This window comes from Talpa occidentalis, unplaced genomic scaffold (assembly GCF_014898055.3).
Source record: "Talpa occidentalis isolate TD23 unplaced genomic scaffold, MPIMG_talOcc4v2.1 talOcc4.13, whole genome shotgun sequence".
In the NCBI taxonomy this organism is placed as follows: Eukaryota; Metazoa; Chordata; class Mammalia; order Eulipotyphla; family Talpidae; genus Talpa; species Talpa occidentalis.
In genome coordinates this window covers 32,346,785-32,490,963 of record NW_023601322.1, presented here as the reverse complement: position 1 = coordinate 32,490,963, position 144,179 = coordinate 32,346,785, and the positions used below count along the sequence as shown (strand labels likewise).

Below are 144,179 nucleotides of genomic sequence, written 5' to 3'. Positions count from 1 at the left end.
AGTTTCTGTCCTTAGATATTTACAGATAACTCTGTATAAAATTCTAAGAGTAAAATATCAAGCCTAGCGGAGATGATAGGCAGGATTTTTTTATTCTCCTAGATGGAGACTATGATCATTTCCCAGGAGCACCTGAAATCCTGCCACATAGGAAGTCAGATCCTTTTCCTTGTTTTATGTCCCTACCTCAGGATCTGGGTCAGGTTCAAATGCAGTTTGCTCATGAGAATCACCTGTATAGGGTTGCCAGCTTCAGCAAGTAAAAATACAAGCCTCCTCATTAAATTTGAGTTTCAGATAAGCAGTGAATCAGGCCACCTATACCTGTTGCCCCCTTTTTAAAATCCTGTTTTGCAGGGGAGGGAAGAACACGGGGGAATATGGTGATGGTTCATAGGTGATAAGGTTCAGGAGAACAATGGGGACTATAATGACATAAGAAAAACAATTAATAAAAAAAATTTAAAAAATAAATGAAAGACCTGTGTTTTTTTTTTTTTTTTCTGGTCTCACTAATTCTAATATTCATTTAGATTTAGGAGCCACAGATTATGTTTAATTCACCTACCTCTGAAGAGTGATTCATTTCTTAGTCAAATCTCTGTCACCTTTAGAACTGCTTCTTGAAATGAATCAGTCTCCTCTTGGAATTTCAGACTACACATGACTGTCACCTTCATGTTGCTATTTGATCTTCATGACAACCCTGTAAAGAAAGGCAGCCTTGCCGTTTTGTCAATGAGAAAACTAAAATTGATGGAATTGAAGAAATTTTCTAGTCAAAACTGCTAATGGATGGCAAACCAGGGACCCACACTCAGGTCTTCTGAGTTCCAATTTCAATGCTTATAAAATTATTCAATGCTATACATGAAAGAGGAGGGAATAACAGAAAGCAGAGACATGATAAAATTGAGCAAAAACTTCTGAGAATTTTCTATCAAAAATATGCCTAACAAGCTTCCACAGTATTGATTCACTGCTCTTTCAACCACAGTCAACTATGAAGCTGAAGGGACAGCTGAAGGGACTCAGATTTCAAAAAGCCCCAGAAATCTAGGGGTGATATAATCACAATAGTCCAGAAACTGGCTTATAGACAAGTAATGAATGTGATGACAGAGAATGTTCAGAACTGTTGTTGAACTGAGTAATGACATACTATTCCTGTAATTTACCTCAACTGCGTAGGTCTTACCCTAGAATTTCCTCAAAGTAACATAATGAGTAGTTCTGCACCTGCTCTGACCCCTTGGGCTGCACAGGACAGCCACTGTAGGAGTACAGGTGGTCAAAGGAAACAAAGCTTTAATTATAAGATAAATAAATTCTGGGGTCTAATGTACAGTATGGTGATCATTATTAACATTGTCCACTAGAAAGTTGTTAGTTCTCACCACACACACACACACACACACACACACACATGTTGGTGGGGGGAGGTGATGAGGAGAGAGGTTACAAGTCTGTCCTTGGTTCAGACAAGGAAAATATACCAACTGCCAAGTACTAGCAATGTGATAGATTTGACAAAAGTTTGTAAAAACTTATCAAGAATGGGGCCCAAGTCTGTTCATTCACATTGTGTACCCTGTGTCTGCCTCAGAGCCTAGAATGTATTACATATTTGCTGACTGAATTAAAAGTGAGTATATGAATAAATTAGCCATATAATTTTTTAAAAATCCCTCCTGAGTTTCCAGACAGTCTGTCTTATAGATTTCAGAACTGTCAGTCCACAACTGGGTGAACTAATTCCCTGCTGTTAACCACAGATGGACTCAGTGGAATTATGCATGGTCAAGGCTCTATAGTACTGCAGAAACAATCAATGTCCTTTACTAAAGTATTGGTTTTAAAATATGGCACATTTATAACTGAAATAATTTTTTAGCCACAAACAAGAAAGCTCTCTGTATTCTTATATTGAATTTTATCCAAGATAATATTAAGTTAAAAAATGTAAGAGACAGAATATGGTATATGGATGTTACCATTTGTATATGGCAAAGGAGGTACCACAATGTCACAATGTGTGTGAGTGTGTGTGTGAGAGAGAGAAGGAATTGGTTATTTGGGCTGGTGTTTGTTTCTGGAAAATAATATTTTCAGTAACTTTGAAATCAGGTACCATGTATCATGAAAACAAATCTATGTGAAATTAAATAAAAAGATTATATTTTTAAAGAAAGGATAAAGAATCGAATTACACATGGGCTTGTGATTTCTCTGCCCTCTAGTGGCTTCTTTGAGAACTTGATTGACACTGGCCCTTACAGTGAACCCCTCCTCATCATCCCACCCTCAGTAAAAGCAGGAGCTCAGGCTTGTAGCCGCTACCCACAGGATGATCTTCCTCTGGCCACATTCCTCTGGCCACATTCCTTCATTTCAACTGTCAACAGTAGTTCCTGTAATTTGGCAGACAGTGGGAAGAATCAGAACTTGAATATCCCACAGGTTTCCTGAAATCTCTCAGAAACCAAATGATAGATGTTAGATAACAACAAAATTGAGAGTAGGTCTTCAGTCACTAATGAAATACTGATACACCTTTATTACTCAAATTTTGTCAAACATAAAACTGGAAGGTAAAATTGTAAAATGATTATTCATTTATATTTATGAGTGCAACCTTTGACATATAAATAAATGAATTACATAATAATCATGTTGGATTTTAATTTCTGGCATGTTCATAATGTACAGAAAGATTTTATAATCATTTGTTTTTGCTGCAGGCTGCAGCTCAATAATGAAATATAGGAAGTAAATTATTTTTTAACTAATTTTTTGAAATTCAAATATGTATTATAATTTAATATATTCTCCATCAATATTTTTCACATTTTCTTCCAAATAACTTTTTTTTTAAAGATTTATTTATTTATTTATTTATACAAGCACTGGGTAGAGTCAGAAGCACGCACGGGAGGGTGAGAGAAGCGGGGAGCAGAGCAGGCAGTAGGACCGAAGTACACTGCTGAGGGGAGCAGCGGGTGGCAGGAGAGGTCTGCATGCCATGTGGGACCCTCTTCCAGTGGCCGGGGAGCAGCCAGGGATCGAACTGGCACTGCAGAGGCTGCGGGCAACTTCGCAACCCAGCGCTCAACCGCTACGCCACCGGGGAGGCCCTAAATATTCATAGTTTTTAAGTCTCTTGTGAAAGGTCACCAAAGACTTTATAATAATGCTTATAATCTATTTTATGGTCATTGTTTTCTTAAACATCATTGACCAGTGTTAAGTAACCAGACAGTAGCCAGATGGGTTTAAGTGCTTTGTAAATCCAGCTAAAGATGCGCCCTTAGATTTTCCAGATATGGCCCAAGCATCACTGTAAAGAGAGTTCAAGTAAAGTTTTTTCTGCACCCTTCCCCAGAATTGTTGCTACTGATGCGTACTGCAATAGTTTGTTTTTCCTTCAGGGGTTATTCTCTTTTTGGCTAAGCACCACCAAACAAGGGTGATGGCTATTGGCAGTGGTAGAGATTTGCTAAGGCAGCATGTAGTTTAGTGTCTGCTGAGCAAAACCCTGCTCCCTCCTTTTCTTCACTCCAGCTCCCCTGCAGAGGGTTGTGTGCTCCTCCCTTGTGGACACAGGGAGACAGTACACACCCATTCATGCATGTTGGTCTTGTATGGTATTCCTAAAGTCTTTGGGTGTTTCTTTCTGGCAACTCCCTTGTTTTATTTCTTATTTTTTCCAGTTTTATCAAATACAATGGACAGACAGCACTGTGTAAGTTCAAAATTTCATACTGGTTTGACTTGCATACATTGTCAAATGTTTACCACGATAGGTGTAGTTAATATCCATCATCTCATAGAAAGAAAAATAGGGTTTTTTTTCCCCTTGTATGAGAATTCTTAGGATCTACTATCTTGCAAATACACCCCACAGCAACGTTCACTACCATCACCATGCTGTATGTTACAGCCTCTCTACTTAATTTATATTACAACTAGAAGTTTGTACCTTTTAACTACCTTTCTTCAAGATGGAAGGAGCCTTTGTGGTTGCAGACTAATCTCTTTTTAAAAAAATGTCCTTACTTAACTGTGAATACCTTTTCATTTCTAACACTTTGGTGGACAAACTTACCCTCCAAATCCTTTCCCAATACATATGTATATCAAATCATCACATCATGCACTTGAAATACATTTTAATTTTGTCAATTAAACCTCAATCAAGCTGGGGAGAAAATTACCCTCTACTCCGCCATTCTTGGCAATCTTTCATGAAGAAAACTTCAGGGGATTTCTTATCGTTGCCAAACCATATGCAAGCATCTAGTTCTTCCCTCCCCCAACTCCTCCACCAAGCTGAGGACTTATTCTCCCCACATGCTAATCTATCAGACAGTTGAGTTGTGACTTTTTTCCTGGAGTCTTCTTTCATTTTAGTTTAATTGTTTCTCATCTGGAAAATCTTCATTTGATATTTTGGCTGCAGTTGAGGACTTCATTAGCTTCAGCCCTGTTATAACTTTCTGCTCTGTTATTGCTCCTTTGGGGCATTTTCAGTGGCCATGGGGAAGGTGTTTATTTGATCATCTATTAACACTGCCATCTTTCCACACGTAGCACTTTTTAGAAGCTATGGCTCATAATGGAATGGTTTCATTGGTAGGGATCATCCTCATGTGAACCAACTAGTTACTAGCCAGAGAGGAGTGAAATGTTCAGTCCCATTTTCATACACCTTGAGAATTCTATTGTAGGATTTGCTGCTGTCAAGAAGGATCCGAAACTATGACTCACCCACCTGCAGGTGGTTAAAACCTGGGAAAGATTCCAAATCTGGAACTCACATGAAGGGGCCAGTACCTGTGTGGGGGCAGTGAGTGCCAGGAAAGGCTGTGGAACAGGCACTTTTGAATCTAGTAGTGAACTTGGTCCCAAAGGGAGGGTCCTAGACTCTGCTCATTAACAACATTGGAGGGGGCTCCCTGGTGGTGCAGCAGGTTGAGAACCATGCTGTGAAGCTGTCTGCAGTCTCAGCAGCATGCATTCTATCCTGGCTGGCGGGTGAGACTCCCACATGGCACGGCAGACCTCTCCTGTCGCACCTGCTGCTCCTCTCAGCAGTGTATACCTGTTGTCTGCCTGTTCTGTTCCCTACTCTGTTTCTGGTGAGTCCTCTCACCCTTCCGTGCCTCTGGCCTGTACCCCAGCTCTTGTATAAAAATAAATAAATCTTTTTAAAAAAAATTAGATAACTTGTTCATAATATCAGCATTAAAAATAAACCTTTTGATCTCTTTTTCTATTTTGTTTATATCAATGGATAAGTTCAGGTTTTTCAAAAAATGGGATTTGAAGGTAGCACGTACTAGAGACAGACTGTCCCAGAAAGTCAAGCTAAGGGCTTTTATTTTAGGGATAGCTGCAAAGATGTAGTCAGGCCAGACATTCTGGGCCTGAGCTGCCAAGTCATGTATAACCTTGTAATCTCTTAAAAATAGGTACTGAACATCCACTTCCACATTAACTCATCAAATGTGGCATTGACCCTCAAATTCAGACTGCTGTATTATTCTCATATGTCCTCATCCAGATAACTTTGGAGCTGACTGATGACCAAAGAATATCTCATTATAAAGAGGTACTTGTTAATAGAGCTCTAGGCCCCAAAATGGGATTTCTAGGATATTTGTAACAGAGTAACTAATAATTCTGCCTCTTAGTCACAAACCTATTCAATCCAAGATTTTTTTTTCAAATTCACTTACTTAAGAAATTAGATAATTCATTACAATTAATTTGGCAAGCAAAGACAGCCAGCTGCTCAAGTGAAATACCAAATTTTCTAACAAATTGAATAAACTCTAATTCATTTGTTTGTTGATATGATTATGGAATTAACAAAACAGCCTGTTTCTCAGCTGAGAAAGTTAAGATCCAAATTATTTCATTGTAGCTTATCTCTGTTACAAGTTAAATGAAGTGGAGATTCTATCACAACAAATTATTACTAAAAACAAAGACCATTTGAATGTAGTTTTGGACTCTCTAGGTGTAAGTCAAGATCTTTATGTGGTCCACACTCATTCTGTCTAATATGGAGTGTCCACAACCTACTTGAAATGTGCTGACTCCTCCTAGAACTCTGTTCTCACAGTGCCCCACATTATAGGAATCATGTTCTTCATAGGATAAATTTTCACTAAGATCTTGTAGGCTTTCCTTTCTATACATATACATTTTGTAATAGATTTCAAAATTCCAGGAAAGTGCTAAAGAGAGCTTAGGTTGATTATCTTTTCATGTTTAAATTTACAAAAGGTTAATTTGCAGAAAGGACACCTTGGGGAAGAAGAATGCTTATATTCATGCTGCTCTTATTTCTATAAAGAGGGAAAAACAGAATTGAATACCTCAACTCTCTCTCCCCTGCTTCTTCCTACTTTGAGACAAGGACAGATTTACCTTTTTGGAGACAGTGGGAGCAAAGAATCCACTCACCTGTGGCTCTTTCTCAGTCTTCCTACAGGTTCTTCATTTCTCCTTTAACTCAGTAGAGCAGTGAGCAGTCGGCAATGCAAGAACCAGGAGAAGCCTAATCCAGCTGGGAAAGGTGGAGCTGGGGACCCAAAATATTTTGATGCAGTGCCTGGCCCTGAAGCTGCCTGGGATTCTCCTTTAGCCTGGAGATACAAGTGTTGTAAGATTGTTTTCCCCCAAATATTCAGAAAAGCTTTTTCCCAAGCTGTTTAGAGCTGCTTCTTCCAATGTGTCAGGTTCTGTGTGGCGCTAAAGTCAATGGAGGAGCTCTGAGTCTCAAAAGTTTACTTCAACCTTAAAAAATGAAGATTACCTAGCTTTAGGGACATCTCTAGAAACCACCTTTTTATTAAAGAAACCTATCTTAATGCAGAGCAAAATTCTAGAAGCAAGGTTTTGTCATATAAAGTCATCTCCTTGTCATTGCAGACCCCTCTTCTTTCCTCAATGCCAGGCCCCTATCCCATTCCTTAGCACAGGATATAAACCCCCAGTTTGTCCCATTCACTTTAGAATTCACAGCCATGTAAATGTTTGTGTGTGTTTCTAAATTTGGTCTTTATCTCCTGCTAATCTGTCTGATGTTAATTTGTTTGATCATCTAAACTGAGATGAACCCAGAGAGGTGGGATATTTCCCCTGCTCCTCAATAGTATCTGTACCTCTCTAATCAAGGATTTGAGTGAGAAAGCTCTAGGTTTGAGGTCAGACAGGAGTATAGGATGATGTATTCCAATTTAGCAGCCAATATAATTATTTGGAATAATGATTTGATATTGTTCTATAAGCCTCAATTAATTCCTCTTTATTATTTCAAATTTGCATTAAGACAAGTAGAGAAATAACATTATATCTTAAGTTGGAGCACTCCCACTTACCCACTTGTAGCGGCAGGAATGACCACAGGCAGGATCTCTATGATCCGAGCAGACGGATGAAGGAGAAGTCCTGGCACCCTCAGTGGCTTTTGCAGGCTTTTATTGGGATTTACCAGGCACATGGCAGGCAGGGGTGCTGAGGGGGTGGGAGGCTGGCAGGTTTCCAGCCCCCAGCAAGTTTTCACTCTTTCTGGGCTCTCTGGCCCTCTCTCGCATTCTCTCTGCTTCTCTCATGGTTCATCTTCTCGTGGTTCTGCTTCTGCTGGTGTCACCGTGACACCACCCTTATAATCCCAGGTGAATCCCATCTACACATGCCCACACTCTACACCAGGTGCCCGCCATCAGGCATGCATTCAAGACCACATGCCTGCCATCAGGTGCCCGCCATCAGGCATGCATTCGGGACCACAGGGTTCCATCCTCTATCCTAATGGCGGGAGGGCAAAAAAGCCTGATAATTTTTACCTTACCCTACACCATTCCAACCCCAATCACCAAATCATCTCTTATGGCCCTATAGACCTTGGATTAAGAGCACCGCAATTATTTCTTTGTATTATGCCTTACTTTTATATTATCCAAGGGGAAAAAAAATTCTAAGATTCTGAATAAGCATCAAATTCAATACTAATGTCACCATCCTGATATTTTGATTTATGTTGTCAACCATTTTCCCCTCAATCTGTTGTATGTTCTTCCTAAAAGTAGTAATAAAATGTCAAAATTTTACTATAGGTTATTATTAGCCAGAACATTCTTTTGGAGGAATGTTTCTCCTTGTCAATTGTCTAGACTCTGAGAACATCAAGTCTAAAATATAACAACATTATGCTTTAGCGCAATGGTTCTCAATCTTGTTTGCACATTAAAATCACCTGAGAGAACTTTTGAACACACCTCACCCAAAGATTCTAATTGAAATATGGGAAGGCAAAGTTTGAACAGCAGTATTTGTTTTAAGTTCAGCCAGTGATTCTAATGTGAAGCAAAGGTTGAGAACCATCTTGTCGCCCCACCCCACTAGTCCTTGCAAATTCTGATTAGGACATCTTATTTTTTCCTTGGGTGGTGTTCTCCTTTGCTTCTGCAGTATTTCTTTTAGCACATATTTCTTTTAACACATTGCCAATTGGCATGATTCTTGTATTTTTCACTCTTTTGGATGTGCCCCCTGTTTCCCTCTATAGAACCTTCAGGAAGATATATATACGTGTGTGTATATATATATGTGTGTGTGTGTGTGTGTATATATATATATATATATAGCATGTCTTCATATTAATGCTTCTCTGATTTGTATTCTCACCCAAATTTCCTCACTACTTTACTTCCTCTTGACAAGTAATCTGTGTAATAAAATAGATGGACTCTACTGGCCTTTTCTACACTGATTCAGATTGCGTGCTTGAAAAACTTTTTATTAATTTCACATCATTGCAAACACAACATAAATTCTGCCAGTAAGTGATTGAGAACAAACTGTTCTCCTATCATTAAAATATATTATAAATTATTCCATACCATTGTTCAATTTTGCTAATCCAGCATAAATTCTGTGAGAAGAAAAAAAGAATATTTTAATCTAAAGTAAATCTATGCTATTTCCAAAGTTATTTTCAAGGCTTATAAACCTCTACAATCATCAGCAAGATTGACTGCAACATGTTAGTGATTAAGAAATTTCTTCATTGGGCCTCCCCGGTGGCGCAGCGGTTGAGCACTGGGTTGCGAAGCTGCCTGCAGCCTCTGCAGCGCCGGTTCGATCCCCGGCTGCTCCCCGGCCACTGGAGGAGGGTCCCACATGGTGCGCAGACCTCTCCTAACGCCCGCTGCTCCCCTCAGCAGTGTACTTTGGTCCTTCTGCCTGCTCTGCTCCCCACTCTGGCTCTGGTGAATTCTCTCACCCTCCCGCGCTTCTGACTGTACCCAGTGCTTGTATAAATAAATAAATAAATCTTAAAAAAAAAAAGAAATTTCTTCATTGCAAATGAAGTTCATTATTAGATTCCACAATTATTACTCAATATCATTTTACAATGAAGTGGCACAGGGGATGATAATATGGAGCCAGCATGGTAGATATAAACTTTTTCTCATGTGGACTAGTTTCATTTCACACAACAGCTTAAATTACATGCAGTTAAAAACCTGGTGGTGCAGGCAGTTGAGCGCAGTGCTGTGAAGCTATCCGCAGCCTCTGCAGCGCCAATTTGATCCCGGCCGGTGCGCGAGGGTCCCACACAGCACGCAGACCTCTCCTGTCGCACCTGCTGCTCCCCTCAGCAGTGTATTTCGTCAGTCTGCCTGTTCTGTTCCCCACTCCATCTCTGGTGAATCCTCTCACCCTCCCACGCACCTGGCCTGTACCCTGGTGTAGGGTAGGTAAAAGGTATCAGGCTTTTCTGCCCTTCCGCCACTAGGATAGATGACGGACCCCTGCAGTCCTGAGTGCATGCCTGATGGTGGGCACCTGGAGTAGGGTGTGGGCATGCGTAGGTGGGTACACCTGGGGTAAGAGACTGGTTTATAAGGGGGGTGCCACAGAGTGCGGTGTGGTGGTAGTGCGGTGTCGAGGGTGGAGGAGTGGAGTGTACGGAGGAGTGTGGCGACTACAAACAACAGCGAAGAGCATGTGGCTGCTAGAACCGTTCATAAACCTGCCCGGAATGGGTTGGTTGCTTTACACCTGGCGTGGACGGCAGGACGGTTCGAAGCAGGATGGCTCTACACAGACGAAACCCATTGGAACCTGGGGAGGGATGGCCGGGTGGTCCTCGGTGGCCGACCTCCTCGCCCAGTGGGCACCTCCCCAGGAATGGCCAGAGGTAGATGGACCCCTGGGGCAGTTGGAACAGGCCCTGTATGAAATAGAAGAAACCCTGAATGGGTGCAGTGCCCGCGAGGCAGCAGGAGCCGTGGGATGGGTGTTTCTCACGGCTCTGCGAGAGTCCAGGCAGAAAGAGCAATCTAGGATCCAGCGAGTACGGGATGAGATGCGAGAAGAGATGCGGATACTGCAACAACATTTGAGGATTCTGGAGGAAGAAGTTGGGAGAAACCGACCCACCCTTCCGGAGACGCCAGACCCCGTCTCAGGAAGGAAAGAGAGGGAGGCTGGCCCTTTGCCCGAATCGCAGCCGGTGGTGGCAAACCAGCCTGCGACTCCAGAGATGCCTGACCCCTGCTCAGGAGAGGAGGAGAGGGAGGCTGAACCTTTGCCCGAGTCCCAACCGGCGGTGGCAAACCAACACTCCACCCGGAGATGCCGGACTCCTCTGGAGAGGAGGAGGAGGCTGGGCCCATGCTCTGGGCCCGCCCGGTGGTGACTCAGAAAATGAAGCGGCAGCGACCCATGGCCCCAGGGGGTCAGGCTGCGGGACCACCACAGATGACGGAATTTACTACCTACCGACCTTACACCCAGGCGGAACTGACAGACTTGGGCAAACAGTTCCGCCAGAAACCAGGGGAACCCTTGGCAGCCTGGCTGCTACGTTTATGGCACCTGGGGGTGGATGGCAGTATTTGCACGGCTCAAGAGATGGAGAGACTGGCCTCCGTGACTTCACACCCATCCTTGCGACAGAGGCTGCAGAACAGCCGGCGGTATGGCCAGGGCGACCACACCCTCCTGGAGTGGATAATGGCTGCCATACGGACAGTCTGGGCAGATGCGGGAGACGTGCCGGAGACAGTGAGCGGATGGCAGACGTACGCCGAGCTGGTGCAGGTACTTCGGGAACTGGGGATGCAGCAGGCCATGTTTAATGTGAATACCCGTGGTCCTGACGACGAGTGTTTCACAGCAGGGATGAGAGACTTGGTATTAAAGAATGCCCCCTCATCTACATTTGGATCCCTCATGGCAGTTCTAGCGCCCTATGTGGGACGTCAGATACGTGACGTCACCACAATGATAGCCAGCTTGGGCGAAGTTGAGAGCCGCGCTCTCAGAAAGAAATACAGGTAGTTTCTGAATGGTCAAAAGGAATGCCAAGGAGGGCAAGGAAACCTCTTGGCATCACAGAACCTATAAAAGTCATCCGTAACCAAATGTGGATGGATTTAGTAAGAGCAAGTGTAGATGGCACTAAAGTACACGTGCAGCCCAATGCATATTTATTGGAATTATGGCAGCAGCTGCGAGAAGACCAGAGGTTCACACCTGTGAGAAGGACTGCTGCTCAGGGGGAGCCTGGAAGCTCCAGGCCTCAGGCGCGCGCCCTGCGCTGGAAGACCACTTGCTGCCAGCCCCGTCCTCGGGTGATGGCCTGGTATCTTTTGAATAGGGTGAGGGCCAAGGAACCCGTCCACAGGGGACAGGTGGGGACCGGAGGCCACATGTGGAGCTTGCCATCCACTGGTCCCCGGCTAACGTACAAAGGGTTTTAGCTCTAGTAGACACAGGAGCAGAATGTACTCTGCTCTATGGAAATCCGGAAAGATTTCATGGGTCTACTTGTTCTATCGATGGCTATGGAGGCCAGAGTGTCAAGGTGACAGCAGTGAGACTATCTCTGGGGATTGGGTGATTACCCCTGAAAGAGTATAAAGTATATGTATCGCCCATCCCGGAGTACATCCTGGGGGTGGATGTACTACGTGGCTTATGGCTAGAAACCACAGTCGGAGAGTTTCACCTTAGAGTGCGTGTGGTAAAGGCAGTGGTGAGAGGACATGCTAAGCATCCGCCCCTACAACTGCCAGTCCCTAGGTGAGTGACTAATACCAAGCAATATTGGTTGCCTGGAGGCTACAAAGAAATTACAGGCACAATATCAGAGCTGGAGAAAGTGGGCATTGTGCATACTGCCCACAGCCCCTACAATTCGCTGGTGTGGCCGGTGAAGAAGCCCGATGGCTCTTGGCGCATGACAGTAGATTATCGTGAGTTGAATAAGGTAGTTCCCCCCTTGCATGCTGCAGTGCCTTCAGTGGCAGATTTGAGGGATCATCTGAGCCACGAGCTGGGAATGTATCATTTTGTAGCCATTCTGGCAAATGCTTTTTTCCTGATAGATATAGCCCGGGGAAGTCAAGACCAGTTCGCCTTCTCCTGGGAAGGCCGGCAGTGGACATTCACTGTGCTGCCACAGGGATACCTGCACAGCCCGACTCTGTGTCATGGGCTGGTGGCAGCAGATCTGGCCCGGTGGGAAAGGCCATCTTCAGTGCGTTTATACCATTATATTGATGATATTTTATTGACAAGTGACTGTCTTACAGATCTGGAAAAGGCAGTACCTCTCCTATTAACACACCTGAAAACACGTGGCTGGGCAATCAACGAAAGCAAACTCAGGGGCCTGGACTGTCAGTTAAGTTCCTGGGAGTTGTTTGGTCGGGTAAGACAAAGGTTATCCCTGAAGCTGTGATAGATAAAGTGCAAGCTTACCCCACTCCAACCACAGTGAAGCAGCTGCAAGCCTTTCTGGGTCTGCTGGGTTACTGGGGGGCATTTATACCTCACATGGCCCAGCTCCTAGGACCCTTGTATATGTTAACACATAAGGGAGCGAGGTGGGATTAGTCAGCTGGGGCAGACACAGCATTGCCATGGCCAAGCGAACTATAAAGACTGCTCAGGCCTTGCAGGTTTTTGACCCAGACTGACCCTGTGAGCTCGATGTGCATGTTACTCAGGAAGGGTTCGGGTGGGGACTCTGGCAGAAATCAGAGAGGCTATGACAGCCTATGGGGTTCTGGTCCCAACTCTGGAAGGGGGCTGAGGTTAGGTATTCCTTAGTTGAGAAACAGTTAGCTGCGGTATATGCAGCCTTACTAGTCACAGAAAGTATAACTGCCACAGCCCCTGTCTCAGTGAGAACCACTTACCCAATAGCTGGATGGGTACGGGACTGGACAACAAAGCCCCATAGTGGTACTGCTCAAACGCCCACTTTGGCGAAGTGGGGGGCATACTTAGAACAGTGCTGCACCCTATCAAGTAGCCCCTTAAGGGTGGAGTTGCAGGAGGTTCTTGGTCCTGTGACATATGTTAGTATGGGACCAACTTCAGAAGCCTGTGTAGAAGCCGAACCTGAAGCTAGTCCCTGCAAGGAGGGTCGAGCACCGATTGCAGCAGAGGCCTGGTATACGGACGGCTCCAGCCGGGGCCAGCCAGCCTCTTGGACAGCAGTGGCTGTACACTCAGAAACAGACACTATTTGGTTTGAAACTGGGACAGGAAAGAGCAGCCAATGGGCTGAACTGCAAGCAGTATGGATGGTGGTGGCCCATGAGCCTTCCCCTCTAGTAATCTGTACTGACAGTTGGGCTGTGTACAGGGGTCTGACACTGTGGATTTCCATGTGGAATCTAAATGACTGGAGAGTTATGCATCGGCCATTGTGGGGCCAGGCCCTATGGAAAGATCTATGGGATCTGGGGCATCAGAAGCAGGTGACTGTTTATCATGTCACAGGACATGCCCCATTAGCCTGACCAGGCAACGATGAGGCAGATACCCTAGCCCGGGATGAAACTGCTCCAGGGCGGGATGTTGCGCAGTGGCTACACAGACGCTTGCTCCACGCAGGGCAGAAGACAATGTGGGCCACTGTGAGTGCCTGGGGTCTACCTGTAACTTTGAAAGAAATTCAGATTGTTTGTGAAACATGTGTAGTATCTTCCAGGACTTAACCCCAGAGACCTTTTGCATCTATAGACCAGGTGTTGCGTGGGCAGGTACCCCTCACACGCTGGCAGATTGACATCATTGGACCACTACCTTGCTCCGATGAACAGCAATATGCGGTCACCTGTGTGGACACTGCTACCGGGTTATTGGCAGCTTACCCTGCTCCACATGCGGACCAAAGGGCAGTTTTGGCAGCACTGGCATGCCTATGTGCTGCATATGGACGTCCGCTGGTAGTGGAGAGTGACCAAAGGACTCATTTTACAGGAGCCCGGGTGCAGCAGTGGGCCAAGAACATGGGTGTTGAATGGAAGTTTCACACTCCCTATAATCCCAAAGCTGCAGGGATTATAGAGAGATATAATGGCCTGCTGAAGCAAGGACTAAGAGCCACTGCCCCTCACGCAAATGCTGGCCGGGTGGAACCGACGTCTATGGGAGGTGTTGCAGGCATTAAATGAGAGGAGCAGGAGAGGCGGCCTGGCTCCAGTGGAGGCATTGCTGCATCATGCCGCTGCTCCCATCCAATTACAAATAAAGACTTCAGACATCTTATTAAAACCAGGACTTGGACAGCTGGGCAACATCCTATTGCCAGCCCCAACTGGAGTGGACCCAGGGCAGACTGTGGACTGGGAATGGCCCTGGACAGTGAAGGCTCCCCACATGCGCTGGGTGGCTCTGATAGCCCCTTGGGGTCGTGGCCTGGAGGCCGATTTACAGAGAATACCATGGGTGACTGCGCAGTGGCTGCCACTGGTGTGTGTTACCCACCCTGGGGTGGCAGATCAGCGGGCAATCCTCAAGGGGACATTTGTAATAACTCTGTGGCCCCTTATGAGCTCTCCACTCCTGCTGCATGTAGAACCCACTGATGCCTCTTCACTGGCAAAGCGAATGTGGTACTCACGACCTGGAAGGCCACTGATGCCAGCGACAATATTGTCCTCAGATGCCAAATTAGCATGTATATTGCCATATGGGAGGGATCTCCCATTGCTGGTACCGGCAACTTCTCTGTCCTTCTGCCCCTAGGAAAATTGAATTTAGTCATTTTGTTATGTATTTCGTTTGCTTTTGTGGGCATTGGCTGCAGTGTTCATAAAGACTAAAAGAAACATATGGACTGTATGGCAGGAAACCCTGAGGGGGTGGACTGTAGGGTAGGTAAAAGGTATCAGGCTTTTCTGCCCTTCCGCCACTAGGATAGATGACGGACCCCTGCAGTCCTGAGTGCATGCCTGATGGCGGGCACCTGGAGTAGGGTGTGGGCATGTGTAGGTGGGTACACCTGGGGTAAGAGACTGGTTTATAAGGGGGGTGCCGCAGAGTGCGGTGTGGTGGTAGTGCGGTGTCGAGGGTGGAGGAGTGGAGTATACGGAGGAGTAAGGCGACTACAAACAAGGGCGAAGAGCATGTGGCTGCTAGAACCGTTCATAAACCTGCCCGGAATGGGTTGGTTGCTTTACACCTGGTTCTTGTATAAATAAATAAATCTTTAAAAAAAAAAAAAACAGACTACAAGTCTCTTGAAAAATATAATGACTCAACAATATTTTCCGCTTGGTGAAGTTTAAGAACAAAAGAGTGAAATATCTCCCATTGTTGGTATCTGGTACACAGCTGTCCTCAATAATTACTTATCACATAATGTATTGAAGTCTGATGCTTACCTTAGAGTCATTTCATTCTCTCTCAAATGGTAAAATGAGCATTCCTCTTTCTGGAATTAAAGCCTAACCTTAACTCTTTTTTGGTCCTCTTTAGCTCTTCCTTCCTTTCTCTTCTTTTCACCCTCATGCCTTCTTTTATCCAAAAAGATAAAGCTATCCTATTAACATATCATTACAATACAGGCCCTCAGAAGCCCTCAGTTCTTCTGGAAATAAGTTTTGAGAAATCAGAGATCGGAATTCCTGCCGTGAGAGCCAGGAATATATATTTGTTATAACATCAATTTATCAGGAAATGACAATTTATCAGGAATTTATCAGGAAATGACAAATTGTTAATTGGATGATAGGCGGGGGCGGGGGGGGGGGCGGGGGGCCGGTCTTGTGGCAGAGAGGAGGTTGTGAGGTGACAGGTGAGAACTGGAACTCAGTTTTACCAGACAGAGTGTAGGTCCCTTGGGCATCAGGAGAGCACATGTTACCTTGTGTTAGTTTTCCAAGGGTTCAGTAGGAACTAGGAAGCAAAGCAAATTTATTGTATTGAAATTGAACTTAACCTATTTCACAATTTTGTCTAGGACCTGCTTTAATCCTATCTACTCATGTCTTTTGGAAGTAAAACACGTCCCAGAAATAAAGACATGCCATGAACTGGGTCTAAGTATTTCTTCTCATTTAAAAGTAGAATTTTCTGGAAAAGGTAAATTATGAATACAGATAGTCTGGCTTACACATAATTACCAAGAATATGAAAGAAACTAGAAACTATCTTTACTGTTGGCTTTCAAAAGTATCACCTTTTAATAAAGCAAAACTAAATTTAATAGAACTTTCTGACAAAAGAGAATACAACCTTGATAACCTCAGCCTCTCAGAAGGGGAGACTCAAAAGTGGGTATTTATAGGACTCTGGGATCTGAACTCAAGTTCAGAGGAAACAAAAATGATCTTTCTCCCAAGAACAGTAGACTTTAAGCAATAAAGTAGGTCAAGGCATCATGCATTGTGGTCTGTTGATGTGCACTGATCAGTTTTGAATGGTGTCAGTTGAGAGGCTTTATTATCTTTTCCCTAACACCTTCCCCTAGTGAATTGTTCCTGAGTAGGATTACACACACACACACACACACACACACACACACACACACACACACTCCCCAGTCCTCTTTAAGCTTTAGTGAAAAGAAATAAAACCTTCATAGAAGGAGAAAAGAGTTTCAGAGTTTCCAACATTAATTCTCAGGTTGATTTTTGTAGCAATGATTTTCGAAAGAAATTTAATTTGTTGTATATTCAAATATTAACACTCAGTTGGAGACAGAAAGGATATAGTTTTTGGGGTTTTTTACTTTGCTTTTTCCCTAATATTGATAGCAATGTCTCACTTTTACCATAGCCTTTCTGTTGAGAGAATATTATGAGAAACAGAAGGCCTTTCTAGTACTTTTTTAAAATTTCTTTTTATTTATTTATGCATACAAGAACTGGGGTGTAGGACAGAGGTGTGGGGGGTGGTGTGTGAGGATTCACCAGAGACAGAGTGGGGAGCACAGAGATTCTCACAGTCCCCTGAGCAAAAAAAAAAAAAGAAGGCAATGCCTTCTTTTTTTGCCTTCTTTTTTTTTTTTTTAAAGATTTATTTATTTATGCGTGCAAGAGCTGGGGTACAGGACAGAGGTGTGGGGGGTGGGGGTGAGAGGATTCACCAGAGACAGAGTGGGGACCAGAATAGGCAGATTGACCGAAGCACACCGCTAAGGGGAGCAGCAGGCGAGTCAGGAGAGGTCTGCATCGCCATGTGGGTTGCTCCTTGACCAGCTGGGGATCGAACTCATGCTGCAGAGGTTGTGGATAGCTTCATAGGTTGCGTCTTAACCCCTTGTACCATGAGGGAGGCCCGAGAACATTGCCTTCTTAATCCATCCATCCTCCATACTGGAGCCCAGCTGACGATCGTATTCACATATCTGGTCACATTTCCCCCTACTTAAATCTAAATAATTTTCCAGGACCTCCCTGGTCACAAGGGGTTAAGTCTCAGCACTATGAAGCAAGCCACAGCCACTGAAGCACAAGTTCGATCCTGGGCCAGGTTGCTGGTACAGCAGACCTCTCCTGTTTTGCCTGCTGCTCCCCTTAGCAGTGTATTTCAGTAGATCTGCCTACTCTGCTCCCCATTCTGTCTCTGATGAATCCCCTCACCCTGCCCCCTACCCTGAACCTCTGGCTTATACCCCAGTTCTTGTATTCATAAATAAATAATATAAATCTTTAAAAAATAATAATTTTCCTTCTGAAGGAAGAAGCACAACTACTGCCCCGGCAGAAAGAGTAACACAGTCTCCAGTGGCGTCTACCCCAACTGCTCTTCCTTCTCTCCTTCATTCATGCACTAACAGAAGAGAAATAGAGGTGGGCTGAGTTTGTGGAAGGATCCGCTCTAAGATACACAGGCAACAGCAAGAATGGACGCTGTTGCACGGGAGGGGGATGACTCAGGAGTATGCATGAGTCAAAAGTCTGCTCTCCCTAGTGTTCTGGAGCAGTGCTTCCCTGCCACCTGGAGACACTGTGAAAATGGAGATTCAGGTGGCTCTGGTAATATACCTCTGGTGCAGTATAAATATAGGAGCAGAAATAAGACAATGTGAGGCGTTTTGGGCTCCATGCTTGTGACTCCAAATCCTTCTCCAGATTTTGGCATCTATCTCCAGAAGCTCTGCAGGAAGAACACAACAGCCCTTCTCTAGGAGCTAAAGGTTGGAGGGAAATTCCAGACCCCAGGCTATCTCTTGTGCTGTGGTCTTTGGAATTTCACCTTTGTGGTTCATAAACTCCCCACTTTACCGCCAATTGAATTCTTTACTTCTGTCATTATCATATTGTAATTCTCTGTGATCACCCTAAGTTGTAGCCACTCCACCCAGGCAGAAGTTAGCATGGTGAGAGGTGAACATCATAGTACATTAGCACCTTAATTAAGCTCTAAAGAAAAGGATATCAGTGAGCAATAGCTGATCTTCTGCTTCCTGGAAGTTTCTCTTTTTTTCTTTTTTGCATTTTATATAATTAAAATTTTTATTACAATTTTGGGGTTACATCTTTACTCCTCCACAATGAGTATATATTCCACTGACCCTCTGCCACTCCACTGTGCCCATGCCCTGTTCCTAAGACACTACCAGGGAACAGCTGCTGGAAAACAGGAACTGAAGGACACTGGCTGACAGAAATTCAACTTATATAAAGAAACATATTTTTAAGGAAATTATATATATATATATTTTTTAAAGATTTATTTTATGTATTTAAGCATACAAGAACTGGGGTGTAGGCCAGAGGTGCGGGGCAGGGGGCAGTGAGAGGATTCACTAGAGATAGATTAGGGAGCAGAACAAGAGGATTGACTGAAATACAATGCTCAGGAGAGTAGTGGGCAAGACAGGAGAGGTCTGCTGCACCGTGTGAGTCAGCTCCCTGGCCAGGGATAGAACTGGTGCTATAGTGGCTATCAATAGCTTCATAGTACTGAGACTGAACCCCTTGTGCCACCAGGGAGGCCCTAACTTACATTGATCTAAAAAATAAACTATAATTAAAAAATGTGATTATCAAAAATCGGGTTGCATTATATTTTTTATTTATTTATTTATTTATTTATTTTAATAGAGGCATGTTTTATTTATTTATTTGTTTGTTTGTTTTGTTTATACATGCACTGGGTACAGTCAGAAGCGCGGGAGGGTGAGAGAATTCTCCAGAGCCAGAGCAGGGAGCAGAGCAGGCAGAAGGACCGAAGTACACTGCTGAGGGGAGCAGCGGGCGGCAGGAGAGGTCTGCGCGCCATGTGGGACCCTCCTCTGGTGGCCGGGGAGCAGCCGGGGATTGAACCGGTGCCGCAGAGGCCGCAGGCAGCTTCGCAACCCAAGGCTCAACTGCTGCGCCACCGGGGAGGCCCTGCATTATATTTTTAAAACAAAAAGTCAGAGAAACAGTAAAAAATAAAATTAAAAGTTATAAAAATGGCATTCATACCTATGACTTTATTCATTTTGCTCATTAACATTTAAAATAATAAAAACTCAACCTGGATGAAGATCATAAAAGTATTATAAATGGAGAGTTTCACAGCAGCTGATTTTTAAAAGAAATACTCTACTCTGTTTTTTCCCACTTTCAGAGGTGGCTAGAAGCTATGTGAATGCTAATCATGGCTGTCACTGAAACAAGAAATTCAGCCTCAACGCAGTCTCTACCCCCAAAAATCTATCAGGTAGTTCAAAACAATAGCCATTAAAGTTATGAGACACTTTATGTAACTGCTCACCAACACATTTCTATGAATCTCATTATTTCTGCATCATAGTCAATGACTTTTGCTTGAAAAATGCAACAGAACATTTCAAAGTGATCTGCACTTCCACCCAATCCCAAACAGGTTATATCTGTTCCTGGAATATTACTGTGAAAGGGAACAAAGTGAAATAGGAAACATCCAGACCTCTTTCAAGTGGCCACTTGAGTCACTTGCCATATCCATAGGATATTAAAAATATACTTAAAGAGTGAAAGTTTCTAACCTCACATTTCCTTCAGTCATCCCTAGAAGCTGATATAATTTTGGCCCAGCCTGGATTTTTAAGAAATCTGAATATAAAAGGATCTGATAAATTCCAGTGAAGACCCAACCCAGATTTCCTCCTACCTGGCTGTGCTATTAATAAATATACTTCCCACTACTAAAAAAAAAGTTATTCTGGTTAAACTGAGGTTCTTTATTAAAATGTTTTTTTTTAAATCCCAAGAAGACTAACACTAAGCAAAAATCCATATTTAATACCCCCATCAATCAATGATAGGCGAGGGCCTCCCTGGTGGAGCAAGGGGTGAAGCACTGCACTACGAAGCAATTTGCTGCCTCTGCAGCATGAGTTCGATCTCCGGCCCGGCCAGGGAGCTACCCACATGGCTGAGCAGACTTCTCCAGTCTCACCTGCTACTCCCCTCAGCAGTGTATTTCAGTCAGTCTGCCTGTTTTGTTCCCCACTCTGTCTCTGGTGAGTCCTCTCACCCCTGCATCTCTGACCTGTACCCCAGCTCTTGTATGCATAAATAAATATTTTTTAAAAAATCAATGACAGGTGAGAAAAGATACTGATTAGGGTTTCTCCACCTTGCTACTATTCATGTTCAGAGCAGGGCAGTTCTTAGTAGAAAGGTGGAAGGAAGGAGTTGCCTTATACATAATAGCATCTCTGAGTTCTAACCACCACATGCCAGTAACAACTCCCTCCCTGTGACAACCAAAAATGCCTTCAGACATTGTTAAATGACTCCTGGAAGCAAAATTCCCTGGATAGAGAACCACTGGAGTAGCGTTTTCTGTGTAGTGACACTGGTGTGTGATACTGAGTTTCCCTCAACCAATAAAGGGAAACACAGTTTGGGCCTCCCCTGGTGGCGCAGGTGTTTGAGTGCCATGCTGTGAAGCTGCCCGCAGACTCTGCAGCTTCGGTTGGATCCAGGCTGGTGGGCGAGGGTCCCACATGGCGTGGCAGACCTCTCCTGTCTCACCTGCTGCTCCCCTCATCAGTGTATTTCGTCAGTCTGCCTGTTCCGTTCCCCACTCCGTCTCTGGTGAATCCTCTCACCCTCCTGCACATCTGACTTGTACCCCGGCTCTTGTATAAATAAATAAATAAATATTAAAAAAAAAAAAAAAAAAGGAAACACAGTTTGAGGAAAAGGAAAATGGTTTAATTTGTGGACAAATGAGGAGGACAGCAGACTTGTGTCTGAAAGACCACCATCCCGCTCTTTGGCAGAGGGCAGGGTAGTTATGCAAAGGAGTAAAACAAAAGGGAAATGAGCAAGGCTTGGCACCTTTTGATGCGGGCATATGGAGATTTCAGGTGGGCACCAGCTTGCTTTGTTAACACCTGATGTTTAACTTCCTGAGATGTTTAACTTCCTTATTATCCTCTTAGGGATGTCCTTTCTTTTCCTTGGAATGAAAGAAGACAAATTTGTTAAATGCAACAGATAGGAATGCTTATCCGATGGGGCAGGAAGAGAGACCTATCCTGTTTTTACTGCATCACACTGCACCGACATGGGTGAATTGCAAAAACATCACAAATGAAAAAAGTCTTGCCCAGAAGAGCTCATGTTGTGTAATTCTATTTTTTTAAAGATTTATTTATTTATGCATAAAAGAGCTGGGGCACAGGCCAGAGGTCTAGGAGATGAGGGGATTCACCAGAGACAGAGTGGGGAACAGAAAAGGCAGACTAACCAAAATACACTGCTGAGGGGAGCAACAGGTAAGGCAGGAGAGGTCTGCCTCGCCATGTGGGTAGCTCCCTGGCCAGCTGGGGATTGAACTCGTGCTGCAGAGGCCTCAGACTGCTTCATAGTGTGGTGCTTAACCCCTTGCATCAGCAGGGAGGCCCCAATTTTTATGAAGTTCTAGAACAGGGAAAATCAATCTATTTTGGATAGATTGATCTATTCTGGTGGATAAAAATAGAACTGCTTGTTTATAGGGGAGATTGATGGGATGAGGCATAAGGACACATTCTGGGGTGGTGGTAATGTTCTCTGTCTTGCTTAGAACTTGGATTTTACAGGTTATATGCATTTGTCAAAAATTAGCAAATGCACACTTTGTGTTTGTGCATTTTACATTACCTACAGGAATAAAAAAAACTAAAAATAATTGGACTAGTGTTATGTACACTGCTGTATTTAGGAGAAGTACTCTGATATCTTTAATTTGCTTTGAAATGCATTAAGAAAAAGATGATTTCGGGCCTCCCCTGGTGGCGCAGTGGTTGAGCGCTGGATTGCGAGGCTGCCCACAGCCTCTGCAGCACCAGTTCGATCCCCAGCCACTGGTGAGGGTCCCACCAAAAAAAAAAAAAAAAAAAAAAAAAAAAAAAAGATGATTTGATAGACGAATAGAGAGATGAGAGATGTGCGGTAAATTGTTTATGACAGAATCTAGATGGTTGTATATGGTATTCACTATAAAAATTCTTTCAGGTTTCCATTTTAAATTTTTTTCATGCTATTAGGAAAAATTACATGGCTGATTAGTAATGGTAGATATTCTAAATCAGCAGCTTCATAAATGTTCATGCTGATAAAATCAGCCCTTTGTGCCCTCATTTTCTTCAGGTCTCAGTGAACTTGTCCTTTTGTCAGAAATGTCTTGGACTTCCTAGTGCTGTCTTCTGGTTTATTTTTCCTTCTATCTCATTTTGCAACCTGATGTATTTATTTCCTATTTGTTCAAAACCTTCTAGGTGAATGAGCATAAATTCTGTGTGCTCAGACTCACTGTTTTGCACACTTCTGACTCCCCAAGGTCTAGAACAATGTCTGTTATATAGAAATAGCTCAATAAATATTTGTTGGGTGACAAAAAAGCACTGAAAGAATCAAGAAAATTTCTCATGTGCTGTTGCTATGACTAGATATTGAGCCAGGGAAACAAAGCAAAATTGGACGTCGTTTCTGTTCTCAAGGGACCTTCAATTTAGCTGTGTGACATGGGATATTAATAAATAATAGCAACACACAGGGGCATATGCAAGTGCCCAAGGAAAGCTAAACAACAAAGTAGAAAATTTCTCATGGAGGAAATGTGATTTAAACTTAGTCTCAAGGGAACAGTAACAACTACTTGGTTTCCTTGGAAGTCAAACTTGTCACTATAAATTAAAGCATTGGGATGCCGCTGTTCAGGGCAGTGTGGTGTATCAGTTCTCTTGTGTTCACTCAATTTGATGAGTGCTGACATAACCAAGCTTTGGGAATTTCCAAAGCTAAAAAGGGCCAATGAGAGGAAGAATTTGACGACAGGGAAAAACAGAGAGAATCAAGTCTCAGAGGAGGGAATATGATTGATAGCACTGGTGGAGGAATTTATATGGAAAAAGAAAAAAGCATCTCTCCTTCTGAGCCTGGAGGGGAAAAAGTTATTTATCAGGATAAAATTGACTAGGTTGAAAATAAAAAAATTGACTAGGTTGGAGACAAAAAGTTGATGTTTAGAGGCCTCCCCGGTGGCGCAGCGGTTGAGCGCTGGGTTGCGAAGCTGCCGGCGACCTCTGCGGCGCCGGTTCGATCCCCGGCTGCTCCCCGGCCACCGGAGGAGGGTCCCACATGGCGCGCAGACCTCTCCTGCCGCCCGCTGCTCCCCTCAGCAGTGTGCTTCGGTCCTTCTGCCTGCTCTGCTCCCCGCTCTGGCTCTGGTGAATTCTCTCACCCTCCCGCACTTCTGACTGTACCCAGTGCATGTATAAACAAAGAAACAAACAAATAAATAAATAAAACATGCCTCTATAAAAAAAAAAAAAAGTTGATGTTTATATCTTTTCTTTCTAAAAGAAGAGTAAGGACCTTGATCACAGCCTAAATGTAAAGAAAGCAGAGGCAGTATTATGTAGTGACTAAGAGATTCTGCAGACAGAATGCCTGCATTCAAATTTTGGACAAGTTATATAACCTCTCTGTGTCTTCATTTTTTTCATCTATAAAATGGGAGGGGGATAGAGACTAATAGTATCTACCTCAAGGGTTGTTCTCAGATTATTTTCTTTGCTTATTTTCTTGAGGTTAATCCTGAAGCTTAAAGAGCTAAAAAAAAAAAGAAAAAAAGAAAAAAAGAAAGAAAAGAAAAGAAAAGAAAACTTCAATGTTGGAAAGGATGATACTAAAGGGAAATCAAACCAGAATATGAGATGAACATCACTTCCATCATAATCAGGTGCAGATCTTTGCTGTTTAGCAAGTCTGTTAACCTGGTTTAATGGGGATGGCTCAGTCAAAATGGGGCAAATTGTACTGAAAGTTAACATTATAGACCTATCTTCCTTTCCTGTGGGTCTAGAGAAGTTTCTGACATTTTCTGTGTGCAGAAGACTGGCATTTAATGTTCCAGCATTTGCATAATGACTATCCTTTTGTTATTTTTATTTTTTTAAAGGTTAATTTTTTTTTAAAGATTTATGTATTTATTTATTTATACAAGTACTGGGTACAGTCAGAAGTGCGGGAGGGTGAGAGAATTCACCAGAGCCAGAGTGGGGAACAGAACAGGCAGACTGACGAAGAAATACACTGCTGAGAGGAGCAGTGGGCGCGCGCAGCAGGAGAGGTCTGCGCGCCATGTGGGACCCTCTCGGTGAACGGGGATCAAACTGGCGCTGCAGAGGCTGCAGGCAGCTTTGCAGCCCAGCACTCAACTGCTGCGCCACCAGGAGAGGCCCCCTTTTGTTATTTTTTGCTTCTCCAACTAATTGCTTTAGAATTCTTCTGCTACTTCTGTTGGATTTTACCATTTTCTAAAAATAATCAAAATCTTCAATCACAGTCAAGTCAACACTACCTAGATAAAATTTTTTTAAAGATTTATTTATTTATGCATACAAGAACTGGGGTACAGGCCAGAGGTATTGTTAGGGGGAAAGGATGTCCTGAGCTAATCCCATACAGACTTTGTGGACTCCACCCCCACTTCAGACCAAAGCCATCAGGACATTGGGAAAGACAATCCCATCACCACCAAAGGGAAGGTTGCTGGAACCTGAGGGTGGGGTTAAGCAGCCAGGTTTGGTATAAAACCAGACATGTGGGCTTTGGGGGAGGGTGTTCCCTTTTTGGCTCTCCACCAGCTCGCAGGGCTCAGCCAGCTCTCAGAGTGCCTTTGGGTTTCCAGGTCAGCGGATTGGGTAGGCCGCATTAAAGACTTTATTTCCCTATTTTCTCCCTGAGTTGTACATTTCCTCATTTCCCTTTCCCTTGTAAATAAACCTTTTATTAACCTTTTGTGTGTGCCTGTAGTGGAATATTAATAAGTCCCTTTTAAGCACACGAGTGAGGACCGACAGCCAGGCAACCCGTTTTATATCGGGGCTGCTCCATAACAGTATGGGGGGGGGGTGCGAGGATTCACCAGAGACAGAGTGGGGAACAGAACAGGCAGACTGACCAGAACACACTGCTGAGGGGAGCAGTGGGCGAGACAGAAGAGGTCTGCTGCACCATTTGGGTCACCTCCCTGTCTGGGGATTGAACTTGTGCTGCAGTGGCTGCAGGCAGCTTCATAATGCTGTGTGTTAACCCCTTGCGCCACCAGGGAGATGCCTAGATAAAATTTTTAAAGCAAGGTATTATATGAAACTTCTGGAATTCATATAATTTGCCTGGTGATTATGTGATTTTTCATTCATGGCAACAGATATGATATTGTATAAAAAAATTAATAACCCAGAAAGTGATACTGGACTTGTCAGGCCTAGTCTCCCAGCCAGGAATGGATCCCAGGCTGCAGGGGCAGCGCTGAGTCCCAGCCACTAGACCCCCACGGGTTGGTGTCTCACGAAGCCACAGCAGGAACTTCGCAGACGCTCAGGCAAGCAGGTTTGTTTAGAGAAGGTTTGTTTAGAGGCAGGTTTGTTTAGAGAAAGAAAAGTTTATTGAGGAGAAAAAGAACAGAAATAAAGTGGGACTCCCAGGCCAGGAAACCAGGCCTGGGAGGGGCAAGGAAGCCAAAGTGGAGTCGTGTCTCAGGGAATATATACTTTCTTTCCCTCATTATTCTAAAGCTCCACCAGTCTCTTTGTGATTGGTTAGTTCCCGGCTGTCTCACTCAATTTGTTACTGAGTGGGGGATCTTCACATTCCTTATCTAACAGCTTTCTCTTTACCCATTTGTTGCATCTTTATCTTTATGGCCCAGTCCTCTGGATGGACATCCCTGCATTGAAGTTAAACAGCTGCCCTTCTAAGTTGTCCATAAATTAAACCACTCTCCATTTCTCCAATCTCTGCCTCCCTTTACCACCTGAAGGAAACCAGGACCAGCTTTAACAATGTTGTCCTTGGTCCTGAGATGTCTGTTTTTCCTAGTGGAATTGGTTACATTCCCTTGGTTGTATTTATCTCTGAAGCCTCCCTAAATTCTTCAGAGGTCCCCTCCTGCACTGTCCCTAAAACTGCATAATTCCTAGCTTGCCCTGTGTCTCAAAAGGACTTACAGTCATCCAAAAATTCCTGGTTTTTACATACCCAGTACATATCTGGGATTGTAACAGGGTGGTCCCCAGGAAAGGGGGAAGTTCCAGGTTCCCTGCCCCACCCAAGGGAGGGTGGAGCTGAGCAGGAAGAGGAGAAGCTGCAGAAGAGACTGAGGAAGGAAGCAGGATGGAGCAAGGAGACCTGGAGGAGGTGCATGGAGCCTAGAGACACGTGAAGAAACTGCGCTTGTCTTTTGGTCGTGGACTAGGTGACACAGATGTGGGTGAGACCCGTGGGGAGGTGACAATGGCAGCTTTTATCTTGATGTTGATTTTGCTCTTTTCCTTCCGGGCTTGTCCAGTTGTTTGTGACCCTTTTCTGTGGGTCCCCACTGGAAGATGCTTTAGACTTGTAGCAGGCTTTGGGGCCTTGTTCTGGGCCAATCCCATTTGGATGGACTTTTACCCACGAGGGGACGGGTAACTCTGGATGCTTCATTTAGAAACTAGACTCTTTGCCTTACCTGTATTGTTTCCTAGTTTTATTAAAGTTCCTTCCCATTAAAGTCTCCTATGTTTTGTGTTGATGCGGAAATGGAAGAACCCATGTAGAATAGGCAGGTTTGTGGGGTTTGGGCTGCCCCTCTCCCTGTCCTATAACAGGATGAACACTGAAAAAAGTTTTGTTTTCTCTCATGCTAGAAGCTTCTTCATTTTGAAAGAAAAGCCAAGCTGTTCCCAGACTCCTCCAAGTAACCCTGAAAACTGTCCGTGACTTCTGGGAATAAGGGTCTGTCAGGGTACAAGAAAAATTCCTCCTTCTGAGGCTGAGCTAACAAACAAATTAAGTTTAGTGGAGAAAATTTAATAACATCTATGGAGAATTTACATGATTGTAAATTGTAAGGTAAACAGAAAAAACCAGGGGTTATATTCCTTGGTGACTAGCCTGGGACTTCAAAAAGAGAGGAGGGGTGTTTACATGATCTGGATGTTTCATCATATTTGTGATTTCTAGAGAGTTAACTTCCCCTGAATGGGAAGGTTTCACTTACAACTCAAGCCAAATGCATATAACCGCAACATGAATTTACCAGAAGGTGTTGTAGAGCAGCCCCGATACAAAACGGGGTGCCTGACTGTGGGTCCTCACCCGCGCGCTTAAAAGGACTTATCAATGCTCTACTGCAGGCACACGTGAAAGGTTAATAAAAGGTTTATTTACAAGGGAAAGGGAAATGAGGAAATGTACAGCTTTGGGAGAAAAGTGGGAGACAAAGTTTTAAATGAGTCCTACCCGATCCGCCGATCAGGAATCCCAAAATGGCGCTCTGAGAGCTGGCCGCCAGCCAGGAGCGGTGAAGCCAGGAGGCGAGCGATCGCGAGCCAGAGAGAGAGCAAGGCCCACGTGTTTGGTTTTTATATCCAACCTGGCTGCCCAACTCCACCCTCAGGTCCCAGCCACCCTCCCCTTGGTGGTGATGGGATTTGTCTTTCCCAATGTCCTGATGGCTTTAGTCTGGAGTGGGGGTGGAGTCCACAAAGCCTGTATGAGATTATCTCAGGACATCCTTTCCCCCTAACAATTCCCCCCTTTCACTTTTTGCCACCATTTCCATGGTGATGAAGATCAAACATATGGATTCTGGGATACAGTCTCAGATGAAAATTTTCCAGGGTTCCAGTCTGAAAGAAAACGAATCCCTCCAGGTAGTGTCCATTGTGGAAAGCAAAAGTCCTCCATTCCTGGAAAAACAGTTCATCAGTCCCAGCCAAAAGAAAACATCTGGAGGCATTAGCCAGAACAAGACAGCAGATATGTCAAAAATCACAGGAAAAAAAAAATCTTAAAATGGTTCAACTTATGTAAAGACAAATTCTCTCAACCTTGATCCCAAATTTTTTAAACAGCATAGCAAAAGTTTGCAAACCAAATCTACTTTTAAACCATATTGCCTATTTTTGCATAAAATCACAGGGCAGAATAACTAAGCAGCAATTTTTAGCTGGCTTTGTTGAAATACTCCATACAGGATCAGAGCGAACCGGTGGCATCCAGTCGATGTATACTTCAGGTATAAAGTTGGTCTCATCAGAATCCACCTGGGCTTTCCTCTTCTCGAGGGTACCAGGGCATTTTCGTTGGCCGGGTTGTCCAGTCCTGCCAATGGAGGCAAGCTTCCTCACCTTCTTTGGAGGTCTCTGGAACCCTACAAACAAGGCAAACAGGTTCTCCTCTTCTTGGTTCAGCTCTTTTTCAACTTTCTGGAAGAACTCCACACAAAGCCACACAATCAAACTCACGTCCAATTTTCGTTAAAACAGACAAAATCCCTATGGAAGTTATGCAAAAACAGACTCTGAAATAAGTAGCAAAAATTACTACCACTATTTGTATGCTGTGTTGGTATCAAGGGGAGAGAAAATGTGACAAGTTAGCTTTGCTGGAAAAAAAAATTACAACCTTTCTGCAGATCCTGGTTAGTCAAAACAAAACAAAACAAAACAAAAATAGGAATCTGTTGAGACCTTTTCTCCCTATATTTCCAGAAACAATTTCTGTAGATGTGAAACAATTGAATTATACAATATTACAAGGTGACAATCACCACTGACAATTTACATACATACCCGATACTACTGTTAACATATTGGACATACCAAAGTTTTTTACCATTTTCCCAAGTGACAATGCTTCCCTTCCAGTTTTACTTCATTAGGTAAAAGCCAAATAGAACAAATTTATGTAATGCTTTCCCAGGAGGAAAAGGAGAAACTTCGTGGAGTGTCTCAGGAGCTCTACTGAGGTTCCACAAAATTTCCTTGCATCAGTCAAATGACAGGCCACCAAATTTGTACTTGAATTTAGATTTCTGGGAAGCTTTGCCATAAATATCAGAAAAATAACAGAAACAACAATGTTCAATCTCTATGAAGGCACCGGCTTAGTTCAGTAGCACAATGTTGACAATCAAACCATAACCTTTAGTTTTTCTCATAACTGGAGACTCTCTTTTTTTTTTTTTTTTTTTCAACGTCTATGGGCACCATGTATACCAATTTGTCAATCACTTGAGGTTGCAAAGTTATGAATCACTGCCAGAACCTCCTGGATGTGTTTCACATATTGCGTGATCCGGCAATCTTGTGTTATTTCCGGACTGGCTTTCAGAACTGAGGCCTGAAAAGGTCTTCCAAACACAATCTCAAAGGGGCTTAATTGTAGCCCACTTCTAGGTGCCACTCTTATGCGGAGGAGGGCAAGGGATAGTACCTGGTCCCAACGAAGTTGTGTTTCTTGGCACAGTTTTGCCAAGGTTTTCTTCAAGGTGTGGTTCATCTTTTCTGTTTGCCCGGAAGACTGCGGTCTCCATGCAGCATGCAATTTCCAGTTTATCTGTAACGCACTGCTCACTGCATGGGTGACGTCAGAGACAAATGCCGGCCCATTATCACTCTGGATAGAGTCCGGCAACCCAAAGCGAGGGATTATCTCTTTCAGTAGCTGTTTGGCAACCTCGGAAGCTTTTTCCGTCTTTGTGGGAAATGCTTCCACCCATCCCGAAAACGTGTCGACAAAAACCAAGAGATATTTGAAATTGCCTGTTGTTCTAGGCATTTGTGTGAAGTCCACCTGCCAGTCCTCAAAAGGACACTTGCCCCGATATTGAACCCCAATGGCTTTAGGGTGGGAGTCAGTCTTGGGGTTATTCCTGGCACATAATTCACAACCTCTGGTGATCCGTTGTGCTATTTTGTGTAAATACGGGCCCTTCAAATATGGGCGCACTGTTTCTAATAAGGCATCTCTCCCATAGTGAGATCCCTCGTGAAGATGTTTTAGCACCGGATATACCAGGGCCTCCGGGAGGAGTATCATCCCATGAGAGTTTACTCTCCAAGTAGAGCTGGGATCAAACTCAGTAAATCCCCACGCACGAGCTCTCTCCTCATCCCGCTCGGTGTATTCAGGAGCATACTGAGTCAGGTCCACAAGAGGGATGAGTGCACCCTGGAGGGCAGAATGGGCAGAACGGGCAGCGACCTTAGCCACCCGATCGGCTGCCCTGTTGCCCTTTGCCATGTCAGACCCACCCTTTTGGTGGCCAGGACAATGCATCACGGCAACAGCTGATGGTAAAGCTACTGCCTTTAACAGGGCCAGGATTTCTAATGGATGTTTGACGTCCTTGTTACTGGCAGTAAGAAGTCCCCGCTCCTTCCAAATGGCCCCATGCATGTGGAGAATCATAAAAGAGTACTTGGAGTCGGTAAATATATTGACTCTTTTACCTTTCGAGAGTTCCAATGCACGGGTCAGGGCTATTAATTCAGCTTTTTGCGCTGATGTACCTGCCGGAAGAGCCTTGGCCTCCACGGTGTTCTGGAGCGTCACCACTGCATATCCAGCACATCGACGGCCTTGGTCCATGAAGCTGCTGCCATCTGTAAATAGCTCCCACTCTGGGTCTGGCAGAGGCTGGTCAGTTAGATCTGGTCGGCTAGCATACACTGTGTCTATGGTTTCTAAACAATTGTGGATTAAAGTGTCATCCTCAGGTCCATCTGCATTGCTTGGAAGCAGTGTGGCGGGATTCAGGGAGTTAGAAACCTGCAGCTTCACATTAGGATTGTCTAACAGAGCTGCTTGATATTTTCCCATTCACCCGGCAGTCAACCAAAGTCCACCCTTCTGCTCCAGCAATGTCAAGACCTGATGTGGCACACACACAGTGATGGGCTGACCCAATGTAAACTTCTCCGCCTCATGTAGGAGGTCACAAGTGGCAGCCACAGCACGCAAACATGGAGGCCATCCCTTAGTGGTGTGGTCCAATTGTTTGGACAGATATGCAACGGGCTGCATTTCTGGTCCCAACAATTGGATTAGTACTCCAAGGCCAACACCCTGTCTCTCATGTACATAAAGTTTGAATGGCTTCCTAAGATCTGGAAGCCCTAATGCTGGTGCTGAAATCAACTTTACTTTTATTTCTTCAAAGGCCTTTTGACATTCTGAGGTCCAAGACAAAGGTTCAGAGTCCAGGCCTTTGAGAGCATCGTACAAGGGTTTTGCTATTAATCCAAAGTTAGGAATCCAAATCCTGCAAAACCCAGCCATACCCAAAAATCCACGCAACTGTCGCCGGTTGCTGGGGACTTTAAGGGCTGAAATTACTTGTTTCCTTTCTGTCATCAAGCTCCGTCTGCCTTTCCTAATTTCAAACCCCAAATACGTCACCGTTTGTTTACAGATCTGTGCCTTTTGGGGTGACACCTTATAGCCACATTCTGCCAGGTGGTTCAGTACCACTATGGTATTTTCCAGACAAGATTTGTAGTCTGGACTTGCAATCAATAAATCATCTACGTATTGCAACAAGACGCCCTGGTTTAATTGAACCTTCCTGAGATCCCTGGCCAGTATTTCCCCAAAAATAGTTGGGGAGTTCTTAAACCCCTGTGGAAGCACAGTCCAGCAATACTGGAGAGTGCTCTTGGACTTAGGGTCTTGCCACTCGAAGGCAAAAAGCGGTTGATCCTGGACATCTATTGGGATACAGAAAAAGGCATCCTTCAGGTCTAATACCGAAAACCACCCAAAGTCACCAGGTATGGCAGTTAATAAGGTGTAGGGATTAGGCACAGTGGGATGTAAATCCCGAACAATGTCATTAATGGCCCTTAAATCTTGGACAAAACGGTACTCGCCTGTATGGGGTTTCTTCACTGGCAGAATCGGAGTGTTATACGGTGAGCGACAGGGCCGAATGAGTCCAGATTGAAGGAACCTTTTCAATACTGGCTCAATTCCCCTCAAGGCCTCCTCTTTTAAGGGGTATTGCTTCCTCCTCGGGGTTCTGCTCCCCTCTATCACTTCTATTTTTACAGGCTCCGCATTTTTCGCACGTCCTGGGGTTCCATCAGCCCATACCCATTTACTTACTCTTTCAACAATTTCTGGAGGTAAAATTTCACCTTTCGGTGGAACATCTTGAGTAAGCAACATCTGGAACCGCAGAGCATGCTCTGGAGGCACCTGTAGGTGAAGCCTCTGATGTTTTGGTGAGAATATAATTCGTGCGTTGAGCTTACTTAAAAGGTCACGACCAAGGAGAGGGATTGGACACTCTTCCATGTATAGGAAGCTGTGCTGGAGCTGTGTGGTGCCTAGCCGGCACTCCAAAGGTTGCAGGAAGGGTGTCTGTTGTGACTTCCCTGTAACCCCAATGACTGCTGCAGTCTTTTTGCTCATTTTAGTTAATTTCGAATTCAAAACTGAGTATGTTGCTCCAGTGTCCACCAAGAAATCAATCAGACGATCCCCCACAGCGAGGGTTACCCGGGGCTCTGAGGGGGTTATTCTAATGGGCTTCTCTAGATCTAGTGGAGCCCCCGGGCACCCCTATTCTGCATCTGAACTTTCTCCATGAACTATCATCTGTCTCCTCTCCTCTGCACTTGGTTCTAGATTCCTTCTACTCTGTCTGTATTCCCTCCTATCTTCACCTGAGGCTCTACCCTGTGCTGTCATTTGTCTCCTGTCCTCTGTACTGGGCTCTCGATTCCTTCTCTGTCTGTATTCCCTGTCATCATCTGAGCCTCCACTCTGTGCTAACATTTGTCTTCTTTCCTCTCTCCTTGGTTCCTGGTTCTGTGTGCTCCTTCTATATTCCCTCCTGTAACCCCTACGTGAATCATCATGTCTTGGGGTTCTCTGTCTTCTATCCTGCCTTCTATAATTATTGCGTCTGCCGCTTCCCTGTAACCTGGGACAACTGTACTTCCAATGTCCCTCTTCCCTACAGAAAGCACACTGATTTCTTCCTAGGGGTTCACGTCTCTGTCCATTATTGTTTCCCTGAAACCCTGTTCTGTGTTCTCTTTGTAAAAAAACAGTCGCAGGTTTCGGTCTCCTGTGCTCTCTATTATTATAAACCCTGAATGCCAGGTCCACTACCTGGGACGGACTCATCTCAGTGACGCCGTCCACCTTAGCTAACTTTTTCTTTATGTCTGGGGCACTATGGGTAATGAAAGCCGTAGTGATCAGACGAGCATTTTCTGGGGCATCTGGGTTTATGTCCGTGTGGTTAGTGTAAGTTTGAATAATCCTCTCAAGGAACTCTGACGGATCCTCATTAGCTCCTTGCTCGAGTTCCAATATTTTGTTAAAGTTTTTTTGTTTGGGGATCCCCTGCTTCAGTCCTACCAATAAGCATTTTTTATAGAGATCCAACATCGCCGTTCCTCCATTGTTAGGGTCCCATCCAGGATCTCTCTCTGGGACAACAACCTCCGGCTCTGGGGACTGCCTATCCTGTTGGTGGAGACGGTCAGCCTCCTCCCTGGCTTTCCTGAATACCATCCTCTGCTCATCCAGCGTTAATAAAGTATGCAGCATGGACTGTATATCTGCCCAGTTAGGGCGGTGGGAGACAAAGATAGAGGCAAACAAGTTCGCCATCCTCTGAGGAGCCTGCCGGTACGAGGGAACAGAGCTCCTCCAATTTAGGAGGTCCGCAGTACTGAACGGATGGTGCGACCAAAAGTACCCAGCAGGTCTCCCATGTTCATTTAAGCCACCCATTGGCATCTGGCGAAGGGGAAACTGCCCTGCCTCAGGGTGATCCTTCCTGCCAAAATGGGTGCCGAGTCTAGTGTGGGGAGGAGACGCCATTTTAGTGTCCTCCCCAGAGGGCAGTGGAGGCTGTGCAGCCTCAGGGGTCTGCACGGGAGGGGCTTTGTCACGTGGAAGAGGATTTTGTCCTCGTGTATTTAAAGTATTTAAAATATGATGCTCCTCCTCTTCTAACTCTGCTCGCTGGCTGTCCTCATGGAAAGGGGAAGGTCTATCCTTTCTCTGCACCATTAGCCTAGCCTTCGCCTCCGCCATATCTAATTTATGGAGGGCGGCCTGCATCTGGTCCTGCATACCTTTAAAAGCTGACTCAAAAGTCCGATTTTGTTGTTGCACTTGATACAGCATGCTTTGATAAGCTGACTCAAAAACGTTACGATTTTCATCCCTTATACTCTTAATAGTTAAATCAAAAACCTGATTTAGTTGTTGTATGGCCACGTTAAAAGCCTGAATTTGTTGTTGCACATTCTCAGTATGTGAAGTAGAACTTCTACCTCTCACAGAAACAAGAATGTAGCAAACTGCGCTTACACATATTACCAAAAAACCACCCAGAAGCACAGTCTGTAAAGGGATGGCTTGTAAACCACCCATGTATGTATACAATAGTAAAATCACGTGCCATACACCAGGCTTCATCAAATTATTTATATTAATGAAACTGGTGGTGATATTTAATGGAAGAAGACTACTCAAATTCAAGGCCGGAAGGAAACTGAAAGAACTCAGGCTAGGGATGAAACTGTATAGGCTCATGGTTGAGGCCATATTTGAGTCAAAACACACCCACAAGGGCTGTACGCACAGGGAAAAAAACAGACTTTTCAGGACTAGAGACAAATATTATACTGCTAGTCCTGCAGAACTAGTGCGCTTATGGTGACCAACGCAAGGAATGTTACTTTGGGCTGGTCAACCGCGGGTGTAACTTGGAAACCACGCTGGGCGCCAAACTGTTGTAGAGCAGCCCCGATACAAAACGGGGTGCCTGACTGTGGGTCCTCACCCGCGCGCTTAAAAGGACTTATCAATGCTCTACTGCAGGCACACGTGAAAGGTTAATAAAAGGTTTATTTACAAGGGAAAGGGAAATGAGGAAATGTACAGCTCTGGGAGAAAAGTGGGAGACAAAGTTTTAAATGAGTCCTACCCGATCCGCCGATCAGGAATCCCAAAATGGCGCTCTGAGAGCTGGCCGCCAGCCAGGAGCGGTGAAGCCAGGAGGCGAGCGATCGCGAGCCAGAGAGAGAGCAAGGCCCACGTGTTTGGTTTTTATATCCAACCTGGCTGCCCAACTCCACCCTCAGGTCCCAGCCACCCTCCCCTTGGTGGTGATGGGATTTGTCTTTCCCAATGTCCTGATGGCTTTAGTCTGGAGTGGGGGTGGAGTCCACAAAGCCTGTATGAGATTATCTCAGGACATCCTTTCCCCCTAACAAAGGGACTCCACCCTGCAATAATATAAGCATACAATTCAATTGTCAACAAACATTGGGAAATTAGCTAGCCTCTGGGCAAGACTCAGAAACCTGCAACTCAGAGTGGGTGGGGCTGGGTCAGAGAGCTTCTAGCCTCTGTCTGCCTGTAGGGGGTGCTTTTGCCAGTTGTCAGAGTGAGATGCCCAGCTGCTCTCCCTAAAATGTGGAGAAGGTTTTAAGACCATAAGAGTGGAATTCATAAACATTTCAAATTGCCTCAAACTCCATGCCTTTTTTTTATACCACTTTCAAAGGCAAATTATCAGGACTGCCAGTTTATTTTAATTCAGGCAGGGCCTTTTGGCACTGTCAAGTTTTATCTGTCCTTGTCTCTCGAATGTCTGTTTATCATTATCTTATAAACAAGTGATTGTTTTTTATTGATAAGTCACTATCTCTACCACATGAGGGTCATATTATAATATTAATTAATATTGCAGTATTAATACATAGGACACGAAGAGATGACTTCAGATGACAAACTCTTGCTTCTGTTTGCCATCTTAAGATAAGTTTTTCTGATAAAACAGTTGTTTCTGGAACAGTCCAAAATCTAGGTAATCTTTCAGTAATGTTATCAGTTTGCCCAAGGTTCACAGGGCCTTTTCTGGCCCTGGTTCCACATACCAATGTGATACAGATTAGAAAAGTCCTTCTCTGGACATCTTGCAAAAAGCCTTCTGAGCATTTTGGGGAATACCTTTCTGATAACTACAAACAACAGAATTCAAATTCTGGACTACTACTCTTGATCTCCTCCATTTGCCAATTACTCTTTCCCTATGGCAGTACCTGCATGGAATCCTCAGGCCCACTTAGGATGGGTGGAGCTTCTAGTCTGTGACTAGTCACTTTCCTGCTAGGTGGAACTGGGACTCATCACCAGAACCAACAGTCATCATGCCAAAGTAGAAAGTCCAAGTATTGAAATTGTAGGTCTGAATTCCAAATTTGGTTGACCATTGACAATTTGTGTGATCCTGAACATTCAGCTGTATCATATAAGGGAATAATAAACCATATTTTCCAAATACTAAGGGCTTAATATGTGCCTGTGCTAATACTAAATATTTTCTTAAATTTATATAATTAGATATATAAACCAATAAAGAACAATTAAATATATATTCATACAATTATATATAATTTATACAATTAAATAATATATAAATGAATAAAGTACAGGAACTAAAAGTAATTCAAAAATTCTCATAACAACCCCAATGACATAATGACATAGGGTGGTCAGTGTTTCCTAAATGCCACTCAAAAGTCAGAGTTGTGTGAATTCATACATCAAATAGCTATTATCTAATACATCAATTTTTAATTCTGACAACATTTTTTCTTTTTTTTTAAAGACTTATTTATTTATACATACAAGAGCTGGGGTACAGGCAAGAGGTGTGGAGGTAAGAGGATTCACTAGAGACAGAGTGAGGAGCAGAACAGGTGGATTGACCGAAATACACTGCTGAGGGAAGGAACAGACAAGTCAGGAGAGGTCTGCAGCATCATGTGGGTCATCTCTCTGGCTGGGGATCAAACTTGTGCTGCAGAGGCTGCAGGTAACTTCATAGTGCTGAGATTTAACTCCTTGAGCCACCAGGGAGGTCCCTTCAGTCACATTATTTATATATAGTTTGCTCCCCAATTTTATACACAGATAATGTCTTCTTCATAGAGATTGAGATAGGTTGGTACCATTAAAGATTCAATTTTTAAAAAAATTCCCTTTGCTCTCACTCTACACTCTTCAAACAACATTTGAACTATAACTTAACTTGATTTGTGGCTGGCCTACAAGAAGCCAAAAGAGCTATGTGACAACTTGAGCATGGTGAATCAGTAATCGGCGTTATTTCTTTTTATAAATGAATGCTTTTCAAAAATTAAAATCCATTTGCAGTGTGCCTGTGAACATACTATACAAGCAGCAAAACTCTTCTGAGGGTTCTGTCACAGCCCAATTTCTGAGAATTCAAAGCTTCAGAACAGTCCCCTGAAGCAATGAACTGGCTGAAGTACCACTTGGGAAGGTTCTGGGAGGGGCAGCCAGTCTTCGCTTGGCAACAGGCCCTCCTGCAACACCTGTGCTTTAATCTTTTTTTTTTTTTTTAAGATTTATTTATTTATGCTTATAAGAACTGGGGTACAGGCCAGAGGTGTGGGGGGTGAGAGGATTCACTAGAGACAGAGTGGGGAACAGAACAGGCAGAATGACTGAAATACACTGCTGAGGGGAGCAGTGGGCGAGTCAGGAGAGGTCTGCTGCACCATGTGGGTAGCTTCCTGGCCAGGGATTGAACTGGTACTGCAGGTCAAACTATCATACCTGGCAAGGGTTAAAAAATCCTCTCTAATATCATACCATCTCATATGGAGGAAGAGTTAACAGAAAATATAGAACATTTCAATGCATGCAGAGCCAAAAATGGGAAATAAAGAAAAGGAAATAACAAGCTATGGACCAGGTGTCAGCCTCCCTAAAAAAATCTGTGTGAATACTGGGAACCTGGGAATTGCTTTACCAGTCATTTGAGAACTTGCAGACTGCAGAACAATTATCTTTATCTGAAAAGCATTTCTGAGTATAATAAGACAATCAAAGTATAATACCAATAAATGTCTTGTCGCTTCGGGCAACACCACACTGACAAACGGGAGTCGTGGAGCAGGCTGCACAATGCAGGATGCTGCTGAAGAGCAAGATCCTGGCCCTTTTATTGACACACGTAATTGGTTTTTAGGAGATTAGGGAGATTAAGGAAAGGGAAAGGGTGTAGAAGATTAGGGATTGTGAGTCTGCTGTCCAGGCACTTCTAATCTACTTGATGCTACACCCTAATCCCCAGCCATGGCTCTAATCTCATCAACAAGGCCCTCCTGATCAGCTTCTGGGGTCCCTTGTCATACATCGGTCCTCGGCCCACCGGCCCACCGGGCATTCCTGGTCATACCTCATGATGTATGAATCGGGAGTATATGTTGTGCATCCGTCCTCAGCCCCCTGGGCTTTCTGGACATACCTCCTGATGCACATGTTATGCATCAGTCCTCAGCCCCCGGGCATTCTGGACATACCTTGTGATGCATAACCTTCCCAGTGTGATCCAGCTTTGTGCTCTTGTTTGATCTGAAGGGTTTAAGGGTTAGGGCTCCTGTTCCTAACTGGCCGGACCACTTTGACCTTGTTTAAGTGACAAAATGGTGGCCGTATAGGCTGCCTAGGAGTAGCAGGCCCACAGTGTCTAGCACAGACTTTCCATTTATGATGCAACACAAGTAGGTTTAAACATGATTTCCAACACCATCTTTGGTTCTTGGCTAGCAATCCCAACAATTTCTAGTTATAATACTTTCTTATTCCTATAAGATATATTTATTTTCCAGGTGAAGTGCATTGTAAAAGTGTGTTTGTTATTCTTAACATTATCCTAGAAACTTTTTAAATGTTCAAAGGGACATAGCAGGAGAAAGTTCTCCACTGGTCTCTTGCATTTCTGCATGTTTATGAACTGGAGCATTAGCTGGCCTTTTGTCTCAGACTACCTTTTCCAGAATGTTTGCATAGTGAATAGCCTTGGAAGATAGCTCCAAATGTCCACCTTTCAAAGTGTAGTTGCTTTGCTTCTTGTCCAAAATAACAAAGCTCATGTTTCTGATGCAGTAAAGTATGCTGCAGCCCAACTATAAAAGATATAAATATTTCCTAAAGAGAAGTTTGAATCTGCATTGCCCTATAATCAACCAGTGAGAACCCAATGAGACAAATGGATTGATGAAGATTGCACTTTAATTTTTTTTTCATTAGGAAATTTGGCCCTTTTGGAAATTTCCACTCAATTTTAAGAAAAGACTCAAGTTTGTGTTCTTGTTAACAGTAAGCCCTCAACTAATGCTATATCCTAGTATCAGTTGTACTTTGAGAGCTTAGAGAAGGGCCTAAGTTGCCCCACAATTGGGGCAAAGTGGCATGGGAGAAGCTTCAACTGAAGAGATGTTACCTGCCCAATGGCCAGAGGTGGCCCTAAAAGCCAATGCAGTAGCTATCCAGACAAGTGCAAAGAGGATGGACTTCTAGTGGTGTAAAGTGTCCGTGGGTATAGTGAGGGGAAGTTGGTTAAAGACAAAACTTTTAAAAGATCAGTCTGGCCCTAAATAGCTAAATAATCTTGAGAAAGAAGAAAAAGTTGGAGGTATTATGAGCCTTAATTGCAAACTATATTACTAAGCCATAGTAATCAAAACAGTATGATATTGGCATAAAAATAGATTCAAAGATCAGTGTATCATAGAGCAGAGAACCCAGGAATAAACCCATCCATATAATGTCAGTTAATTTACAACAAAGGATCCAAGAATATACAACAGGGAAAGAATAGTCTGTTCAATAAATGGTGTTGGGAAAATTGGACAGTCACAAGCAAAAAAATGAAACTAGACCACCATCCCATAGCATATACAAAAATTAACTCAAAATTAATTACAGACCTGATATGTAAGAAATAAATCCATAAAATACCCCAAAGAAAAGATTGGCAGTAAGCTCCTTAACACCAGTTTTAGCAATGATTTTTCAAATCTGACTCTAAAAGCAATCACAACAAAGCCAAAAATAAAAGAAACTATATTAAAACATTTCTCAAGGCAAAGGAAATCACCAACAGAATGAAAAGGCAAACTATTGAATGAGAGAAAATATTTTCAATCACATACTTGATAAGGAGTTAATACCCAAAATATTTAGAGAATTCATACAATTCAACATAAAAAAGAAATCCAATCTGATTTAAAAAAAATGGACAGAGGGCTGAATAGATATTTTCCCAAAGAAGACATATGTATGGTAACAGGAACATGAAAAGATACTCAACACCACTAATTATCAATGATATGTAAATTAAAACTGCAATGAGATATCACCTCACACCTTTTAGAAAGCCTGTTATCAAAAAACAGGAACTAACAAGTTCTAGCAAGTGTGTGGAGAAAAGGGGACACTTGCACACTTTGGTGGGAATATAATTTGGTGTAGTCAAAAACTTAAAAACAGGGCCTCCTTGGTGCATAGGGGTTAAAGTCTCAGCACTAATGAAGATATCAGCATCCACTGGTGCAAGTTTGACACACACACCCCTCCTCCCCAGGGAGCTAAACCACATGGGGCAGTAGACCTCTCCTGTCTTGCCCACTGCTCCCCTAAGCAGTGTATTTCAGTTGATCTACCTGTTCTGCTCCCAACTCTGTCTCTGGTAAATGCTCTTAAAAAAAACAAACTTAAGGACCTCTCCTGTCTTGCCTGCTGCTCCCCTCAGCAGTGTATTTCAGTAGATCTCCCTGTTTTGCTCCCCACTCTGTCTCTAATGAATTCTCTCACCACCCCCAACACCTCTGGCCTATACTCCAGCTTTTGCATGCATAAATAAATAAATTTTTAAAAAAACTTAAAAATAGGATTGCCATACGATCCACCAGTTCCACTTCTGAAAACTTATTTAAAGAACACAGGAATTATTATACTATGTTAATTATTATATAATAATTTCACAATAATTTATTTCACAAATCATACCTAAGTTGATTTTGCTTTTTTAATTGCTTCATTACATTAATGTGAAATATTCTGTATAAAAATTTTAACTGCTAAATAAATAGTTCCAATTTTTAAAGTATTAATCTTAATAAGTATTTTTTAATCTCCCCAAGAAGCAGTTAATTTTAGAATAACAAGACATTTCCAAGATTTTAATTAAATTTCCTTGAGTCTATAAATCTGTTTTTTGTAGCAAAAGAATAGCTTTCTAAAGAATAGCATTAGACTTAACTCATATTTATTACATAAGAATATTTTAAAAATTCATTTTCTCATTTATCTTGGTACTCCAAGGTGTTTTTCTGTTAAACTGCTATTTCTTTCTTATAGATTAATTCATCTGCTACTTGAACACGGCTAATTTTTAAATGCTTAATTATGTGCTATAAAAAGTCATGAGAAATAAGACTTTCCCTGTGATATTAACCCAAGATTCCATGGGAGCAAGAAAATAAAAAACAGAAGCAGAATCAAGCCCCCTTTTAAATAGAAATCTCATTCTGTGTAAAAACCAGCCCCACTTTAACAAATAATTAAGGCTTAGCAGTTGGTAGTTAAATAAAGCAAAATGAGCTAAAAAGGAGACTAAAATGAAGCATCAAAGGTGTAAAACTAGAGGGTGTTCTGTCTTGAAAGTCTAGATGAGAATCTTTCTTGTAAGTTTGAACAAGAAATTACACTGAAAAGCCATTTTTGTAAGAAAATAATCTTGCGGGCCTCCCTGGTGGCGCAGCGGTTGAGCGCTGGGTTGCGAAGCTGCCCGCAGCCTCTGCGGCACCAGTTCGATCCCTGGCTGCTCCCCGGCCGCTGGAGGGGGGTCCCACATGGCACACAGACCTCTCCTGCCTCCTGCTGCTCCCCTCAGCAGTGTACTTCGGTCCTTCTGCCTGCTCTGCTCCCCGCTCTGGCTCTGGTGAATTCTCTCACCCTCCGTTCTTCTGACTGTACCCAGTGCTTGTATAAATAAATGAATAAATTTAAAATAAATATAAATAAATTTAAAAAAAACCTTAAAAAAAAAAAAAGAAAATAATCTTGCAGTAACACAGAGTAGAGGCAAACACTCATCATTAACTTCTTTAGCTATTAATCTTGGTTGGCTAAAAAATAACAAAGGCTAAAAAACTAACTCTCCATCATAAGGAAAACTATGTAAACACATAATTATCAAACATATACTAAATGAATCTCTTGCAAATGATTGGTCAAGGAAAAAATTTCTCTTAAATATAAATTTAAAAGCCAAATTTAGAGGGCCTCCCTGGTGGCAGAAGGGGTTAAGCACAGCATCTAAAGCTATCCTACGCCTCTGCAGCAGGAGTTCGATCCCTGGACAGGGAGCAACCCACATGGCATAGCAGACCTCTCCTGACTTGCCCATTGCTCCCCTCAGCAGTGTATTTCAGTCAGTCTTCCTGTTCTGCACCACACTCCGTCTCTGGTAAATCCTCTCACCCCTCACACCTCTGACCTGTACCCCAGTTCTTGTATGCATAAATAAATAAATCTTAAAAAAATTTTCATTTATAAAGCATCACATGCCATTGAAGAGGTGCTGTAGATTGCAGTGCTCATCACTAATTTATCCAGTTTTTAACAGACAAAGGTTTTTTTTTTTATTTTTAAAGAACAGGTTTATTAGAAAGGGGATAGAACAGTAAAAGACACTTGCATAGACACAAACATGCAGGAAGAGCTGCCTAGACAAAGGTAATTTAATCAATAATTCTATTCAACTCAGTAAGAATTTCTAGCATGTATCTTGCATTGCTCTAAGGAATGATATGAAGGAAGCAGATCTCACGGTCGATGTGTGTGAGGCCCAAGGCTGTAATCAAAATAAAGCCTATAATCTTGAGCAAAATTGGAAACTTAAAATAGTGCAATGTTCACTATAGATAGAATTGATTATGGGTTTATGGTTCACATAGCTATTTGAAACTACATCTACTAGAGGGGCTTACAAAGAACATTCTCAAATGCAGTTTAAGTAAATCATGTTTGAAAATAACGGATGTATTTAGTATTAACTACCTGTCAATCACTGGACTAAGAAATCCCACAATCACCTGGTGAGATGGGAACTATAGCTGCCACATTATACAGATTTGGTAAGGAGTAAAGCTGTGGATTTTTACCCAGGTAGCTTGATTTAGGAGTCATTTATACTAGATCATCCAAGGCAGTCTTATTTGAAGAGATTCTGGTTTCTTATCCACAGGTAAACTCATATATCCCAAATCACAGGCCCTTACCTTATTGCTCAGAAAATATTACATACTCCCTTTAAATTCCTAGAGTATTTTTTCAGCATTACACTTGATATCTTAATCCTGGTATTTTGAGATCAATATCTTAGTTTATAATGCTGTAACTTTCTTTAAAAAGATTATTTATCCTAACTAGTCCCAGATTTTGACTTTTGGGTAACGGTGAGTTACTTTAGAAAGCTGCCCACACCAATGAATCAGTTTGTTACATTTTCTAGCTCTTCCCTGCAGTCTTGGGACTCTTTTGGATTCTGGAATCCTGCCCCACATATATCAGATCCCACTGGGAGGAATTCTTCAGGCACCCTGTACTTTAAACCCCACATGGACCCCCCCCAACACAAGATTTGCCCAGTATGTATTGGATACCAAGCATATTCCAAGCACTTTAAAACCCATTATCTCATCTAAACATACCAGAGGGCCTCCCTGGTGGCACAAGGGGTTAAGCACTGCACTATGAAGCAATCCGCAGCCTCTGCAGCACGAATTTGATCCCTGGCCGGCCAGGGAGCAACCCACATGGTGCAGCAGACCTCTCCTGTCTTGCCTTCTGCTCCCCTCAGCAGTGCACTTCTGTTCCCCACTCTGTCTCTGGTAAATCCTTTCACCCCCCGCATCTCTGGCCTGTAACCCAGCTCTTGTATGCAAAAAATAAATAAATCTTAAAATATATATATATACCATAAAGCAATCCTGTGCTCAAGAAAACAAAGAGGGTTGACCACAGTCAACATGTGGAGATGGAGGAATTTTAACCCACATCTTTTATGAGGGTTTTAATGATTTAACAGTTTTCTATTTATCTTCCATTTTATATTTCATTATGATAAATTAAATACTTTCTGATCAATAACTTTATAATGTTTTAAAATATTAAAAATTTCAAGAAAACACATCCATTCAGATTCTTTGAATGAGGTCAGTCGGTTTTAATAATGAAATCTTTCCTAGATGGGTATTATTAATACCTTATGTTGGTAGATTGTCACTAACTTGCCAGGCTCTAATTCTCTGTAGCAGAAGAAAAAAAAAATGTGGAATGCTAGTCTTATCTCCACTAAGTGCTATATCACAAAATGCTAATTTCAGCATCTTAAAGGAAAAAGGTGAAGTTAACACTAATGCACTGCTGGTGCCCTCTAGTGGGTACTGTTGGTTTCAGGACTCATTTGCTAGGTTTTAATGAAACCTACACTCTACCCTCTTTCTCCTCCTTTATTCTCTACTATTGTCCAGGTTCCCAAGATACACTGACAATTTCACTCGGTGTTTAAGTTAATAAAAATTTTATTTACAGAAACACGTGTTTTCTTTTTATAAAAGTAGCTATACCCACTCATTGCTCATATTGCTTAACAGCTTTTGTCATTTGTGTTGAGAATTCATAACTGAAACTCTACAAGACTCACAAAGCACAAAGTACTTACAACCTGCCACTTTATTTTTTTATTTTTGTAAAGATTTATTTATTTGTGCATACAAGAGCTGGGGTACAGGCCAGAGATGGGGGGTGAGAGGATTCACCAGAGACAGAATGGGGAACAGAACAGGCAGATTGACCAAAGCACACTGCTGAGGGGAGCAGCGGGTGAGTCAGGAGAGGACTGCTGCGCCATATGGGTTGCTCCCTGGCTGGCCAGGGATCAAACTAGTGCTGCAGAGCCTTTGGATTGCTTCATAGTGCGGTGCTTTAACCCCTTGTGCCACCAGGGAGGCCCAATCTGCCACTTTAAAGAAAAAGTTCACAGACCTCTGCCTATGAGCATATCATTAGTTCTCAAAAAAAAAAAAGGTTTTGACCAGAAAGGACTGCTCCCTATCAATAGTGCTTGGGAACCCACTGCCTCTACCCCACCTCCCCATGAATGCACTAAATAAATCTCTTTAACTTAATTTCCTATTTCCCGAAATTGCTTAGTCAGGTTACTCTTCTTTTTGTTTTCTTTCTTGTGCCTATTAAAGCCTATTCAATGAAACACATTTTGGAAAATACTATTTTATAATGTTATGCATAAAGACTTAAGTCTCATTATAGTTCTTATTAATCTGAGAGGAAATATTCTATTTTGGTACATCTGGACTCATTTCCTTATATTGTGAGCAAATGCTATATTGAATACAGTTTGCTTTAAAAGACTCCGTGTGTGTGTGTGTGTGTGTGTGTGTGTGTGTGCATGCAAGCACGTAGGTGGTTAAAACTAAAACTTAATGACCATGCTTGCATGCACACACACACACACACACACACACACACAGTTAATATTTGAAAGACTTTGGTAGCCAGTTCTGAATAATGAACTAACCAGACTTCTTCAAAGGCTAAATGTGGTTAAAAAGTATTTGAATTACTTAACCCAGTGTTGTTTATTTACTAACTGTCTCATTTAACACTAGCTAGTTTGTTGATAAATATGAAGGTGATAAATTGCTATTCAAGGTATGTGTATTGGCTAGAAATACTGCATAAGTTCTCCAAGCCAGCATGGAGAGGCTTAAGACTCTAGTCAGGTCAGCAGCCTAAACCGGCTGAAACAGACATTCTTAGCGCAGGGCTAGAATTCAGTCCTGGTTCCAGCCCCTAAGTTACTAGAGCACTCTCACCTGATTCCAACCTGAAGGATAGCATCATCCTATCTGAATTGAATAACAGGACTGCAAAAAGGAAATGGAAAGTAGAAATTCCCCAAGCAGCTAAGAATAAACCATGTGACTGCTTTGTGGAAGTGAAATGTTTCTAAGTGTAGCAGAATCCACTGACACACCAGTCAGCCTGAGAATGGGGAGAGCGGAGCCTAATAGGAACACAGTGGACCTGAAACAGATCCAGTTTATAATGTTCCACCTAACTGCTAATAGAGTTAGTTCCCTTTCACTCTCAGAATGTCTTATTTTGGGTGAAAACTTATGTGATCATCTTACCTGTAGCTCACAACTACCTAGACTCAGCAGACTACAAATAGTGCTCAAAGGTACTTAATATCATGAATGGCATATCTGACAAGACCATCACTGGTAAGAATTAATAGTTATGGGGCCTCCCTGGGGGCGCGTGGCTTGAGAGCAGTGCTGTGATGCTGTCCGCAGCCTCTGCAGCGTGGTTCGATTCTCCAGCCGCCAGGGAGATTCCCACATGGTGCAGCAGACCTCTCCTGTTGCACCTGTCTGCCTATTATGCTCCCCACTCTGTCTCCAGTGAATCCTCTCACCCTCCCACGCCTCTTGCCTGTACCCCAGCTCTTGTTAAAAAATAAATTAATCTTTAAAATAAATAAGTAAATGAATAAATAAATAAAAATAAACATATCAAAAAAAGAATAGTTATGATCAATGACTTAGAGATAATAAAAATGACAGACAAGCTGGGATTGACCATCAATGCCAGTTTTATTGTTTAACTGAGCAAATGAGCTACTTGTAAACTCAATTTTTACTTCAATATCATCAAGCATAAAATTAGTCTTTGCACTATTTGCCACATCTTTTTTTTTTTTTTAAGATTTATTTATTTATTTATACAAGCACTGGGTACAGTCAGAATTGCGGGAGTGTGAGAGAATTCAACAGAGCCAGAGCGGAGAGCAGAACAGGCAGAAGGACCGAAGTACACTGCTGAGGGGAGCAGCGGGCGGCAGGAGAGGTCTGCGCGCCATGTGGGACCCTCGCCGGTGGCCGGGGATTGAACTGGTGCTGCAGAGGCTGTGGGCAGCCTTGCAGCCCAGTGCTCAACCGCTGTGCCACCAGGGGAGGCCCTATTTGCCACATCTTAGAGCCATATTTTTATAACATTGATTTAATCACCTAGAACTTTTATTTTTTATTTTTTTTGAAGATTTATTTATTTATGCATACAAGAGCTGGGGTACAGGTCAGAGGTGTGTGGGGTGAGAGGATTTGCCAGAGACTGAGTGGGGAGCAGAACAGGCAAATCGACTGAAACACACTGCTGAGGGAAGCAGTGGGCAAGTCCGGAGAGGTCTGCTGTGCCATGTGGGTAGCTCCCTGGCCAGGGAATCAAACTAGTGCAGCAGTGGCTGCAGGTAGTTTCATAGTGCTGTGTCTTAACCCCTTGCCCACCAGGGAGGCCCTCACTTAGAACTGTGAAAGAATAGTAACAATCCCATGAAGTAGACCTAAAAGACTGATAAAAACAGTCTTTATAAAAGTCTGTAGCTGGACACAGTGTTTCTCAGGTTTGCTGGGGTAATATTTCCTCTGGTATACAGGACCCCTCTACAGAGTGGGTCTTCTAAAAAAAAAAAAAAAAAAAAAGATGGGTCTCCCTGGTGGCGCAGGGGTTAAGACGCAACCTATGAAGCTATCCGCAGCCTCTGCAGCACGAGTTTGATTCCCGGCCAGTGATGGAGCAACCCACATGGCGCTCCCTGACTCACCCACTGCTGCCCCAGCAGTGTATTTCAGTCAATCTGCCTGTTCTGTTCCCCACTCTGGTGAATCCTCTCTGGTGAATCCTGGTGAATCCTCTCACACACACAATCTCTGGTGAATCCTCTCACACACACAAAACCCCCCCACCCCACCCCCTGCCCCGTGCCTCTGGCCTGTACCCCAGCTTTTGTATGCATAAAGAAAGAAAAAAAAAAGGCACTCTAAGAATAAAAATAAGGCAACAAAAGTGAACAAGGACAAATTTCCACACCAACCAGATCAATGAAATTGGTGAGGAAGCAGACCAAACTGCTGGGGAAGGTATGCTCTATAATTACATTTTTTTTAGTAGCTGCCCAAATAATTAGGACCACTGTTCTAAACAGTCCTGAAGCCTGGAAGGTAGATCCTATATGACATGTTAGCTTTTGGCTAACTACAACATGTATGCCAGAACACTAACTTTCTTATGGTCTATACCCATACCCAGTTGTGTGCTGATATGTATTTACAAATTACTCCCCAGGAAGGAAAAAAATATTTTAAAACTGATATAAATTGATGTAGCAAAAAATTACAAATAACAAAAGATATGTAATATACTTTATTGCATATTTCATAAAGCCCTTTGCTTCTTAAAAAGGGCTTTTATTATATTATTATTTTTAAAAATTTTATTTATGCATACAAGAACTGGGGTACAGGCCAGAGGTGCAGGGGGTGAGAGGATTCATCATAGACAGAGCAGGGAACAGAACAGGCAGATCTGCTGAAATACACTGCTGAGGGGAGCAGTGGGTGAGACAGGAGAGGTCTGCTGCGCCATGTGGGTAGCCCCCTGGCCAGCCAGGGATTGAACTCTGCCGCAGAGGCTGCAGATAGCTTCACAGTGCTGTGCTTAACCCCCTGTGCTGCCAGGGAGGCCTGCCACAGAGAGCTTTTATAGAATTTTGCCAAATTCTTGTATAACCAACTTATGTTGCAATTAACAAATGAGGATAACTCTAGTATGAAAGTTGGTTGATATTTTTACATTGAGGAAAGTGAGAAGACACATCTTCACTTGTTCAAGGACATGAGCAACTTCTCTGCTGACCTGAATAACAGTTTTTAGGTACTGGAGGAATTTTTCCTCCACGATGTGTGCTCTTCAACACTTCTAAATTTAATCTGCATTATTAACATTTCCCCCATCACTTTCTTAGGTCTAGATTAAAAAGCCAAAACTAATGCTTCAAGCCCTGATGTACAGCATTTGCTGAATTCTCTGGGGCAAATATTCTGATTATGGCCAATTTCAAGTTACCAGAGCAAGATGCCATTGAATGCAGTGAGCAACAGATCATAACATAGCATTTCCCCATGAAGACAATAAACAATCATAGCAAGATGGGTAATTGTAAAATATTTAGGAAGTGATGAATTTTGCATATGCATTACCTTTATTTTAAATTTAATGCATTTAGTTACACATTTATATGATTTAGTTTTTTCATTAGCAGCTGTGTTTAACAATTGGTCTGCAGAATTCCTGGAAATTTAATAATCAGATTTCCTGAGTGGTGTGAGCATGCTGCACTGTAACCACACCTCCCTCTCATGGCTGTGCCTTCTTCCTTCTCCTGACATTTTTACAATTCCACAACCTTTGACTTTGAAGAAGGAAATGCGTCTCCCTGCATGTGATCTTCCTCTCCATCTTTCCCCATGCCTCCCCAACCTCAGGAGGGAAGGAGCAGAAAAGCCAGACACCCAATTAAGACCTAGAGGTCAAGCCCCGGGTGCAGAGAAGGACCAGCATCCCTCCTGCTCTGCCTCTTGCTTTTGAATCTTCAGGGTTTTCTGATCCTGGAAAATGGGAAATGCTGCTTTCTCCTCTCTCTTGTACAGTTCCTCCCTGGAGTGTGATTGGTCTTTAGATTGAAACAAATCTTTTTTTTTTTTAAGATTTATTTATGCAGGGGGCTTCTCTAGTGGCGCAGGCGGTTGAGCACAGCACTGTGAAGCTGGCCGCAGCCTCTGCAGTACCAGTTCCATCCCCGCCAGCCTCGGAGCAGCCCATATGGCCATCAAACCTCTCCTGTCTCACCCACTGCTCCCCTCAGCAGTGTATTTCAGTCAGTCTGCCTGTTCTGTTCCCCTCTGTCTCTGGTGAATCCTCTCACCCTCCCGCACCTCTGGCCTGTACCCCGGTTCTTGTATAAATAAAATAAATCTTTAAAAAAAAACTTAAAAAAACTGTTTATGTATACAAGAGCAAGGGTACAGGCCAGAGGTGCGGGAGGGTAAGAGAATTCACCAGAGACAGAGCGGGGAGTAGAACAGGCAGACGGTCCGAAGACACTGCTGAGGGGAGCAGCGGGAGAGGCAGGAGAGGTCTGCCACACCATGTGGGTTTCTCCCTGGTTGGCCGGGAAGGCCGGGAATCAAACCTGCGCTGTAGAGGCTGTGGACAGCTTCACAGTGCAGCGCTCAACCCACTGCGCCACTGGGGAAGCCCATCATTCATCATTTTTATACAATGTAATGCTTTATTATTTTATACAATGTAATGCTTTATTATTTCGGGTATAGTCCCAGTGAAATTCCCACCACCAATTCACCCGTGTACCTTAGTACCTTGTGCTCTTCCCACCCGTTTTTTATTAAAAAAAAAATGGAACCCTTCATGAATTTGCGTGTCATCTTTGCGCAGGGGCCATGCTAATCTCTGTATCCTTCCAATTTTAGTATATGTGCTGCAGAAGGGAGCACTCCCACCTGTTTTGATCCAACACCCTCCTCCTCCCACACAGAATGTGTTTATAGTTGCCTGTTGAATTTTTTTTTTTTTTTTTTTTTTTTTGTTGGGACCCTTGCCATTGGCCGGGGATCGAACTGGTGCTGCAGGGGCTGCGGGCAGCCTCGCAACCCAGCGCTCAACCACTGCGCCACCAGGGGAGGCCCTGATTTTGATTTTTACTTTACTATACTTTTTTTTCCTGATCCCTTATTTGGATCCCCTACATTCTTCCTACAAATGAAACCATCCAGTATTTTTCTTTTTCTTTCTGGCTTATTTCACTGAGCATGATCCCTTCCAGTTCCATCCATGTTGCTTCGATGGCATGAGTTTATCTTTTTTGATTGCTGAGTAATATTCCATAGTGTATATGTACCACATCTTCTTGATCCAGTCATCTATTTTGGGGCATTTGGGTTGTTTCCACAGCTTACCTATTGTAAACAGTGCTGCTATAAACATAGGAGTGCAGGTGTCCTTTTGAATTAATGTTTTTGTGTCTTTTGGTAGATACCTAGAAGTGGAATTGCTGGCTCATATGGAAGCTCCATTTTTAGCAGTTTGAGGAACTTCCATACATCTTTGCAGTGGCTGGACCAGTTTGCACTCCCACCATCAGTTGTAGGAGTTTCTTTTTCTCTACATCCTTGCACATTTGTTATTGTTAGTTTTTTAATATGTGCCATTCTCACTGGTGTAAGATGGTATCTCATTGTGGTTTTGATTTGCATTTCCCTGACAAATCACCACCCTTTAGACAGTTCCTGTGTTCTATTTCAAGACTTGCACTTAAAAGATGCCTAACCAATTTTAATACATTGTAAAGATCTATTAGGTTGTACTAATAGGATTCCTACTGGCATTTGCATTTTAATGAGTCTTCTAGAAATCAGACCTAAGGGTATGAATCTTTAATGGCAGAATTTTCAGTTCAGATTGAAAGTTATTTGTCCTGCAAGAATATTCTTCTAAGTAGTGGAATTATAACTCCTACTAGAAGGCATTTCCTTAGCTGTGTGATGAATGGATCCTGTTCCCTCCTCCTCCTACAAGGTCCACTGCAAAGCTTCAAGTGCTTTGCCTGAAATCAGATCTTGCAGATTTCTGAGTACTTTTACAATTAGGGTAGACTGGGGCCTCCCTGGTGGCGCAAGGGGTTAGGCACCGCACCAAGAAGCAATCTGCAGCCTCTACAGCACGAGTTCGATTCCCAGCCGGCCAGGGAGCAACCCACATGGCGCAGCAGACCTCTCCTGACAAGCCCACTGCTCCCCTCAGCAGTGTACTTCTGTCAATCTGCCTGTTCTGCTCCCCACTCTGTCTCTGGTGGATCCTCTCACTTCCCGCATCTCTGGCCTGTACCCCAGCTCTTGTATGCATAAATAAATCCTTAAAAAAATTAAAAAATAAAATTAAGGTAGAGTGATGTCAGCTCACCCTTATGCCCTCAGTTCTCTTATCCCCTTTCCACAGTGCCCTGGATTGGTGTCTTCCCCGCCTCCACTCTTAAAGGCTTGCAGTAGACACTTGAGATGGGTTGTTAGAATTTAGTTTTAAATTTCCAGTCTACACAGGATGTTATCAGTATTCTTGGTCATGTTATACACTGCGAAGGGGAGCAGCGGGGGAGACAGAAGTCTGCTGTTCCCTATGTGGGTTAGCTCCTTGACTGGGGATTGAGGCCGTAGCAGTGATACTGCTGAGAATTAACCCATAGGCTACTATGGAGGCCCCTAAATGTGGACCTTTTATACCAGATCACCAAGAACACATTGGGACACATGCTTTTATTGGGAAAACTTCAAGGGGTTTGGTCCCTAATCAAAGATGAGTATTTCCCATGTTTGTTCATTCTAGTTTATTTCCATTTAAAATCTTTTAGGTTATATTTAAGTTATTGAGATAATACCACTACTGTAGGAACTGGTGAGACCTTGACATAAAACTTTCTTTGTACTGTGATTTCTTTTTGGGTGTATTTTCTAAATAAAACTTGTTACATTTTTTTTTAAAGATTTGTTTATGCATACAAGAGCTGGGGTACAGGCCAGAGGTACAGGGGGCAGGGTGTTAAGATTCACCAGAGACACAGTGGGGAACAGAACAGGCAAATTGACTGAAGTACACTGCTGAGGGGAGCAGCGGGCGAGTAAGGAAAGGTCTGCTGCACCACGTGGGTTGCTCCCTGGCCGGCCGGGGGATCTAACTCATGCTGCAGTCGCCGTAGACAGCCTCATAGTGTGTCTTAACCCACTGTGAAACCAGGGAGGCCCCTTGTTTTTTTTATATATATATATATATATATATATATATAGGTTAGCTACAATTTATCTCTTTTCTGCATTATTTTTTAATTTTATGTATTTTTTACATCATTTTCATTTTTTGCACAATGCATGCATTTTCATCTTGGTTATAGTCCCCATACAATTCCCACCCCCCTTGTTTTGATCCTACTCCCTCCTCCCCCACCTCCGAGTGTGTCTCTGGATGTGGTACATACATACAATGGAATATTACTCAGCAATCAAAAAAGATAAATTCATGCAATTTGCAGCAACACAGATGGAGCTGGAAGGAATCATGCTCAGCGAAATAAGTCAGAAAGAAAAAGAAAAACACTGGATGGTCTCACTCATAGCAGGAATTTAGAAAACCTAAATAAGAGACCAGGAAAAAGAGTAATTATAATAATGTTACATTATTTTAACTAAACTTTTTTCTTAAATTACTTTTTAATAAAACAAGTATTGCTTCTGCCCCATCCTCTCCATCCTCCTTCCAGGACTCCGAATAAACATATGACTTTCTCACTGAATCCAGATCTCGTATCTTGTTTTTTGCCCATTTTCTCTTTTCTTCCCTTCTTCAATTTTGATTACTTCTAATTATTTAAATTATTTCTCCTGACCTATACTTCTTGTCTCAAAGAATATGAAGAATAAGGCCCTGAGTCTTTCAGCTGCTTCCTCCTAAGTGGGTAACCTTCCCAAGGAAAGAACGCATCTTCCTCACCATCCGATGGAGTTAGGTCCCAATAAACCCATCATAAATTGAAAATAATCCTAAATCGAAATTGCTGACTTGCTGCTGCTACCCACCCTCAAGAGAGAGTGTAGTACTGCAGTTTTACACTACTTGTAAAGTTTAAAAATCCTAATTGAACATTGTAAATCAGGGACCTTCTGTAATCCCAGATGCTGATCAGTTCTCTGGATTTTCTTCTCCTGGTTTCTGGTTTACTAATAATTGACTATATTGGTAAACACTTTGTTTTTCAGGAAGATTTTAAAAAATATTTTCTGACATTACTTTTCATTGTCAGGAAGGCTAAACTTATTACCTATTTCGCCCAAGTAGCATCAGGCAGAGTCTGGTTATTTCTGAAACATTCAATAAGCATTGATCTTCTTTTGTCCCAGAATATAAAAGGGTTACCCAAATTTATAACCACATATGACATATTTAAAGATAAAATTCATTTTCTCATATATATCAAAGCCACCAAAAATATAGGAACAAAGACTGTACTTCACTTTAGTGAAGATGATAAAGCTCTCTAAGGAAATTGGGCTTGTACATGCAATAACAACATGAATAATAATATTCACCTAAAATAAAAAATATATTAAGTCCTCAGAATTAAAAAAAAAGGTAATAAATCTAAACAGTGAATAGCATGTCTTTATTTTATTTACAGTACATTTGTTATAAATATAATACATTTTTGAAAAGCTTATTTTTAATTAAGTTGAGTAGATTTATATTTTAAACAGATCAACTCAATTGTTAGTTACATAATAAAGAATATAATTTAAATGACAAAAATCTCATGTTGTGAAATAGTGCACTGTATGCAGAGATGACAAGGAAAAAAAAGGTCAAACTCCTTTCAAAACTATATTCAAAGCATCAGAAAAAAATTTTTTGTTTTTACAAAGTTTTGTATAAGCCATAGGAACCACCGGTACTGAAGTATGAAGACTCTGTAACCAAAGTTCAAAACTGATTTTAGAGAACTGTGTAAAGCAAGACAGGAAAAATCTGTATTTAATACTCAATAGAACTTCACAGTAAAGCTCGAATTTATAGACTAATGGCTTAACAGGAGTACTGCCAACAAGGCCTTTCCCTCAAAATCGTCTCCTAATATTCATATACCATTGATAAATTGTAACAGCAGACATAGACACTGGTTTTTAAGACGGGGCTTAATAAGGTGCATGGATATGTTGATATTCTGTCTTATGAGAATGTAAATTATTGCCAGGGTTTAAAAGAAATAAAAAAAAAAAAAAGAATAAGTATCCTCAATCCAACGTGCTTTCTGTCATCAACAAACTGACAAGTTAAAGTATTTTGCAGTGATCTGACACCAACCTCTATAGCAAGTTAGGTATTTCAAATACTGATGTAAAAACCCATTCAGTAAAGTAAAACTGATTCTTGTATATTTCAGTACAAATTTACAAGGTGTCACGCATTATTGATGATGATCAGAGCAGGCATGGAATTCTGCTGACTTGTTTCAAACACCGTAACTTGGTCCGACAACTTGGCAAATACCCTAGGAGTCCCAAGGTTATAAACACCTGTATGGACGAAGCATGCTTTCAGCTGCAAACTGTGAATCTCCTGGCTTTTAAGCTGAAGTTTATATTGTGTTTGCCCGAGCCATGTGAATGATCCATGGATTTCAAATGCTTCTGGACTAAGGAGGGAGAAAAAAATGATTAAGATTTTTTTCATTCACAATTGTTTTTCTAGAGACTCATCCCTTTCATCTATCAATCCTACCACTAAAAATTATTTTATGAGTCCAACATTTTAAAACAATAATGGTCACAGCTATTATTAATATTGCTAAATTGATAATTCTTACTAATAGTTACTATTTTCCAGGTACAATGTTGAGTGAATTTTCTTACTGCTCACAATAGTAGCTGGTAAACAATGGAAACTGATTTCAAATCTGAGTTTTTAACCGCTCGGTTATCCAAACAAAACAAGAAATGTATATATAAGAATGCTTAAAATACTCAAATTGTTTATGATATTAAAAAATGGGAAACCACAGTGTCTATCAATGAGGTCTTAGTTCATTAATTTATGATATACAAAATCATCAAAAGAATGTGTCTGAATTTCAGAGTGGCCCCAAATACTTTCTGGGTATTAAACAATGATAATGAGTATATATTTCACATTACTTTTCAAAAAAATCCAAAAATTCCTGAATTCCCAAAAGCATCTAGCTCTTGAGTATCAGATATGATAGGCTGGACCTATTTGGGGTTTTTTGGTAGTATTATTTTATAACCAAGAAAAAAAAACGCCCTATGCTACTGTCACTGTCACACAATTGATTTTCAATTTTAGTGTTCTTCATCACCAACAAACCATTATAAACATTTTTGTCTCTGCCAAACTCACGTGCGGCTTTTGCACACTGCTTTTCATTTTGTCCCTATTTTAATACTAAGATTATAATCTGTAATTTTTCTGTAAACACCGAACAAAAAAATCAGGGCATGCCTGTGTAAACTTCCCTAATCCATGCTAAGTAATTATCTGCACAATTTCAAAATATTAAATTGCTCTTAAGTCACTTTAAATCTTACACTGCAAAACAATCTTGCATGAAATAAATCTTTACCTTGTTGCTTTATGCCGAAGATCAACTATTACATCAACATCAGCCTTGGAACAATTTGAAAGTAACAGGGTAACTGGTACTAAACAAAGGCTGTGGAAGAAAAATAAACAACAAAGATTAGCTGTGGTTTTAAAACAATGGAAACCTAGTCTCTTGAAAACTAACACTTAAGAAATGCCTAACAGATATAGAATAAATTGTGTAAAAACAATCAGATTCAGGGCCTCCCTGGTGGCGCAAGGGGTTAAGCACAGCACTGTGAAGCTATATGCAGCCTTTGCAGCACCGGCTGACCAGGGAGCAACCCACGTGGCACAACAGATCTCTCCTGTTTTGCCCGCTGCTCCCCTCAGCAGTGTATTTCAGTACATCTGCCTTTAGTGCTCCCCAGTCTGTCTCTGGTGAATCCTTTCACACCTTCCCCCACCCCCGCACCTCTGGCCTACACCCCAGTTCTTGTATGCATAAATAAAAATAAATCTTTTTTTTAAAAAATGATGCATTTTTAAGGTAATGATAAACCTGCTCATCAAAAAGGAAACTTTTGGGGCCTCCCTAGTGGCGCAAGGGGGTAATGCGTTATGAAGCAATGCACAGCCTCCGCAGCATGAGTTCAATCCCTGGCCGGCCAGGGAAAAACCCACATGGAGAGGCAGACCTCTCCTGTCTCACCGGCTGTTCCCCTCAGCAGTGTATTTCACTGAGTCTGCCTGTTCTGTTCCACACTCTGTCTCTGGTGGATCCTCTCACCCCACCCCCCAGCATCTCTGACCTGTACCCCATCTCTTGTATGCATAAATAAAAAAAATCTTTTTTTAAAAAAAGAGGAAACATTTGGCAACTGAGGTGGCTGACACAATACCCATCCTTAACCACGGCTGCAACATATAGCAATGGCAGTAAAAAGGTAAATTACTTAAGAGTCGTTTCTATAGTTTCAATATTATTCTAAAGTTCTTTAATATTTGGGATAATGCCATGTCAAAATAAGTAACTGTGTGGGTTGTAGAGAAATTTTAACAAAAAATAAACCTCAAACCTTTTTTGATGAAATGGATGACTGAAAGATTCTGGATAGTGAAGACTTGTTTTAATGAGATTAGAAAGTTGTTCAGCTGATGGTCTTGAGGGAACCGTAGTGTTTTCTGGTCTGAAAAATTTTAAGAGTTCCATTTCTGGAGGGTCCTAAGGAACAAAAATATGACAATAAAAACACTATATAAACAAACGAGTTAAAACCAGCAGAGTAAAAGTAAAGCATGAACAATATTTTTTGGAGTAGAAGGCTAAAGTTTATCAAGTTATGCATGTAATTTGCACTAAGTCATCAATTTGAAAGTCTTTGGGCTCTAAATCTATTTCATCACCATATAATGAAACTGCCTTCTAAATTCAGTTGATATAAAGAGGATATAAAATATTTAAAAACTTACAGAGAAACAAAAAATATATGCCATATATAAGATGGAAATATAATGAGAATTATTTTATAGAAATCACTTTAACTTTCTAAATATTAATCTTGCCTCTGAGATGTTCTTCAATAGTTTATGATATCTGGAACAAAAACTTAGGGTATTTGTATAATCAAAAGGAGAACAGTTTCCTTAAGCAATAAATTTGAGGTTAAATTTAATATTTTTGTTAAACCTAAAAAATTACCATTAGTAATACCATCAAAGTTAAAACTGATTCAAGTTAGAGAACCACCAGCAGATGCTAAAACAAGTAAATCTAAGCTGCATGAGAAATGAAATAATAACAACCTCAAATTATCTCACCACAATTTTTTAAATAATTATTAATGGAAAATTAGCAACTTTACTGTGGAGAAACATGGTATATACAACCTTAACCAAATGATCCATTATTGATAATGGGACTTCCAGTCTGTATCATGTAACTTTTGATGTAATATACTTAACTAGTATCACTTATGCAAAGTCTCTGGCAAAAATATACAATCTTAATCTAATTATGAAGTAGCACAAGAAAAAACCAGAGGTATTATTCTACAAAAAATTAACACACACTTCAAAAATGTCAAAGTCATGATTGACAAATTAAGACGGACAAATTAAGACCTCCAGATAGAGACTACATAGATAAGTAAATGTCCTGATAAGAAAAAACAGTTACAAGGATACAACTAATCTAACTAAATAGATATATCTATAACTAATCTTCTGAAGACTTCTGAATATAAACGGTATAGAAAAATACTGCTTCAGTGATAAACTTACTGGGTTAATAATAGTTTCTGTGATTATGTAATAGATTGACTTTGTTGTTAGCGCAAGGGCATGAAGTCTTCAATTTACATTTCAGTAATACATGAGAATGATTAAGAAAAAAATTCAACAGAAAAGGAACGATAAAGCAAATAAGGCAAAGTGTAAACCACTGATAAACCTGAATGAAAGATACAAGGATACTGTTTACACAACTTGCATGTTAAGTTTGAAAACTATCTCAAAATAAAAAGTTGTCAAAATAACAGGGAGAAACGCTTAAAGCTAAGATCTTTTATTTATAACACTATACAAAGTCACTGTTTGAATTACTGGATTAAATGTGGTTAAATTTCATTGTACACTATAACTTTTTGGTAAGATTAAAGTATATTTTAGGAAAAATAAGAAAACATATTAAACACTATTACCAGGTGCAACACAAGTTCAAGGTCATCATTTACATTTTATGATATACCCCCTGGAGTTCTGCAGTGGTGTGGGCTTGTTTCAACAAATAAAAAAATACAGAGGACATGGTTCTCTTCCTCTCGAACATATCAATTCTTATTAAAACTATGCATTTCAAATTCAATATAGGATATATCCTAGGAAACACTAAGATCATCAATGCATCTTAATACTCTCGTAAAGTGCTAGTAAAAATTTTTTAAATCAGGGCCTCCTTGGTGGCGCAGCGGGTTGAGCGCAGCGCTGCAAAGCTGTCCACAGCCTTTGCAGCACTGGTTCGATTCCCGGCCTGCTAAGGAGATTCCCACATGGCGAGGCAGTCCTCTCTTGTCTTGCCCACTGCTCCCCTCAGCAGTGTACACTGGTCCTTCTGCCTGTTCTGCTGCCTGCTCTGTCTCTGGTGAATTCTCTCACCCTCCTGAGCCTCTGGCCTGTACCCCAGTGCTTGTAAAATAAATAAATCTTTAAAAACAAAACAAAACAAAACAAAACCTACACACTTAAACAATTTTTTTAAATCAATTCATGTGCATTTGAATTATTAACCAATCTTCTGCCACCACCCCACAACTCAAAACCTAATATTAAAAGCCTGCACAAACTAGACTCCTTCAAAAGTACAAAAGCCAAACAACTCCCCCCAGAAGTTCCATGGAAAGCTCAAAGTGAACTCAACCATTACCTGTTTCTGAGGATATGAAAAGGCTTCTTTTCCTATAGTGCGAAGAATCACATGATGCTGACCTTCTAAAATAAGCTGCTTACTGTCTTCCACTACATAAGCCTACGAAATACAAAGCACAGAAAAGTAATCCTGCTTGACAATAAACTCAGAAGTAACCAACGTAATCTTTGATGGAAGGTGGAAATACTAAGGCTAATATCTATCAATTAACTACATTCATGGCTGTGTCAGCATTTCAATTTATTTAATTATTAAGTGTGAAAAAAATCCATTTTGCCTCGATATAACACAATTGGCCTAAATGTTATATAGAAACAACTTGAAATCTTTTTCAGTTTTTTCTAGAGTGCTTAAAAAATTAGTCCAAAAGAGCTGTAACACAAACTTTTTTCTTTATTGGACTGCCAATAGAAGGGCAGTCTCCTCTATACTTACTTCTGAAAGGCCCTAGGCCTTATCAGTAGAGCTTAACCAGTTTTATTGAAATAGATACAAACTCAACTTGGTTTCAAAAAACTTTATTGAGTAAAAGTGTGATACAGTAACAAGAACACTCTAGAATATTTGAATAAATTTAAAATACATGTACTGATCACCTACCATGGGCATTTATCAATGCTAACCCTCTATCAGACTATGTAAACTCAACTCTTCCCATATAGTTCAGTGAATATCCTTGGGTAAGATCTTTAATTTCACTATAAAAAATAAGCCTGCTGTGTATTCCAGTTCAAGAACTTTAGGAAAGACAAATGCCTAAGCAACACATTCTGATCTGCCATGAGTGGATACTATTTGGATCTTATTTAATTAAAAAAAGAAGTTAAAATATTTTCAAATAATCTGGAAAAAATGAACACAGACCAATAATGAGAAGGTATTAAGAACTAATGTTAACTTAGTTGGGCAAGATAGTAATTCTATGGGTTCATATTAAACAAAAAAAGTCCTCATCTGCTAAAATACACAGAAGTATTTACAGATGCTTTCAAAAACCCGTTTAAAAATACAGATAGTAAAAGGTAAGGGAAGTTAAAATAAAAGAAAAAAAACAAAGGAGGAGGGCAACAGAATACATGGAATGTGAACAGCAACAACTTGTGGCTGCTTGAGCCTGAGTAATAGGTACTCTAATACCTGCTTTCATAGAACTTATGTCCACAATATTCTCAGTACAACTTAAATAACAGTGACAAAGAATAAAGTCATTGAATTTGAATGCATTCTTTCCTTAAGGAGAAAAAAAAGGCCACTATGGAACTATTAAGAGGTTTAATGCTGAAAGTGGAAAATTTAAAAAGTAAGTATAAATTACATTTGTACTTCACTTAAGAATCAAGTATATATAGGTGAGGCTTGCTAAAGTAATTTAATAACACATACCTTCCATAATACAACAATATTCAAGTCCACCTCACTGCACTTCTGAATTAATCTCACAGCATCCTCTATTGACTGTTTCTCTGTATGCACAGATGGCTGGGCTTGCACTTTCTTCAATTCAGAGGATAAACTTCGATAAAAGAAGTCTGCACATGGGCTTGCTGAACTTATTATCTGTTTAAAAAAAAAAATCACTCAGCTACATAAATATTTTCAATTAAATAATCTTGCTAAAATTTATATTTCTCTAACTTATATATAGCCAAAAGGCTTACTCAATAATTTCTTGTCAATTTGGTTGTACAAGAAGACTTGCACAACTCTAAGACATGCACAACTAAAAATCTGTGTAAGTTATCCTGAATCTTACAGCTATTATATCAAAATAATTAAATCAAAATAATTCATCTACATTGTATGACATTAGCTTTGACATTCTAAGTATCCAGGCAGGATAAATAGTTTTTTTTCTGCTTGTTTGTTTTTAAGATTTATTTTATTTATCTATACATACAAGAACTGGGGTGCAGGCCAGAGATGCAGGCCTTCCTGGTGGCATAGAGGTTAAAGTTTCAGCATTATCAATCTATGCCAGCCACTGTGGCATGAGTATAGTTTTTAACTACTAAGGTAACAGAAGTATTTCTCATACAAATACTTAGAACATAGTACACTATCCAATGAAACAATGCAAATAGTTACTGGCATTAACTTGGCTTTCATACTTGAAAGAACATGAGAAAAAAAATTTAAATGGGCTCAGAACTTGTAGGATTTTCCTTAATTAAGAGAATATTATGTTTCACAGTAAAATCTCTACAGTTGTAATTTCCTTCATTAGAGGCTATAAAATGTAAATGCAAAGTCTTGAGTTAATTATTAAATATACACATTTCCCTTTTAAAAGACAAATTTTTCTGGTAACCTACTATTCCCACAGTTTCTCATTAATGTTATAGTGCTTTTAATTCAACCAGATTCATCAAAAGGGAAAATATTTTTGTTCTTCAATACTCTATACAAAATTATTTAGCAACAAATACAATAGAAATTTTTCAACTTCAGTATAATTTAAGGTTTCTAATAATGTTCCTAGGGATTTTAAATTAAAAAAAAAAGTGAACAAAACAAACAACTGAGGTCTTGAAAGCTAAATTCAACCATTAGGAAGCACAGTGTCTCCAAGTCATACTTGTTTTAGAATTACTAGGCTTCAGGAACTAAGATATTTCCAAAATAGCTGTTTCTTCAAATGGCCAAAAGATACAGCTATGAACAGTCAGATATAGGCAAATGATTGAAAAGAAATATAAAAGGATGTTTGGAATCATCAAAAAGAAGAGAGCATAAAGAAAAGCTAGTATCAGTAATAGGTCCCAATGTAATTTTACACACATGGTCCAGCATTTTTGAAAGGTTTTCAAATCACCTCTCACATCTGAGGAGCTATATAAAAATGCCATTTCCAACATAATGTATAGAACTCCACCCACAACGTAATGTATAGAACTTTAGAAAAGGGAAGGCAAAGCTTTCATTTTTACAAAATTCTCTAGGGCAAAAATAAGGCTTGTAGATTTACCATCTCAACATCACCCTTGTTGCTTATAGCAATTTAGAACATCCAATCCGATCCAATCCTAATAAATCAGAATTTGCATTTTAACAAAATTCCCAGGTGATTTTTATGCACTTTTGGGGGAGAGTTTCAAAACCATTGCTCTTGGTGATTCTTACATAAAATTAAGTTAGAGTATCACCCTCCTAGACAATAATCATTACAAATCACAAAAGAGCTTATTATTTAGGTCTTAAAACCATATGATAAACCAAAACCCTCTGGTTCCACTTTCCCTAATAAACAAATTTCCTCATATAATCCTGTCTCTCTTTTTAATCCCAAGTACTATACTTATCTCATGTGATACTCTTGAAAGAAAATTAATTTCTAGTTTGAAATAAACTAACTTAAATGGCATAATCCATATAGCATTTTTGGTTTGTTTTAGGCATAAAGGCAAGTTGCAAAACCAACAAGGTTGATATGCTCATCCACCAAACTATTTGGGGATTACCAAAGTAATAGTTTTGCCAAAATAATCAGCTAGTTTGAAACTGTGACTCTTAAGACCAATCACTACTGTGCAGATTTGCATACCTGTTCATTTCCAAAGATGATATCTGCAAAGGTATATTTTTCTGAGGACTGTGTGGCAACTAAAAAACAGGGGAAAACAAACTAATCATATCATTGGCATGAAATATAATATTACCATTATAAGTATGCAAGTAAAGTGAATTTACCTTCTTTCTCCTTACATTGTATTGCCTTAAAGCAAAACTTTCCCTTCTCCCTACTGGCAAGTTTGGCATCTAGGATGAAAAGAGGAAATTTCAAAGATATTTCTCAGGTTATGACATGGTAAAATCTATTTTATTATTTAGCGTTCCTTAATCAAACTAGAAAATAATTCATAATTGTAAATAATGTATAATGAAAAATGTCTTCAGTCTGGAAATTCAGAAGTTGGGGGCTAAAGAGCCCACAATCCCACCACTTAAAATCATTCTTTCAGTATTTTCATCTGTTTGATTATGTCAGTATTGTTGTAAGTACACACTTTGCTATGATGCACTTTCCACTACTACACTTTTTTAATTTTTTTTTTTTTGGTAAACAAATTTCATTTTATTTTTCTTTAGGTGTATGTTACCACCCTACACCCACTACCAAGGCACACATAGTCCTCCACCATAGTCCATTGTGCACCTTCTCCATTTTGGTATCCCTTTCTCCCTACCCCCGTAGTAGCCTCAGTTCTATAGTCAGATTATTTCTAAAATTTGTTATTTGTTTGGTTTTATCTGACCCTTTGCTATGTTTTTCTACTATAGACACTTTTTAAATGCTAACATACATTAATGAATACAAAGGTTTGAGTATTCCCACTAAAGCTACACTGAATTTTTCCCTATTAAACATAATCTTGCAACAAACTGCTCTGAATATAGGGATTTTTCCATATTTTTAATTATAAATTCCAAAATCACGATTACTATGAGGCTAAGGATATAAATTTTATATACTTTGAATATAGTATACAATTCTTTTCCAAAAAGAGTAATTATCATTTCACCAGCCATGTGCTCTCATGTTACTGGCAGGATGATAAACTGATAGAAATAATCTTGAAAAACAATTTGTTGATATGTATCACAAGTGCGTATTCTGCTTAAACGTTACTTAGGAGGGAAACACACCTATCAGTAGCAAAGGAAATAAAAAAATCTTCCATTTCTAGTCTATGTATTTTCTGTACTGTTCAAATTTTTTACAGTGATCACATACTCAGGCACCTTTTTTACTAATAAAAAAACCTAATAAAAGTACAATGGAATGCTTAAAAAAGTAACCTATAATATTATGGAACTATTGTGAAAAACAAAGCAATTAAAATGTAAGAATTTATTATGAAGAGGAGAAAAAGGCACAAACCTTTGTTTTCAGAGAGATTTACAGATTTCTGTAACTTCCAGTGTTTGCTACTACTTGATACTTGTACTATATGGAATTCCTTAACACCCGCTTCACTCTATCAAAAAGAAGTATTGAGTCATTCAGGATATACAAGCACTAAATTAGAATATTCTAATCAAAACAGTATTTATACTTTGCCAGTGAATTTTTTTTTTTTTAAAGATCCATTTATTCATGCATACAAGAGCTGGGGCACAGGCCAGAGATGCGGGGGGTAAGAGGATCCACCAGAGACAGAGTGGGGAACAGAACAGGCAGACTGACTGAAATATACTGCTGAGGGGAGCAGCGGGTGAGACAGGAGAGGTCTGAATCGCCATGTGGGTTTCTCCCTGGCTGGCCGGGGATCAAACTCGTGCTGCAGAGGCTGCGGATTGCTTCACAGTGCGGTGTTCAACCCCTTGCGCCACCAGGGAGGCCCACTTTGCTAGTGAATGTTAACATAAGTTTTTATTTTAAGATAAATTAAAGATAGATATTTCAGAAAACTTAAATTTTTAAATCACTTTAAACATTCTTAAAACAGATACCAACATTTTATCCAAGAAATTTATTTACCTATAATGCATTCCTACTGGCCAAATTTTAAAATAACGAAATGTATTCAGTTATTATATTCTATCTATGAATTACTGGTAGTATTGAATAGATAAAAAATTGCCAATTTTTAATCAAAACTATAGTTGTTCTTCCTATTTTTTCTGTTATTTGAAATATCTCATTCCTATTCAGTCAAAAACCTTTTACTAAACAGAATCCCAATACACAGCCAATGCATATGAAATTATTTGAATTTTACAAAACTTTTTATTCTCCAGTGTTGATTTGAAATTATTTAAATTTTCTTACTCTTAATAATATTGATTTGAAGATTACCAAAATATTAACACATTAACCATAAATATACTCTTTCAAAAAGTGGTCTTACAAATTTATAAATGAAAAGGTACATATGAATGTACCAAGTATATCTTAATGCAGGAAGTATCTAAACTGAATCAATATGGAGATCCTATTTCAATCATAAGATTACATTCCATTCCTCAAGAATATTCGTTTTTATATTTTGTGTATATGATGAGATTGGCTAAATGTTTGAAATCTTTATATAAAGAAAATGTATTAAGTGAAGGATTACCCAGTTAATACCGAATATGAAATCCTTAACATAACTTTGTAAATTTACTTGGACAATCTTTGGATCCTCAATTGTGAGACTAGAGGCACTTTATCTCTTCTGGTTTGAATTGCTGAGAGACAGGGCTATATGTCATATGACTATTTACTGTATTTCACCAGCTCCTTATATTTTCAAATAACTGAAGTATAAAATTATAAAGCTAATAAAGAATTAAAATATTCCAACACACTATTTGAACATTCCAAAATTATGCTGTCTTGTGAAAGATTTAAACAAAGAAAATGTTTCAAATATAATTAAAAATAAAATCTAGCTTTAAATCAACTTACAGTATTGGTATTTTCCACATCCACAAAGACTAGCATATTGCCTCCTCTGCCCTCATCTTCCTCAAGAGAATTACTTCTGCAAACAGTAGCTCGTACATTCAAAGATCGGCTGGTACAAATGACTGCAGTGTGTCTTAATATTCTGTGACTAAAGTAAAAAAAAAAATGCACATTTAATCTAAGAATTCTCTCCTGTATCCTCCCCTATATTATGATTCTCTAATTCTAAATAAAGCTTCTACAACCTGGTCAATCTCAGAACCACTATATTCTAAAAAAAAACAAAGAATAATAAAGTAAAATTATCTATCTGGATAGCCTAGCAGTTTAACCCTCCTCAATTTGGAATGAAACTATATGAATCAGCCTTATTCTAGGCTTTTTCCTTGATCATCAATCTCATCTGCCTAGCACAGAAAAGAAATCTTCATATAGTAATGGCCTATTCAAGGACATTCAAGCCCCTCCACAATAGAGTTTCACATTTCAAGGACTATTCCTTTTATTTCTTAACCATGTGCTCAAACTATTGTATTCAGTTTACATTTCCTAATCTGTAAATCTTCATTCATACACACACACACACACACACACACACACACACATACATACACAGCCACTCTCTGGAATATCCACTACTCTTTTGCCTATCCTCCCTGATAACCAAATTCTGAGATCTTTATTTTCCCTAAAAGCTTGTTTCATCACTACTTCATTCCACAAAGCTTTCCCTATTTGCCTAGGCCCAAGTAGGCTCTCATTAAGCATACTCTTAAAAGACAACATTTATCAAGGATCTAAAATACACCTGTTCTGTTTTCAGTAAATCTTAGAAAATATTCTAAATATGACATTTAACAAAGTTATTCTCCATTAAGTTTGTAAAAATGACAACAGCATTATCACAAATAAATTTTGTGTAATATACAAGTCACAGATCTTTATGTATGTTAAGTTTGATTTCTTCAGTTATCCCATTATACCACTACCTAATCATCTGTTCTGCAAATACATACTTTTTTCTCATACATTCTTGTGACAATCTAAGACATAAACATATTGCATAATTTGGAATGGGTTAATTTCTTAATAAACAATATATATAAACAAATGCACTTATTTGAATTTATACACATATATTAAAAATAGAATAAAAACAATTTGTAATACTCACCGTATTTTAGGCTGCTTTTTAACACTTTCATAGTAAAACAAAAAGTTAATTTCATGAACACCTTCTTCATCTGGCCCACGTAACCACATTGGTAGCTGGACTGAAGCTCCAGGTAGAAGAACAGTGTCAGGGAGGGGGACAGGAATCACCTCTGGCTGACTTCCTATGCCAATGCCAAAGTCTACAGAAGAAGCTGATGATATGAGTGCTGGACACACAGAGGTAGAATCTGTCACAACAGTCTTGTAAGCACTACAGTTCTCAGAAGTTGAGGGACTTAGTGGTGTTAAAACAGCTGTGTTACCACCAAAAGTAAAGAACTCTGGACGTTTAGAAACAACCTTCAATCCAGTAAGAGGACACTTGCTGACATTGACAAATTCTACATATGCTTTTCGGATTTCTCCACAGAGGAGGCCTGTAGGAAAATGTATAAAGAACACCTGCATTGGAGGGAAAAAATATTATTATATTGTCTGTTAAAAATTCTGAATCTGTAATGAGTAACACTTTAAGATACTTATTTATTAAAAAATTTACAAGTAATTCTTTTTGATCTCTCCGAGTTTGGGGCAATTAACACCATTTTAAGAAAAAAGATGAGACAGAGACCAATGTTACTAAGTATGAAATTTCAGAGTTATGATTAAAGGTAAAATGTCAACAAGAGGGCTATTAGCAAAATTTCCACAACCATGTAGTTGTGTAGCAGAGAACTTACAAGTAATTTGACATGGCCATATGAATTAAGTAATTATCAATCAAAACACCCTAGTGTCAATTTGAAAAACAACTCAACTAGTTACTATACATCACTAATATGAAAAGATGCACTATAGATCTTAAAAGGTAAGAAAATACAGGTACAAGACACATGTTTATAATTTTAAAACCCAGGAAGCTCCAACCTCCCTCAAGCTTTTAATTACTCAAATGGGAACAAAAGCTATCTTGACTAACAGAGACTTTTTATGGCCTTTCCCATTTAGTGTGACATTCATGTGTTCACCCTAGTAATATTACTGTATTTGATTACTAGATGTTAGCACAAACCCAATAGGGGTTACACAGCACTTTACAGATGCCCATATACACAATTTCTAAAAAAAAGATTTTTTTTTAAATTAGCTTCTAATACACATAAGGCCTAAAGATTTCAGGTAAGGGATTGGGGACTTATACCTTTAAGGTAGAAATATGGGCTAACTAAGTCACACAGTAAGTTACTTGCATTTCAAAGATCCGTAAATGTGAAGATTGGAACTACACTGATAGTACCTAAGAAAAGATATTAGTAAAGCAAAAGTAAGAGGAAAATGTTCTAATAAAGTTAAGACTGGCATTCCCTAGGGTTTATGAAAATCCAGTGGCAAAAGCTGTGTTTCTTAATCTAAATTTGAATGTGAATTATAATCACATTCTAAGAAAATAGGTAAAATTTGGGGACATCAGAAGTTTCAAAAATGGATATGAAAAAAGGCAAAAGATTCCTATGGAAATTCAAAACACACTAAAAGGTAAGAGATGTTAACTAGGTTTAACATTATAGTGAAGATATCAGCTACATACTAATTAATCAGTATCAAATAAGCTTAACCAAGTTAGAAGTTGTCGGGGGAATGTCAATTGTTGGTTATATCAAAAACGGCAGCATAAACTTTAAGTACCATAAGGACACACCAAAATACACAAAACCCAGCATATTATCAATTAGGCTATGGCATAGATAAAACAGGTAAAATGGGAAGGTTGGTAGACTAAGTACAAGACCAGTGAAATATTCAATAACCTCAAAGTCTGAAAATAATTTACTGAAAACGTCATTTAATCCTAGATCAATTATAAGTACATGAAATTTTAAAATGGAAATACCTCCAAGAGTGGCATTTCCTCAGTAATTATGGGATCTAAACGTCGATCAGGCCCATATTTAATAGATGTTTTCTCCTCTTTTGTGTTGTTAAGTCGAGGACCTTGAATTTCTAAATCCTGTCTGCCTCGGACTGACATACTCAAAGACTGTTTTCCTGAAATAAAAGACAATCAGCATCCTAAAATAACTTGGTATGTTAAGTGACATCAATTTAGCATGAATATATGTGTGGGCCTCCCTGGTGGCGCAAGGGTTAAGACACAACCTGTGCAGCAATCCGCAGCCACTGCAGAACCAGTTCGATTCCTGGCCAGCCAGGGAGCAATCCACATGGCACAGCAGACCTCTCCTGACTCGCCCACTGCTCCCCTCAGTAGTGAGTGTACTTAGGTCAATCTGCCTGTTCTGTTCCCCACTCTGTCTCTGGTGAATCCTTTTACCCCCCACACCTCTGGCCTGTACCCCAGCTCTTGTATGCATAAATAAATAAATCTTTTTTTTTTTAAACAAAGAATATATGTGCATGGAAAAAAAAAAACTACAGCATACAACTATCTTTTCCTATAGAACTACTCAGAACCAAGAGTCTCCATGCTATTCAGAGACCAAGGTATATAATGTAAGATTTCCCATATTTATTATCATTCAAATCCCTATTAACATTTTATAAAACAAAGAGCTAACATAAGACTCATTGAAACTATGCTTAGAAAATGTGATTTATTTAAACTGATTCAAGGTCTCCTCCCACAAATGTCATAAAACAACATAAATTATGACATAGATACATATATTTGGTAATAAAGCAACTAGCTTTATTTTACTGACATAATTTCGTGATACTAGATTAAAATCCTACATATAAACAAGTAGAAAAGGAAAGGAACTTCAACAAGTTCTTAATACCCAGGTAGATTATCTAAATTTGGTATAAATTAGCAAGATTATTTATAAATGAACTTTTTATGGTGTTTTTCAACCAAGAATTACAAATATATAAGGTATAGAACATTATACTTGAATTTATCTTTTGTTTTTTTTACAGATTCATTCACTTATAAAAACAAGTTTGCAATGAATCATGAGATATGCAGACAAAACATTCAACTGAAGGTTAAAAGGACCAACAAATTCAACAGTTTCCAGAAGATTTCCTAGTATCAATAATCAGCTTTTGTAAATGCTAAATTCAAGTCTATCAATGACTAATTTGTATACATAAAAATACATATCTACCAAATTGAAAGGCTGGAAGTGAGGGATTGTAAAGTATACTCTACACAAAGGTAATATTAGATCTAGAACAATTCTCTGAATTAAAAAAAGTAATGAGCTATGTTAAACATTTATCTTGGTAGCTTTTCAGTTCTACGCTTTGTAAAAATTTATAAGTATATCATCTGCTGCATCAAGAATATCAGTTAAACCTAAAATCCTATGCTCTTTATAGGAAAGAGGATAATATTTAAGATGTTATATAGCCTATAATATGAAAACACTGGTATTAATGTTTTATAAGAAGACATTAGTAAAAAAGTAGGCTATAAGATGATTTTTATATTGCAGCAGATTTATCAATGGTATTTGGATCATCATTAGAAAATACACAGGGTAGAACCTAAAAATTATACAAAGAAAACAGACTTTAAAAGGGAATAATATCCACAGAAAATAGACTTTAAAAGGGAATAAAGCTGTTGAGTTTTAAGTTATGGCAGTTTAACATAATTCAAATTATCCGTTCTTGCATCTAAATGCCTTTATAAAAGGCACATTAAATTTAGTTAGAAGATATCTCACTTTTTACTTATTTTATTCTGTGGAGATATAAGTATTAGTTTTCTAATTGTTTACCAATGCTGTATGTAACTTTACCTGTGTGACATCCAGGAAGAGCACCAACGCCATCTACTGTCATAGAGCCCTGAACAGTGCCAAGATTATAAACAACTCCCAGAATATGCAACTCCCCTATATGATGGGGAAAGAGCTTCAGTCTTGCCTGTGGAGATATTTAAGTCACTTTTATTATCTGTTTTCATAATACATTAAATAGTACAATACCTGACACTATAATGCTGAAGAAATAACTCCTGACCTCAATTTTTTCAATTATCTTGTTGGAAAGCATTTTCTTAAAAAAAAAAATCTTAAAATTTAACCATTATAGACTTCATCACACTTTCAACATATTCTAGTCAACCAAGTATCATGTAAAATTACCACAATGACCCCCAGAAGAAAGCAAAAACTTTTCACCTCATTTCTCAAGAAATTAACAAACCAGACTACTGTAAACTGACTTTCATACCAATTTCCTTCTGAGAAATTCTAATTTCCTATTCTTCAAAATTTAGTTTTTAAGGAAAGTAGAATATTTTAAAAACTGGATACATAAGTTCATTTTTTTACCTTTTGATTTGAAAAATTTGTTTCATCCTACTTTTAAAAAGGCTCAAAAAAAAAAAAACCACAATAAAATAATTACCACTTTAGATTCTTCACTATTAATTAAAAATTCTGAAATAACTTCAGTTCCAATCATTTCAGGTTCACCTGTTGCCTGAAAAACAAATTATTTGGTAAAAGTCATTCTAATCAATAAAGTATCAGAATATTAATATACCTATATATCATTATCTAAGAACAATAGCAATAATCATAATTGCATTTATTAGGTTATTACCATGTACTAAGCAATATTCAAAGTATTTTATTTTCATACCTGGAGGAATGCCATATACAATGGCAGGCACTTGACATACTTTCATGTCATTCAGTTCAATTTAACTGAGGAGAATAAGTGATCTAACTCAAAGTTGCAGCCATCAAGAAGATAAGCCCCAAGGATAAAAATTCAGCTGTTCATTGCCAACAGCAGCCAAAAAATGGCCACTTAAATTCATCTTGCAATATGAGCAAATTTCTCCATCTTTTACTCTAACTAGCCTCTTTTTCCAAATTGGCTAAATACACTAGAACAAATAATACAGTCTTAGCAGATGCATAAAGACTGGTGAACAATAAAAGCAGTGGGAGAGACCAAAAAAGGGCCTGTCTCCTCCAAGTAACTGACAATTATGCTAAGCAAACTAGCTTACAGTGGGGATAAATCTGATCCTCATAAACACTGTCTTACTTTTACCATGATAGCAGCTACCTCATGGAACATATAAAAATTATATTTCCTAAATTTCTAGTTTATCACCTTAGTCAAATATCACTTGAGTCTCAGGAAAGAATGGAAAGAATTTGAAATTTATAGGAAGAAGTATAAAAGCATTTATTTTTATAATGCTTCATTAAGCATAACAAAATTTTCATTTAACTTTAATAAAATCTCCTTTAAAATCTAACACACTAGACATACTAATACACTTAAAAGGCTAACAGATCTGTTTATAACACTTTCCCAAGGGTGAACAGTTCAAACTCATCTATTTTGTGTTCCAAATGTACAAAAAAACATTAGAAAATTACTAAGGATACTGAAATTCAAGTCAGAATAAAAGCTGGAAAATTTCAAACTATTTCAGACTGTTCACAATGAGCACAAAAAGTCAGAAAATGTCTTCAATTAATTCAACAAGCAAAACCATAAATAAGGCTATCTTTTAAAAATCAAAACACTTTTAAGAGAAAGAGACCTAGGGCCTCCCTGGTGGCGCAAGGGGTTAATAAGCACTGTACTATGAAGCAATCCACAGCCTCTGCAGCACGAGTTCAATCCCTGGCCAGCCAGGGAGCAACCCACATAGCAAGGCAGACCTCTCCTGTCCCACCTATTGCTCCTCTCAGCAGTGTATTTCAGTCAGTCTACCTGTTCTGTTCCCCACTCTGTCTCTGGTGGATCCTCTCACCTCCCCGCATCTCTGGCCTATACCCCAGCTCTTGAATGCATAAATAAATAAATCTCTTTTTTTTTTAATGATAAGCTTTATTGTTAACATTGCCTTTTTTTTTTTAAAAGATTTATTTTATTTATTTACACAAGCACTGGGCACAGTCAGAAGCGCAGATGGGTGAGAGAATTCACCAGAGCCAGAGCGGGGAAAAGAACAGGCAGACTGACGAAGTACACTGCTGAGGGGAGCAGTGGGCACAGCAGGAGAGATCTGCCCACCATGTGGGACCCTCGCTGGCAGCTGGGGATCAAACGGCAGCCAGGGATCAAACCGGCGCTGCAGAGGCTGCGGGCAGCTTTGCAGCCCAGCGCTCAACCTCTGCGCCACCAGGAGGCCCATAAATAAATAAATCTTAAAAAAGAGAGAGAGAGAGAGAGAAAGAGACCTAGTTTTTAAAAAGTTCGTACAACAGACTTCTTTCCATTTCTCCCTTCATAAGTTAGCACCAAAATGTTAGGATATTTCCCAGTTTGAAAATGATTTTATCACATTACTAAAGGTATGCCTTAACAATATATACTAGTGGAAAGGAAGAAGAAAGGCAAAAGTTGTGTAAGAGATACTGATGTGTAAATTAATGAATAACTAGGTAAAAACATTTTAGGAGAATTTATTTCTACCAGATCAGTGACAAAATTATTTGTTCAAGTCATTCTTGTACAAAAAACAACTTTACTATATAATGAACTTGTTCTAGACATGGATAAGGAACAAAGATATATACAGTTATAAAGAATATAAAAAGATGAGGGCCTCCCCTGGTGGCGCAGAGGTTGAGCACTGGGCTGCGAGGCTCCCTGCAGCCTCTGCAGCACCAGTTCATTCAGGTCGGCGAGGGTCCCACACACACAAAAAATTAAAAAATAAATAAAAAATAAAATCAAAAAATTAAAAAATTAAAATTAAAAAAAGAATATAAAAAGATTCACAAAAGGGGAGGATATAAATACAAGAAATCTGACTTCATCAGAAATCAATGAGATGGAAAATAAAATAGTAAGATGGCATTTTTTCTATCAAATCAACATTTTTTTTTATGATTACGAATGCTTATTCAACCCATGCATGCAGTTGCTGAGAAGCTTGTTGCTATGAACTTTTGGTATATCAAAAGAGTATTAAAATATGTATTCCCTCAAATGTTCTAACCTTATGCCTAGGAGTCTTTCCTACAGAAATAATCAAAAGGATAAAAGCAATGCACCCAAATTCTTACCAATAATTTATAATGGAAACTTTCAAGACAACTAATAATGAAGGATTAGTAAAAATGTTTATATATCATATATATAATGAAACATTATGCAAAAAAGAAGTATTAAGATATTTTAATACAGAATATACAAATAAATCAACGAAGAACAAAAAAACCACACACACACAAGAATTCTATATATGATGGAAAAACATACAAAAGGACATGATTGCAAAGACACAGTAAAATGCTAGTGATTCTTTCTAAATAATGGAATATACATTTACTCATATTCTTTATGGTTCTTCTGAATTCTCAATTACCAACAATAAGCATATAATATGACCTTTAATAACTAGAGAAAATAAGCCAAAAAAAGAGTAATTATAACTCAATGAACAGAAGTTTCAAAATTATTATAGCATCTGCTAGGCTATTATTGAAACATGCATATTACAAATACCTTTTAATAACTTACTAGTTCTTTAACTTCTTCATTATCCTTTCTGCTGAAATTCTGATGCTGAAACTTCCAGAGCAATGACAAATCAGTCAGCAAAAGTGGAACCTTCAATGGGTTTCTAAAAGCCACTTCCACTGTTATTGGTTCTATAAAAGAAAGACTGTAATTAGTAATTTTAATAAACCTCACAATAATCCAATGCTTCAATTCTTTGAACACACTTTGCTTTCACAACTCTGCATTTCTACCTAGACTATCCTTTACCACCTTGTAAAATCCATTATTCAGGATTCAGTTTTAAAATTACCTCTAGAAAAGTCTTCCAATTTCTCTGTACTAAAGAAGATCATTCTCTCTTCTAACTCCAACAGTACACTGCATATACCTGTATTAGAACTCCCATTATTTGTTTTTATAAAAGAAATTCACTAAATTATAAATGCCAAATTTTTATCTTTGCATTCCCCCATAATTTTTGCCATATAATACATTATCTTGAATCTACTGTAAGTAAAACAAACAAAAAAAATCACTATAAATTCAAGTATATCACCTTCCACAACTGCCAGTGGGAATCTTGAGTTATCTGAATAACTATTCAAACAGTATTGCGTGGGATGGAAATTGGGTGGAATTACTCCTTTGTTAACCACAGCCACAACTTGTTCCTCAAGTTCTCGCCACTGCTGAGAGGATTCAGAGTCATATTCTTGATCAAGACTTACATGAGTGGCTGCTTGCTTTTCACCTAAAAAAAGTGTCACAATTAAATACACATGTTATGAACACCTGCTGCAAATGAGACATAACTTAAGTAAAAATCTAAGGTGCTCAAATAATTATGTATATGTTTAAAAAAAATACACACACATTCTTTTGTGCCTATTTCCAATTATCTGAAAGAAAAATATCCTCTTATTTACTCTAAGCTAACTAGATCTTTTGCTTATAATACTGAAATGCTTTTCCTCCTTACTTTAAAAGAATTTATTTTTCCTAGTCTTCTACAATTTTCATGTGAAACATTTCAAATGGATAATAAAAGGCATAGAGAACAGTTGCATATGAAGATTTAACAAATGTCAAGTTTTGTCATATAAAATAAGTGTATAGTGCTGATGACCTCTGTAACTCTCTCCAATCTCATTACTCTCCTTTATCACCACTTCTTTCTGGAGTTGGTCCAAAGTGGAGGTACAGCATTCTCATTCATAACTGCTTTTTTTTTTTTTTTACTTTACCAAAATAGTGTGTAAGCAATGCACAGAAATGATTTCTATCCTTCATAAAACTTACATAAATAAATATTCAATCTATCATTCTGTAACCTATTGATTCCCTAATAGGATTTTTAGTTTTTTCACTATTTTTGCTATTAAACACACTACCATTATAAACATCCTCATGAATATATTATTTTAATAACAATAAATTAGATCTCAAGGAAAAACATATTAAGTTTAGAACTACAAAGTTTACTTTAACATGCATTGAAAGTCAACATATTTGTACTTTAGGTCTAGTACTGTCGTTCTCAGACTCAATCTTAAGAGAGAAAAAAAACCCAGTATTTTAAAATCTTACAAGAAGAACAACAGAGTACCAGCAATTCTGTTTCTGTGTATTTATTTGAAAATTTCCATAATAACAAGTTCATAAAATAACTTTACACATGAAGATCTCTAACATAACTTTGCATAAGCAAAATGATGGGAAAATCTATATAACTAGCAAATGTTAAAATAAAGTACTTTATGTGAGCACAACAAAAATAATTCTTAGACTCTGTGAAAAATATATTGGTTACCAGAGGGAATTAAAGGAGGAAGGGGCCTCCCTGGTGGCCCAAGGGGTTATGCAACTCATGAAGCTAGCCGCAGCCACTGTAGTACAAGTTCGATCTTTGGCCAGGGAGCCACCCACATGGCATAGTAGACCTCTCCTGACTCTCCCGCTGCTCTCCTCAACAGTGTATTTCAGTCAATTTCAGTATTTGTTCCCCACTGTCTCTGGTGAATCCTCTCAACCCCCACACTTCTGGTATGTAGCCCAGTTCTTGTATAAATAAATAAATACATAAATCTTTAAAGAAATGGGAACAAAACAGACAGATTGACCGAAGTACACAGCGAAGGAGAGCAGCGGGTGAGTCAGGAGAGGTCTGCTGCACCTGTGGGTTGCACCCTGGCTGGCCGGGGATCGAACTTGTGCTGCAGTGGCTGTGGACAGCCTCATAGGTTGTGTCTTAACCCCCTGCACCACCAGGGAGGCCCACAAATAAATAAATTTTTTTAAAAATGTATTTTGAAAAAAAAAGGAGGGAGGAGGGAATAGTGGAGAGAAGAGGACAGCACATTGGCACAAAAGTTGGGTTGAAAGTGAGTGAAGCATGTGAACATGTAGAGGTTTGAAAATGTACACCCAAAATTATACAGATATGTAAAATGACAAATTAATAAATTATGAGGGGAAAATTATTTTAAGCGCACTAAATGAAATATATTACAGTCATTAAAAATGCTTATCAACTGGGACCTCCCTGGTGGCATGAGGGGTTGAGACACAGTCTACGAGGCTGTCTGCAACTACTGCAGCACAAGTTCAATCCCCAGCCAGGGAGATACCCACATGGCACAGCAGACCTCTCCTGACTCGTCCACTGCTTCCCTCGGCAGTGTATTTCAGTCCATCTGCCTGTTCTGTTCCCACTCTGTCTGTGGTGAGTCCTCTCACCCCCCCCATGCCTCTGGCCTGTACCCCAGCTCTTGTATGCATAAATGGATAAATCTTTAAAAAAAAAAAAAAAAAAAAAAAGATTTCAATGGTGTAATGAGAGACACATACTTTAAAAAAAAATGGTTATCATCATTATGTGAAGACATAGCTTTAGTCAAAGTATGTAAGAAAAGGCCCTATAATTATAGCTATTTTGCTATTATTGTTTTTAGTTTTTAAGGCTAGAAGGAAAAACGCTATGGTTTTAGTAACTATGGTAGTAGTTATCTTCAGGTGGCATGATGATAGGTAATTTATTATCAAATATTCTTTAACAACTACACATCATTTTTTAAACAAAGAAAGAAAAAAACTTTTAAAAACAATGTTTATAACACCAGGCCAAATAAAGCTTTACTAACCATCTGCTGGTCGTCTATCGTGGCCAAAGAAAACTCGTGTTGCTGAACTGTTAATATATGGTAAAGGAAGCTGCGGTAAAGGACCATCTGGTGATAGCTGACTTACATTCTAGGAGAAATACAGAAGAATTTTTGAGAAAACTATTTTTTGAATACTGGTTTCTTCATTTTTACTAAGGCATCAAAAATGTTAAACAGAACACTAAGAATTACTAGTACATCGATCATGACATTTACAATCAAGAAGCACTTTAGATATTTATTCTGGCCCAAGAGAATCTTCGTTAGGTTACCAGCTAGCTAGCTTTCTCTGCACATTAAACTTCCAAACATTAATTTAACATGCATTTTACTTTCTGTGATTCACTGTAGCATTCTATATGCCAACAATCTAACTCATGATTTCAAATTAGAAAGTATGAAAGAGTAGTTATGTTCTGCAGGACAGATATAATATTTATTATTCACAGATCTTGACGAAAAAAAAAAATGTAACTACTCATTGTTTCTTCCAATTAATTTTTCTGGGTTACACCATAATAATTTGTCTATTTCCCACAGGTCTGTACCTCCTCATCTTTCATAGGGAAAGGAAAGGAATATAGTTTTCCAAAGGATGGTAAGAGGAGCCAATATTTTGTAAAATTAGTTGTAATTCAGAAAAAAATAAATCTGAAGGAACAGTTCAGGAAGCTTGTGGCATCATTTTAATTTTTTTTAATTCCAAGAATAGCCACAAATCAAATGTTTATTATAATATTAAGATTCTCTTTTAAAGAACTGTGAGAGGGTAATACAACACAAATTGTGATCAAAAAGCCTAGACTGCTGGGTTTCCCTGGTGGTGCAAAGGGTTAAGATGCAGCACTGTGAAGCAATCTGCAGCGAGTTCAATCCCGGCCAGGGAGGTGACCCACATGGTGCAGCAGACCTCTCCTGACTTGCTCACTGCTTCCCTCAGCAGTGTATTTCAGTAGATCCACCTGTTCTGCTCCCCACTCTGTCTCTGGTGAATCCTCTCACTCCCCTGCATCTCTGGCCTACAGCCCAATTCTTGTATGCATAAATAAATAAATCTTTTAAACAAAAAAACAAAAAACTTAGACTGCTATACTTCATTATGACAGATAATACATTTTAACAAAACCATTTGATTACATTCCTACATATACTATTTGCTAAAATAATGACTTAAATATAATTTTAATATCTACTTCCTGAAAATAAGTATTCACCTTGTAAACATAAAGATATTCTCTGAGGAAGGCCCCTTGTTGAGCAGCAGATTGTTTGCTTTCATTAATTAAAATATGTCTAAAAGCAGATACAGCATTGTCTAGTTGCCTAAGGGTGTAAGACTGGCGCCCAATAGTGAAGTTAATATGATCCTCTGCAAGAGACCAGCCTTTTCCTTTGTAAACTTGCATGGCTTGACAGTAGCAGCGCAAAGCATGCTTTTTCTGTAAGAAAATAAAACAAAGTATTAAGATCCAAATTTCTCTGGATCATAAAAAATGAACACACACACACACATGCAAAACCAAATACCAGGTAAGTGGTTCTTCCTCTAACAAAAGCTAAGCAGATGAGAGAAATGAAACTAAAATTTATAAAAATCCCATTTCAATTACTACTAAAAAGCAAGAGATGGTGGCGCAGCGGTTGAGCGCTGGGCTTCGAAGCTGCCCGCAGCCTCTGCAGCGCCAGCTTGATCCCCGGCCAACAGCGAGGGTCCCACATGGCGCGCAGACCTCTCCCACTAACCCCTCAGCAGTGTATTTCGTCGGTCTGCCTGCTCTCTTCGCTGCTCTGGCGAATTCTCTCACTTTCCCGTGCTTCTGACTATACCCAGTGCTTGTGTAAATAAATACATAAATCTTTAAAAATAAATAAATAAATAAAAAGCAAGAGATCCTGAAGCAAATATAGCTACTTTGTCAAGGGCAAGAAATCTAAGAAGTAAGAAATAATAATGACTTCATTAAAAACTATCGGGGAGTTTCAAGGGCAGTAACACATGGAATCATCAGAAAAGCATTCTTTTCTTTTCCCATTGCTATATCCTGCCACACTCATGAACATAGTGAGTAACACGGTTCTCTTGACAAAGAGACAATGAAAGTGAATCAAGATCATGTGCTATGTGAGAACATGAAGTAGGAAGACAGTCTCTCTCACCTGTGATACTCATTTCGAATCTCATCATGAGAAAAAACCTAAACTGAGGGACACTAAAAATAACTGGTCTACAATCTCAAAAAAAAAGTCAAGGTCATAAAAGTCAAAGGACCTTTTTGAACATGATCCTTCTCCTATAAAGGATATTTATGAGAAAACTGTCAAATCCAGAATGGGGTCTGAGGGCTAACGAGTAATACTATATTATATTATATTCTTAATTTTGATTGTTGTATTAAGGTTATACAGGAAAAAATTTATTTCTAGGAAACAGAAAATATATTCTGAAGTATGTAATAGGACACAGGCTGATAACTCTCAAATGGCTCAGGAAAACAAATGTTCCTGAACTGTACTTACAACTTTTCTATAAATTTGAGAATGTTTCAAAAAAAATTTTAGGTGCTATTTCTTGGGGGGAAAAAAAATCTCTACTCTGTATCTAGCAGTTAGTAATGAAATACAAATACTAAGTCTTAAAAACTGATACATACAGAGAAACAACTGAGTGTGTTTAAGTGTCAAGTAGAAGTGCATTTTTGAGCATTTCTTGGGAAAAATCTTAAGAGGAGAATCTAAAAATAATGATTTAAAGTTCCCTTCAAGTAAGGATGGAAAGATTTTACAGAATATACTGAACACAAACACATCCAACCTCACCAGCACGTTCTCAAAAATGTTTTTACTAATATAAAACATGTTCACATATATCCTAACTTGTCATAATTTCCAAAAAAACAAGAAACCTAATCTTGAAATGGTGATTTTAAACACCATGGCATCTTTCCATGAAAATGAAAGTGACTTTTGAACATCTTTATTTCTTTGTAGCTTTTAAATAAGATACAGTTTAAGTATTAGCATGACTTGCCGCCTTTGAAAAATGTTTAAGTATGTGCATAAAAATTCACATTAATTAAATAAAAAAAAAAACTTCATACTCCCCTAATAGATAAAAAAGTCCCTAAAAGATAAGACCATGTTGGTCTTATGGGTGAGTGCTAAACTTCTAATATAGTCTTGGGAATACGGAGAAGATTATCTAGTCTATCTGTATTTTTAGTAAACCACCATTCACAATACTGCTACTATCTCTACCTCTAGCACAGCTCCCTCCAACTAATGCTCAAAGGGATATCTGGAGCAAGAAAAAAATCTCTCTAGATTAATAGAGTTCTCCAAACCAACTATCCCCAGTGACAAGAGACAAAAGATTTCTCTTCATTAAACATTTAGTAAATACCATTATCGGGCACTCTGTGAGACAGCAGAACAGAGCAGAAATCAGGAGAGTTCAACCACTGTTAAGGAAAGTTAAAAATGCCTGAATGCATTTGACGTTTCAAATATACAATATGGTTTAACTTCACAAAAGTGGAGCAATATTCCAAATTTTGTAAATAAAAAACCTGAAGCTGAGAGATCAGTAACTTCCCCAAAGTTAAGCTGTGAGTAGATGATTAAGATTTAAAACCAGATTTGGGGCCTCCCTGGTGGCACAAGGGGTTAAGCACCGCACTATGAATCAATCCACAGCCTCTGCAGCACAAGTTCGATGCCCCGCCAGCCAGGGAGAAACCCACAAGGCAAGATAGACCTCTCCTGTCTCGCCGGCTGCTCCCTCAGCAGTATTTCAGTCAGTCTGCCTGTTCTGTTCCCCATTATGTCTCTGGTGGATCCTCTCATCCCCGACATCTCTGGCTTGTACCCTAGCTCTTATATGCATAAATAAATCTTAAAAAAAAAAAATTAAACCCACCCCTCCAAAAAAACCTAACCAGATTTGTCTATATCCAAATCTCATACCCTTATCAATGTAACATATGGCCTCAGACCAAAATTTATTTTTAGGATTAAATAATTAAATATTGAGAAATGACATATTTACAAATTAGACAGTAAATCATAAAAATTAAAATAAATATTACCTATTATAACACATTGCTTTCTTTTTAAAGAACATGCACTCACCTGCCCTGCTTTACTAAACCGATGGCCTGCCAGTATCATATGAAATGCATATTTTCTAACCATGGGACTCTTCATGTTTATAAAGCAATGTGCTGCCTGTTCCAAAAGAAGTGCACTTCGAAGATCAGAATCCTATTGAATTTTTAAAAGAAAGATGGTTAGCTTCACAAAATTAAAATTAAAAAGATGGTGAAAAAACATTTAGTTCCTTAAAACAATACATAGCATATTCAGTGTTTGAGTATCTGAGGGCAGAGATCAAGGGGCAATCCAATCTTGATAATTATTTCTTCCAATAAGCCCCTGTTGTTTATTTTTTTAAATACTTCAAAAAATTCTCTGCTATAAAATACTTGCTTTTCATACAACCAAATGTCTGATTATGCTATGCACCATGTAATAAATCTCTGAAGTTATGCAATCCCTTTGCAAATAGCAAAGAAGTATATAAGTTAAGAATTTAACACAGGTATACTTATTAAAGAAACAAGAAAAAGGACAGAGAGGAAAAAAATGGATTCGCACCAATCTAACTTCTGGAAATTGATCTGTGACATCAATAATCTATTTCCATCCATCCAAAAAAGGGGGAAAGATAAAACAAAATGTGTGTCTTATGAAAGGCTTTAATCTACTACTTTATCCTCTATAAAGTTCTATTGTATTTAAAAGGATTTCTCAATTATTCTATAATTCAAGAGGGCTAAAACTACTGCTTTTCATTAAAAAATTCAGAAGGCTTTCCCTTCAAGGATTATTACCTGCTATTAACAAATCAGTAAAGAGTACAATGCGATTAAGTTTCCGCTTGAACTCACTCTTAAAACAGTGTCTATAAAATCCACATACTGAATTTGCATCATCTCTCTTAGGGACAAGGTTTCAACTAAAAGAACCATCATCACTTTACAAATAACTGAGTAAGTACTGAAGGTTGCCGATTAAGTATCAACAACATTTTCACCAAAACTTTCTCTAGGTTTTCTGCTATTCTCAAGCTGAACTTACCATGCCCTTCCATGTGTTCTGCTGCCATTATTTTCCCCAGGGAAAGTTGAAAACAGAAAACATTGACTTTAAATGCAATAATTCCAACAAATCATAGTTACATCAAGTGTTCATAGGCCACAGATTATTATAATTGTTCTATAACAATCATAAACTGAAACAGATCTGAGGAAACAATCTAAAAAGCATTTAGTAAAAAGATATCATTATCTACTTCAATCTCCTCATGACAAAAACTAATAGACCTGATAATTTTTTAAGAAAGATCCAAAAGATATTAAGTGGGGGAAAAAAAGGAATATAAAAATTGACAAGCAATTCTTAATCAGGAATTTGTGTCAGAATTACAGGGGAAGCTAGGGAGCTTACTTGTTTTTTTGGTTAGGAAAATGTTCTTTTTTTAAAAAAAATACAGAATCTTTTTTTAATGCTCTTTTTTAAAAAAAAATTATTTATTCATACATACAAGAAATGGGATACAGGTCAGACGCACAGGAGGGTGAGAGGATTCACCAGAGACAGAGTGGGGAACAGAACAGGCAGACTGACTGAAATACACTGCTGAGGGGAGCAGCGGGTGAGACAGGAGAGGTCTGCTGCACCATGTGGGATTCTCACTGGGCTGGCCAGGATCGAACCCATGCTGCAGAGGCTGCAGACAGCTTCACAGCGCTGCACTCAACTGCCTGCACCACCAGGGGAGGCCCCAGAATCTTTTTTAGTCTTAGTAAATACTTTCTCATTATACTCCTCAACTGATATGCCAGATGCAACTACTGTCCCCACCTTGGTGTTTGTGAGTCATTTTTCTCTCTACGTAGACACAGAAGTGCTTATATGTCAAATATATATGTTTTAAAAACACATATGCTTCTTTACATAGAAGTGGCATTATACAGTCTTGCTGGCTTTTTTAACTTAATATGGATATCTTTCCAAGACATTTACATTTCTCATGTCTTAAAACTATATTGTATTTCATTACATTAAGGTACCATAATGTAAGACTGTTTTCAAGTAATTGATTTAATATTGTTTCACACTTTTGTTACTACAAAAAATTGCTTTACTGGGCCTCCCTGGTGGCACAAGGGGTTAAGACACAACCTATGAAGCAATCCGCAGCTGCTGCAGCATGAGTTCAATCCCCATCCAGGGAGATACCCACATGGTGCAACAGACCTCTTTTGCCTGCCCGCTGCTGCCCTCAGCAGTGTATTTCAGTAGATCTGCCTGTTTTGTTCCCACTGTCTCTGGTGAGTCCTCTCACCCCTCACACCTCTGGCCGGTACCCCAGTTCTTGTATGCATAAATAAATAAATCTTTTTAAAAAATGCTTTACTTTACATCTTTATAAAAATGCTTTTGAGCAATTATACACATTTATATTAGGCACATTTCTAGAAAAACTGACTTCTGAAAGCCATGCATTACTTCAAATTTTAATGGATATAACCACTGCTACAAAAAAGGAGCTATATTCTAATCAACAAAGAATGCAAATGTGTTTTACATTCTACTTGGACAAAAATCATTTTTAAAAATTTGTTATCTCTTTCTAACAAGATTACTGATACTTTGTTCCTCAACATACATTTCTGTAATAATAAGGCTGTTAATCTTTTTAAATGCTTAAGGGTTTTGTACTTTTTCTGTGAATTATCTGTTTATACCCTTTTGTGAATGGGCTTTTTGTGATTATACGGTTTGCAAGAGCCCTTTGTACACTTAATATTAGGCTTTGTCACACATTTACAAATAGAATTTCCCAGTTTTAACATGAAAGAGTTTATTCTTCAGTGGTCAAGTATCCTATCTTTGCTTTTTATGTCTTTAAATTTTACTCCATCAAACTAAAAGCAGACTATTATCACTAAAAAAATGCTCTCCTATATATTTTTTTATTTTGGTGTCTTTTATTTATATTATAACATATTCAAACTATAATCCCTATTTTCATGTAATAAGGTAGAAATCCAACCCCAGCATTTCATTAGATGTCACAACACTATTTAGTGAATAACTAACATTCACCATGAATTTAAATGACACCTTATCATACGCATTATTTTAATTCTCATTCTATTGCATTATTCTCTATTCTTATCACTGTAAACAATTTTAATTTTCAAAACTTTATAATACATTTTAATATCTAGAACAGGTAACTCCCTTTATATATCTTGTACTTCAGAATTTTAATTAGGCTTCTTGATAAAGTATTAGTTTCTTTACGTTCTATACATTTCTTAAATTTATTCCTAGCATGTATGTACATACACACAGAGCATGCGTATATGTTCCTTAATTACCTGTGAATCTTTATTAAAATGTAAGACTTGGATAGACAGCAATGCTGGACATTCTGATTAAGATAAGGAATATGCTCTAGATATTTCCAATAATGTGTAAATGATTCTAATGTACAATCCAGTTAAAAACAAGCACAATAAACCCTCAACATTCTCAAACTTAAAACTCAATGACTGACCAATTCAGGAAAGACAGCATGTTAATTTAGCTGAAGGATAATTTAACTCTTGCATGCAACGGTGGCCTTAGAATCAATTTGCAGAGCTAAATACCCACGTTTGTATCATACTTTAGCTTTATTCTTCGTTAGTCCCTACCGCTGATAATGACACCCACAGTAGTAATCACCTTGCTCTGAAACAAAACAAGTAGCCCTGAAAAGAATGACAACTGCCATTAATGTTGATGGAAGGAAAACAGAAAGCAGAGGCCTTGAATAAAGTGAATAATAAAATTTTAACTTAGTGGTTGTTTGTACCTATGATATGTCAAGTCTACTATATATGCGCCATAAGAAATTAAGGGGGAAAAAAAAAATCTCTGTTAACACTGCAACAAGAACTCCAGCCTATGAACTTTGCCCACAACCCAACCCAGAGATAATTTTAACAAAAGTTGAAAACAGCCACTTAACTTAAGGATAGTTGGGGGGCGGAAATCATTTGCAATAGAGACTTCAAGAAACATTTTCACAAAAACACCACTGCTAAAGGCACCAGTTGCACAAACTTAACTGAATCAAATCTCAAAGGACAATTTTGAGATTTTATTCTTTAAGTAACTATAAAGCTAACAGGAAAGATACCAGCAACTTATCAATTTACCACAGGAACATTTCCTCCAAGCTAGAGAACTTATAAAAACTGCTGCTATTACCAACCCCAAGGAAACTAATTTACTGTATTTAAATATAGGAAGACAAAAAAGGTCTAAAAGATAAGATTATATGACTAACCCCAAAACAGAGACACCGTAGGGAAAAAATCATGATATCTTAACACCAAATTCATCAAATATTACCCTATCTGCTGATAAATGTGGGATATATTATCATGCTCTATTATGCTGAGAATCCAGGGCATAACACAAGAATAAGATCCACCTGTCCATAAATTTGCAGTCCAAAAAGTAATATCAAAGCCCAACTCTTTTAAGCCAGGTCTCACAGCTGACTTCTGCTATAATAGTATTATGTAGGAAACACAATTCATAAATATTAGTTCCCTATCCTCAAGATGAGTGTATTTTCTTTACAGAATTATACAGGCTTTCTGGGTTACAAAACACATATAATGCAAATTATTCATTAAAATAAACTTAATTTTACACATATTATGCCTAGAAGTATTGAGTTTCAAGTTACTAGAGAGAAATATATGAAAGGTATAACAAAAAATGTCATTAAAAATACTTTTGGGAATATGTACCACCATTTCCTACACCCTCCACCTAAGGCAGTAAATGACAGTGATAAATTTCACAGAATTCATGACAAAACAAGTCATCCAGATTTGAAAAAGAAAGATAAAAACAAAGAGAAAGTAAAACTGAAAAATGACAGAAAATAAGGCTACAATGCAGACAGAAAAATTTGCTGTGAAGAATTTTATTCAAGCTCCTAAACCATAAATTCCTTAGATTCACTGATTCACCCTGAATCAGTGGGGGTTGAAAAACTTAGCTATATAATCAAATCCAAATTATTTATCATAATATAGAACATCAAAACATTCAAGAACCTATATCCATCTCTTCCAAATTATCTGACAAATGTTCACATTCGTTAGTGTCCATGTAATATCAATTATTAAACATTTTTAATATCATCCCTAAACTTAGTTTTATCTCACAAAAACTTCTTTCATATGGTTCAGTTTAACAAACATTCGTAAATCATAATGTGCCAAGTTCAGTGTTACACATTTAGGATAAAAATGTAGAAGACAACACAGGCCCCTACCTTCAAGAAGTGACAACTTAAAAAACAATTTCCAATATAATATGATGTTATAGTGTCATTACGGCATTAAATAAGAGGGCAGAAAAGGAACATTCAGACCTATGGTATTGGAAAGACTACTATCTAAAGGGCAAGACTAATACCAGGTTTAGCAAGTTATGAAAAAAGGGGCACAGTCCAGGAGATTATTAAGGATGTGAACCAGTACAACAGCAGGACAGATTTTTTTAAAGTAATAAGTAAAATATTTGGAGATATTAAAAAAAACATGACTAAGAATTTTTAAAAATTCCTCCTGATTATTTTACTGATAGGACAGGTAAATACAGGAACAATTCAAGCAGCTCCTAACTACAGCAAATGAGAAGCTAGCTAATTATAACATAATGTAAAATCACAAACTATAAGGTAAAAAAATTACAAATTTAGTTATTAATATCAACTTAAAAGTGCCTTGGAAACATCCAAGTATGCAAGTTTAAAAGTTGGCCACACAAATCTAAAGCTTAAGGAGAGATAGATTGGAGATGGGTTTGAGAGTGAATATCATAACTGTAAAGAGATCACACACAAAAAGAAAATGTATAGAAGTACAGCAGTCATCTACAATTTAAAATCCTAGGGATACATTAACATTTAAGCAGCAAATAAAGGAGGAATTTGATTTAGTTGTCTTCAACATTCATCTAAATAATGCCTTTCCATGTTTAGGATTATAAATGTTTATAAAGAATTCTAAGTCTAGAGCCAATGCAACTTAATAAAGTCTGCAACTATAAATGGATTGTTCTCCCTTTGAAATATACATAGAACACTTTTTCTTATGTTTAAGATTATATTTTTTAAGTTTATACTAGTAAAAATATGAATAAAAATTCCTCAGTGATTACTTCTTGAGTATCAATTTTTTTATTGGGAATGATGCACATGTATGTTGTCTTAAAATATCACCATACAAGACAGTAACTAATTCAAAGATGAACAATACATGCTTGTAGTTAATAATAGTGTTGTATTATATTATTTATTATTGCTTTATTATTACAAAGCAAATTCATAAAATAGTTGTAAAAATTAGAATAGAGTGCATTTAAAATTAATCCATCAAATAACTACAGTTAGGTATTTATAAATTACCAAGAGTGATTTCCTACCAGTGTTGTTTTGAATAACATCTCAAGAAATAATAAGCACTGTTGAAAAATGATGAAATGATACTAATTAAAACAAAAACGACAGTTTCATACCTCACTGGTCAATCGTATTAGGAGAGCTGCAGCCTCTGAATATTTACTTTGGCTTTTTAAGATTTCAGCACTAAGCAATACACATCTTTCAGCCAAAATCATATTCCTAAAGGAAAAAAAGGTAAGGAAAACATAATTAACAATACAAGACATATTAGTTCATCACAGTAACCATGTGTTAAGTTTCTAATTTTATTTTTCAGTTAAAAAGAAATCCATGTCCTGTTTTCTACTTACAAATACAAAACACTAAAGAGTTCTCATAACTAACTCATCAAAACTTTCAATCATTATATAATTTTGCAGTAAGACTGTAATGGAAAGTCATAATTACTATATGCAAAAAGATACTATATGCAAAAAAATAAAATCAAACTGGTTACCTCTAAACAAAATATAACAAATACTGTCCCAATTTGAAAAAAAAAAAGCCCTAAGAGAATCCCAAAACAGGAAAACTGCAAAATACACCTCAGGAGGAGTTTAAGGTAACAGTCATAATCATGTTTGCCAAAGTTAAGAAAAAAGAGTGAATGATGCAAAAGAGGAAACAATAAAGACAGAGAAAATATGAGACTGTCAGAACTAGAATGAATGGATATCAAAACTCTATAGCCAAATCAAAAAGTACAATAGTGTGTTTCAAAAATAGATAAATGAAAGTTAATAGAACCAGTGAGTATGGAAAGCAGAGAACACGCAAAGAAAACAACAGAGAAAAAATAGAAAATAAATAAAAAAATGGAAACAAGAGCTCTTTCAGATGGTCTAAACACAAAATAACATTTGATAGCAATGGGCTTCCAAAAGGAGAATGGAAAGAGAAAGGCATAGAAAATTTATTTAAAGAAATAATTGCTGAGAACCATCTGAATCTGGGAAACAAATCAGACATCCTGATCCAAGAGGCCCAAAATGTTCCAAAGAAAATGCCATACTACGATGCACATTATAATCAAACTGCTGAAAGTCACTGACATGGACAGTATATTAAGAGGAAGAAGAGTAACCTATGAGGAAATGCCAATTAGACTGCTCACAAAGTTTTCAGTGGAAATCTTAGAGGCAAAAAGGAAACAGGAGATATTTAAAATACTAAGACTTAAAGTCTAGAATACTGTACCTTGCAAAATTTTCATTCAAGACAGAAGGGCAAGGATTCATGAAAAAGCAAAAGTTAAAAGAATGTATCAACATCAAGGCAGAGAGAAAAGTACTACTAAAAGGACTCTAAAGCAACAATAAAGAAATGTAAAGTTAATGGACATCTAAATTTACAACATGAAGAAGGAAGAGAGTAAAAATGTGGCCCATCAATAAGAGTGTGAAACCATAACAACCAATGGGTCATACATGTAGGCTATCAAATATTAACCTCAATAGACCCTTCAAACAAAAACCAATAGAACACATAAAGCAATGGAAACGGAACCAATATAAAACACCAAAGGAAGATGTGAAAAACTGCAAACTAAAATGAGATAATCAAAAGCACAATGAAATATCATCTCACACCTGTCAGAATGGCACACATTAAAAGGACTCTGCTCAAGGGCCTCCCCGGTGGCGCAGCGGTTGAGCGCTGGGTTGCGAAGCTGCCCGCAGCCTCTGCAGCGCCGGTTCGATCCCCGGCTGCTCCCCGGCCACCAGAGGAGGGTCCCACATGGCGCGCAGACCTCTCCTGCCGCCCGCTGCTCCCCTCAGCAGTGTACTTCGGTCCTTCTGCCTGCTCTGCTCCCCGCTCTGGCTCTGGTGAATTCTCTCGCCCTCCCGCACTTCTGACTGTACCCAGTGCTTGTATAAATAAATTAAAAAAACTTTAAAAAAAAAAAAAAAAGGACTCTGCTCAAAATGCTGGAGAGGATGCAGAGAAAGAGAAACCTTATTATATTGCTGGTGGGAAGGTAAACCGGTGCAGCCATTTTGGAAAGCAATCTGGTTTTATTTTTAAAAAACTAAAAACAGGGCCTCCCCTGGTGGCGCAGCGGTTGAGTGCTGGGCTGCAAAGCTGCCCACAGGCTCTGCAATGCTGGTTCGATCCCCGGCCACCAGCGAGGGTCCCACATGGCATGCAGACCTCTCCTGCCGCTCCTGCTGCTCCCCTCAGCAGTGTATTTCGTCAGTCTGCCTGTTCTGTTCCCCGCACTGGCTCTGGTGAATTCTCTCACCCTCCCGTGCTTTTGGCTGTACCCAGTGCTTGTATAAATAAATAAATCTTTAAAAAAAAAAACAAGACTAAAAACAGAAACGTTGTATGAGTCAGCAACCACCTCTTGGGCATCTCTTTGAAGAACCTTAAACTATCAACTCAAAAATTATATGCTCTACAATGTTTATTGTAGCATTGTTTGCTTTAGGACATGTAAACAACCTAAGTGCCCACTAAGAGAGGACTGGACCAAGAAGATGCAGAACATTGTTTATAAAGAAAGACAAAATGATACCATTTGCCTTAAAAAGGAGTTGGAGGAAATTATGTGTAGTAAAGCAAGCCAAAATGACAAAGCCAAATATTAGATGTTTACTTAGGAGCTGATTTAACAGAACAAAATACTCAACAAAAACTGGTAGATACAGGGCCTCCCCTGTTGAGCGCCACACTGTGAAGCTGTCCGCAGCCTCTGCAGCTCAGGTTTGATCCTGGCCAGCTGGCGAGAATCCCACATGGTGCGGCAGACCTCTCCTGACTTGCCTGCTGTTCCCCTCAGTCTGCCTGTTCTGTTTCCCACTCTGTCTCTGGTGAATCCTCTCATCCTCCCCCACATCTGGCCTGTACCCTGGTTCTTGCATGCATGAATAAATAAATCTTTTTTTTTTTTTTAAAAAAGTGTGCAAGTGAGAAACCTTAACAAAGAAAACAAACTGGTAGATATAAACAAAGTCAGGCTTCTGAGGTTAAGGGGGGGGGGGGGCGGGAAGAAGGCTCAAGGGGAAATAAATGATGATGGGAATGGGGAAAAAAAAATAACTGGCTTAGGGCCTCCCCGGTGGCGCAGCGTTTGAGCGCTGGGTTGCAAGGCTGCCCGTGGCCTCTGCTGCGCCGGTTAGAGTTAGATCCCCCGGCTGCTCCCCGGCCACAGGAGGAGGGTCCCGCATGGCGTGCGGACCTCTCCTGCCGCCCGCTGCTCCCCTCAGCAGTGTACTTCGGTCCTTCTGCCTGTTCTGCTCCCCGCTCTGGCTCTGGTGAATTCTCTCACCCTCCCGCGCTTCTGACTGTACCCAGTGCATGTATAAACAAGCAAACAAACAAACAAAAAAAAAATGCCTCTATTAAAAAAAAATTAAAAAAAAATAACTGGCTTAATGAAAATTAAGGGTCAATAAAAGAAATTTAAGGAAGTTTTATAATAAATAGATCTCAACAGTTAGTAGTGGAGATTACAAAACCAATTAAAATTTATTTCCTATACTTCAAGATTTATATTTTAAAACTTCAGAGATTAGGGAGCTTCTTTAAATTAATGTGTACAGTTAATGCAAAATATCTATTAAACTGATGATCTTTCCAACTTAAAGTGAAGACTACAAAGTAAACTCGTAAGTGTACATACAGAAAAAGCACATTGTCTGTGTGGACAGGACAAAACTGGATCACCAAGGCTTATTGGGCTATCTGGGTCTTTGAGTATTCTCTCTTTTCTTTTACAGTATTCCATGTGCATCTCTCCAAAAGCTTTGTGCTTCATGAAGACAAAGAATATCTTTTCAAAGAAAAAATATTCAAACTTCTTGAAACTCCGTTACTACTCTGCTTCTGACAGCTCGCTATAATTCTTCTGCCTTTTCAAAATCTCTCCTTCTCAGTCTCCTTCAGTGGTTCCTCTTTCAGTGAAGTAGATACAGTATAGGCTTTCTCCTGCTAAAAACTCTCCAAATACATTCTAGAATAAAGTACAAGAGGTGGATTTGATACTGGTTCCACCATTAATTAGCTGTGTATCCTCAGGTAAATGTGAAATTTCAGTATCCTCAGCTGTAAAATGGAGATAAAAATAGTACCCACCATTTCATGTTTGTTGTAAAAATTAAATGAGTATGTAAATTACTTTGGCATAGAGGCAAATGCTGAGCACTCGTGTTAATTACTGACATTAATGTGCTGTAAACACAGTTATTACAACTATTACTTCAACTAAAACAATACAGGAGACAAAACTGCCTGTCTTCTAACCCATCCATTCCACACAGAAAAGTCAGATTCATCTTTTCAAAAAATAGCTTTTATTGTGTTTAGGTTCTACTCAAAATACTCAGTAACTCCCCATTTACTACTATAAAAATTTTAACTACATCTTAATGATAAGAATAAATGAAGGTTAAGGCCCTTTATATTGATTTCTCTCAAACTAAATTTCCTAAATTTACCACCCAATACCTTTTGCACACACAAACCCTCTAGCAGAGCCAGAGCTCTATTTCCTTTCACCAATAATGCTGCAACCAAATTGTTATTCCTAGGGCCTCTCTGGTGGCACAAGAGTTAAGAAGTAACATGAGTTCAGTCCCCAGCCAGGGAGCTACCCACATGGTGCAGGAGACCTCTCCTGCCTCATCCGCTGTTCCCCTCAGCAGTGTTTTTCAGTCAAACCGCTTGTTCTGGTGAATCCCACTCTGTCTCTGGTGAATCCTCTCACCCCCACACCTCTGGCTTGTACCCCAGTTCTGGTATGCATAAATAAATATTTTAAAAAAACCAAATAATTATTCCTGTCAATCACTATTCCTGAAATGTCTTCATGGCTATTATCCCAACTGCTTTTTCTTTCAAAATTCATTTCTCAAATATCACATTTAACCTCCTCTGAATACTTTTGGGCTGTCCACAGACTTCTTACAGGATATGAGTTCTAACTCCTATAGAATTCCAAAAGAACCCACTATTTTTTTCCTGAGCTATTTAGTTGACTTTGTGTTTTTCTGATTTAACAAGGCAAGTTCAAAATGTTCACACCTGCTGAACAGTAGTTATGCTTAGAGATGTCTCCACTGTACAAATATAAAACCAGTATTATAATCTCAACATAACAGGTAACAAACTGCGTAACCAAATATGTAGACAGGGCCTCCCTGGTGGCCTAGGGATTAAGTCTCAGCATTATCACCACTAAGACCGGAGTTCGATCCCTGGCCAGGAAGCTAACCCAACATATGGCTCAGCAGGCCTCTCCTGTCTCGCCCACTGCTCCCCTTGGCAGTAATTCAGTAGATTCATCTGTTCTGCTCCCCACTGTCTCTGGTGAATCCTTACACCCCTGTACCTCTGGCCTACACCCCAGTTCTTGGGCAAAAAAAAAAATAATAATAAAGGATATAACAATTTAAAAAAAAAATCACGTCATCATGTCTGACTATATTAATTCAATTTGGGCGCTTATTTAAGTTTATAGCGTGAACGTCAAATAACATCAAGTTACCATTTATTATCTAATAACAATATATCAAATTTACCTCTATATGGATAGACTATAAAAATTCTAGTCACCTACTTGCAGATATCCCTGTATGTCTGGATTGCTGTATCCATATAATGTGCAGGGTATGGCCTAGGTGCTCCTGGCTGTAGAAAAGCTGACACTGCTGCCATTTCCTAGAGGAAAAGACACTTTTTGTACTATTTCAAAAAGAGAAATACTCTTGTAGTTCAGCATTTAACTCTAAAAATTGGAATGAAATTTGCTAGAGTTTTCTACGCATGCATATGTATAAATTTCATAGACTTAAAAAAAATAACCATATGCTATGTTTTCAAGTTTTCTAGTCAAATTCCAAAATCAGTCAATATTTAAATAAGATTTCAAAAAGACCCAGTAAAAATACTTAAAAGTTAGGGGACATAGAACTATCAAGTGAGGCTCACTTAAGATTTCTGCTACCACCTTCCTTATCCTTGAATGAGTAGAGAGCTAAAACAAAGCTAGGACCACAAAGAGAGAAGCAAAATAAATCTCTTTCTAATTATTGGCATCAACATATAAAAGCAGAGCTCACAGGAGCTTGCATTATATATATTTTCAACTATTTACACACTCTAATACATCATAAAGAGGCACAAAGACCATTTTTTAGATCTAAATTATAGTCAATTTTCAGGTCTTTTCATTCCATTTTTAAAACTTAATTCATTGTCAATGTCTATAACTTCATATATAAGTCATATGATACAAAGCAACGCTAATCCTTTAGCACTGCTGTGTATTAGAAATACAGGTTTCATTTTTTTTATGTTTATACTTATGCTTTCATGTAGATTAAGTTTTAATAAAACTTTAAAAAGAAATAAATGAAACAGTCAGAAATTAGGGGAAAAATGCTAATGCCAATCCATTTTCAGGATCAATAAATGCAATTCTCTGCAAAACATTTTTAAAAACAGAAAAAAATTGCTGGAAAAATTGTCTAAAAATTGGGATGTGATTTAAACCTTTAACCTAACAGACTAAGTTCCAGGACAGTATGAACTTCAAGTAACTGTTTAGGAATACCTCTTTATCCTCACCAACTATCATAGTGCCCGCATAAACTATGAACAACTGCATGTGCTATGAGTATAAGTTTATCCCTAGGTATTTTGTTTGCCATTTCATAAAGAGAAATTTCAAAATCATTTATGGTGGCAGAAATTAAAAAATTACTATATAATACCAACCAAGGCACCAGCTGCATAAAGCATTGCTTGATCATTAAGAAAATCCTTCTTTGCAGTATGATAGCAATTATAAGCCAAATCATAATGCTGTACCAAAAAACATAAGTCAGCCATTTTCCTGATTTGAAGCTCTGGTGCTTCTGGTGGATACCTGTCAATACAAAATAAATTAAGACAACAATTTATAATGTATGATTCTTAAGTTATTACATATAGTAATATGTCTAACAAGTTGCTCAACTGCCCAGAACATGAGGAAAATTGAGCCTGATTTATAAAGAATTCTACCTCCAAAGACAAACTGTCATTTCTCAAAGATATTTGGAAACCAATATTCTCATATATATCATTCAAAGTTCTATATGGAGTGAGAACATCTCAATAACAAGTAGCGTTTTTGACTTGGTGAAATTATGAAATAAATAATTAATCCCAGGTGTTATAAGCAGGAAAACAGATAAAAATTCAAAATAAATTTCATTTTCCCCCTTAACACAAGAATTTAGATTAAACAAAATTTTCTAAATATATGCCATGTCTTAGATCACTAGATCACAATATTTTAAGAGGAATTTTTAATGAATACTTTGTATCTTTTTACAAATAAGGACTCAGACCCAAATTAAAGTGACTTTCCCACTTTTGTTGTTTATATTTAGATGTCCAATTACTTAAAGGTAGCATTTCAAATTCAGTATAATTTATAGTTACTGTTCTTATGAATTTCAGATTTGATCTCTACGAAAATAAGAAACTAAAAAGATAATCATTTTTTGCAATCATACAAACTATTCAGGGTTAAATAGAGGAAAAACAAAAACAGTATTTTACTTACAGCAATCCAGATGTATTTTTCAGCTCATTAATGCTCTTTTCCGGAACTTTACTGCCACTAAACCATTTTTTAGTGGCAGAAAAGAGAGATCGACTCAAACCTTTTCTTGATATTAGCTAAGAAAAGAACATTGAAAAAATGAGAATTTAATATTCTTCTTTAGCTTACAAAAGAGAAATTCTAAATAAAAGACTTTAAAAGTGAGGAAATGTTCATTTTAACAACATTAATAGAAAACTACGCAATATGCTGGCAAAATTCCTCATGAAAACAAGTAAGACTCGTTTAGGATTTATTAGAATTTCAACAGATAGTAATGTCAATAAATTCTAATAGCTTCTGAAAACAAACCAAAAAAATTCAAATACTTTAAATAATTTATACTATGTTCTTGTTTACTAGTTGATAAAATTTTTAAAATACTAATTCAAAAATCTAAGTCTTACCTGATCATTTAATTGCCGAATTGTTTTCTCTATATGTGGCAAAAGGCCCCGAAACGTGAACTCTTGTATAAACTGTCGAATTCTATCATGATCAGTAAGTGTTAAACATGCACCATGAATAACACCTATATTTGCTTTCTTTGTTTCATGGAATGACGAAGCAGATTTCATATAATCGGGGCCATCAATGCTGTTGGAAGGGTCACTGGATGGGTCCAATTGAAGTGGATGAGCTTTAAAGTTATTTGGTAATCCATCTACTGAAAAAAAGACTTTTTTTACTCTCAGAATGCAACAGAAAATTGTGATATTACTACCATACTGCTAAAAAAATATCTTCTCCTATTTTTTAGAAGTCTAAAATACAGTAACATTCATCTTTTCCCCTCAAGATAATATAGTTTTATTTCTTTTTTTTTGGTTTATTTATTTATTTATTTATTTTAAAAATGTATTTATTTATATAAGCACTGGGTATAGTCAGAAGCGCAGGAGGGTGAGAGAATTCACCAGAGCCAGAGTAGGCAGCAGAGCAGGCAGCAGAGCACGCAGAAGGACCAAGGTACACTGCTAAGGGGAGCAGCGGGCAGCAGGAGAAGTCTGCGCGCCATGTGGGACCCTCCTCCGGTGGCTGGGGAGCAGCCGGGTATCAAACTGGCGCTGTAGAGGCTGCGGGCAGCTTCGCAACCCACCACTCAACTGCTGCGCCACCAGGGAGGCCCAATATAGCTTTATTTCTATTTGCTAAACATAATGGAAATTTAAAATTCATGTAAATAAAGAGTACAGTTTTTAAGTAATAAATGAATTATTTTTAAATAGCACAACTACGCAACAGGAAAATTATAACCAAATAGTTCTAGAGCTACCACTATCAAAAATGTAATATAAAAACAAAAAATAAAGTTCTTAAAGTCATAAATTTTGGAAATAATTAATGCTGTACATCCTATCTTCTTTTGCTTGCCACATCAATTTTAAAAAAGAAATCTGACAAATTATTAAAACAAATTTTTAAATGTCAAAATATGCAAACTCAAAATAAAATCTTCAGGAGAAAAGTTAATATGCTCATTATTCTTTTTATTATGGAAATTCTTCCCATCTTTTGTCTATAAAGATTATCATGCTTTGACAGCCATGCATAATTTTCAAGTGCAATTTAGAGAAAAGAGATCAAGACCTTTGACTTCGTTATCTAATCCATCCAATGAAAGCAAGTTACAGTCAGAATTCTTATTTGAGGTTATAGTACAAGGACCATCTTCATATGATTCCTATCAAGATAAAATAACAAAGCATTAGCAGTTATATCTAGTCATGTTTAAGTTATCACCAAATCCATCAAGTATGGCTACTCTGCTGACTAACCTTGTAAGCCTCATTTATTTGCTATGCAAGACTCATACAGTCTAGTCTTCCAATTCTTCATTGCCTTCACCTATTCTATTCTATCATTCCATTCCAAACCTAGTATATTTTTAAATTCCCTTTTACATTCTATATACTACTCTAATTCTTCCAAAATTCAATTATCTCTATCTCAGTTTAACCTGTTTAAGTGATACATATTTAGACACTTGCATGAATACACGTGTGTGTGCATGTGTGTATCGGTCTATCTTTTTCCTTTTTTTTTTTTAAAAAGATTTATTTATTTTTATACAAGATCTGGGGTACAGGCCAGAGGCGTGGGAGGGTGAGAGGATTCACAAGAGACAGTGGGCAGCAGAACAGGCAAATCTACTGAAACACACTGCTGAGGGGAGCAGCAGGTGCGACAGGAGAGGTCTGCCACACTATGTGGGAATCTCCCTGGCCAGCTGGGAATCAAACCTGCACTGCAGAGGCTGCAGACAGCTTCACAGTACTGTGCTCAGCCCGCTGCACCATGGGGAGGCCCTGTATCTGTCTATCTTAAGGAATAATGACAAGAAAGATGAACTACTAAAATAGGTAAGGCAGGAGGGAAAAAGGACCTGTGTTATGGAAGGAAATTCCTGGGTCATGGACACAATTGTTAGCTGGCTATAATACACTCTAAATAATCAAGGGATTTTGGAAAAAAAACAACCAATACAATGTTTATTTGTACAAAGGCATTGGTTTCTCAACTAATAAAGGAATGCATAAAACTAAAAATAACCAGACCGCTCCATGAGACTAGTAGATATAAGGCAGTAATTGTGAGTACCATGCTTTTACATAATTTAGAACTTAACAGGAAACTGATCAGAATAAAAAACACTCTGAAACCACATTTAACAAAGTGGAAAAAAAAAGCCATAAAAACTAGGTATATTTAGTCTGGAAAAATATTAAAAAAGGAAATGAGAGTCATCCTTTTGTATTTTAAAAGGTATCTTAATGGAAAACTGATATGGTCGCCACAGGATTAGTGAGAACAAAAAAAGGTAGAAAGTATTTGGTTGCTCCTCAACTTGTTTAGACATAGCACATGTTATTTGAGAAGACAGTGAATACTGTGTCTAGATGAAGTGACTCGTTAAGTTTAAAGGCAATTTAACCATTATTTCCAATATAATTCCTATTCTGCATATAGCCCTGAAAGACCCTGAAAGTAAAGCTCCTTCACACCCAACCGGTACTTTTTTTCCTCACTTCTCCCCAAATTATCTTAAATAAGGTTGGCAATCATCACACTATAAATCCAAATAGAATAGCAGTACAGCACTGCATTGGAATGAAACATTCCATATATAAAATAGAAAAATAAGACAAACAGATCAAACAATATTTACATTAGAACATCCAATATAACATTTTAAAAGTAATATCATATAAAGAATACATAATTGTACAAAATATATTTTCCATTTATGTGAGAAATCCTCTTAGTAAACAAAAAACAGTCAAGTATTGATTTTCTGAACTAACCATAGGAACATGGTATTTAACTACTACCAAGTGGCATACAATTCAATCTTAAAAGTTGACACAGTGAAACCTGGCACCCACCCACTTCAGCCAACAGACAACTATTAACACTAATCTAGAACTCTAGATTAATAAAGATAAGGAAGAAACGCTTCCTGATAATTCAGAAGTAAAGGAAATCAGAGGAAAGTTAGGGAAAAAAGCCCACCCACCTAAAAAGTATGAGCTCCAAAAGGTGGCCATAAGAGCAGCATGTTGGAAATGAAGGAAGGCAACCCCAGAGCATGTGGATAATAAAGAATTGACTGTAAGCATTGATAATGAAATAAATATACAAGTCAAAAATTCTATTCTTTACATGTCTAGCCAATCTAATTCAATTCTTAATGTGTAAATTCACTTTCTACCTTTTAAGAAAAAGATCAGTTAACACTGATATATGTGAAAAGAGAACACATAGGGATTGCTGCAGTTAGTTAAAAACAACTTTTGAACCACTGACTTAAGAGCCCCCATGTTGAAAGATCAAAACTAATCAGTTTTACTAAATATTAATAATCCTACTAGTTAAACCAAGACATAAAAAAATTCTACAGTGATACCACTATGTCATAAAATTGAAATAGAGTTTTTATGATTTGCTTCATTTATTTTACATATACCTGGTTTTGAATACTATTTTTCTGCAGATACTGACTCCAAGGATCTGGTATCTGTTCATCAGATGCTCGATTAGAAGTTCGAGAATTAATTTTAAGTAAATAGCAACCCTGAGTTCCGTATTTTTGTTTCATTTCTTCATAAATTGATTCAGCTCTAAAATAAAAAAGGGAAAGAAGTTTATAATTGAAGTTTATAAATGAAGAAGTTCAGGCAACAGTGGATATTAAAATAATGCAAAAATAATCCCAACAAAAGGTAGAACAGAAAATTAAGAAATAGAAAAAATTTTAAATTAAAACAAAAGACCATGGTCCTAACTGAAACCTGGCTAGCTTAGATATCCCTTTAAAGTAATTACCAAAGTATGTTCCATGGAATAAAATTTTGCAACAAGATATTCCTATACGTTATTCAAAGAGAGACTTCTGGTCTATAGTTAGGGGAACTAATTTCTTTGTAGTAGACTATTTCCAAGCCTATCAACTGCTAATATGCATTATGAATTTCCAAAGAGCAGCTTCCAATTTGTAGATGAGGAAGGCTTTCTCTCCAACAATGCTGACTAGTCTTTGAGAATTATGAATTAAATTCAATTTTAGAGAACATTTATCAAAAATATAAGTAGTAAAGCAGAATAGTATATGTACCAACAAACTGCAAACATCTTTTGCTGCCAAAGTTTATCCTTCCCTTAGCTGTCTACAGAGAGACATAGTAAAAGAAAAGGAAAAGAAACACAGTCAAGGTATTTATTACATTAAATCTACACATTTTTCTTTCAAAATTTGTAATAGCTGGTTCCATGAATTACATCTCAGATGCAACAAAAAGCATTTTGATTTCCATACTTTAACTATCAAGTTAACAATAAGTGGGAGACAAGAAATTTCAAATAAGACAACTTAAGAAACAAACAGTACATGCTGACGGAAAATGAAATTTTGGTAGAGAGGGCAAAATCTAGTTGAAAAGGTATTTCTTAACTATCTGACAGAAAAAACAAAAACCCTGGAAAATATTCTATCATTTTGAATTTAAATTAGCAATTATTCAGTAATATTTAAATTATCTCAGTTATAACCTTTCACCATAGTAGATTTAAACCATATTCAACTGTTAGAAGCTAATTTTAAGAGCCAGTTCAAATTAGTTCTATTTATATAATATACTTTATCCAACAGGTGATGATTGAAAAAAATCATCTTAATTCTCACAGTAATTCTTTGGTTTTACAGAGCGAATTTTATTAAAAGCAAGCTCAGAACAAGGTTTGTGCTCAGAACACAGTCAAGAAATGATTATTTTGCTACATATCCTAAATGGCATTGAGATAGCAGAGTAATAGTTTGAAACAAAAGATTAATTTGATCACTATCTTCAACCAAAAAGTAAAAATAAACTCTACAGTCAAAAAGGTGAAATTGCTTTTAATGTTAATTTTTCAAGTTTATTTATTTAACTGAATGATAAAAGGACTATTGCAAATCACTAATAACAAATGTAAAAGGGAACATAAAAAAGGTGTAGGATGTTTTTGAGTGTGAAAAACATCAAGTCTAAAAATATACAGTGACAAGCAAAGAGTAAAGAAAGAAGTACCTACAAACAATCAGGAAAAGAAGAGTTAGAGGAAAACTGGAGAAAGGAAAAAGTAAAATGAGAAATAATTTTATATAAAGTAACAGTTAAGACCTATAGGCATGAAATAGCACACATTCCTGTACAAAGATGGTAGCAATAAAGACACATATTTAAAGGAAAGTCTGGGCAAGCATATGAAATCTAACATGAAATTACTTAGCTGTCATATAACTCTGGAATATAAAGCATAATTAAATGTTTTATTAATAACTTTTACTCCCTTAGATGAAAAATACACCTAAAATTTAAGTAAGCCATGCCCAAATTAATGTTATGCCATGTAATAGAAAAAAGTCTTACTTAAGAAAATAAAACTTACCTCTGTTCATCTCCTGCACTTACATCATGTAAAAGTACATAATATTTAAGTGTGTTTGGTATAAACCACTTGGGGTAGGAACAGTCACTGTTGTGCTGAATTCGATGCTGTTCATGTGACAACTTTGAAAACTGTTCCATAGGTTCAGCTTCACTAGATGATGCTACCAACATGCCTTATAAATAGCATTAAGGTAATTATCATTTATCAGTCAATGATAAATACTATTCTATTAAACTTTAAAAAGATAGTTTCTAAGTTAAAAAAAATTTGGTTTCATAAGTTTCTACTGGAAGCACAAAATAATTTCTTCAAAATAAATCAGAGTTCTAAATCTTAAAGATTTTTTTGACACTTTAGGTCGTTTATATATACAATAAGGAAACCCATGAAAATTAAAATGGATAATACCAAAATTGTACAACTATCAACATAATGAACAATTCTGCTGAATCTTGGTCTCTCTATTCTATCTCAGTGTAGTTTCAACCTCTACCCTCTTAACTTTACTCTGTAAACTCATTAAGATAGTTGAAAAGCCATAATTGTCAAAATAAATAAAGAACATCTTAAAAATTGAAAACTTTTAAAAATATGTGCTTTTGCATAAGCAATTAATTTTGAGGCAGTCGGAACTAACAACACTGACAGTTTAGATTTTCTCTTTCTAAAATGCCTTAAAACCTTTTTAAACATAAATACTGAGGCTGGAGGATAAAGAAAAAGAATAAGCCAGTCCTAAATATTCATATGTTATAACCAAAATTAATTTAATTGTACCAGTTCTGAGTCTAGGATGCTATCAAAAGAAAAGAATAACAGTAGTGGGCCTCCCCTGGTGGCGCATCAGTTGAGCGCTGGGCTGCGAGGCTGCCCGCAGCCTCTACAGTGCCAGTTCGTTCCCCAGCTGCCGCCGAAGGTCCCACAAAAAAAAAAAAAAAAAATAACAGTAGTAACAAAAATTTGAAGCATCATCAATAAATAATAATTCTATTCTCTAATTCTCTCAACAATTTTACCTTTATATAACTATCGGTGAGATTAACAACTTCCAAAATATTTAAGAGAACAAAGGATACACGCTAAATAGTGGTTCAGAAATTCATGATCTGATGCTGGCATCGACTGAAGAAATGTCTCTCTATAAGATTCAAACCATGGAGTAGTAGCTAAAATTAACAATATATAAAAGTTAAAATTCTTCAATAGAACCAGTTTACAACAGACAAAATTTCAATCAATATTAGTCAAAGGTATGAAAGATAATTTCTAGCAGTAAACAAGTGTTTTTCATATGTGCTTTACAATATATATGGATATATTTTTTGATAAATATTTAATATGAATATGCATTTTAAGCCAGACACACATATTCATACATGGGAATACAATATATTTGCAAACATAAGATTGACTTCTATCCAAACCAACACAATGATCTCAACAACTTACTTACCTATGAATTAAGATCACCTACATAAATAGATTTTAAAACTAAAGTTTTGTGCCCCTGTCACTACTCATGCTGTCTTTAGTTCCTTTTCATAAATGATATCATTTCCAAACATCTCAACTGAGAATGATCTTGACTCTCAAGTTATTGGCAATATTTGGAGATACTTTTGGCCGCCTTAACTAAGGATGGTGAGGGGGACACTAGTGGTATAGAGGCAAAGAGGTCAGGAATGATTCAAACTATCCTACAATGAACAGAATACGACAGCCTCCCACAACAAAGAATAATTTTGCTCAAAATATCAATAGCGGTGTGGTTGAGAAATCCTAATTTATAATTTGATTCCTTGAGTAAGAGTACTCAAACCCTCTTTAAGTGGAATTTTAAAACTTACAGTCAAATACAAAGATGTCTATATATCTTACATATATATACACAAAGATGTATATTTTATATATAAATATATAAAAGTATATGATTCTTAAAATGTCAAATCAATCTTGCACCACACTAAGCATTTTACATAAGTATTCTAACTTTATTTGAACTTAAACGTTGCCATAATCTGATTTAACCATGTTTACTAACCAGTTTTACCAAAAAGATACTCCATTCCTAGTTATTTATGCTAATTACCAAATCTTATATACTTTGCTTCATCTTAATCACTGAAAATACAGCAAATGTATCGTTTACATTCTCAGAATTATAATGTATCATTAAAAGTGGCAAAATTGGCAAATAAATGACATGGACTAGTCTTGGTACAACACAAAACCAACTTTCCTTCTAGCAATTAACATTTATCAGTCAAAATTGGACTGCCAGGAAAATTAATGTATATTTTCATTTAGTACCAATAACAAGAAAGAATAGTGAAAATTTTGGTTAACAAAGAAGAAATCTCCACAGATATGGGGAAATTACTTTACCTAGTCTGATTAATTTTCTGTTTACTTTGTAGTTCCAATGGTGCTTAAATTTAACAAATAACATGGGCCTCCCTGGTGGTGCAGGCGGTTGAGCACAGCAATGTGAAGCTGTCCACAGCCTCTGTAGTGCCAGTTCGATTCCCGCCAGCAACCGAGATACCCACATGGTGGGACAGAACTCTCGTCTCGCCCGCTGCTCCCCTCAGCAGTGTATTTCAGTAGGTCTGCCCATTCTGTTCCCCACTCTCTCTGGGGTGAATCCTCTTGCCCTCCCGCACATCTGGCCTGTACCCTGGTTCTTGTATAAAAATAAATCTTTTAAAAAAAAATTTAACAAATAACAGAAAATTGTAGGCCTATGAAAAGGTTTTTTTTTAATGTCGGATCTGGGGTGTTCTGAATAAACAAATTACATATTTCAAAATAGCTAACCATTACAACAGTATCCATAATAAGACTAGAAATCCCACATGTCCATCAGAAGGAAACAGATTTAATAAACTACTGTACATCCATCAAATGTATGTACTATGTAGCTGTAAGAGAAATGGAAAAATCTACATATTACTATAAAATGCTCTCCAGTATATATTGTTAATGTGAAAAAAGACAAGAGTAGAAAAATACACATTTTTGTGTAAGAAAATAAGAGAGACACACATTTTGTACACAATGTCAAATATAACAGAAACAGCAGAAGCATAAATCTAATAAATTATGTAATAAGGGAGAGGATAGATAAGTAATGTAAGAAGATATAAGAAAAGTTAGAGCTCTCTGAATGTACCTTGTTTTATATTTATAGTCTTGATTTTGGAATGATATACATGTCTACATAATTAAAAATAAAACTGAGAAGGCAAGCACACAATTATTAAACGTGTGTTAGAGTTATTAAATAGCACTTTTTAAATGACACTGGGGACTCAGCTAAAAATAAGAGAAGCAAAGAAAAAACTTAAAAATATATGTTAGGGATGTGTTGTATACTTCAGATAGGTCACATTCAGGTTACTAAGATAATTTTTCCCTTCAGCCACCTTTCTTGGCAGGGTAATTAAGAAGTCCCTTCTCCCTCTCTCCCCCTACCCGCTTACTCCTTTTACATCCCAATAAATAAAGGGAATCTTTCTATTTTTGCTTTTCAACTGACATTTACAGAGGGTAGAAAAAAATAACAGTTTTAAAATTTTTTATGCTAACAGAACACTCAGTGAAAATTCTCTTCCCTTAAAAATTCTCTTATATTTTGGGATGAAATCACTATTTTTCTCAAACCTCTATCTCTACATGTTCTTTTTTTTTTTTTTTTTAAAAGATTTATTTTTTATTTATACAATAGCTGGGGTAGAGGCCAGAGTCATGGGAGGGTGAGAGGATTCACCGGAGACAGAACGGGGAGCAGAACGGGCAGACGAACCGAAAGCACTGCTGAGGGGAGCAGCGGGTGCAACAGGAGAGGTCTGCCATGCCATGTGGGAATCTCCGTTGTCGACCGGGAATTGAACCCACGCTGCAGAGGTTGCAGACAGGTTCACAGCGCTGGGCTCAACCCACTGCTATCCTGCCAATTACAATTTCTTTATGCAGACCATACTTTGTCTGGTAAGGAAGGCAGCTAAGAGCTGAAAAAAGGACATAATGCTCCATATTCCACTCACACTTAAAAATGCAGCTCTCAGTCTCTTCTTTTTTCCTTTCTTAGTGCCAATAGCTTGAGACACAGTTATTAGTGTTTCTAATAATAAGAACTGCAAGTAATGAATTAGACCTAAACAACTTTGGTACTTGTACTATTGAAATAAAAAAATACTTAGCACCCCTACATATGCAAGTGAAAAAGAATGGCTAGCCTAACCAGAGACATCATCTGCAAGTCACATTTTTCCCTTCCTAATCAAAGTGTCAGCAAAATCATTATACAAACTACACAAAAAGCAGTAAGAAATTCTAAATTCCAAATAACACCAGATAAATAGTATATATACTAAAACAATAAGATTTTCAGGATGAAAATATTCAAGTAAGAAGAAATTAAATAATTAAATGCTATGTAAATATTTAATTCAATAAATTAAACTGGCCACAAGTCAAAAATGGGTGACACGAAAGATAATTATTGGAAAATAGGGTCTAATTCAGAAGAGCCTAGAATACAAAAATGAAAACTAAGACCAGACTTATAAAATTTATGAGTATTCTGCAAATCATAAAAGATTTTACATACAATATGAAGAACCAAAAAATATTCCTCTTGTATTTTACCACACCCTTGACAAAACATTCTTGGAAACTATAAGCTGATCAAGTGTTCTCAGAAAAATCAGCAAAAAAATCAAAAAGTATTCTAAAGAATGAGTCATAATTACTTATGCCCAATTTTTTAAATTCACAGAAACAATGGAAGATTTTTTAATTGACCCTCGATACTCTTTATTTTTAATTCATTTTACAGATTATTTACAGAATTAAGAATAAAAGCATAATAAAAAACAATTTTTTTAAAGATTTATTTATTTATGCATACAAGAACTGGGGTACAGTCCAGATGTGTGGGAGGTGAGAGGACTCACCAGAGAGAGTGGGAACAGAACAAGCAGATTGACTGAAATACACTGCTGAGGGGAGCAGCGGGCAAGTCAGGAGAGGTCTGCTGTGCCCTGTAGGTTGCTCCCTGGCCAGCAGGGGGGATCGTACTCATGCTACAGTGGCTGCAGAAAGCTTCATAGGTTGTGTCTTAACCCCTTGTGCCACCAGGGAGGCCCCATAAAAAACAATTCTGACTAGGAATTTTAGTAAGAAATTAAAAACACAGCAAACTCAAATGTTTTTCCTGGCTTTAAAAAATATATGCCTAATTAGACAATGTTCTTTGAATGCAACTCACTGTTCATCAACTGTTACTCAAGAAACTAGAACACATTCATTATATAAATGTTGATTCCAGATTCAAATACATTTCTAATAAGTTCTAGTTTATCATTACTACTGGGTTCTTCCTCATTTGCATAGCTGAAATGCAACATTTTGCCAAAGATAAAAGGCCATATTATTTGCCCCATAATGGCAAAAGATTTTCCTTTTTAGACCTCTGAATAACAAGTAGGGCCTCCTGAGGGGCGCAGGCAGTTGAGCGCAGCGCTGTGAAGCTGTCCGCAGCCTCTGCAGTGCTAGTTCGATCCCCACCGGCTCGGAACAATACACATGGCACGGCAGACCTCTCCTGTGTCACCCGCTGCTCCCCTCAGCAGTGAATTTCAGTCAGTCTGCCTGTTCTGTTGCCTGCTCTGTCTCTGGTCAATCCTCTCACCCTCTTGCGCATCTGGCCTGTACCCCAGTTCTTGTATAAATAAATAAATCTTTAAAAAAAGACAATAACAAGTACAATCAACACAAAGAATTTTTCACTTCTACATCACCTAATTCCATCCATAATCTTCACATACACACTTGCCTTCAATATTTATCTGCTTACAAACTGTATCAAGTAAATTTTGTTACACAAGCATCATAAAAGATTAAAGAACACTATCATGTGGCTTTCCCATTTACTGATTAGCTGGATGAAAATATTCTCTTTTTTATACTAAAAATCATTGCTCACTCATCAATTCTTGATTGAGAAAATTCACACTTGATAGTGTCATCTGAAGACTCATAGACTGGGATTTCTGCATATGATTAATTTCACCATTGTCATTAGAGTCTAGAAATAGGTTGTTCAATAAGGTAGGTAGCCACTAGTCACATCTGACTACTGGGCAACTGAAATGTGGCTAGTTTGAACCGATTATTGTAAGGGTATAAAATACATGGAGATTTCAAAGACAGAACCAAAATAATAAAATTTTATAGTGATTATATTTTGAAGTGATATTTTGACATATTGTGTTAAAAAAGATATTATTAAAATGAGTTTCACCTGTTTCCTTTTATATTCTTTATAGTAGTTATAGAACACCAAATGTCTCATACTTCTACTAGACAAAGCTAATTTTACAATGCTATTCTTTATAGCATTCATCTTGATTTGTCTGGTAATTATGTCTTCCACTGTCAATTATTTTTTGTTTGCCAACAAGGATGAGAAATGAAAAATTCTCAATTCTCAACTCCATTCAATGAAAAACAAAAACAAGGAAGACAAAGTTAGTGACTGCAAAGATACTATCTCCAACTTATTTTATGCCTTCTTGAAAGATGATGCAAAACTTTGAGCTTGTCTGATGCTTGATTCTTTGCCAACCTAGAACAACACAGAGTGAGAGAGGATAACTTTCTTTGCACCCCAACAAGAGCATGAAGAGAATCCAGAATGGGTTAGAAATATCTTGCTAAATCTGCAGCTCTAAAGTCCACTGTGATTTCAGATGAGAGAGCTAAAAAAAGAACTCTTGTTCTGTAGTACTGAAATATTGAGTAACTTTGTGTGTCTGTGTATGAGAGGGGGAGGTTCCTTAATTTTTTTCTTGGGAAAAAAAAAAACTAAAGGATAACATAATTAATGACTAATGTCACTACTGCATCATCCTCAACAATCTCTGTATCTTCCAGTTTCTTAATTGTTCAGAGTAGTTGATAACTGGCAAATAATTCCTAGGATGATGATAAGCAAGCAAAGTACTTCAAAATGCCAGTAAAATAATTACATTAAGTTCCTACCTTGCACTAGCCACTTTTTAAATTGTTACTTTAAGTATTCTGTATGATTTTTTGCTCTTAAGTAAAAATTTAGGGAAATGTATTAACTGAATAAACAACCCTCTAAGCACTTGATTACTCTCTAGAATATCATGGCATTTTACAGAGCGATAGTAATCAGAAAAAGTATAGGTACACACTTACAGATAAGAAAAAACAAGTTCTTATAAAAACAAAAAGTAGCCCAAATCATACTATTCAATGACAATGCATGGATTTAGCAGATGATGTTGTAAACCACGAGTAAACCAAAGATAATTCATGATAGGACAGGTTAAAGTTGAACAAGAATCACCAGACCACCTTCATTTTAGAAAACTTAGACATGTTAATTGGGACAAATACTAAATAGTAGTAGCTGAGGGGGGGGGAGCTAACAGACAAAGAGTTGAGTGAGAACAATCTAAAATACTGAGACTACCACAGGAAATACCTGTATATAACGATGCTTCTTTCAATTCCATCAATGTGTCTTTCCAATTACTGTACCAAGGAACACTAGCTTTAAGTGACCGATCTGATGAAGAAAACATGGCACTGTTAAGCTAGGCTTACGAGTAAATATCCAACATGTATTTCTTAAACAGAATGAGTGAAAAATACGAGCATTTACATTAATGGTAAAAATGAGAAGAGTGTTTCTGGATATAAAAAGTGTCTTCTTTAAATTAAATAAAAATCACTCTTAAATCTCCAAAGAGTATTATTCTGCTATAATGGAATTTTACTAAAATGAATTCAGAATTTCATCATTATAATATTACCAGATTTCAAGACCAACATGACAAAAATGGAAGGAAGGTGCCTTTATGTAGCAGGGAAAGAAACTATTTTTTGCAAATCTATGTACTTTATTCTAATCATATTTTAAAATCTGCCTGAAGAGTTTAACTACAGTAGTGCCTCCACTTGCTTTTAAAGACAAATATCAACCTCTCCTTATGCAGAGATGTTGGCAGGGACCTGAGACTATAAGTAATATAATTAGACAAAATGATATCTCCCAACCAAATCATCACCACAGTGTTCCTATAAACTATTTATCAAACCATATTATGTCTTTTAAAAAAAAGTCTACCCTCAGTTACAGGTAGTCAGACATCAGATATGAGACTCTTTATCTGAAGAAACTAAATGGTCCCAAATAACAAACTATATGTAATAAAGACTGGGCAACCCTCGAACTTATTCCCAGCCACCACCCATTAAAGAAGGCCACTAGCTGACAAGCTGGTCTCATGCTTGCAGTCAGGGTTTTCATACTTCCATGTGAATTAAAGATAATTCCAAGGACTCACCAGATAACTGAGGAAAGTGAAAAAGTAAACAAAGAGTGAAAAAAAGAGAACAGAACAAACTTAAAGATATAAGAATGAGAGGAAAAGCATAGAAGGATTCTTAAAAACTAAAAGAAGTCAATAATAATTTATTAATGGCCTCAGAGTTAAGAACTGCATGGTTAAAAAAGAAAGAAAAGAAAATCCAGAGAGCAAAGAAAATTTTCAAAATTACAGTGAACATTAAAATTTCAACAGAAAGGTCCAAAGACAAAGTCAAGGATATCCCACAGAAAGTAAAATAAAAACACACAGACATGGATGTGGAAAATAGTAGAAAGATAAGAATATTAGAGGAACAACTCAGGAAGTTTACATTCAACTAAAGTAATCCAGAAAGAACAGAGAATATTACAAGCAAGGAATTAACAAAGATACAACACAAGAAAATTTTCAGGGCTAAAGCCTATCTATGGCCATGATCAAAAGGATTTGCTCCATTCAATGAGAGAAAAAGGCGTTCAATAGGCCCAACATGCAATTTCTAAATAACAGAGATAAAAACCTAAAAGCTCTAAAGGCTGAAGGAAGCGGAAGGATACGTAATTTAATGGTATCGAGTTTTTTTCATAGCAACACTAGAAGCTGGAAGAAAAATTTCTTTCTTCATAGTATGTATATATCATTAGTTAGAAATAATTTCCCTCAGAATTGTTTCATTTTTCTGAAAGAAAAAAGAAAAGAAAAGAAAAAAGAAGAGAAGAGAAGAAAAGAAAAGGAAAAGAAAAGAAAAGAAAGGAAGAAAGGAAGGAAGGAAGGAAAGAAATTTTCAGATATTCATTTCTCAAAATTGTTACCTTCAAGCAACCTTTCTCAGGAAGTTACTGGAAATGTCCATCACCAAAGCAAACACATGCCAAAAAAAAAAAAAAAAAAAAAGGGGAATGAAAGGATACACAGAAGAAAAGGAAAGGGAATCCCCAGGGTGACAGCTGTGGAGCTATCTTGGAGAATAATCAGATGGAAGATGAAGAAAGCTGTATTTTACAACTTGCATTTCCTTCTCTCTCACCATAAGACTTTTTAGACATTTCTTTTCTAATTGGTCCCTTCCTCTTCCTCAATCTCCCAAAAGACTATTAAGTAATGCCACAAATATACTGTGTTCCTATTTACGTACTGCAGTACTTTGGAGAGCCACAAACCATTGCAATATCTAAGATTTTTTTGCAAACCCCTCCCCCCATAAGTCAAATTATCATCCCACTGAAGGATAGTAACAGTTCCTAATTAAAATACATAGAACAGAGAGAAATATTTCATGAAGTAGATCCTGATAAATGGATTATTTGATATCTGTTAAGTGCAAAATCTTACTGGGAGGCTATTACTGAAAGTTTGAGAGACTAACAAGAAATACATAGAACTCTGAACAAATTGTTTTTAAAAGGGCAATTACTAAGTACTGAACAAACAAGATGCGGTATAAAAATAGATGGAAAGCCCAATATTTGACTTAGTAGTGAAGAAGTTAACAACAGATAGTCATAATATTGTAAAGAGTGAATATTAACCAACACTTCTTAAAATTATATTAGTAAGGTAGAGAAAAGTGGAAGAGAATTAAGCTAAAACTTCATAAATTGTAATAAAAAATCAATAAATTTAAAATTGATATAATCAAAGATACATAAATAAAAATATTACTTAGAAACACAAAATAAATACCAGAGGAAACCACTTAAAAACCTGATGAGACAAGGGCACAGGAAGTTGATGATCACTCTTTTTTCTTTGTATGTTATGTCTATGTGCATATATAATTTTGATAACCTATTTAAAAGAAAATGTTTATGGGCTTTGGAAATTAAGATATTTGCAGTATAAAAAAAGATACTTTAACTTATTTTTAAAATAGGGCAGTTAATTACTTTCTGTGTCTCCTTAGTGCTCAGGCATATTCCAGATCTCTATTATAATACAGTGTGATTATAAAGTTGTTACACGTGAGAATTTATTATGTCTACTGATTTACATGCTGTCTCCCAACCAGATTATTTACCTCTCTAGAACTCAATACCAAGCATATGATAGAAATCAATAAATACTTGGCACATGAAGTAGAATCACAGGATTAAAGGCCTACGAGAATCCTTAAGAAACAACCTAGGCAAATTCTTTTGTTTTCAGGGAATAAAACCAAGTTTAAATGAGTGATTTACTCAAGTTAACCAGTTAACTGATGATTACAGTAGTATAAAAAATTGGACACCCTTGCATTTGACTGAAAGTCCAACATAAATTTTCCATTGATGACAGGGAAACCTTCATTTGCTGCCAGAAATATACAAATCTTGCTTCATGTTGAAAATGTGTTACGCAAGGGACTTCGCAAATATGTATCCTGGAATTTAAACTCTTTTGATTTGTAAAGATAACCATAACATTCTAAACTTAAACTTATCAAGTTCACCTATCTTGCTAGAATTAAAATTAATGACAAGGAAGGAGAAAAATTATGAACCATCATACAAAATAATTTTACTCTATTTTTAACTATAATGGTGTACACCCAATGAACCACTAATAAACATAACCACATAAGTTCTCTTCATATATTTAGGAAAATCTTTAAATATCCAATTAGGAGGTATTAAAATATTAGCAATTATATGACCTAAAAAGATTATTTCATTGAGCAACTAAATATCCCAATTAGATAATATATTTTAAACCTTTTTCCTTTAAAAATCTATCTCATGTCCTTCTATTAAGTCTTTTTTCATGCTGAAAAATAACACCAAAGACTGCTAACTCACTTTAAATATTAATACATAATTTTACCTACCAATCTTATTTACCATTCAGATCATATTAAGCACTGAGAAAAAAAGTTAAATATCTTTTCATACAAACATTTTTTCTATTTAATACTAAGCAAGACAAAAGGTACAATAAACTTAGTGTTTTTTATTTATTACTTATGATACAAAAGATTTTTTTATGCAGTGTTAGTTCTTTCAAGAAATATTTATTAAACATATGTTTTAGGCAATATTTTAGGTAGTGGGAATAAAATAGTCAAAGTTCCTGCCCTTGTGGAGCTTACATTTAAATTTACAATTAGAAGGATAAAAACATTTTCATTATGAAAAAATGGAATCACATAATTCATAGTTTGAATGACTGCCTACTTACTTCATCATAACCTCTTTAAGAGAACAAGAATTATTTTTATCAACATTGTATACCCAGACTATAGCACTCACCAAATATTTAAAAGGTTTGCTGAATAATTTCTAAGCTACAGAATTACTTTTTCTAAAAAAAGAAAATTTTATTTAAAAAATAATAAACCTTACCACTGATGTTGAGGTCATAATCTCCTGCTGTAATCACATTAGCTACTAATCCTTCCGCAGGCTGACTGCCAGAAACAACATCATTCAAGAGTTTCCGAATGGCTCCAGGCTGAGGTGGTTGAGTGATAATGTTGCTTACAGCTATCTTCAAATTTTTAATTATGTGAAGTTGATTATTCGGATCTCTCATATGAACTTTAAAAAAAAGAAAAAAACTTTGATTCTACACAATGCATAACATATTTCAACAAAAACTTTAAAAATTCAGTTACAGACTTACAAATGAAAAGGATGTTCACTTCAAACCCAGAAATTCCATATAGACCAGTCTTCTAGAATACAACTGAATTATAACATTCTTTTGTATACTAAAAGGGCTAGACAGTGTAACATTCTGCAAATGCTACTGCTTACAACTTTCCTACTATAGGTCCTTTCTTACCTGTTTGAGTTGTCAGAGACCACAACTATCATTCAAAACAAATCTCTAAATCCCACCTGATACTAAGGCTGATCAGGGCAGCATGAGGTCTGTGATATCAACACTGAAAATAGTAAATTGGAAGAAAGTAAAATTAAATGCTGCATGTAGACTTCCTTCTGATTCCCCCTATTATACAACCTCTGTTCTCAGTCCCTATTCAACTACATAAAAATCAATGCCCAAGCTAGTACAAGATGTTGATAGTGGGGAGGAATATGTGCATGCTGGAACAGGGGGTATTCTCAAAATCTCTGTACTTTCTGCTGGGTTGCTGTAAACCTAAAGTTTTCTTTTAAAAAGTCTATTAAAGAGAAAAAAAAAAAAATCAATGCCCAGATTCTTTTTCCCATCCCAATACCTCCTGCCTTCACCCTACAATAAGCCTTGCTTCAGTCTATGGGATTTATAAGCTGTGATTCGGAACTTCAAGCCAGAGAACAGGTTCTCCAGTAACTGTAATATGAAGACAGCATCCAAAGCGCACCTCAGGCAAGGAAAGCATTACTCTTCCATAGAAATATAATCAGACTACTTTCATCAGATTGGAAGTAGTCCACTATATGAAGTACTTACTTTTGCAGTCAGACTTCATTTTAAATCACAAACCAACAACTAACTAGATTATCCATAACAACTTCTAAATTTTTCTGTGACTCAATGTCATCTTTAGTGGAGAGATTAATACCTACTTCACAGGGTTATTTTAAGGATTTAAGTGAGATATTGTTAAATGATTTAGAGAAGTTTAAAGCATTGAGCACCACGAATGACACAAACATAACTAAACAGTTTAGTGTACAAGAAGTAATGGAGGAAACAAGTACAACATAATCTAATTTCAAATATACCATGAATCATCTCATGCAAGTAAGAGGCAAATTTGGAAAAATGGCTTTGGATAGGAACCCATTTTTTAAAAACTGATACTTTCTCCCAATAGAAAAGGCTTTATACCAAGCTTTTAAATTCAGGCCTGCCTCTATTTTAAATAAACTTACATCCACAAAAACTGTCTTCTTAACTCTCCTATGTAATTTAATCTGTTGATTTCTAAATTGTTAATTTTTATAAAAAAGCAAAACTTGGGCCTCCCTGGTGGCGCAAGGGGTTAAGCACCGCACTCTGCAGCACGAGTTTGATCCCCAGCCGGCCAGGGAGAAAACCACAAGGCAAGGCAGACCTCTCCTGTCTTGCCCACTGCTCCCCTCACCAGTGTATTTCAGTCCATCTGCCTGTTCTGTTCCCCACTCTGTCTCTGGTGAATCCTCTCACCCCCTGCATCTCTGGCCTGTACCCCAGCTCTTGTATGCATAAATAAATAAATCTTAAAAAAAAAGAAATAAATGGAATTTATTATTTAAAAAAAGCAAAACTTTTAAAAATACTACTTATGTTATGAATATATGCACTTGCAAACAGATGTAGAGAAAATAAACATGCAAACGGCACTATAACGGCAGGCTATAATAAATGAAGGAAATGGAACTAAGGAAAGGTGGAAAGATTACTTTAAAATCTATAGTTTGATTTCTTTTTAAAGGGAAGGGAAAAAATACAAAGCAAGTATGACAAAGAATATATACTGATTCTGGATAGTGAGAAACTAGGTGTTTCTTGCAATCTGCATTCTTCTGTAATTGTTTGTTTCTAATTTAAAAAAACATACACAGCTCTCTCCTTAATTAAACTCCCCAGCTGGTGTAACTATAGGAGAAAAAAAAATACATGAAATACTATGGTGCATTTCTGGTATTTTTAGGAACATACAAGTATTTTCCTTAAATTTAGTCCATAATTGTCAAAAGTACCCATTTAAACTCTCACACAGGAACAGAAAATAAAGGGAATCCAAGTTGAGGAAAAAACTACCACTATTCACACAATACAATGTTATACGCAGAAAATCATAAAGACTCCATCAAGGGCCTCCCCTGTGCGCAGCGGTTGAGCACTGGGTTGCGAAGCTGCCCGCAGCCTCTGCTGCGCCGGTTCGATCCTCGGCTGCACCCCGGCCACTGGAGGAGGGACCCACATGGCGCGCAGACCTCTCCTGCTGCCCGCTGCTCCCCTCAGCAGTGTACTTCGGCCCTTCTGCCTGCTCTGCTCCCCGCTCTGGCTCTAGTGAATTCTCTCACCCTCCCTCGCTTCTGACTGTACCCAGTGCTTGTATAAATAAATAAATAAATCTTTAAAAAAAAGAAAAAGAAACTTTATTAAAAAAAAAAAGACTCCATCAAAAAGTTATTAGAAACAATAGATGAATACAGCAAAGTGGCAAATTACAAAATCATCATACAAATTCCCATAGTCGTCTTACATGTCTTCTTCTATAAATAAGATGTAAAAGAAATTTAAAAATAATTCTGCTTATAATTGCTTCAAAAAGAATTAAATACCTCAGAATTAACTGAGGGAAGTAAAAGATCTGTACAACAAGAACTACAAAATGTTATTAAAGGACTTAGTGACATATGGAGATGAAAGAAGTGTTCCATGTTCATGAATGGGAGAATTCCTATAACAAAACGACTATCCTGCCAAAATTAATATGCAAATTTAATGCAGTCCCCATCAAAACACTTTTCAAAAAAATTAAACAAAAAATTGAAATTTATATGGAACCACAAAGTCAGAAAAATGGAGAGAAATGGAGGTATCACATTACCTGATTTCAAACTTTACTATAAAGCAACAGTACTAAAAACAATATGCTATAGGCACAAAAACAGGCATGTATCAATGAAATCGAATTGAAAGCACAAAAATAAATCCATGTATATCAGCACCAAATCTATATAATAAAGCAGCTATGACCATACAATCAGAAAAGGACAGTCTTTTTAATAAATAGTGCTGGGGTGGGGGGCCTCCCTGGTGGGGCAAGGGGTTAAGTCTCAGCACTAAGAAGCAATCCACAACTGCTGCAGCACAAGTTTCATCACCAGCCAGGGAGCTAACCCACATGGCAAAGCAGAACTCTCCTGTCTTGCCCGCTGCTCCCCTCAGCAGTGTATTTCTGTATCTCCGCCTATTCTGCTCCCCACTCTGTCTCTGGTGAATCCTTTCACCCTCCCCGCAGCGCTGCGCTTGTATGCATAAATAAATAAATCTTAAAAAAAAATAAATAGTGCAGGGGAAATTGGACAATCCTACTAATAAACCTAGAAATGAGTAAAACACATGTATTTAGTCAGCCTCCAAAACAGCACCCAACTATATCTATTATTTCCTGATATACACACTGTCCTGCAGTCAGATCCTCCTACATCTCAAGGTTGGTATGTGTGACCGATCAAAAACAGCAAAAGAAATGGGAATCTCTGCTGTGATAAGGGTTATGAAAGAGCACAGCTTCCATCTTGGCTTCCTCACTGATCACTCCCCCTGGGAGAAACTAATTGCCATGCTATGGGACACTTAGGTAGAGACCTACATGGCACAAAACTAGTTCTTGCATCAACATCCAGTGAAGATGGCTTGCTAGCAATCTTATGAGCGACCTTTAAAGGGGATCCCCTAACCGCAGGTGACTAAAGCCTCATCATATAGCTCCACTGCAATCTCAAGAGACTGAGCCAGAATCATCCCACTAAGATACTCAGATTCCTGAGAAAGAGATAATAAATGCTTTTGTTAAAAAGTGCTAATTTGTGCAACAATAGATAATACAGGAGACATCACAAACCTAATAAAAAAGACAATCACTGGGAAGATTAAAAGAAGTGTTCTTTAGTCACACACAAAAAATTTTAAAGCTTCAGAACTAAACAACTATATTACAGCTTCATTAAGATTATATATAGATTATATATCACAATAGGTGAATTTATCTATCATGGAAGATTTCAATTTCAAAATGAAATTGGGCTCTACCATTATTTACCACATAAATATGAGTATGTGCTATGAAGTAACATTTCTTAGTAGGTGCTGTTCCATAGAATACTGGCTCCTCAATATAGTGGTTTCCTAAAATGGACTCATGGTCAATAAAATTTGGAAAATAGTGGATTAAGCTTTTTAAAGGTCTCTTTATAACCTATCTTCCTAGAGCCTTTAATGTGCCAAACATTAATTCTCCTTAGCACAGGTTTTATCAAGCAAACTTACTTGACCACAAATTTCTTTTTCAGAGGGTATCTGGTATACTGAGGCATGTTTTTTAAAAAAGAAATAATGTCTTTTATGTTTTTATGTAACACAAAAACTTCACTGTATAAAGAAAACAAAGAAATTTGTACAATAGTGAAACAAACAACATTTATATCTAAATTAAAAAAAAATTGATTTGTATTTTATTCTAAGCTTGAGACTGCAAAAAACTGAAATCTACTTACACCTATATGGTAATTAAGACTGATGGAATATTTCTCTCTCTTTTTTTAAACAGTTCTTTTTTTTTCTTTTTTTTTTTTTTTTTCATTTATACAAGAGCTGGGGTACAGGCCAGAGTTGTGGGAGGGTGAGAGGATTCACCAGAGACAGAACGGGGAGCAAAACAGGCAGAATGACCAAAGCACTGCTGAGGGGAGCAGCGGGCGTGACAGGAGAGGTCTGTCTCGCCATGTGGGACTCTCCCTGGCTGGCCGGGAGTCGAACTGGTGCTGCAGAGGCTGTGGACAGCTTCACAGCGCTGTGCTCAACACACTGCGCCACAAGGGAGGCCCTCATGGAATATTTCTAACTTTTTAAAAGGAAATAATTAAATGCATTATTCAAAGGCCATTTCCTACTCTAATTTGCCACTTTCCCTAGTTCATTCAGAAAGTATTCAACATTTACATTTACCCTATTCTTACCTTTTGAATCCCTTCTAATAAATTTAACCAATTTCAAAATAATATTTACAAAAGTAAAAGTAAATACTAATGAATTTTTCTTTGTTACTGAAATACTCTTAAACTTTTAAGTGTTTAAAGATAGGCTGAAACATTGCTAGGAATTATCAAAGAACTAAAGAACTATCACTATGACAGCAAAAACAGTATCATTAATCTTTGAAATACATGGTGATTTGGAAATTTCTCTAGTATTAGATTAACAAATTCTGTGTTGAAATAAATATAAGCCTCAAATAACATTCAAGTACGCTGATCAGATACATATATATAGTAAACATTACTTAATGGTGTGTATGGTATTTTATAAGGTAGTACTTCTCAAGTTTAAGACTGTGTCTAAGGAAACTAGAATGGCTCTCTTTTGCCTAATACATCAACGCTAAACTGTTTTCAATGCCTTTCCTACACATGAATGGTAGACAAATATGTTCTAACAACCCTTGCTTCATTAACTTTAAACCATGTGTTTTCCCACCGACATTTACAAAACAAGTCCCCTGAAAACATCTGGCACAGTACACAGATATTTCAGAAGTTTTAACCTCAAGCAAGTTTTAACTCAAATAACTTACCCGCAGGTCAGAAATGGAGTCCAATTGTCTTTTAACCCTTTTTCTGAGGAAATTCTAGCTTACTTTAGTTTTATTCTTAGATTACATTACCTTTCAGTCATTCTTAATCTTCACTGCCAAAAGACAAGCTATTCTGGAGGAATCCCTTGCTTGAGACAAAAAAGGCAGTTTTTTTTTCCTGGATGTAAAGGACCCCAGAATTTATTTATCAAAAAAATACTGAAGGACTGAAAAACTAAATAAAGTACTTCACCTTTTCAAATTTCTAATGCTAATGCATCATCTCAAACTTTTAATCTTGTATCAAATCCTACATATCGTTATAAACACACAATTCCAAACTCCTAAATTTCATACCTTTGCCACAATTTACAATTAGATATGAAACCCAAAATCCCTTTCCTAGAATTTAAGAATCTCCCTTATGTAAGCATCTTCCCTAATTAGTGTGTATACCATCCCATAGGGAGAGTTACCTCACCAATACTCAGCTATCAATAGTTTTTTCCTTTGCCCATACCATTCTAACCTCACTCTCCCAACAAGGATGCTTCTCCTTTCTTTCCACCTACTCTCCACCTATTCATTAAAGTCCAATTCATTATGCTCCTTCCCTAAATCATTCACAGGCTACAGAAGGAAATCGAAAGAATACTAATCTGAACTGCTATTCACTGTGCTGTCCAATACAGGAGTTACCAACTACATGTAGCCACTGAGCTCTAGAAATATGTCTACTCAAAATTGAGATATAAGTGTACAATGCACACTGAATTTCAAACACTTAGTAATAAAAAAAGATGTAAAAAAGTCTCATGGCAACATTTTAGAAATATTGAGCTAAAATAAGTTATTAAAACTAATTTCACTTTTTTTTTTTACTTTTTAAATGTGACTACCAGTAATTTTCAATTGTATCTGTCACTCATATCTCTTTTGGACAGAGCTGCTCTCTAGTATGAGTAATGCCAAATATTGTCAGATGATAAGATGACTTGATTAAAAACATCTTGTCTTGAGTCACACTACCTGTCTTTAAATCTGCCCCATACATAAGAGTGGGCAAGTTAACATCTGTGTGTCTCAGAGTCCTCAAAGTAAAACAGTAATAGCAGTACCTACTTCACAGGACTCAATGAGAACTAAGAGAAAAGCTACATGAAACAACTATCAGGTACTAGCAATATTTTTATTAAAGCAGAAAACAGCACACACAAAGTCAAAATGACTCACTGTTTTGGGTTATTTTTGTAAGAATTAAAAAATGTGGGGCACTTTGCTTTCTCACTGACTTAGTATATCCCTGGAGGAGATGATGGCTAAGGTGAAGATGCAAGGAAATTCAAGCGTTCAAACTTTTTTTAGGCCACTTCCTTTCTCCTTTAAATGCAAAAGCGAACTTAAAATATTCTTCTACCAAAGAATATACACCTGTGACATTTATATAAAATTACTGCACAGTCCTATATACTTGTGGAGTTGTCATAATCAAGTAAATATCACTCTTTATTTGACCCAGCTTTAGAACCCTTCATTCCACGCAGAGCTTAACTAAGCGAAGTTCTATTTGCAAAATATAGGTGGACTGGTTAAGTCATTCTAGAGTTTTATTAAGCTCATTTTCCCCTAATAAAAAACCTAAAGTTGGAATAAATAGGTAGCTCCTCAAAAACAGATACATTTCTCCCATTTATTAAACGTTTATTGATAAAACAAAATTTAGGACTTTTCCATCCCTACAAATCTAAACAAAACAAAACTTAGGACTTTTTCTATTCCTACAAATCTAAGTAACTGCAACTATCCAGATTAACTACAATCTCCTTACTTCCCTTACTTCCCCGACCATCGGGCAAAAGGCTTTTCCAAGTTTTATTATCTTACAGTTTTTACTTTCTTGAGATTAGTGTAACTAAGAAAATGTGTAAATGTTCAAAGAATAAGTAAAAGAACTAAAAAAAAGTAGCCGCCCTGCTAGAAGAATGTAATGTTCAGGATAACCTAGCTAGTCCAGTTTAACATCCAGGACATGATTAGTCTGCTAAGACCTCAAGAGTCTTAAGCAGCATCGACTTCCTACCCTTACCTGCTTCCTAACTTCCGAATTCCCAAAGGCTGCTGAGAACAGTCTCAACACTGTACTCCGGGGCTCACGCTTTTCTTTACATTAATTAACCTTCCAGCCCGGCTAGGGAGGGAATCGAGTAAAAAGTGCCTAGAAAAACTGCAAGTAAGAACCGCGCGATCTTGACAACCCTACTCGTGGCTCCTCCTCCAGACGCCAAAGGAGACACCGAAGGGGCCCAGACGCCACTCTACCTGCCCGAGAAAGTAAACATCTCCCTTCTCTTGCCCGCCTGCCCCCCAACTTCCGTCTCCCGACCCTGGCTTTGGGGAACTTAGAAAAGGAAACCACGTACCCTCGGAAGTGAGGCGAGAGAAGGGCTTAAGCAACTCCGCGAAGCTAAGGTGATTGAGGCGAGTGAGCCGCTCAGCTTCGTCGCTGCAAAGCGCGGCGACACAAGGGACGAAGGAGTCCGGGATTAGCTCCTGCACTGATTGTACACACTGGGCCATTGCCGCGGCAGGGGCGACGGCGGCCACCCTCCGGCCCACTCTCGCTGGCTGAGCCTAAGGCTGCGGCAGCTTCTGCCGCCGCCCGCCGGCCTGCCCCGGCCGGGCGGGGCCGGGTATTGGAGCCTCGAGACCAATAGAAGGAACAGTCGACGCCGCCTTGGTTTCCGGGGCACAGACCACCGACCCCTCCCCGTCACCGCCGCTCCTCAGCGCTCTCCCCGCCGTTCTCGCATTCCACCTTCACAGGTGGAGACGCCGACAATCGCTAATTAATCTTTCCCACGGCAAATCCTTGGTCACTGCACGGCCGAGACCGCCATGTTGAGGCCGAACCCTGACCCACCAGCAGTACTACTCCCAGCACCCCCCGCGCGCGCCCCTCACGTGACGGAGTTAAAAGCGCTGTAGGGGCGGGGCCAGAGAACCAAGGAAGGGAAGTGAAAGGCGACGGAGGCCGGTTGGGAGACTGACTCCGGAAGTGGTGGAAGGAGTAGGCCCTCCTATTGGGCGGAGCTAGAGAGGGGCACTGAGCCTGGTGGGCGGAGCTAGAGGGGGGCTCTGCGCCTGGTGGGCAGAGCTAGAGAGAGGCTCTGCGCTTGGTGGGCGGGGCCAGGCGAGGGTGGCAAGTGACTTGCGGCCTGGTTCTCGCGCAGCGTCTTAGCAACAGCTGACGGGGGGCGACGCGCGAGCGGGTTGGCTGGCGCTTGAGAGCAGTGTTGTCACAGTGGTGGAATCGCCTGCTGGCCTCCCACGCCACCCAACCTGTTCGGAGCCCTATAAAGCATTGGAAACAGGGCGAAGGATGACTGTTCTCGCTGCTTCCTGCCAACTAGCCCCGCCCTCCCACGCCACGGCGGAGCGGCGAGGCCACCTGCGCCCGGGAGTGTGCTGCCCCGCGGGTCGGGGGCTGGGGCTGGGGAGCGGGGAGCCCAGGGGGCGGTTCCCTGAGGTTCCTCTGAACAGCCCTCCCCGAGTTTGAACTCAGCCATGCTTTTTGAAACCACAGTCACGACTATGGGCTCGACTGTGGTGGGCGCTGCACTTAACACGAGTGTAAGGGAAACCTCTGCGCTACTGTGTTTTTGTTGGTCACCTGTCGCCAAACATCTGAGTCTTTCGTGGGCAGACGCTTTCTTTTTATATGGTGCTAGGGCGGCTGCTTCCTACTGTCAGAGGTGCAGGAAGCCAGTAATTAGGTATCTGAACTGGCTTCCATCCCCAGCTTTCATTTTTATAGATTGTTCCTCGAAATAAATAAAAGTGAGAAGAATTTACTATAGTGTCACTAAGTTGTTGTAATTCTTTCAGAATTATGTGCCAAAAGTATCAGCAAGGAAAAATGCAACTCTCTATCATGGGTTTATGGTGCCTTGATTTATGGGAGTCTTCCCCCAACATCAGTATCTCTGATTGCCGGATTGTTTGTCTCCTGAAGTTTTCACCATGGTAAGAATTTGACAGGTGAGAGATAGGCCTTTCTGTAAGTTGAGAAAAGGGGAGTAGGAAAAGACCATAGGGCATAATGACAAGATAGTGTTAGCCAAAGATCAGTTTTGAAAAAATAGTATGTGCAGCTTGGGCATCTGGAAATTCATTTCCTTGAAATGGTGCCTAAGCACCTCGTGGTAATTCTTGTATCCACAGAGCTACACATACTCCATTTTGAATAGCTCCGGCCTTAATTCCTTAGCCTTTATAATGTGAGGGTCTCATACAACATGACTCAAATTATAAGATACATTTTTTTGGTAACAGGGCCCCTAAATTTAGATATACTATTTTATCTAGTAGACAACTCCAAATAAAAGTTAAAAAGCAATTTATAATTTATTGCTTACACTGAGGGCAAAACTAGCAATATTGGGCTTTGAGAAGGACTTTCAAGGGTAATTTAGCCTAAAATTATTATTTGCAACATAATTCACATACCATAAAATTTACCCCTTTAAAGTGTATAATTCAGTGGTTTTCACTACTTCCAGGAAGTTGCACAACCATTATCTATATAATTCCAGCGTGCTTTTCATTACTCCCAAAAGAAGCCTGGTACTCATTAGCTGTCACTCTCCCTCTCTACCCACTCTCCAGCTCCTAGCAATGCAAACACTAACATTTAATGTTTAAACTTGTCCACACCAACCCTCAGGAGAGATTGAGATTTGCTTATACTGGACATTTCACCTAATTGGAATCAAACCTGTCAATTTTTGTGACTGGTTTCTTTCACTTAGCTTAATGTTTTCAAGATTCTACCATATTTTAGCATGTGTTATAACTTCATCCTTTTTGTGGCTGAGACTAAATGGATTATTGTTTTATCCACTGACTTTGCTGTCTAACATCATATCCACATACAGCATTTTCCGTAACTTTGCTGTAAAAATCTGTACTTTTTTCCTTGTGTGTCCTGATTTTCTAAGGCATTCATTTTTTTTGGTGTTGTCTTCATCTACAGGTTAAAGCTGTGTCACTACCACATTTGCTTTGTAGCCTGTAGGAATGGGGGGGAAATGGAAAAGCACATGAATAATAGTTTAAGATCAAATTATAGAAATGACATTCAACAATTTCATTTACAGCCCATTGGCCCCAGTGAGTCTTATGGTCACACCTATCTTCAAAGGATTCTGGGAAATGTAGTTTCAAGAGCTCTGTTGCTAAATGAAGAATAGACCAAGAAATTTGGATGACAGTCAAGAGTCTCCATCATGCTTTATTAGGAATCAAGTACCCCTGCAGAATGTATTTGAATTGGATCAAAGCTATCACACTTCTCTCATTTCTCTGACTCCTCTAGACTCTGGCCCTTTTGCATCATATGAACTCTGGACCATTCACTAGTTACAGAAAAAATGAGGTGCTGTGATTGGCCAGGTGTTGGCCATGTACCCACCCTCAGGGACAAGAAGACAGGGTCAATCACAAAAAAGAAAACTTACTGGACAAAATAACACTGCAAGCAACTTTGGACCTCTTTTCCAAGTTCTAAAGAGGAGATCCAGCTTCCTTCTCTGCCCCCAATCAAGGAATCCCATATAATTTATTCTATATGAATGGACTTGTATTTTGATATGCTGTGTTATCAAACATTCATGGATTGTTTTATTTTGCATGTATGATATTGCTAATCTCTCCTGATGGCTGGTATGAACAAGTTTAAAGAACACTGGCACTGAAGTCAGAGTTTATTTTTTTTTATTTTTTTAAATTTAAATAATAAATTTTATTTTTATATTCCCCATACAATTGCAGCCCCCCCATTCTGACCCCAATCCCTCCCCTCCCGCCCCTCACCCCCCAAAAAGTGTCTCTGGTTCATAGTTTTTTGTTGATTTTGATTTTCACTTTCTTATAGTTACTCATTTTCCTGGTCCCTTATTTAAGTTTTCTAGATTCCTGCTATGAGTGAGACCATCCGGTATCTTTCTTTTTCTTTTTGGCTTATTTTGCTGAGCATGATCCCTTCCAGCGCCATCCATGTTGCTGCAAATTGCATGTGTTTATCTTTTTTGAATGCTGAGTAATATTCCATGGTATATATGTACCACATCTTCTTGATCCAGTCATCTATTTTTGGGCATTTGGGCTGTTTCCAAAGCTTAGCTATTGTAAATAGTGCTGCTATAAACATAGGGGTGCAGGTGTTCTTTGGAATGGATGTTTCTGTGTCCTTTGGGTAAAGACCTAGGAGTGGAATTGCTGGATCCTATGGAAGCTCTATGTTTAGTAGGTCCAGAAATCTCCACACAGCTCTCCATAGTGGTTGGACCAGTTTGCACTCCCACCAGCAGTACAGAAGAGTTCCTTTTTCTCCACACCCTCGCCAACATTTGTTGTTGCTAGTTTTTTTAATATGTGCCATTCTCACTGGTGTAAGATGGTATCTCATTGTAGTTTTGATTTGCATTTGCCTGATTACAAGTGATGTTGAACATTTTCTCATATGCCTGTTGGCCATTTGCATTTCCTCTTCAGAGAAGTTTCTTTTTAGCTCTTCTGCCCATTTTTTGACTGGGTTATTTTCTTTGTTGTTGCTGAGTCTCATCAGCTCTTTGCAGATTTTTGTGATCAGTCCTTTATCATTAGTGTTGGGTGCAAAAATGTTCTCCCAGTTGGTGGGGTTTCTCTTTGTTTTTGTTATTGTCTCTTTTGCTGTGCAGAAGCTCTTTAATTTGATGTAGTCCCAGCTGTTTATCTTTGCCTTCACTCTCACTGCTTTGGGTGATGTGTCTGTAAAGATGTCTTTGATGTGCAAATCACGCAGTGTTTCGCCTATATTTCCTTCTATATATTTTATGGTTTCAGGTCTTATGTCTAATTCTTTAATCCATTTTGAGTTGATTTTTGTGTATGGTGTGAGGTAGTGGTCAAGCTTCATTCTTTTGCATGTAGCGACCCAGTTTTCCCAGCACCATTTATTGAACAAACTTTCTTTGCTCCAATGCATAGTCTTTGCTCCTTTGTCAAAGATTAGTTGACCATAAATCTGTGGGTTTATTTCTGGATTTTCTATTCAATTCCATTGATCTGTATGTCTGTTCTTATTCCAATACCATGCAGTTTTGATGATTATGGCTTTGTAGTAGAGTTTGAAGTCTGGGAGTGTGATGCCTCCATTCCCTTCTCTTTTTTTCAGGAGAGCTTTGGCTATTCAGGGTTTTTGTGATTCCATATGAATTTCATCAATAATTGTTCTATTTCTTTGAAGAATGACATTGAAATTTTGATTGGAATAGCATTGAATCTGTAGATTGCTTTTGGTAGGATGGCCATTTTAATAATGTTTATTCTTCCAATCCATGAGCAGGGGATGTCTTTCCATTTCTTTGTGTCTTCTTCTATTTCTTTTAACAGTGTTTTATAGTTTTCTTTGTATAGGTCCTTTACCTCTTTTGTTAGATTTATTCCTAAATATTTGATTTTTTTTGTTTCAATAATAAAAGGGATGGTTTTTTTGATTTCTTCTTCTTCAGATTTATTGTTTGTGTATAGGAAGGCTACTGACTTTTGCATGTTGATTTTGTATCCTGCCATGAAGTCAGAGTTTAAACGCATGGGTTTAAAAGTAATTCTACCACTTATTATAAAAATAATATCACCATTGTTGGTCACCATGCCAAACAAAGTGCTCTACGTATTGTCTGCATCTTCTGCTTCTCATGCAAACCCTAAGAAGTCCCTGTCACCAGTGTTCCGATGTAGCTACTAAAGCACAGAGAAATTAATTCACTTATCAAAAAGTAGTTATCACAGGAGCCAGAAAGAGAACGAGCTCAGTTTAACCACAGAGATATGATATCTAGAATAAATTGTTTTTCCATATTTCCTTATAATGAAAACACATATAGAAATTTTAGTTTGTAATTGTATGTATTATTTTCTCAAGAAACCTGTTGTTTTTGACAAGGTACTTTTCTTAGTCTCACATTCTTTATCTGTATGCATAGAAAGATGGGACTAACATTCTCTTACTCATTTCAATGAGCGTCTATTCTTTCTACTATTACTGAATTTCACTATGTTAACAGGAGATGGTGCTATTGAGTACTGGCTTTAAAAACTAAAGCAATTCTAATTCCTGAGTACATAGCTCTCTCATTTTACAACATCTACCTAAATATGCAAGCAGTGGAGGTCAGAGGATGCCCAGAAATTTTTATTAAAAGTTATTATTAATTTCAGAGATTTTATGTTATGCTATTTTAAAACACTAATAAAAGAAAGGTTTAAATATATAATTTATTGGCCCATAATTTTAATTTTATTTACTGCATTGGATATTTTAAGGTGATTTATAAAATCGAAGATTCTAACAAAAACAGATGACATCTATTAGTGCTTGGAATTAAGTTATATATAAATCTTGCAAAAGCTGAATTGAGTATGAAAAAATGTACAATGCCTAACTAGTAAAAGCTTCTCAATTTATTGACTTCCAATTTCGAGCTCATTTCATTATACTTCCTCAGTTTATATGCTAACTAATACTTATTTTTACTTATGTGTCCCTTCTTATTTTAGAAGTTATTTGTGGCAACAGATATTATTTTGATGAGTACTTCTTTATAAATCCCTCTAATTCTAACATGTTAAAAATGGTTTTATCTACATAAAATTAAAAAGAATACTTATGCTGCTAAGCAGTCACCAAAAGCTATGTACCTTTCTCTTTTAGCTAATATCCTGTTCAAGTGAAAAAAATATATATGCAGTTTGAAATAAATTAAAAACATCTATACATAAAATGACATCTCGGGCCTCCCCTGGTGGCACAGCTGTTGAGCCCTGGGCTGCGAGGCTGCCCGCAGCCTCTGCAGCGCCGGTTCATTCCCCAGCTGCCAGCAAGGTTCCCACAAAAAAAAAAAAAAAGACATCTCATATTCAAGGGTTAAAAGATTCAATATCATTAAGATGGCAATGCTCTCCAAAATCATCTACAAATTCCTTTCAGAATCAGAATCCAGATGGCTTCTTTATAGATTGACAAGCTGATTCTGAAATATATGACAAAATTCAAATGATTCACAGTCACCAAAACAAGCTTTACAAAAAACAAAATTGGGGAACTAATGCTAATTCTTGCTAATTACAAACTTCATATAAAGCTACAGTAACCAAGATGGTCTAACATAAGATAGAGATCAGTGGGATAATTTGAAAATCTGATGAATGAATTTGAAAATCTACTATTACTGAATTTCACTATGTTTATGGAAGATGGTGCTATTGAGTACTGGCTTTAAAAACTAATTAAAGCAATTCTAATTCCTGGGTACATAGTTCTCACATAGAAGACACTTGAAAGAATACCAAAATAACTAGAAGGACAGAGTTTTCCACAATGGTATAAGGTTAACTGGATATCTATATGGAAAGGAATAAAGTTAGGGTGCTACCACAGATCATTTACCAAAATATTACTCAAAATTAATCAAAGACCTAAGAGAAAGAGTTTACTGTTAACTTACCTCTTAGAAGAACTTTAGAAGAAAACATAAACATAAATATATACAACCTCTGACTAGGCAATGATTTTTTAGATATAGTAGCAAAACAATAAGCAACAACAACAAAAAGAAATAAACTGAGCATCATCAAATTTAAAAAAAAAAAGGACATCATTGAGAAACTGAAAGCTATAACAGAAAAGATTATAAATTAATAACATTAAAGTTAAGATCTTTTTAAGAGGAGACCACAAAAGATAGTAACAATACAAGCACAAACACAAAAAGATTTGTATTTGCTAAAAACTGGAATAAGAAAGAGGCAAACAGGGGCCTTCTTGGTGGCACAGGGATTAGACTCAGCACCATAAAGCTATCAGCAGCCACTGCAGCACAAGTTCGATCCCCAGCCAGGGAGCTAACCCACATAGTGCAGCAGACCTCTCCTGTCTCTCCCACTGCTCCCCTTAGCAGTGTGTATCAGTAGATATGCTCTTATAGGCACAAATAAATCTTTAAAAGAAAGAGGCAAACAACACAATTGAAAAAAATAGAGAAATCACAAAGTTATTTCACAAAAGATAAAACTTGATTGGCCAGTAAACACTTAAATATCCTCAAAGTAAAAGAAAAAAAATTGGCAAAGTAGATGAGTAGACAGTTTTCAAAAAAAAAGAAAAAGAAAAACATGCAATGAGCACATGAAAAAAATGTTCAACTTCATTAATTGCCTGGGAAATGAAATCAAAACCTTAATAAAATACCACTCCATGCCCACTAGGATTGCTATAATTACAAAGACAAAGAATAACAAACATGAAAAATATGTGGAGAAATTTTAACCTGCATATATTGCTAGTGGGAATGAAAGTGAAGCAACTGGTTTGGAAAACAAACTTTTCTGAAGTGTTTCCAAATTGTTAAATGTAGAGTTTCTCAAACTGTTGAAACAGGGTTTACCATATGATTTAGCAATTTTACACCTAAGAGAAATGAAAACTTATGTCCATACAAAAACTTGTACGTTTATGTTCATAACAATTTTATCAGTAATAGCCAAAAAAGAGAAAAAATACAAATGTTCTTCAATTGATAAATGATTAAATAAAATGTGGTATATCCATGCAATAGAATACTGTTTGTCAATAACAAGAAATGAAGTAGTAATGCAAGCTATAACATGGATGAAGCTTGGAAACATTCCAAGTTAAAGAAGTCAGTTACAAAGATCCACATATTGTATGATCCCATTTTATAGTACATATATGGAGACATAAAATAGATTTTTGGTTGCCTAAGACTTGGGAGGAATAGTTTAGGGAAGGTAAAAAATGCTGGGATGTTATAACTACGTGGTGACAGGGTCTTTTAAAGGTAATGAAAATATCTTAATATTGTGATGATACACAACTCTGTGGATGTGCTAATAGCTATTGAGTTGTATAATTTCAATGGGTAAATGTATGATATGTGAATTATATTTTAATAAAGCTATTACCAAAAAAGTACATTTTTTTAAAGATTTATTTATTTGTTTATATAAGCACTGGGTACAGTCAGAAGCATGGATGGGTGAGAGAATTCACCAGAGCCAGAGCGGGAACAGAACAGGCAGACTGACGAAATTCACTGCTGAGGGGAGCAGTGGGCGCGGCAGGAGTGGTCCGTGCGCCATGTGGGACCCTCGCCAGCGGCCGGGGATCGAACCGGTGCATCAGAGGCTGCGGGCAGCTTCACAGCCCAGTGCTCAACCGCTGTGCCACCAGGGGAGGCCCACCAAAAAAGTACATTTGCAATGTTTTTTAACTCAAAAAATGAATCAAAGAAGAGAAAATTTGCAATTTGTGTGGTAAAGTTTGACAATAATAAAACCTTGAATGAAAAGAAATTCTACTTATTCTTCTTCTACTGTCTAGTTGGAAGACCTTGGAGCTAATCACTTAACCATTCTGATCTTAAGAATCATCACCTAATTCATTGATTCTAACATTGGCCCTTAACATTTAAGATCACAGATCTCTTTGGGAAGTTGAAGAGCATCAGAGACATTCTGGTAAAATATCAGAAAAAAGACCAATAATTTACTATTAATATTCAATATTATTCTGAACATTTGGCTTAAGAAATACAAAGTAAAAGTATTGGAAGGAGAGCAGATAAATTTAATGAAAAAATGAGAAATGATGAAAGTATGCAATAAATGAAAGTGTTTATGGTTCTGCACAAATTGATTTCACTGTGGAGATTTCATTTTATTTCATTTCATTTCATTTCATTCAACAAATATTTCTTGACTTATCTGTTATATATTATACATTTCTCTAAATGCTAGGGTTTATTCAAAGTCAACAAAGAGCTCTCAATCATGTAAGTATTAGAAATTTGAATATGCAGGTTGCTCTCCAAGGTTCTGAATCATACTTGCTCATCATAACACAGGTCTAATTCTCTAATATCTATTGTGTAATCTTTCCTCTAGATTGTGAAGCAGAGTTGGGAAGAGAGGGTAATAAAAATGAAATGGAGAAGATCAATGAAGAGAGATTATTACAAAGGCATAGTCACTTAGAGAATCAGGCAGAAAAAGATTAAAGATAAAAGAATAGCTCTACTTGGCACCCGTATAGGGGGTGTACATCTAAACCTGTACATCTAAACCTATATTCTTTTGTCAACTAAGGTTACCTCAATTAAAAAAAGTTACAAATAAAAATGAAGCAGACAAGTCAATAAAGAAAACTTGTCATATACGACAATGAAATATGATTCAACCTCAAAAAGTAGGAAATTCTAAAATATGCAACAACATGGATAAACCTTGAGGGTTTTACTCTAAGTTAAACACACCAGTCACAGAAAGACAAATACTGCATGATTCCCAGTACACAAGGTATATAAAATCATCAGTTTCATAGAATCAAAGTGTAGAAAGCTGCTTCCCATGGGTAAAGGGGAAGAGGAAATGGGGATTTATAATTAAAAGGCAGAAAATTTAGCCAAGGAAGATGAGTATGCACTAGAGTTCTGCTGTACAACATTGTACATACAGTCATCAGTAATATATTGAACATTTAAAGTTTTGTTATGGGTATCCCTGGTGACCTAAGGGTTAAGTCTCAGTACTATCACTGCCACTGCCTGAGTTTGATCCTCAGCCAGGGAACTAACCCACATATGGTGCAGAAGGCCTCTCTTGTCTCGCCCACTGCTCCCGGTAGCAGTGTATTTTGGTAAACCCGACTGTTCTTCTCCCCACTCTGTCTCTGGTGAATCCTCTCACCCTTACCTCCCCCACCTCTGGCTTACACCCCATTTCTTCTACACATACACACACACACACACACACACACACACACAGTATTCTTTGAGTGGCAGATCTCATATTTAGTGTTCTTTAAAACACATTATATAAAGCTAACACTAGAAGAATTAAAAGAAAAAATGAACATACCTATTCTAATAATTGATTAAAAAAACAGCAAAAGACTCAGTAAAGATACTTAATATTTTAACAACACAATTTTAAAAATTAACCTGATTGGGGGCCTCCCCTGGTGGTGCAGAGGTTGAGCGCTGGGCTGCAAGGCTGCCCGCAGCCTCTGCGGCGCCGGTTTGTTCCCCGGCCGCCGGAGAGGTTCCCACCAAAAAAATAAAATAAAATAAATAACCTGATTGCTATATAAATATGGCACATCCAACAACTCCTGAAGACATTTTAAACTGCATATGGAATAATTATTCAAGTAAATAATATACTAGACCATAAATCAAGGCTAACCAAATGGCAAAGGTTACAATCATAGAAAATATATTCTCTGAATACAAAGGTATTGTGCTAGAAACAAATAGAAAGGGCCTCCCCGGTGGCACAGCAAGTTGAGAGCAGCACTGTGAAGCTGTCTGCAGCCTCTGCAGTGCGGGTTTGATTCCTGGCCAGCCAGGGAGATAGATACCCACATGGCACGACAGAGCCTCTCCTGTCTTGCCCGCTGTTCCCCTTAGCAGTGTTTTCTGTCGTCTGTCTGTCCTGCTCCTGGCTCTGTCTCTGGTGAGTTCTCTCGTCCTCCCATGCCTTTGGCCTGTACCTCAGTTCTTGTATAAATAAATCTTTTAAAAAAAGAAAAGAAAAGAAATAAATAGGAAATATGTGGGAAGTAAGCATCATTTATTATTTTGGCTACTCTAGGTCACCTATATTTTATTTATTTATTTTTAAAGATTTATTTACCTATACAAGAACTGGGGTACAGGCCAGATGCACGGGAGGGTGAGAGGATCCACCAGAGACAGAGGGGTGAGCAGAACAGGCAGACTGACGAAACACACTGCTGAGGGGAGCAGCGGGTGCGACAGGAGAAGTCTGTTGCGCCATGTGGGACCCTGGCCGGCTGGCCATGATCCAACCGGCACTGCGGAGGCTGCGGACAGGTTCACAGCGCGGTGCTCAACAGCCTGCGCCACCAGGGGAGGCCCTCACCTATATTTTAAAGCTTTAGAATCAGCTCATGAATTTAAAAAAAAAATAGTAACTGCAGTAGAATGATGATTGAGATTGTGCTGTATGCGCAGATCAATTTGGGAAGAACTGAGATCTTAACAATACTGAATGTTCTACTACATAAACACAGCATATTTCATCATTTATTTAGGTCTTTAATTTCTCTTAGCAATGTTCTGTACTTTTCAGTGAGGAGATCTTGCACATCTTTTGTTAATTTATTCCTAGGTGCTTAACTATTTGTAATTATAAGTACAATCTTTTTTACCCCAACTTTCAGTTGTTTGCTACTAGCATATAAAAATATAATTGACTTTTGTATATTGACCTTGTACCTTATAATCTTACTAAATGCATTTATTTCCAGCAGTTATTTTCTAGCATTTTATAAGTAAGCAGTCACATCATCTGCAAGTAAAAATAACTTTACTCTTTTCTAAGTTTTATACTTTATATATATTTTTCTTTCCCTATTGCTATGACTAGACCTTCAATCCAAGATTCAATAGAAATGATGACAAAAGGTATACTTTACTTGGTCTTGCCCTTTAGAAAGAAACATTGATATTTCATCATTATGTTCATACTTCAGATGTTAACTGAATTATAAATGGCTATTGACATTTGTGTAACACTTTTCTGAATTTACTGAAATAGCTTTTTACATTGTCCTCTATGTAGTTAATATAGTAAATCACACTAATTCCAAGTGTTACATCAGCTTTGCATTCTAGTGTAAAATCCTACTTGAACATGATATATTATTCTTTTTATATATTGTTGTATTACTTTATTTAGAATTGTTGAGGGCCTCCCCTGGTGGCGCAGCGGTTGAGCACTGGGCTGCGAAGCTGCCTGTAGCCTCTGCGGTGCTGGTTCGATCCACAGCTGCCGGTGAGGGCCCCACATGGCGTTCTCCGCTCTGTCTCTGGTGAATTCTCTCACCCTCCCGTGCTTCTGACTGTACCCAGTGCTTGTATACATAAATAAATAAATCTTTAAAAAAAATTGTTGAGTTTCTTTGTGAGAGCTATTAGTCTATAATTTTATTTATTTTTTTATATTTGTCTGCTTTGCGTCTATATTGGCCAGATAAAGCAATAAAAATTGAATCAATTAATCCTACTATACGTCTGAAATTATGTAAAACTGGTGTTATTTCTTCCTTGAATATTTAAGGGTATTCACTATTGAACCTAAGGATTTCTTCACAGAAAGGTTTTTGATTAAAAAGTCAATTTCTTTGGGCTTCCCCGGTGGCACAGCAGGTTGAGCTCAGCACTGTGAAGCTGTTTGCAGCCTCTGCAGCGAGGGTTCAATTCCTGGCCAGGCAGCAAGATTCCCACATGGCATGGCAGACCTCTCCTGTCTCACTCACTGCTCCCCTCAGTAGTGTGTTTCGGTTTGTCTGCCTGTTCTGCTCCCCATTCCGTCTCTGGTGAGTCCTCTCATCCTCGCCGCCTCTGGCATGTATCCCAACTCTTGTGTAAAAATAAATCTTTAAAAAAAAAGTCAATTTCTTTAATAGACATAGAACTATTCAGATATTATTTTATATTTGCCAATTGTGGTAGGTTATGTTTTTCTGAGACCATTTCCATTTCATATAATTGATTAAACTTAATGGCAAATTGTTAAAATGTTAGTTTTTCATTACCGTTTTAATGTCTATAGAATTGTGGTGGTAACTCCTTTCCATTCCTATTATTGGTAATATGTATTATTTCTTTTTCTCTCTTGATTAATTTACTAAGGTTTGACTAATTATCTTTTACTATAATTACTGAAAAATATAAAATTAGCCTTTAATTTTCTGTATTATTTGGTGTTCCTATTACATTGATTTCTGCTTTTAGCTTTGTTTCCTGACTCCTACATTTTTGGGGCTTACTTTGCTCTTCTTTTTTTATTTTTAGCTTATTAAGGTGGAATCTCAGACTGTTGATCATACATCTTCTACTTAATATAAGAATTAAAATGTGGCATAAGCCCTTCTGCCCACCTGTGACTGTGCAGGTGTTTCTCTTCATAAACCTGTCTCTTTCAGGGGCAGCTTTTTCTACCCACTTGGACCTGTGCAAGTATCCTTTATTCTTTTCCCCCTTCTAATAATAAACCTCCCCTTTTGGATATAACTAAAGTCGCTGTCCCATGGAGAAACTCACCTAGGAAACTTGCCATGTGCCGCTGAAAGAGAAACTCTGGTAAAACTTTTCTCAGAGTTAACCCAAGGACCCCACTCTCAGAACCCAGCACCTCTCCAAAACCCACTTCATTAAGACCCAAGGCACAATTCTCCTCTGAATCTCCCTCACTCACTCTTGAGCATGTACCATCATCTATAATAAAGCTTCAATTTCTAACTCAAAAAAAAAAAGAATTAAATGTATAATTTTTCTCAAGCCCTCCCTTTGTTGCATCCCTCCAAAATGATAAATAATTTGTATTTTTATTGTTATTCAGTAAGAGATCTTTTCCAGTTTCCCCTGTTATTTCTTGTCTGACCTATGGATTACTCAGAACTTTGTTGTTTAACTTCTAAATATTTGAGGTGTCCTAAGTATTATGGACTGAATGTTTATACCCCCGCAAATTCACTTTAAATCCTTAAATCCCCATTATAGTTGTATTTGAAGATGTGGGCTCTGCTAAAATAATTAAGTTTAAGTAAGACCGTAAGGATGGGATTCAGATCCATTAAGATTACTTTTCTTGTAAGAAAAGATATCAGAGTGCTAATGCTCTCTCTTTCTCTTTCTCTCTCTCAGTTCATCCACTCACCAAGGAAAGACCATATGAGGACATAACAAGAAGTTGACTGTCTGCAAGTCAAGAGGAGAATAACACTAGAAACCAAATTTCCTAAGTCCTTGATCTTAGACTCTCAGTTTCCAGAACTGTGAGAAAACAAATTTTTGTTGTTGAAGCCACTAGTCTGTGGCATTTTGTTCTAGCAGCTTGAGCAGCTACCAAGATATCTTGTGACTTCTAATTTAATTCTGTAGTAGTCAGATAACGTATTCTACATGATTATGATTTTCTCATTTGATTTTTTAATGAATCAATGAGTCAATGAGTCAAAATTCATAAGTCAACATGAATTTGAAAAAAAATTTAGAAAATTTGACAGGTGAAATTGAAGAGAACACCTCTGCATTTGCTAAGTGTAATTTTCTGTCAATATCAGCTAATGTAGTTGATAATTTAGTTTGTCCCAACTGTGGTGACAATGACTTTTAATAGGTTTCTACTATTTTTAAGTAGTGGCAACTAACAATTGATTTTGCTCTAGCTATTTAATTTCCATGTGTAAGAGTTCATTTAATTAGTTTCGTGTTGATTGGTGAGTCTTGGGTTAACATTTTAGCCTAAATCCAAGTCAAGCATATTGGAAAATTTGATCCACTCTTACATATCACATCTCAACCCTTTTTCACCTTCTAGACAAGCATTTAAAAATCAATGTGCTAGCCTTACTTTCTGCTGATGGGCAAATGTATGTTTTGGCTGATGGCAGCTTAAAGTAAACATCCTAATAGTAGCAATATTTTAATACAAAATTTAAGTAGAAGTTATGCTATTACAGTGAGATGACAGGAGCTAGGGTTTTATTTTGGGACAAAACACACAGAACTTCCTATTATCTATTTTAAGGGCCAAAACTGATTGTCCCTGGGTAGAAAAGTGAGACAACTATTTAGATAATTTAGTTCTTTCTTCATCCATTTTTCCTACTGATCTTCCAGTTTCCAAAAGGAAGCAAACAAAATAAAACAAAGAACAACAAATTTAGTCATAGTTACTTGCATGGTTCATACAAAACTGGTCATTTGATTTGAATTATATGGTTTGTTTTGCAAAGTTAGTCATACCTTCTTGTCTGTGTATAGATTCTGTTTTAAGGTTGTTAGCATGGAAAAAGCAAATGGATACATTTTCCAGAAGGTAAGATGACACGACTCGATTCATTTAAACTCATTTTAGACTTTATTATTTTCACACCTGTCTATTAATTGAAAATTCTGAAATGGTGGCAAGTATAATTTCTAAAAAGAATATTTCTATAATTTCTAAATTTCCAAATATATTACAGTATATGGCAAGGCTAAGGAAAATTTGGCTTGATTCTTAGAACTCCAAGTAGAAGTTGCTGAATAATGATAACTATCACTTATAGTGCATTTACTAAATTCATGGCACTGTTAAGAGTGTTCTACATGTATTAATTAATTGAAAGTTAGCAACAGTTCTAAGAAATGGGCACTATAAATATTCCCACTTCACAACTAACTTAACCAAAGCACAGAGAAATTAGCCAACTCACCTAAGAAATTCCATGTAGTGAATGGTAGAGTTACAATTTAAATTCTGATGGTCTGGCTCTGACTCCTACTCTGATCTCTTACATGTTATTACAATTCTGCTTATAATTCCATAGCATATTTTTACTTTTTCATCAATAAGTACTTGCTGAATGTATTTGAATAAAATTCTTAATATTCTGTTTGGGAAATAATAGTGATAGCATCTTCTGAGAATTCTACAAAGTAGGAAAATTATTGATTTGAAAAATAATATTCAACATTTCTCCTTTAGTTTGAAGGATTGTGGCACAAGTCCTAAAACCATTTGAACATAACACTCATTAGAGTAAACTTTAAAAAAATGCATCCTGGAGACCTAGCATTCTTGATTTTAATCACAAGTCAATGGTGTGGCCAAATTTCCCTCTGGACAATGTTCTGTACCACAAAATTAACTCTACCCTTGCAAACAACACAGTAAACCAGAATGTAATATAAATTTGTAGACATGCAAAAATAAAATTCAAAGAGTATCACTGATACCCACTAAATTCACTGAACTTACAAAGACATTAGATACCCTGAATTTGGCAGTCAATCATTAAGCAGGTTTAGGACTCCAAAAATTTCAGGAATACCTAAAAATTTCTATAGTGTTATATTTGTTCCCATAAATGTGAAAAAACTTTGAAAAATACAAGTATTATAATATTACCATTATCAGAATCTGAAGGCTCTCTAGTCTTCAACAGCAGTGGACTGAAATCTTAGAGTTTACAGTTCTCTCCTCCATGTAAGTGCTCTTCTGGAAAGGAGACGCTATCTCTCTACATATTCTCTACAGCTCTGCTCAATGCTCTAATCACTGTTTGCAATGGCACTGCCAGTTTTTCCTCTCTCCTTCTGCAGAGTTCCACCTTCTATTATGTACTCACTAAACCCTCCCCTCTCCTCATCACAGATGCATTCACAGACTTTGTCCTGTCACCCATACCCTCATCCCTCATTCAAAGTAATGTATCCACGAGCGAAACTTTATAGTCACTCTACCCGTGCACAGGATATGATATGCCTGGGATGTGATTTTCATTCTACTTTTGAAAGAGAGCACTTCCCAGGATGATTCTCTAAAAATTGATAACTGGTTTTCTTTCAGAAAATCGCAAGGTAAGTTGAAGTCAATCTAAAGAAAATACTTGAAGTTTTAATTTTTGAAAAGCTATACATATTTTTTCTAAGAAATATACATTGGAAATATGAATGGAATCAGTCACCACTTTGCAGTCACATTAGAGCTGTAATACCTATCCTAAAAGACCTAGTATTAAACTGTACCAGTTAAGACTTTTCAAGTGTATTATAGAATTGTACAATGTAGCCTAATTCATTTATCAGATTCTTGTTTTCACATTGACTAAAGGTCAAGAAGAGACATCTATGGGCCTCCCTGGTGGCGCAGTGGTTGAGCGCTGGGTTGCGAATCTGCCCGCGGCCTCTGCAGCGCCAATTCGATCCCCAGCTGCTCCCCGGCCACCGGCCACTGGAGGAGGGTCCCACATGGCGCGCGGACCTCTCCTGCCGCCCGCTGCTCCCCTCAGCAGTGTACTTCGGTCCTTCTGCCTTCTCTGCTCCCCGCTCTGCCTCTGGTGAATTCTCTCACCCTCCCGCGCTTCTGACTGTACCCAGTGCTTGTATAAATAAATAAACAAACAAACAAACAAATAAATAAAAATACAAAATAAATCTTAAAAAAATAAATAAATAAGATGGGACATCTAATATTCAAAACACATTTAAAACTACAACATTCCATTCAAGTGGTAGTCTTGCCTCTACTTGATTGCCTTTGATGACCAGGTACTATAGCAAAGTTGTAATCTACAACTTAGATTGAGATGAAACATACCTCTTTATTATGTCTCCCCTTTATCTGGGTTCTTTTAATTTCCTAGAATAATATATAAGAAGAATATTACCTGCTTTTACTTATTTGGTGAGAGCTAATGAGTTATTATATGCTCTTATAATCTCCTCTGTGTAAGTCTAAAAAATACCCACAAAAGCAGTCCTGCTTATGTGTGATTTTAAGTTCCCTCTCCATTTTCCCTCTCTTTTCTCACAGAATACTTTCATTTGTTGTGTTCCTCTAAAAATGCAGTGCTTAGAATTGAACACAGTGTTCCAGATGTGAATTTACCAGTACAAAGTACAATGCAACTATTATCTTCCATCATCTGGGGAGTATACTTTTTGATGTCATTTAACAAATAGGAATTTTTAAAAACTAAATATTATAGTAAGTGTGATATATGTGGAAAGCACTGCAAAAATGTTTCTGAATGTTGTTAAATGAATAACCAGAATATTTTGGGTTTTTGGTTATTGTTTGTATGTGCATGTTGTAATAAAACTTGCAGAAGACACAGTTAAAGGTCTATGAGATGTTACTTTTGTATTACTTTTTCAGTATATTGGATATTTAGACTTAATGTGGGTGTTGTACCCTTTTAAGGAATAGTTGCATTAGCATCAGTAGCTGTGTTCATTTAACTCAATTTTCAAGCTGGCTATCAGGTGCTCAGAGTGGTTTTTGCCTGAACAGAATTCCACTGGATGGGGCTTATTCAGAGCATGAATATAATAAGGCCAGTTGTTGGATGGTGGCAGCACTTATTAATATCATGATTTTGCTCCAAGGAAACAAAGCACATTGTTATTTGGGAGGGAATTATCCCTAGCATGATCTGTTTTCTAATGTAAGTATGAGTTCCACCATGAAGTGGAAGAAGGTGACCAACAGCAACATTATAGTCTAACATAGTGACTATGCTGTTTACGTGAATAGCTGCTGATTTGCAACAATCTAATCTATGTGAACTATTGTTCAATCAATAAAGCAAGATGTACAATACTGTATACTGTATGCTTTCATTTGTGTACAAAAGCAAGGTTATGTATTCATTTATATTATATTCTTGATATGCACAGAGTGTCTCTGGAGTATAAACTAGCCAGAGGTTTATTGGGGCTACTAGGGGAAAGGCATTTTTTTCCACTATGGGATCCTTTTATTTTTTAATCATAAACATACTGTTTTTCAAACAGTATCTACTAGGAAGATAAATAAGCAATATTATGAGACATAGGAAAATCTTAGAAACCAAAAGATTTCCAGCATTTGGGTTTGTAAGCCTCTGCTAGTTGCAGTTGATATCCGTGGGAAAAGAAAGTTGTAGACTCAAATCTTGAAAACATATATATGTGCAATAGTGATTATTTGATTCTATTTCTTTCACTGGACTCAATTTTATTAAAGCCATCTCAGTATAGTATGAGGACTTTTATTCCATCTCTTTCCCAGTATATGGATTTATATTAATACCAAATATGTTTTCTCGGGATGATGCTCATTTTCTGTTTTACTAGAAACAGAGTTGAAGAACCAGTGGCAGAGAAAAAAAGGACAAATTGACAAGGAAGAATGTCCTGAGAGGCATGGGGCTCAAAAGGAGAAAACAAAGAAAGGGGTAGTGGGTACATTTTGTAACTCAAGAGAGAGAACTCTGTAGTTTTCAAACTTTAATATCCATTAGAATCACCACAATATGCCTTAATATTTTAGCCTCTTGGGTCCTGCCCCCAGAGATTCTGATACAGTGGATTTTACGAGTATTTGAATAAATAAATCCTCTCCTCTGAAGCCTCTGGGAGAAGGTTCTAGTAAAGTGAAATATGACAATCCCTTAAGAAACAAATGCAGGGCCTCCCTGGTAGCGCAAGGGGTTAAGCATCACACTATGAAGCAATCCGCAGCCTTTGCAGCACTGAGTTCTATCCCTGGCCAGCCAGGGAGCAACCCACATGGCACAGCACATTTCTCCTGTCTCGCCCAGTGCTCCCCTCAGCAGTGTATTTCAGTCAGCCTGCCTGTTCTATTCCCCACTGTCTCTGGTGAGTCCTCTCACCCCCTGCATCTCTGGCCTGTACCCTAGCTCTTGTATGCATAAATAAATAAATCTTTTTTTAAAAAAAGAAACAGACACAAGAAAAAACAAAAAGCCAAAGATCATTTTCCTCTACATATCACTGACGTAAAGACTTGTTTATACAAGAAAAAGTCCCGTTGTTCTCTACAGTGTTAACCGTTGAGGTAGACTTTCTTAAATTTGTTAGTACATGTAAAAAAAAAAATAATGCCTGGCACAGGGTATGGGTTCAGCAAGTTTAATTTATTTATTTTGATTTTTTCAATAATGCATTAAAAAAAGCAGTTGTTGTGTAGTTGAATCAATCTGTGAATGGTTCAGGGATGAGTTGCAAGATCTCATGAGAAGTATTCCTTTACAATTTAGAGTTCTAGGACTGAGAATGCTAGTTTTCCAGACACCAAGCCAAGTAAGGACTTAAAAAACTACACAGTATCCAAACAATTTTTTAAATTACGGATAAGGTGCTGTTTAAAACAGGCAAGAAAATGTCGAATTGTATCTAAATTGTCATCAATGATACATTATAAACAACAACCTTAAAAAGTACATTTTTACAAACATGTAAATGTACCTATGGCTCTTTTCCTTCTTTCAAATCAACAGATTGTTTTCAATTTTATTTTGTTTTCGTTTGGAAAGTTGATGAATACCTAGGCACTAATCCCAGTTGGAGTTTAAACTTTGTTCTAAATGCTTGAATAATGTCCCAGGATCTGTCTCTTTTAAAGCAACAGTATTTCAGCCTGAAGTGAATCACTCCTCAAACAGATGTGAATTTGTAAATTGGCAAAATCTGCAAACCCAATGAGTAATCCTAGTGTTAATACCACCTTGAGAGTTTCCAAACTTGGGTAATCATGTAGATAACCTCTTGTTTTATCAAATTCCCTCCACTCCCAAGAGAGTTTTATTCAGTTAATATACCAAACTCTGTATTTTAGAGGACAACAAAAAAAGGAGCCCCTCAGTAAGTTCAGTGCTGTTCAGGTAGGTCCAGTATATCTCCCAGCAAGCCATCCTTCTTTGAGTGGAGGGCATAGATGCCTTGTAAAAATATATAGGCATCTTCACCTTCTAGCACTCCCGTCAAGAGTTTTTCTGGTGTAGGGTAGGTAAAAGGTATCCGGCTTTTCTGCCCTCCCGCCATCAGGATAGATGATGGATCCTTGCGGTCCTGAATGCATGCCTGATGGCGGGCACCTGGAGTAGGGTGTGGACATAGGTAGATGGGATTCACCTGGGCTGAGACTGTGCTTTTAAGGGCGGCGTCAAGGGGACACCAGTAGCAGCTGAAAGAGAAGCCAAGAAAGAAGCAGCAGAAGCTGAGAGAAGAAGAGAAGCAGAGAGAACGCCAGAGAGAGCCCAGATAGAGTGATTTGCTGGGGGCTGGGAGAACTGCCAGCCTCCCAGCCCTGCAGCACCCCTGCCTGCCATATGCCTGGTAAAATCCCAATAAAAGACCCGTAAAAGCCACTGAGGACTCTGACTCCTCCTTTACCCGGTCTTCTGGATCTGAAAACCTGCATTGTGGTCTTCCTCACCTTACATCTGGCTTCCACTTTTTTAAAAAAAAGATTTATGAGTATAAGAGCTGGGTACAGGCCAGAGGTCTGGGGGTTGGGGTGGGGGGAGGAGAGTATTCACCAGAGACAGAGTGAAGAACAGAACAGGCAGATTGATTGAAATACACTGCTGAGAGGAGCAGAGGGCGAGTCAGAGGTCTGCTGTGCCATGTGGGTAGCGCCCTGGCTGGGGATACCCCATTCTATTCTCATTGTATTCTCTCCTAAAACAGTTAGGAGGGAATTGTGCATTTGGTTTTACTATAAATGTTAATTTAGTTGTGATTTAGCTACTTCATACGTAGAGACCTAACAACCAAAAAAATCTCTAGAAGACAGGAAAATCAGAACCTACTGGGGAATTTTCCTTGAAAAAGATTTCTGGTGGCTCAAGGGGTTAAGCACCACACTATGAAGCATTCTGCAGCTTCTGCAGCACAAGTTCGATCCTCGGCCAGCCAGGGAACAACCCACATGGCGCAG

At 38.0% G+C, this 144,179-nt stretch overlaps 1 protein-coding gene and 1 non-coding gene across 5 annotated transcripts; both read right to left on the bottom strand.

Annotated features, from left to right (window-relative positions):
* Positions 1 to 50,756: 50,756 nt before the first annotated feature.
* On the bottom strand, positions 50,757 to 50,860 carry LOC119243911 (U6 spliceosomal RNA). Its single transcript, XR_005124895.1, has one exon. It is a non-coding gene; the product is annotated as a U6 spliceosomal RNA (small nuclear RNA).
* Positions 50,861 to 54,499: 3,639 nt separating this feature from the next.
* On the bottom strand, positions 54,500 to 122,810 carry TRAPPC8 (trafficking protein particle complex subunit 8). Of its 4 annotated transcripts, none has more exons than XM_054694111.1 (30): positions 122,240 to 122,487; positions 113,923 to 114,117; positions 109,717 to 109,800; positions 103,274 to 103,363; positions 102,195 to 102,369; positions 100,234 to 100,387; positions 97,857 to 97,950; positions 96,674 to 96,933; positions 96,228 to 96,343; positions 95,393 to 95,543; positions 94,233 to 94,333; positions 88,747 to 88,852; positions 82,219 to 82,350; positions 79,305 to 79,529; positions 78,070 to 78,178; positions 75,486 to 75,680; positions 74,948 to 75,078; positions 71,858 to 71,932; positions 71,245 to 71,371; positions 69,369 to 69,523; positions 67,497 to 67,939; positions 66,323 to 66,470; positions 64,811 to 64,907; positions 63,619 to 63,687; positions 63,473 to 63,531; positions 61,315 to 61,488; positions 59,929 to 60,030; positions 57,584 to 57,729; positions 56,545 to 56,634; positions 54,565 to 55,599 (listed from the first exon to the last, which is right to left on the bottom strand). In XM_054694111.1, the coding sequence occupies exons 1-30, from the start codon at positions 122,394 to 122,396 to the stop codon at positions 55,365 to 55,367; spliced, it is 4,395 nt and encodes a 1,464-aa protein (XP_054550086.1). In that variant the 5' UTR covers positions 122,397 to 122,487; the 3' UTR covers positions 54,565 to 55,364. The 4 variants fall into 4 exon arrangements, with proteins under 4 accessions (XP_037364589.1, XP_054550086.1, XP_054550087.1 ...); XM_054694112.1 differs by having other exon boundaries at positions 96,674 to 96,930; XM_037508692.2 differs by lacking the exon at positions 109,717 to 109,800 and having other exon boundaries at positions 54,500 to 55,599; positions 96,674 to 96,930; positions 122,240 to 122,810.
* Between the last annotated feature and the right edge of the window lie 21,369 nt (positions 122,811 to 144,179).

Coding starts and splice junctions, on each gene's coding strand:
- TRAPPC8 (XM_054694111.1), bottom strand. CDS start 122,396: ATGGCCCAGTGTGTACAATCAGTGCAGGAGCTAATCCCGGACTCCTTC. Junction 114,118..122,239: donor CTCTCGCCTCACTTCCGAGG/GTACGTGGTTTC, acceptor TTTTTTTTAAAG/TTCATATGAGAGATCCGAAT. Junction 94,334..95,392: donor TTTATGCAGCTGGTGCCTTG/GTTGGTATTATA, acceptor CTTTTCCTCTAG/GAAATGGCAGCAGTGTCAGC.